The sequence below is a fragment of the Pan paniscus genome, chromosome 5, assembly GCF_029289425.2.
Source record: "Pan paniscus chromosome 5, NHGRI_mPanPan1-v2.0_pri, whole genome shotgun sequence".
NCBI lineage: Eukaryota > Metazoa > Chordata > Mammalia > Primates > Hominidae > Pan > Pan paniscus.
The window spans coordinates 145526051-145670229 of record NC_073254.2 but is presented as its reverse complement, the minus strand read 5'-3'; the positions used below and the strand labels follow the sequence as shown (position 1 = coordinate 145670229).

Sequence of the window (144179 nt, the reverse complement as noted above, 5' to 3'; positions counted from 1 at the left end):
ATCAGCAAGAGTAAACAGGCAACCCACAAAATGGGAGAAAATACTCACAAATTATGCATTCGACAAAGGACTAATATCAAGAATCTACAAGGAACTCAAATCAGCAAGAAAAAACAAATAATCCCATCAAAAAGTGGGCAAAGGACATGAATAGACAATTCTCAAAAGAAGATATACAAATGGCCGACAAACACATGCAAGATGTGCAACATCACTATCAGGGAAATGCAAATCAAAACCACAACGAGATACTACCTTACTCCTGCAAGAATGGCCATAATTAAAAAAATAAATAAATAGTAGGTGTTGGAGTGGATATGGTGAAAAGGGAACACTTTTACACTGCTGGTGGGAATGTAAGCTAGTACAACCACTGTGTAAAACAGGAGGGATATTCCTTAAAGAACTAAAGTAGAACTACCATTTGATCCAGCAATCCCACTGCTGGGTAGAGAGTCTACCCAGAGGAAAATAAGTCATTATATGGTAAAGACACAAGCATATGCATGCATTATAAGTAAGAGGTAAGCTATGAGAATGCAAAGGCATAAGAATGATATCATGGACTTTGGGGATTCAGGGGGAAGAGGGAGGTGAGGGATAAACAACTACACATTGGGTACATTGTACACTGCTTGGGTGATGAGTACACCAAAATCTGAGAAATTACCACTAACGCATTAATCCATGCAACCAAAAACTACCAGAAAAGGATTGACATTAAAAAAAGTTAAAATAAAATAAAAATAAACTGAGAGGGAGGAAAGCCCTTTGAATTATGACACAGACGCCATAAACAATATGACTATAGGATAATATGTATTTTTAATTTTTTCAATCTTACTATATCAGATAGAAAATTATCAGACATTTGATAGCACATCCTCCCCACAAGAAAGGTGTGGGAAAACATCATGCATTCTTGGACTCAACAAAAATTTGCTTTTAAATACTAATTTTAGAATTATAATTGCACATTTAAATGAAACATATATAAGGTCATTGTATACTTAAATACTGCTTATAATAGCAAAAGACTGCAAACAACAACTTAAAAGTCTATCAGCAGGAGTCTTGTTAAAATATTATATAAATTATACAATGAAAAACTAAAAATTGTGCACCTGTATAGAGAATACCAATGCTCTCTAAGCATGGTGGAAAATTGTGTTCATATTATGCTAAAAATTTTATGGGGGAGAGAAAGAAAATATATACCTATAAAATTTGTAGACTGTTTCTCAAAGGATACATGAGAAACTTGTAAGAGAGAATGCAACTGGGGAGGAAAAATGGGTGGTGGAGTAGAGGAAAGGGAAATAAACTTAGTTTTCATTATTTAAAAAACCATCTGTTTTGTTGATTTGCTCTGCTTTTTGAGTTCTCTATTTTATTCATTTTCACCCTATTATGTATTATTTGCTTCCTCTGTTTGCTCTGGTTTTAATTTACTCTTCCTTTTCTAGTTTCTTTACCTTCGAGTTTAAAGTATTGATTTGAGATCTTTATTCTTTTTGAAAGTAAGTATTTACAGTTATAACTTTCCCTCTGAACACTGCTTTTATTGCATCCTATGTATTTTGGTATGTTGTGTGTTTGTTTTCATTCATTTCAGAGTATTTTCTAATTTCCCTTGTGATTTCTTCTTTGACTAAATAATTATGTGAAGTGTATCATTTAACTTCTACATATTTGGTAATTTCCCAATTTTCCTGTTGTTACTTATTCTAAATTTACTTCTGTTGGGGTCAGAGAGCACACCTTGTACAACTGTAGTCTTTTAAAATTTATTAAAACTTGTTTTGTGGCTTAGTATATGATCTATCTTGGAGAGTGTTCTTTTTAATCTTGAAGGGAATGTATATTCTGCTATTTTGGGGTTGAATGTTCTATGGATATGTTAGGTCTAGTTGGCCTGTAATGTTGTTCAAACTTCTGTTTCCTTGCTGATCTTCTGTCTAGTTTTTCTCTCCACTATTGAAAGTGGAGTATTGAAGTCTGCAACTCTTATTGTTGAATTGTCTGTTTCTGTCTTCAATTCTAAAAGTTTTTACTCCATGTATTGTAGGACTTTGTTGTTACAGGCATATATATTTACAATTGTACAGATTCAGATTAAGATGGCATCAAATCATGCAAGATGAAACAGTCATATATGGGCTCATATAATATTAAAACTGGTGCCCTCCTTAACCTTTATTTAGTCACCTTCCAGATGAGAAAAAACTAAGATACACAAAAATTAAATGACTTTCCAAAGTGGTAAAGCCAGTAGTTATTACTAGAGGCAGGATTAAAATTAAGGTCTCTTGACTCACAATCAGACACCCATCTCTACTAGGGCCCAATAGCAGCCAGGAGCTGTTTTTTTGAACAGTATACATATATTGCCTTATTATTAAGCATATAAATTAATCTTTTTAGGGTTAAAGAGACAGATGAAAAATTATTTGTCAAATTTTCCTAAAATGAAAAGTTTCATGTAAATATGCAAGTTTTAAATCAAAATTACATGGAAAAGAAATGTGGCTGAATGATAACAATGGATTTTTGTTCCTAATGGAAAATCTGAATTTTAAAAACAGTAAATGAAAGATGAAACCAAGACTAAATTGTAATAACTAGCTCTTATATTCTAGCCATATTATGTTAAGAAGGATTTTAACCTAAAATATTTTTTTTCAACTTATTGTCACTCATTGATATGAGTTAATGGTTTCTTTTTTGGTTACTTGTTTGTTTTCAACAAAACTTAAGAAGTAAGCTCTTTGAAACGTGGATCAGCAAAAGCCAACTAATTCAAATTTAGAGATAAGCTTTTCTACTGGGGGAAAAAAGACAAAAACAAAGAAACAGATGTAGCAATAAGTATTGAAGTAACATTAATTTTCGATTTTGACTCATGTAGCTGTGAGATTCTCCTCTTTCTTAAAATTTACCTTATTCATTTTCAATGGTCTGTGACTTCAATTAAATGCATTAAAATTCATAGTGATTTAAATCCCAAATACACTTACTCCTGTTTATTTTCATAGTAACTTAAATATAGTTGACTGGGGATGGCTGGGGATTTTTTTTTTCCTATTCTATGTCAAGTGGCCTTTGTCTTAGTCAGCTTGGGATGCTATAGTAAAATATCATAGAGTGAATGGCTTAAACAACAGACATTCATTTCTCACAGTTCTGGAGGCTGGGAAGTCTAAGATCAAGGTCCTGGCAGATTTGGTTCCTGGCCAGAGCTCTCTTACTGACTTGAAGACAAACTATCTTCTCATGGTGTCTTCACTTGGCAGAGAGAGCTCTGGTCTCTTCTTCTTCTTGGAAGTACACTAGTCTTATCATGGGAGACTCAGCTTCATCTAAACCTAATTTCCTCCCAAAGTCTCCATATCCAAATACCATCACATTGGGGGTTAAAGCTTCAGCATACAAATTTAGGAGGAATACAACCATTCAGTCCATAACATCCTCTTTCTTGAGAGATGTGGATTTCAACTAGAGTCAGTCATACTTCATGCATGCTTCATAGTTATATTTTTATCTAATTATACCTTTTCTTTATAATCTGTTTCTATTCTTAAGGACATGATGCAGACTTGAGTTTTTCAAAGTTCATCAATATTTTTATAATCCTTTGCCTTTGTGAACTCTCAGTTTTTGCCTGAGTGACTTACTTGACATGTGATTGTCCTCCTTCTGGTGACCATTTGTAAGAACCTGAGTGAAGAACAAGAAAGTCTAGTAAACCCAGGACTTGTTGGAAGATCTGGCTGAGATTAAGGATCCATGTAAATACAGGATTATTCTTCATTTGCTCAACAAATATTAAAAGAACTCCTACTGTATTGCCAGACACTGTTCAACAGTTAAGAAAAAAAAAAAAAAAAGACAAAGGTTCTGGCCTCATGGAGCTCACATTCTAGTAAAGGAGAAAAGAATAAAGAAAAAAGTGAACAAATATGTGTGTCCTATTTTAATAAGTTCTAATAATAATAAAGCACATCAGGGATAATATTTAATAACATTTAAATAGGATACATGGTCAGGGAAGGCCTTTCTGATAAAAAGTCATTTATCTGAAACATAAATAAAAAGTGATTTTTCTCCATGCACTTCTTGAGATGAAAAAGCAGGTCTTTGAGCTAGAAGTGTGCTGGGTGAGTTAAAGGAGCAACAAAGACCAAGTCTGACAGGAAATGGAAGGGGCAAGCCAGCAGGCAAGGGCAGAGGGTTAACAGGGCCAGGTCAATTAGAGCTTTGCAGCCCATGGTAAGAACTCTGATTTCATCTGAGTTGGGTGGGAACCGTTGGAAATTTTCAGCAGAGGAGCGACAAGATCCAACTTAGGCTTTAAAAGGATCAGTTGGGTTTTGTGTGGAAAACACAATGTAGGGGGACAGAGTTAGAAGTGAAAAGACAATTTCTAATTTAGAAAACCATGTCATATTCCAGGCAAGTTATGGTGCTGGTTTGGACAATGGTGGCAGCAGGGTTCTAGAAAAGAGAAAGGAAATAGCAAGTGCAGTATGTTTGGGATTGTGAGATGGAAATGGGGGGGCTAAGTGACTTTTCTTGCCACTTTTCTTTTTTAATTATGTATAGAATCTAGAGGAACAGTGTAAAGATTTACACTAAAATGAACTCTTGAGTATTCATTACCCAGATTAAGAAATAAAAATATTGCCAATACCTTGAAAGCCTTTGTGATCACCTCCTCAATTACATTCTTCTCCTGTCTCCCAGGTGTAACCATCATCCTGCCTTGTTTTGGTAAATCTTTTGTGCTTCTTTATGGATTCACAAGTGACAAATATATTCCTACATGATATATATATATATGGCTTAGTTTTGAAAAACTCTGTAGCAAGCACAAACCTACCTTTGAGAAAAAAGATGAGATAGAGGGTTCTCGGAGAAGATGACTGAACAGAATTGTATACTCACAATCTGGCCTCAGCTCCTCTGAAAGTTTGTAAGACGTCCATCTGGGGAAGTCATCAGGCAAGATCTTGAGCAAATCTTGGGAAACATTGGGCTGGTATACCAGATTTGGGCCAGCAAGCCGGATTGTTTCATGGGCTATGTACCTATCTAGGAGTAAAATTGTAGAGGAGTGAATTGTTCTGTAGTTTCTTCTTCTCAGCTTATCACTGCTACTAAGCTTCTAAGCCTACCTCCTGCTCTCAGGAGCAGATCTAAGTGGCACACGTCTGTGGAGTGAACTGTGTGTTCTCAGCTGATCTAATTCAGCTGAGACCATAAATTCAGCAGGTGGTTAAGACAAGCCAAATACAAATAAAAGCCTGGGCTGGCTCACCCAGGCATTTTCAACTCATGATAAAAAGGAGATAGATACATGGCAGAGGTGTCTTGATGATAAAGTCTTCGATGTGCTTGTGTATCTTGAGTCAGTCTCTTTCCAATCTTAACTAATTTCTTTCTCTTTCTGGAACAGCTGTCATCCTGGGATCTCCCTTCACCATACTTCTTGGGAGTTCCTAGAATTTTATCCTGTCCCCTGCATCCCATGGTTTTTGAGGTTTGGGCTTAAATCTATCATTATTATCCTTTTATAGAGTCAATAATCATTTAGATTAACTTCCATATATACCAAATTTGATGCTCCTTATTCCTTCCTGTATCTTCATCTTTGCATCTAGGACCACTCTCCTTTTGTGTAAAGAACACCCTTTGGGCCGGGCATGGTGGCTCACACCTGTAATCCCAGTACTTCGGGAGGCCGAGGCAGATGGATCACCTGAGGTGAGGAGTTCGAGACCAGCCTGGTCAACGTGGCGAAACCTCATCTCTACTAAAATTACAAACATTAGCTGGGCGTGGTGGTGGGTGCCAGTAGTCCCAGCTGCTCTGGAGGCTGAGGAAGGAGAATCACTTGAACCCGGGTGGCAGAGGTTACAGTGACCTGAGATCATGCCATTGCACTCCAGCCTGGGCGACAGAGACAGACTCCGTCTTAAAAAAAAAAAAAACCAAAAAAACAAAAAAACACCCTTTGGAATTTCTTTGGTGCATGTCTGTTAGAGGTAAACTCTTCTGAGTTTCTTCTTATTATTTAAAGAATATCTTTGTTTTACCTTTATTCTGCAATAAGAATAATCATAAGAATAAATTTTTAAAAATTCATATGAAAATGTATTGAACTTTACATTCTTTCTTTCAGTGTTATTTGCATTAACCTGTTTGACCTGCATGAGTGACTCTTTTGTGCCTCTCAGCCCATCCACATTCAGCCATCTGGCTCCTCTAAAAATGGGAACTTCAGCATCTTCTCATCATTTCTACTCTCCCTCCCCTTTCCTCACTGGCTGGCCCTGTTTCATGTAGAGGTGCATGTCCTGATCTTCTAGATTTTCTGGGCCATCTGTTTCTCTTGCCTTCGGACCTCATTTTACATTCTCCTCCCTAGTGTTCTTGGTTAGGCTTGTGTCTCCATCCTTGACTGCTACCCAAGTTCCCTTCCAGCTATGCTGCCATCCAGCCACCCTGGATAAATTTCTTTCCAAGTGTGGCTTGAACCCTTGAAGCTCTGACTTCAGAACAATTTCTATGGGTACAACTTCTGGTAGATTGGTTCAAAAATTAAAACTCTACTGACAACACATTTAATAGAAAAAGGGACAGAGAGGAAGTTGAGGAGCTCTCTCAAAATTTATCAAGGTTGAAACGTAAACATTACTTAGAAGGAACCAGTGAAAGTTCCAACGTATGCACAATAAACTTTGGTTAAGTAGATATAAATTTTACCTCAAAACTTTAAGTGATTTCCCTGTATTGGGGGTTTAGTACAATGTTTTATGATTTTTAAATCTCACTGAAAAGAAGTAAAAAAAAAAATTCTCAGATAATCAGATATGATTAGACCTTGCCACTTTATTGAATTACTGGAACTAAAATGTGAGTTGCTAAAGGGAAAGAAATATTACCAAATGATTTTCACATTATTACAAATAAAATCTGGCCTAAAACATGCATTTTTCAAAGCACTATTGTAACAATTGATGTTAGAACATCTCTGTTTGACTGATTGAATAATTTTAAATAAAAGTTCTAGAATCTAAATTCAAGCTAAGATTTATCCCCAGAACTGGGCTTGAATCTATTTTCTTTTTGAAAAGAGCATGCTATCAAGAAAATGACTTTTGTAACAGGTTGTGGAAAAAAAGTTGCAACTCAATTTGTGGTTCTGATTTTCTATGTGTTAGCAGGAGTTACTTTATTGGCCTGGATCTCATTTTCCCCAGCTATGAAATGGGGAGACTAATTGTTGCAAAGTATTTGAAGAACTTAAAATCAAAGATAGCTATCACAGTGCAAAGAATAACCAGACATTTTACTACATTTGTCTTAATCTGATTTTGAAATTTTTGCTCTTTTTCCAGTCTCACACACACACAAAAAAAATCTGCATATTTTGTCCTGTGGTGGTGAATTGTAAGAAGGGATGTGGAAGTCAGCTCTGAATTTCCTTTTCTTTTGGTGTGTGTAAACCCAGTCTTTAATGTTATTGCCCTGTTATTTTTGTGGTTTCCTTTCTTCTATGTCAACTGCATTCATGTGAAGGGCTTTCTCCAAGATTAAATATTTGCCTCATTGGCTGTATTTCTGAATTTTCATCTGCCAAACTCTTCACATGCAGACTGCATAAAGCCAAGTTTTTCCAACTGAAAATCTGACTATATCCTGGCGCCTCATTACGGTCAGAAGCTTGACAGAAATCAGGCAACTGTTGTAATGCAGTATTGAATATGAATTTGAAATTGTGATGTGGAGAGGGAGGTGGAAGAGTACAGAGAGAAAATCCTTTCCATCCAAGAGTCTCTGATTAGACAGAAAAATGGTGCCAGCAAAAAAAAAAAAAAAGGCCTGGAGCTGCAAAAGTCAGGCAAGTTAGGTAAAGTGTGTATGTTTGGGGTATTCCTCCATTCAAGAAAGTTGCTCCACTCTTGTAAACTGGAGCTAGTCTGAATTTGTGAGGTTAGCGCTGCAGCTGGGAGGCTGAATCTGTGGGCTCAGTGGAATGTGCAGAATGCGTTTGATCAGTTTCCCTACTTGGGATTGAATGAGGGGGCATAAAAAGAATGTTATCAAAATAGGCTGAAAGGACTAGTTGAATTCTGGGGATAAATCTTAGCTTGAATTTCCCTGTTGATATTATTTGCTACAGAAAAAGTGTGACTTTTTATAATTTTTGATATACAAAAAGTGCATGGAATATTTTAGTATCTCTACCAGCCTTTGCAAGTCTCCTATTATTCCCTTCCCCCTGCACCTCAAGGAATCTGACACCAGCTCTGCCATTTGGGAACATAATATGGAAATGAGCATGAAGACGGTTTTAATGACCTTATTGTGTCCTTGACAACCAAGAGATGTTAGTCAAAAATGGCTTTAAGAAAAGCAAGGATTGGAAAGCTCTCTTTTTCTTCTGAAAGAAACTTTGGTAAGAGCCTATTTATAAAGTTTATTGGCCTTATCCGTCCTTTCCTCATGTGTTCAAGGACTCCACAGATAGTTTCCCTCACAACATACCCAGGCAGTAACACAGCTGATGCCAAGAATATCCTCAAGGTTGTCGATCTTTATTCTGTGGGTGGATCACTAGCCCAAGGTCCTTGCATTGTGGGAGGAGAGACTGGGATCAAACCATAGCCCTGGTCTCAAGTAACTGTATACAAATAACTGTCAGCAGATGTCCTAAAACATATGGACAGCTAGCCGATGCAAGACATTCTTACAATAAAGAAGGAAGAAGGCAGCCATACAGCTAGGTACTTTTATTTGTGCAAAGAGTGCCCAAGGAAAGAGATTAGTCTGTTGGACACTGGAGACCCAAATCTTGAACTGACTCTGTTGCTAGCTGCTCTGGTTCTGGACAAGTCATTTAGTTGTTCTGTGTCTATGTCTACTCATTCAAAAATGATCTTGGCAATGTTTGATCTATCTAAATAGGATTATTTTGAGGATAACGGATGATGTGAAAAGTGAAGCATTATATAAACATGTAATATTTGGCGTTGGCATTATATTAAACAAAGGCAACATAAATAATCTCTTTAAAGCAAATTTGCATTTAATAGGCTCTAATAAGGTTTGTTAAGTGAATAAGAAACTGCAGAATGCTGGAGGAGGAGGGGGTCTGGGCAGTCATTTTATAGATTGGGAAACTAAGGCTCAGAATACTTTTTTTTTTTTTTGAGATGGAGACTCGCTCTGTTGCCCAGGCTGGAGGGCAATGGTGCGATGTCAGCTCACTGCAATCTCTGCCTCCCAGGTTCAAGCGATTCTTCTGCCTCAGCCTCCCCAGGAACTGGGATTACAGGCGCCCGCCACCATGCCTGGCTAATTTTTGTATTTTCAGTACAGACCGGGTTTCACCATGTTGGTCAGGCTGGTCTTGAACTTCTGACCTCAAGCGATCCACCTGCCTCAGCCTCCCAAAGTGCTGGGATTACAGGCGTGAGCCACTGCACCCTGCCAAGGCTCAGAATACTTAAGTGACTTAAGTGGCTATCCTAACTTGTTCATGGCAGGGCCCCCATCATGTCCCCATGTCCTGATTCCTAGTCTGTTGGCTCTGATAGATCTCATTGCCTCTCTTAGGGACTTGTATGGTTGCTTATATCCTAGCTGCAGAATTAAACAAGAGGAAATCTAGCTATAGGTAATATCTTTTAAAGATTTTAAAATTACCTATATGAGCCATTTTAAACTTTCTTAATCTGTTTTTTTTTTTTCTACAGCTCTGTTCCCAGAGAAATACTATAAATACAGGCATGAAGAAACAAACATTAACTATAAATTAATTGTTATTTCCATTTCAAAAAGTTGTGAAAGGTTTCTGGAGCTCCCCAAGATTCATCCAAGTTGGCTTCTAAAAATATCTTCCTATAGTTGTAAAATATTTTCCTAAAATTGTAAACGTAATTACAGGTGTAATGGGAGGGACAAAGATTATTTCAAACTTTTCTCCTTAGTTTCTTCCTAATTAAAAATAACTTAGAGTATAAAGTTTGTTCAACAATACAATGTTTATTATCTAAAAATATTGATGTAACATTAAAAGATATTGGTAAGAGCTGAGTAAGGTAGAACATGCCTGCGGTCTCATATTCTTGGAAGGGAGAGGTGGGAGGAGCACTTGAGTCCAGGAATTCAAGTCCAGCCTGGGCAATGTAGTGAGGGTCTGTCTCAAAAAAAAAAAAAGCATTTTCAGTTAGGTTTATTCTAAATTCAGGAGAACCAAATCCAGTTTAAACCCATCGCTGATAAAAATTCATCTTATTAACCCTTTAGCTCAATTCATCATATGTCAGTTTTGATTCTTGATCATGAGGGGATTTCAGCACACAGTAGTAATGATTCCTCGGTCCTATTCCAACTACACTTAAGGATTTGTTTTTTGCTCCATGACTTAATATCATGTGACACTGAAAAATTAGGAAAATAATCCACAGAAAGAGGCAAATATATTTACCTTAATTGAAGAGGAGCCGTGATATTATACAACATAAAAGTAAATATCTTATTCATTTAAGTACACTTAGGTTTTTTTTGTTACTGACTAGAAATAATTAAAAATCTTGACCTCCTAAGAAATTTGTTGAGGGAGAGAGAAAGAAACAGAACTAGCTCTCTCAAATCAGGGGGAAAAAATCCAAACAACCAAGCTAGAAATATTGGAATTTCTTTAAAGTTCTGAGGGAAAACATACAATATAACATTTATAGCCATCTTTACATTGTTCAAAGTATTGCTTCTTGGATGGATCTGTCTCAGGCATGAAGTGAGTTCAACACCATAACTCCCTTTTGGTGTGGCAAGAACAGAAGAAAAAATGAACAGTTCTCACAAAGGCACTTCAAAAATGAGGATCATAGGATAGTGGTGTTTATTTAAAAGTTTACATATTCTGAGCCCTTTTAAAAACAAGATGAACCAGTAATGTTTTGTCTGTGCTGTTACTGAAATCTACAGTTTAAGAACTGAGCCTATGATCTGTGGGCTTCTAAGATCCTATTCAGCCAAGGTGAGCACTCTCAAGGGAACACTTCCTTATACTTGGCTTTCACTTTTATCTGGAAAATCAAGGCTGGGGCCATAACACAGCAGTTGTGGCAAACGGTGTCTAGATGGTCACTATCCACTATTCCCTAATTGACTGAGGCTCTTGCAGTCTTAGGAATGTAGAAGCAGTGATGAAGGTGAATAACTAGCAACAGCTTTGAGACGTTCCCACAGTTTTCTTGGATGGCTGCTAGAACCAGATTCCAGAGACAATAAACAAAAAACTGGTAGTAAAATGGGAGGAGATAATGTTCTGAGCTAAATACAGTCTGAAAGACTCCATGTCTAGAAATAGGGTTTTATATGCCACTCAGGAGTTCTTTGGATCTCTTTTTGAAAAATGAACTCATCGTCTAGCATTTGAGGCACTTGTTCTTTGAGCCAATTTAGGTCTGCCTTGAAGTTCTCCCATTCTCTCTGATGGATAGCTCTCTGATCTTTATTGAAGATCAAGGCAGTGAGGAAATAGGGTTGACTATGGCATACAGAGCTTGAACGAGAAATAAAGTTAGAACATGGGTTGCCAGAGCCAGGCATGCAATCTATGCTTGCAGGTGAGGAGACACCAAGATCTCATTACATGGATGGTTTGCATATTTGGAAGGGAAAGCAAGAATAACTGACATGGGAAGGAAAGGCAAATCTAGAGAAAAGAGTAAATGCTTGGAATTGCTTCTGGGAGTGAGGACCACCAATTCATGGTAAACTGTCATACCCTCTTGAGTTAAGTTGCTCTAATTAAGCTTCCAGAACAGAAGGTGTTGAAGGAGTTAGAAACTAGAAACCAAGGTTTTCTTGTTGTTTAACCTGATTTGCATGACCTCTAGAAGATATGTTTAGCATTACAAGCCTCTATGAATAGATATTTTGTCCATTTTTCCTGAAAAGGGGTGTTATAGTTTGGGTTCCCAGGAATCAGACTCTGATACACTGAGATTTGTGTACAGTGGGTGTGTTGGGAAGGGTTCTTGGCAACAATATCTTTGAGGGGTAAAGAATGCAAGATTAGGCAGAGAAGAAGCTGGATTACAAAGATGTTGCAATAAAAGTCTTAGCTATTCCTATGGGGAGTGCTGGAGCTGGGGTAGTCCTTGGGCCGAGGATGTCAGTTCTTAATAAAAATCAGTCACCAGATGAGCAAGTAAAGGATTTTTATCCCTATTGGGCAGATAAAGAAACAGGCACAGGGTTGAAAACTAACTGCCCAAAGTCACATAACTTTTAGGAGGAATAGCTGCAGGCTATTTCTGCTGAGGCCCAACTCCAGACACATGGTTGAGCCAGATAATACATCACCCCTGGCAGAGGGGTACAGGATATGGTCTCCCATTGAACAGTGACCTAAGTAAAATAAATGTGCCTCTGAATTTCTGTAAAATTTAAATGTGCATATCTTTTGGTTTTGCATAATATAGAAAATTTTATATATTTAATAAAAAATTATTTTTGACTGGTAACATTTTCAAACAATTTTTTTGACACCAGGATTTTCTCTTTTGACTTATAGCTTAATGGTAACTTCAGAATAATACTCTTCTTAGATCTCATGTTAGCTGACCTTTTCTTAAAAATAGATCAGAAGACCATCTCAATGTGCTAAATACTGTCCCTTGAATTAAAGAACACCAAAATAATAAATGTTGTGTAACTTTTATAGTTTATAGAGTTCTCCACATAATCCACACAGTGTGGGTTTGAGGTAATGTTGCCAGAGCATAAATGTGAAATCCATGGCTGTGAAAAGTTGTGAGATTTGCCTGAGTTTACAGTCATTGCAGGTGATCCCGGCCTCCTGTACACCTTACCTGGGTCTGCATGTCCCATGTGCTCCATACGCTGCCTCACTCCAGCGAACATTCCGCGATGGCTCTGTATCCGAGAAGTAGGGTGTTGTACTTATGAATCAATGGAAGGACCAAGGCCCCTGTGCTTTCAGTGTGAGAGGAGCAGCCAAAACCACTGCAAAGAGGGGTTGGAAATCTGATCTCCCATGAGAGCTGAGGAAAAAAATTGCTTCTGGAAAGGGATGAAAGGTTTTAATATAACTCATTATCTGTTTTCTTTGGATGAACTTTCTGCTATTAGTCAACGTGATTTGGGCTTGGATACCACATTAGAACCGGTAACAGAAAATATTGATCCTACAACTTGTGAGAAACCTGAAATGGGTATGAGTTTATCTCAATGCTTCCATAAATGGCAACTTGCATTCCAGTTATTTGAAACTTTCTTGATTATTATTATTTGAAAGGGATCCAGCTGAAACATAATTTGTTTGGATTCTTGGGTCAACGATTTTACTTCTACTGGCAAAAAATATACTACATAAAACGGCTATGTATATTTTTCTTAACTTTCGTTTCCTTTTTGGTCACTTAGCCAGAGTGAGGTCCTGGAGAATATTCTGCACATGCTTTAGTGTGGGGAAAATGAGTGTATGTGTGAGAGACAGAGCAAGTAAAGGGAGCTGGCTGCATCTCAATGTGTTAGATAACGGTGAGCTTGGCTTGTTAAATAGACCAAACCTGTGAGGAACAGCTCTGAAAGTGTTTGGCTAGGGTTTGCTCTCACAGCGCTTAGTAACACTAATAGTGCTAATAACACTTAATAGCACTTCGTAATACTGCTTAATAAGTGTGATGTAGTGATGTGTGTATCACCTAGTATGTGTTGGAAGATGACTTCCTGGGGATAGTGGTCGAGACCATGGCAGCACCCAGACTCCTTGTCCTCCAGAGTGGTTGTCATGGAAAGTGCCACAAGGCTGCAGTACACTGCTAGGTGGGTCTAGCCTCTGGTCAGGCCAGGGTAGTGCCACTTTTGTTGGGGACAATGACCAAAGTTGTGTTGCTGCCAATAATAAAGATAGACATTTTTAGAGCAGATGAACAGGACAAGAAAAGATGATGGACAGTTCCTAGGTTCTCTATGGTTACAATGAAAGCAGTTTTGTATAGAGTTGAAATGTCCATGGGTATACAAAAAAATTTACTAAGTGTTGTCAACGAGTGAAAGCACTAATTATAACAACTTGGGAAATAAAATACCAGTGTTAGAAGTCTTATCATATGACAATTGTAGTAATTTTAAAGATAATTAACAGGTTTTGGGGCTTGAGGGTTACAGAAAATATTCAGGGCTGAATCCAATAATTGGGTTGCAGGTGTTAGTGCTGAAAACCTTAAAAATGTTCATAAACTTGATTGAGCAGTTGCTTCTGGGAATTAATCCTAAATAAATAATGAAGAATACATGCAAACAACTACAAGTTGTCTTTGAAACTTGTTTATATTAGTTAAAAATTGGAACAACGAAATGTTGAAAACCAGAGATTTGTTAAATAGATTATGATATAATAGAATCTCATTTAGTCATTAAATATGATGAGATAGAAATATGCCTAGCTGGGTGTGATGGCTCTCGCCTATAATCCCAGCACTTTGAGAGGCTGAGGTGGGTGGATTATTTGAGCCTAGGAGTTCAAGACTAGCCTGGGCAGCATGGCAAAACCCTGTCTCTACAAAAAATGCAAAAATTAGCTGGATGTGGTGGTGTGCATCTGTGGTCCCAGCTACTCGGGAGGTGAGGTAGGAGGATCATTTGAACCTGGGAGGCAGAGAGAGTAGTGAGCCGAGATCGCACCATTGCACTCCAACTTGGGCAACAGAGCAAAACCCTTTCAAAAAAAAAAAGGCTTAGTATCTGGGGTGACAAGAAATCTGTACCACAAATTCCTGAGACATGATTTTACCTGCATAACAAACCTGCACATGTATTCCTGAACCTAAAATAAAAGTTGAAAGAATAATAAGGAGAAATATACCTGCTTACATATTACATACATATGCCTTATAAATAACTTTGAGACATTTCAAACTCACCAAAAACTTGAAGGAATGGTGCAGTGAATATGTGTTAACAACATGTCTCTGTGGATAGGTTCTTCTTTTTGGCCCAGCCTTCTGAAAGTAGTGTACCAATGTCATGAAATTTCACCTCTTAATACTTCATTTGGCACTCCTTTCAAGAGTAAGAGTATTCTCTCTCACAACACCATTACCACACCTAAGAAAATAATCATGGATTCAATAAGATCATTTGCAAACATACTTAAATTGTCCTAAAATATTCCTTATAGCTTTTTTTTTCTGATTCAAATTCCAATGAAATTTTACTCATGACGTTAACTATTATATATCCTTAGTAGCTCTCAATCTTTGAACACTGTCTCCTCTATTCTTTGATGACTTCAAATCCTTTGGGAAGTCCAGGATAACCATTATGCAGAATGCCCAACATCTTGGATTAGCTTGTTTCATCATGATTAGAATTGGTTAAACATTTTAGGCAAGAACACTTAATAGGCGATGTGCATACTTCTCACTACATTGCATCAGGAAGCATATAGTATCAGGCCACCAAATTACTGGCAAAGTCAAGCTTCCCTGGTTGGAGGATAACAGATGCTTTTATTGTAAAGGCACATTTTCCCCTTTATAATTAAAAATAGGTGATATTTTGCAATGTAGATGTACATTTTTCAACATAGAAAATTATTTATGTTCTATTAAGTATAGATAGAAAATTACAAATTGTAGGCAGCTTAATTTTGTTAAAACGATATATATATACATACACACAGGGCAAGGTTTGGAAGAATATATATCCCAAATCATTTACAGTGGTTATGTCAAGATAGTGTGATTATATGTGAGTTTAATTTTGTCTTTTTTATTTGATTATTTTCCTTCTTTTTATGATGACTCTACATAATTTACATTATTTTCAAAGTGAATAGAATGAATTGGCTGTGGCTGATGTGTTATACTCTATTTTAGATAAGTGAATATGGTATATTTGTTTTCATTGCGTCCCCTCCCTGCTTTGGTGACACTAACGTTGAAGAGGTTGTCTGCAGGGCTGAAGTTATTCTCATTTTAATGCCAGGTCCTACTGGGCATATTTCTCTAGGAGAAAACAGTTACATTAATTCAAGGGTGGAATTCTCACACTGGTCTTCTCTCCAGAATTTTCAACACATTTATTTTAATAAGTGCAGTGTAAAAGTGACACAATTTAAAATAAAGTCATCACAGAATTTAAAGCACTTGTTTGCTTCTTGCTCCAGGATGTGTAAAAAATGTCTTAATTCTGAGCAGCATTTTTGCATTTTGCCTCCAAAAGTGAATATATTATGATTATGACCTACAATGACTTGACCTCTTTGCAGATGTCTTCTGGTAATTTCAGTAAAGGAAGTAAACTTTATTCAGCACAGTCACAGATCTCTTGAGTCAAGGAGACGGGAACTTAGGCTCATCTTGTCTGCTGACACCTAAATGTATGCCAGGTAGTAGGGCAACCAAAGACCAGAGGCATAGTATCTGGGACAAGGCTAGGAAACCATGTTGGCTAAATGACAGAGTTGAAGACGGCCAGATCACAGCCTCTGGCTGCCTTTGTTATGGATACCAGCCTGTTGTTGCTGGAAGCAAAGGCTGCCACAGGCTTTCAGTGGAAGCTGACCAGGCAGGAGGAAATAATGTTGGGTTCTCTCCTTGGGGAAAGCTTCGTTTCATCACTCGGAAGGCAGACAAGCTGGTGCAAAAGGAAACCCACACCTAGTAACTGATACACAGCAGTGACGTCCTGCTGGGAGATCTGAAGAACAGGGCAAGATGGAATTTTGCATTCCATTAACTGTAAGCAGGACGTGAGGGATTAAAGGGCACTTGGAGTGGGCAGCACAAAGCTAAAAATTATTTACTAGCCTGAAGAACTTAAGACAGTATCATTAGTATGTATTTGTAAGAGTAAACCCTCTGATATATTTCTGGAAAATATAATAAGGCTGGCTCCAGGCAAAACTGGTGAATGGGTGGTGTAATTTTATGATACGCTACTTCTATTTCAATACTTGTCTGTACCAACCCTGGCACCCCATTTTCTTACTGCTATATTCTTTTCCACTGAAGAATCTGCTCTCAATTTTATACCTTTGAATTCAGGGAGTAAACTTGCCCTTGTAATCCTTGGAACTGAAATAACTCTAAACTAAGCATCAGAAGACTGGGCTCAAGTTTCAATTCCTTCACATACTGGTTACATGAACTTGATCGGACATGTTAACTTCTCCGAGCCTCAGTTTTATCATCTGTAGATGGGAATCATAAACTGATATTTAACTTAGGTCTCCCTGTATAGAGAGAAGAGAAGAAGATGGGAACTAATGCTTGTTGAACGTCTCCCAAATGCCAGGCTCTGTGCTGGAATAACTTGTGCAGCAGTGGTCTCTGTTTGAGCCCAGGCTACAGTCACCATTTGGAGTCTGGAATGTCCATGCATGTCTGGTGCCCTGGCAAGATGGACCTTCCAGCAGTTTGAGGGAACTAAGAAGCATCCTTGAAGAGAAGTTATCTCAAGGGAAGAACAAATTCAACAGACAAGCTTAGTTCAATAATACCTTATTAGCAGGGAAGAGTTTCTGAGTAAAGCATAGTGTTTGTCACTTACAACATTCATGAGTCCAGCCTTTCATGGATTTACATCTGAAGCCTATGAATAAATGGAGCTATAAATGAAAAAAAAAAAAAAAAACCTCGTAAAAACAAAGCTTTATAAGAAACCAGGGAGCAAACAGCACTGCTTTCACACCTTTGTGGAAAAACATAATGCTAGAGGAAGAGTTGCATTCCCTCTGTGGTAGTTTATATACAAGATGGCTACCATCAATTCTTTCTATTCCTACATGTCATTCCCCAGCCAAGAAGTGGAATCTATTTCTCCAATTCCTTTGAAACTGGACTGACTTTAGTGACTTGTTTGACTACTGGAACTAAATAGAAGTAATTTTCAGGGATTTCTGAGCCTTACTCATAAGAAGCCTTGAAGCTTCCATTTGAGTCTCTTGGGATGATTTTTTCTCTGAATTCTAAGTACCATGTAAGAAGTCCAACTACTCAAGATCATCATTCATGAAAAGTCCAAACCATATGGATAGGTCCTGGAGGCTGAGACAGCATGTGGAGAGAGAGATAGGCCAAGGAGCACTGAAGCATCAGACATTTTAACAGCCAATAATGACAGAAGAAGAGTCTCAATTCCCAGCTGCCCAACGGGGATGGCACTGGGATCAGAGATGAGCCACCAAGCCCAGCTCTCCTCACAAAGAGTAATAAACAAAACATTACAGTCATGTAAAGTCACTAAGTGGCTTTAAAAAGAAGAGAAGACCACATGTGTGCAAGTCCTGCAAGTGTTCTAAAAATCATGTCTGAGAGCTATTTTGTAAAATAAAACAAATTTCAAAGGTTATTTCTGCGAAATAATAGAAAAATTTTATGGATGGAAATGAGGGGATGGTTAAGGTTGGTCACTCATGGGAGAGAACAAGCAGACTGTTGTTTAGTTGGCTATGAACATTTTAACCATGACCTGCCTTCTGGTCATGCTTGGGCTCCCATAGGAAGAAATTTCAAATTAAGTCATGGGGCAGATGGTATCTCAGAGGCCTGTGGATGAGCTTTCATAGATTCCCTCAGTCAGAGTTCAAATCAAGAAGGCTTTGAGAGAACCTGCTCCTTCATGTCCAGAATTGGCCCTGGCATCCCAAGTTATATTGGACTGGGTTATGTTGAAATGGCTTCAGGGTATGGACACAAAGAATCTCTGGGGCAACAGACAAAGTCAATATATACCTATGAATTATGTTATTTGTTCAGAATAAATGCTTCTTTACTATGTTGATGACCCAGCTGGGAGGTCTCCTTAAGAGAGAGTTAAAATGAAAACAAAAACCATGTGGAAATGATTGAGTACAAAGAGAGAGATCAGGTCCTTTTGGCCAAAAACCTGACCCCTGTGTGAAAGACCCAGGATACTACATCAGACATTCTGTGGCCAGTGAGCTAGACATGGTCATGCAAGGCCACCACCACCCCGTTAAGGGTGTTAGAACTCATTGAGTGGCAGTACACAGTCTATGCTAGTCATCCTGCGCTTTGGCAGGGGGTGAGGTTCTGTCGTTCGAGAGAGGCACTCTTGGCAAACTGTGTTCCTGTTTGAGGATTGAACAATTAACAAAGCGATAATTCTCCTTCAGTGTTGGAAGTACAAGGGAGTCAATGTACTGATGCTGAGTTGAAGCAGACGTGTCGGTAGATAGAGCGATACATTTATTCCAGGAGCCATGAAGAGGTTATCATGGCTCTACTATATTACAAGTTTACATCAGGTACTTTTTCAAGGAAACTTTCTCCCGCTAGTTGGTTCAGGTGTGGAGATATACAAGTCCTGAAGCAGGAGATCTTTGGGTCAGTGGATTCAAGAAGGTAATTATTCACTGAGGTGCATTTCTTACACTTGGTCATGCCTTACCCTTGGGCATTGTATGTGTTGAATCATTTTCTTTTTATTAGCCATGAAAATAATCACTCTGTGTTGGGCTGTCATTGTGTTCTATTTTTCTGGGATTTTAATTTTTTAAAAATTGCCTTTCGCTAACTTGAAAACAATGTGTTTTCAGGCTCCAGGTTGTCTGCTCACTAGTGAGTGGGGTCTTGGGTCAGGTCACTCAGATTCCCACAGGATTCATTACTCACCTACATTGTGGTCTGCCAATGCACACCATATACCAATTGCAGTAACTATATAGCAGGCTTTTGTCTCTAATAAAGGAGCAGGAAATCAGAGGCAACAACTACTTCCTGACAAATTCAGTTCTCTCTCTTTCACTGAGTAGATGTTCTTTTGATTACTTAAACATAGAGGGGAAAAACAAGTTCCAACCTCTGTGGGCAAGCTTTGGCTAGAACGCCATCCAAACCCTGTGGGGCCGCTCGTGAGGCCTTGTTTTTCTCCGAGTCTATTGCTGTGTAATAGAAACCTTCTATAGGAAATTAATGATTAAATATATTCATTCTCAGAATATGCAGGGAATTTTGTTTAAAATCGTTTCACAAAATGAGGGGCAAACTGGGTCTTCCCTTTATTGCTAATATCCCTGAGATCAGTACTTGGACCTAGGGCAAGCTTGACCGCACGCCTATACCATTGTCTGAATTGAGGGTTTTGCCTCTGTGAGGTTTGCATCCATATAGATGGAAGGTATGTCTGGTCAGGTCTACATACCTGGTGAAAATGAAAAGGTGGCATACATTCTCCTCCCACCTGCTCTGGAGATTTGGGACTAGAAAGGCAGATTAAAAAATTTGCACTGGTATGTAGTGAGACCAAGCCTTCATATAATAGGGAGATAGTCAGCTATGTAGCTGTGTCAATGTTGCTGGGCTTGGGTAGAGGAGAAATACAGAAAATAAAACGTTCAGATTTACACATACTTGGAAGAGGAGATCAAAGAGCTGCATCTCAGATGAATGTTACTGTTTGGTTTATGTGCAGAACTTTCTTGGCACTTTGAGGTTACTTCTGCAAAAATGCAAGTAAAGAAAATAAGAAACCAGCAACTCAGGAGAGATGCAGGAGCATGTTCAAGGGATCTGCATCAATTGGCAGAGAGTCTGGCAGGTGAAGATATTTACTCTAACTTCTCGTAACTGAGATCTCTTATCCTGGTGTGTTCTGAGCAAATTTGAGGGAGGATAAAAATTATCCTTTGGAAGGAAAGTATGAAAGGGAGATGGAAGATAAAGAAGGACAAGAAAGGGAAAAGGATGCTATATTAAAACTTCTTATTCCAGACCCAGAAGCAAAAGGTATGTAGTAATTATATCCAAATCCATCTATCCATCCATCCTTTTTGACATATGTTCATGCAGAAAAGAGAATAAGAGACCTAGGCTTGCTACTACATACCATTCTTTGAAAGTGGTTTGCCTCAATTTGATGCCTCCCAGATGGATCCGTTAATTTTTTTTTCTTTTTTTGTAGAGATACAGTCTCACCATGTTGGTCAGGCTGGTCTTGAACTCCTGGGCTCAAGCCATCCTCTCCTCTTGGCCTCCAAAAGTGCTGGGATTACAGGTGTGAGCCACCATGCCTGGCCTTCAGATAGGTGCTTTTAAAAGTTCTGTGTGGCCTCTTCACAATGTAACATTTGAGTTGTTAGGTGGGGGCGGAGTGCAGGGTATTCAGTCTGAGAGCCAATCTTTATAACCAATACTCTTTTGTTGTGGTGAAGCTATGAAGAGAAGCAATGAGTCAGATGGTGAAAGGATCCAGCTTTCCCTTCTACTTTAATACCTGGACTGGGGACACATTTGGTAAAGCCCAGTGGAGAAAGGTATCCCTGTCAAAGTTGTATCCATTGTATGGATGAATAGAGAGTTTTTGTCTCTTAGGATGTCAGTCCAGCACCAACCATCAGAATTAAGTTCACTCAAAAATTTAAAGCAAAGCACCCCCTGCAACTTTTCCTGCATCCCTGCAGGATTATATTACTATAATCAAAGAGAATCCAGATAGAAACGGCCTTGCAGGTTATCTGGTTCATCCTCTGTTTGCAGGTTTCCTCCTTCAGCAGAGCCACTACTGTTTGGCTCTGTCCGGTTTCCAGTGTCCTGAGTGAGGGAGCTTCCCGCCTTTCCCTGGGGAGGCCATTCTCAAATCCAGCAGTTCTCACTGCCAGGAAGTCTCTGATAGGCATCTAGAATTTTCCCTTCTTCAGCTGTATCTCATTACAGCCAGGAACAGCCTTTGTACCCACCCTCTCTCCCCTCTCTGGCTGCATGCTGTTTCCTGCCTTGGCCTTTGTGGGCTACACTATATGAAAACTCCTTTCAGGTCATTCGTTTTCCTTTACACATCCTGCTTTCAGTTCTGAAGATGGCAGAGGTTCCTTTTTGAGACTCCCTCTACCATATTTTGTTTGCTTCTTTCTGCATATGTGAGCACAGAATGTACTGTCTCATCTTCAACATAAAGTTGGGTGCTACTAACAACTTGTTTTTGTAGCTTTTGTCATTCTTTTTTCCTCCACAGAAACTAATTATAATCTGACTATAAAGCTTTAGTGTGTTTTCCCAATAGGTTTACTTTTCACAGGGTAACTTTGTGTTAACTTTGAGGATTACAAATCAGCCTGTGCAAAAATGGGAGGAAGAGAAATTTAGTCAAGAATGACACATGCTCTGAAGCAACAAGATGAAAAATCAACTTCAGAGGAAAGGCTTGCAGAATTGTCTGCAGTGTGGCTTTATCAGGTTGTGTGTTGTTAGGGATCTTGAAATAAATGTCCTTTCTATTGTGCATGATGGACTCAGGAGCTGGACTCGGGGGTGGACTTTGGTGCACATCATAGGCTTTATGGTCATCGTGGACCTAGGGCAACCCAAGGATAACTCCAGATTCCAGAGTGTTTCCAGGTCATCCCAGCTGGACTCTCTAATTGGGAGGGTTCTATATGCTACATCTGATGTGAAGGGAAATCCCCTTTCATCTGAATATCAGGAGACAAGGCAATTGTGGCAATGTTCTTAGTAAAAGTCTAGGCTCTGGAGATAGACTATTCAAACCCTGGCTCTGTAATTTTGTAGGAATTAAGGCAAGTGGATTAATCTTTCTTCTGCTCAGTTTTCCTACCTGTAAAAGGCAATAGTAATCAAAGATACACCATGGGATGTGGGCAAGGATTGAGCTGATAATGCTAATAAAATAGTGCACACTGGCACGTTGTAAACACTCACAACATGCCCTAAGTGTGCCTAGAAAATATTTCTGAAATGGCTTTGCCAAATTTATGTACAAGGTTACTCATTGCAATATTATAGTGGTAAAAAATTGGAAATAACAAACATATCCAGGAATACAGGCTAAGAGTCTAAAAAAATTTGTTAACAAACAATTTAAGTTACTTTAGAAGAGTAGAGTTCCATGCAAATACACAACATACATGTGTTGATAGATACTGGATGTGAATGCACCAAAATTTTAACATTTTGCTGATTCTCCCTTTCCCCGTCATTAGCAGGCATTACTTTATTTTTTTTCCAGAAATGGCATGTTTTATAATCTCAATCTCTGTGAAATAATATGCCTAATTTCTGTTTAGGAATATGTGTCATTTAGAATGAGAAATCTCCTCAGCCTAAGCCTCTGCAAAGCCCTGCTTCCCTGCATTCAGCACCTAGACATATTTTTATAATCAGCAAAAAAGAGGTGTAAAAAATGATTTCCTTGATAAGTAGTATCTTGCAGGCTGTTACAACACAACTCATTGGAGGTAGGCAGACAGACCCACGGCAGATTTCCTGCCTCTGATCTCTCTCCACTTTCTGTTCTTGGTAAGCTCTCAGAGTGACCTTGTCATCTCCTCTGCAGAAATAAAAATTGCTTATGGTCTTTAAAATAAACGTATCTGAATTTGAATTCAGATACATTCCTAGCCTTGTTGCTCAAGAGTTTTATGTCTTTGAGCATGAAGAAAGAAGGAAGCAGAATCCATATTTATAAGGGGTGTGCTGGGATACACTTTACATAAAAGTTAAACTAGAGGCCAGGCGCAGTGGCTCACGCCTGTAATCCCAGCACTTTGGGAGGCCGAGGTTGTTGGATCACTTGAGGTCAGGAGTTCGAGACCAGTCTGAGCAACATGGTGAAACTTCATCTCTACTAAAAACACAAAAATTAGCTGGGCATGGTGGTGCTTGCCTGGGATTCTAGCTATTCGGGAGGCTGAGGCACGAAAATCACTTGAACTTGGGAGGTGGAGGTTGCAGCGAGCCAAGATAGCACCACTGCACTCCAGCCTGGGTGACAGAGTGAGACTCTGTCACAAAAAAAAAAAAAAAAAAGTTAAGCTAGAGACCACACAGTGGGACAGTGTGGTGGAACGGTGACTCAACCCCAGGTCTTCACACTGCACATCCTCTGCTTTTTTGCTCTGCCTCTAACAGTTGGCCTGGTGTGAATTGGTTTTCTTGTCTGCAAAGTGGGAATAATAAGGGGATTAAATGAGGTGGTCTATTTGGAAGTGCATGGAACATGATACATGTCCATCTTGCAACTGCATGATAAAGGTCTTGGATGAAGAAACCAAAAGGGGCTTACTTAAAGCTGGGAACAGAACTTCAGGGTTCTGATTTCTAGGTGGATAATCTCTCTACCAATACACACACTCTGATACATACTGTAATTATTTCCATGAAAAAAACAATTAGAAGTAAATGCATTGTTCCTGTTTTATGTTCAGGTCAAAAGGGTTTCTTGATCCTGATAAAACATTTACATCCCTAGTTTACCCTATTTTGTGTTCAGTGTCATACCATGAAAGATATCTCTAAGTGAAAGAATTGACTGATGTTGATGATTTTAAAAGTGAAACCATATGCCAAATTGCCTCTCAAGAGCTAAGAAATAAACTCCCGCTGATGTTCTCTCAGCCTTTGTCTTGTTTGAAATATTTAGATCTGATAGCAGAAGGGCCAGGAGCTGGGTCTTCTCTACATTTTGCCAATGCCAGTGAGGTACTTACTGCGGCATCAAAGTGAATGATCAGCAGTTTTGGGGGCAACCCATCAAGGGGTACAGTTAGCTGTAGTTTCACTTCATCTCAGAATAGGAGACATTTCACAAATTATATTTTGCAAATGAGTTATTTTAAATAGCTGAGATGCCCTATCTGATATGGCCCATGGTTCTGATATTTACATTATGAGCAATATCATTTTCCTTACTTTTTATTATAATCTTTTTTTTTTTCCTGCCAAACCCGATGGCTGAAGGAGTACCTCTAGCTCCCGCAGTGGCTCAGGGCTGCAATCTGCTCTGTGTCTGCTCCCCTGACCGTGGGCACACAAAGTAGGCTTCTAAAGATTCCACTGTTTGCTTCAAGCCTCACGCTGAGTCCCTGCTGTTGACCACATTTTGAATGTTTTTCTAATAATTTTTCAACTACTTTCCTGAAAAAAAAGTTCATTTCTGAAATCATCTGTTGGTAATTAGGGTGACCAGCTACTTGTCTTCTATTATAAGGCCTAGATCAGAATTTCATGGGCAGTGGCATTCAAAGTCAGCTTTGTATTGCAAAGGAGTGCAGGTTCATTGGGAGAGTTTTGGAATCACTGCGATTCTACAGTCTGGAAGCTTTTGGTCAATACATGGCAAAGTTGTCGGTAATGAAGACAATTGAAATTTGTAAAGTGATGTATAGTTAAAAAGCAACTCATGAAACCAGCAATTCATCCACCAGAATTTCCTAAGGATCTGCTACATGGTCTATTCTCAGAAAATTCATAGGTAAGTAAACTATAATAATTTCTTTGGTCCTCATGATAACTGTGTGAGGCAGGATTTATTTCTCTGAGATATGATTATTTAGGGTGGGAGCAATTGATTTCTGGGAACAGTGAAATTGATGTCAGTATTTTCACACATGTTTAGGTCAGAGCTGGTCCTCAAACCCACGACCCCGTGCTCCAAAGTCTTGCTCTTTCCCATGAGCGTGGACTCTGGACTCAGACATCTGCATCTCATTCTGATCTCCAATGCTACACAGTTGGGAGACTGCAATCATTACTTAGCCTCTTAGCTTCTGCCTCCCCATCTGTAAGATGAGGGACATCATTCTGGTTACTTTCTAGGGTTATTGTCAGGATTATAGGAGCTATGCATGTGGAGCATTTAGCACAGTGCCTGGCACATATAAACATCTCAACAAATGCTCTCTGTGAGAGGAATAACAAGAATGATTATGAAAATCATTCATATGATTATAGCTACAGTATGAAGCTCACCTACTGGACACTCTTACAAGATCCTCGAGAAAAATATCCCACAGATGTGCAGTGAAACCAAGGAGGTTATGTCAGTTTCCATTTTTTGCTAGTGATTATAAAATTAAAAATGTATCTTAATTAGGTCATTTATTTATTCAACAATGAATATTTCCTAAGAATATATTGCGTGTCAGGGCCGGGCATGGTGGTTTATGACTAATCCCAGTACTTTGGGAGGCTGAGGCAGGAGAATTTCTTGAGCCCGGGAATCAGGAGTTTGAGACTAGCCTGGACAACATAGCCCTGTCTCTAGTTAAAAAAAAAAAAAAAAAAAAAATATATATATATATATATATATATGGGTATATATATATGTATATATACACACACATATATACGTATATATATACACATTATATATACACACATATATGTGTATATATATACACACACACATATATATGTGTATATATATATACACACACTATATATATAAAATGTGTCAGTTGTGGATCTAGATGCTGAAAACTTACATTCTAGGAGCTAATCTTTAATCTTCAGAATAGTATAATATGTTGAAAATTATCCATATTAGTATTTTACATGTGAATAAAATGTGACTTGGAGAGATATATAATTTGCCTGCAGTCACCTGGCTGCTAAGCTGCAGGGCCAGGATGCTAATTCAGACCCTTTGCCACCAAGTCCAGGGCTGCTGCTGTTATTGTCTGTAGCAAGAGAGCTTCTTCATTCCAGTGTCACCCTTCCTTTCCTTGATGAAGGGGTGGAAGTGACTGTAGTATACCATATATGTTAGGCAAATCTAAAGTCTTAGATTATAATTTATTCAGAGAGGCCCAAATAGGAAATTTTTTATAAAAAGAAGTAAATAAGAAACAGATTCATTGAGAGGTGAAATGGTAGATTCCGCTATTTCCACATAGATTTGTTCTATAGACAGGTGGATGTTTACTGTTAAAATCATAAAAAAATTACTCTAAAATCATTTTTTTTGCCTCACAACCAGATTCACTAGTAACATGCATGCACAGAAGTACACTTTCTGTGTGCAACATAAATATCTAACATTAACTCAGGCAGTCACTGGCTAACATGAGGCTTTTACATTGACACTCAGTATGTGTTAAACTGAATTAAATTATTTTACAGTCTAAAATAAGTGGAATTAAGAATCAACTGATGTCTTCTCATAAGATAATCATTTATATACAGTACTTGAAGAAGCCTATTTCATCCAGATTTGTTCTCCTTTCTTTCAGTAAATGAATTCTAAATTCCAGCCATTTCTTTTTTGGGTGCTATTTATTTATTTTACCATTTTTAATTTATATCTGAAATTCAGCACCAGTCACATACCTGATGTACTTAATATCAGGTACTTTTGCCAGGAATTTCAGATAGACTTGTTCCCTGTCTGAACGTGTACTTTCTTCCTTATATCCTGGGCAGCAGGGTCTGGAGCAACCAGGTTTGTCCAGGTGTAGGTTTGTCCAATACCTGAAGAAGCAGGTGGGGACTCAAGAGCCCACAGATAAACTATAGGGTGAACTTTAAAAACCCTTAAGAACCAAAATCCTACCATAGGATCATCAGGAGGATAGGACTGCTTCATCATTCATTCATTCATTCATTCATATTTATATTTCTTTAGCTGGGCTTTTCTGTAGAACTTTTTGAAAACCTGTTACCAATCCGCCTACTTACCATACAGTAGCACTGAATTCCAGGTAAGTGTAGTGGGCCCACCACTAATTTTTTACGATTGTGTTGAATCCTAATCCTGAATTCTAAGCTTCAAAATCAGTGGAAAATAAGTAGCATATTTTTTCTTAGTTTGTTTATTTATTTATTTATTTATTTATTTATTTATTTATTTATTTTTAGATGGAGTCTCGCTCTGTTGCCCAGGCTGGAGTGCAGTGGTGCAATCTCACGTCACTGCAACCTTTCCCTCCTGGGTTCAAGCAATTTTCCTGCCTCAGCCTCTTGAGTAGCTGGGACTACAGGCTCACGCCACCATGCCCAGATGATTTTTCTATTTTTAGTAGAGACGGGGTGTCACCATGTTGGCCAGGCTGGTCTCGAACTTCTGACCTCAGCTGGTCTGCCTGCCTCGGCCTCCCAAAGTGTTGGGATTACAGGCATGAGCCACCGCGCCCCGCCCATATTTTTTCTTTTTTACCTAGTTCACCGATCAATATCTCTAATTGGCCAGGGGCAGAACAGAACTCCTACAGAACACCAATCAGTGTAAACTGGTCTTTTCTAGTCTCCCCACCTGTGGGTATAGATGGCTCGTAATATCATCAAAGCTCAGATTTTGCTGGCTCTTTCCTTTACTTGGTGATGTATGCCCCTCTCTTCTCAGATGCTCCTATGAGTCCCTGTGGGTTTTGTGCATGTGCTTAGCATAACCTCCACCCCTACTCTTCCAGGCTCCATGCCTGTTCTGCCTGGCATCGTTATGGGTGCTCTGAATTCCTGAGGTGCCCAGCTATGCAGTGACGTATGGTGATGTGGGAGAGTGCTGTCCTATAGTTGGCTACAGGAATCTTAAAAGAACCCTTTCTGTGGTCCAACATTTTGCAGAGTTTTCAAAGAAAGAAGCCTCCCTTCTCTACTCATAATCCTCTTGCTTTCATGGTTGAAAAGGGTGGATACTGGGCTGGTAGGCAAACTGCAGTAACACAAATGTCAGCACTATCCCTCCCCTTCAACCAACGCTCTTGGCTACACTCTGAGGTTGTGAGACCTCCCAGGAGGTGCCTCAGGCCACAGACAGATGGCTTCAGAGTCCTTCCCTACCACTTGGCCACACAGACCCAAATATATCTGAATCCCACTTAGACTCAAGCTCCAATCTTTACTGCATATTCCCCAGTGGAAGATAAACTGTTTTTAACTGCTTTTTAGAAAAAAACTGTTTAACTATAATAGCAGTGATCTAAAAACTTTCACATGTGAATTAAATGACGCCTCGGTGGGGGCAGAGAAATGAAAGGGACTAAAACTTCTCTGAATTTCAGGATGATTAAATAATAATAGTAGAAAAATGGACAATTCTGCATTCAATACAAGTGAGACTTCTACTTAACAAAAGCCCCAATGAAATACTGCATATTCTTAAAGCAGATGAACAATTATACAGGAAATAGAGAAGTCTAAACCTTGTAGCCTGTTATCTATCTTTACCTTAAGTCTGAAAATGTCAAAGGACAATTAAGAAATTATTAATCATGGTGTAGAGTAATGGAGGATGTTTCTCACAAACATCGTCTTTCCCTCTCAGTGACCTCCTATTTTGGGAGGTGGTCATGAACAAGCATAAACTTGATACACTTATCCATATGGCTGAGCGGATTAGGATGGGTGTCAGGTTGTGCCAGGAGTGAGTGGCTAGAAGCACGGCTGCCCTTGATGAGCAGAACTGAAATCATCACTCAGGCAATCGCTAGTGAAAGCCTTGAGTGACTACCTCTAAAACCCCAGTCTCCATTGAAAAAGGAATTGCATTTGACACTGGAAGCACACTTCATGGATCTCGTGTGGATGACTTTCCTTTGAGGTCTGCAGTGTTCACTGCTGTGCTGCACATGTGCCCAACTACAAAATGTAATTGGGATGATCCAGAACTTTAGTCGGACCATGAGAACAAATCATGAGCAATCAGGAAATAGGATAAATTCAAAAGTTCCATAACGTGGGAGCCTCAATCAGTTTTCCCAAAAGTATGTAATAATACCCAATTAGTCTCAAACACACTGTCATTTTGATAGTTACCACTACAATCATCTGTAGGAATATGAAGAATTCTTATGCATTAAATTGCTGATTTTCCATGAGAGGCTACTTTTGGTAATACTGCACTCAGCTTGCACATTCCTTGTTCTGTTTGTCTTTTCATCTAACTTGACAGGTTTATAGAATCAGTATTGAAAAACTGCAAGTTTAATCTTGGGAGTGTATATTGAAATTCTGGGCCTCAAATAACAATTTTGGGACTCCCAGGCTGCTGCTTCTTTATTCTGTCCATACCTGCCTGTCATCTGTTCAGAGAGTTTGTGCTATTTCCCCAAGGTGGCCCAGTATCACTTGGCTCCCACACCTGCTACCTGGCCATTCTTCTGTTGTATGATGTGACATTATTGGACTTTGTGTTTGTGTGTCTATTTTTGGATTGGGTTTCTGAACCTTTGTTGCCTACTCTGAGCAGGTTGTTTTTGCTTCCTGTAGAGAATCTGGAAGACTACTCTGCCAAGACATCTCAAAAAGTAAGTCTTCAACTAAGTGTTCATTGAATTCAGGGAAATTGGAAAGTTTTGTAAAAATAAATTGAATTCCCCTTTTTTTCTGGTGTTTCTCTTGAGGATAATACATCAGAGCAATTAGTGATTTAGTTATTTGGAAAAAGTAAGATTCCTCATCTATGCATGAACTCTAGTCTTTAAAAAAAAAAAAAACTTGGTGTGCCTGAGGTTTACACAGCTTTAGTTAAATAACCCTGTAAATCTACATTAAAATCCTTGCAAAATTATAAAAGAAAAAAATAATGAAAGAAAGAAAAGAAGAAAGAAAGGACACCTCTTTCCCAGTTGGTCCCCCAATCCTCAACACCACCAAAAATTTCCAAAGTTCTAAATTTGCTTTCCATTAAGACAGTGGTTAAACGGCAGCTGTTGAGCCTCTTAAGCGAATACACGATATGGTAATAAACATCATTTCAGAAATAGGCTTTTTGTTCACTTTACTAGGAAGCACAATAATGAGCTCTGCATGTTCACTACACGTTTTATACCAGATCCTGACTTTAACAAAGGGAGGGGTGTCGCTGCGATTGTTTTACTCCCTACCTAGAAAATAGAAATGTTTGTTTTGTCTTTGAATTCCAGTCACCCTTGACTATGCAGTGCATTGTAAAATGCTCTTTGAAGTTCATGTGTCATCCATTTAAAATGAACACTACAGGTTAGCGTGTGCTGCTTTTCCCTCCAATTGTGCTTGGTGTCCTAGTTTCTCTGGGGAAGGTTCAAATCTGACAATACTCTTCCCTTATTGTATAGAAGTCCATGCATAATGCTGGTTTTGCCAGATGGAGTCTGAACGTTTATGACTGCTAGCTTTCTGTTTGTGTAGGAATCCAATTTATAGGGAAATAGAGGGTGATCATTTTAATGCAATCAAATGTCCTGAAAAGTACTCCCTGGATGTCTCATGCTCTATGCTCAGCTGGCTGTGTGTAACAATTGACATGTCTTCTCTTTTTCTATAGCACTGGGCAGTCCTGGGGAAAATAGGGAGAAGACAGTTGTGGTTCAGAACCATTGTTTGCTGGAGGAGATATGCGTGGAAGGGAGAAAAAACTGGAATTTAAGAATATCCCAGTGTGTGGTTTAGAACTCTATTTGGGAGTCCACAGAAGCAACCAGATATGTCTTATATACTAATGTTGAGTCTGGACATCTTAAAAGTTACACATAAAATATTCTTTGGGACGGCATGTACTCTGCTCTATGTGGGCATAACACTTTATGGTTTACAAGGCGCCGTTGGTTTTTTTTTTTTTTTAACATTCATTTAATCCTCATAACATTGCTATGAAGTTGAGACCATTATTTTTCTTTTCTAAATAAGAAGAGAGCGCAGGTTTTGAAAGAGTGATGTTGCGTTCAGATTCCTGTTCTACTATCTCACTTTACCCCACCTAGGGATTAAACGAGACAACTTTTGAAAAGTGTTTAGGGGCTCAACGAAAATTTTTTTTGCCCTTTTCCTTCCATCCCATCTTTACCAGCTAGATAGATTAACTACAGGGAAAGTGATCGTGAGACTGAAGCTAAGCATTATTTGTATATCGAATAATCAAAGTAATGAATTCTTTAGACTTGCTTCTGTTGATAATCAGGGTTGTATAGAATTGGGCCTGTAAAGCTTAAGGGTGAAATTAGTCATTGAAGAGAAGCAAAATGCAGGCTCCAAATAATCTGAGGGATGTTGCTTTAGATTTTTGATGTATTACTTAGGAATGAGTTGATGAATCATACTTATCCTATTATAAATTTAAATCTGTGATCCACTCAAATCTCTGATCTTGAGCCTCTCACTTGTAAAGTGGAAGGATCTAAGCAGTCATTATGACTTTGAAAAAAATGCTGAAAATCATCTTGCCACCCCTGTCATTTTACAGAGGTAACGTGACTTGTTCAAGGTCAAGCAGATGAAACTGGACCTGAACACAGTTCTTCTTTTTGCCACATGACTTCTTAACCCTTGGATTAATGCACTTTCCATTATATTTTGTAATTAAAATAAACTCATTTCGATAAGTTAAAATGAAGTTGTTATAAACGGCAATGTGTGGACCTTATCTGGATGCTGATCCAAACAAACAAACAAACAAGTTTTAAAAATGATGAAATTCAAGAGATGATTGCAAATGAAAACACTGAGCAGATATTAAGGAATTATTATTTTGTTTTTAGATGTGGTCATGGGATTGTGGTTACGTTAAGAAAAAAGTAGAATTATTGTTAAGAGATCCATAGTGAAATATTAATTAATGAAATGATATATTTTGGATTTGCTTCAAATCATATAGTGGAGGTGGGTACAGAAGAAACCAGATTTACCTTGAACTGGTAATGTTTGAGTCGGGTGATGAGTATATGGGGGTTCATTATGCTGTTCTATTTTAATGTGTGTTTGAAATTCTCCATTAATAAAGAAAAATACATGACCAGTTATATTTCTGTGTATACTTGGTGTTTCCACTGTTAGGCTTTTCATTTGTCTTCTGATCTTGTATGCACAAGGAAGCGATAAATTATTGTTTATTCTTCTCCCAAGAAATTGGTTTGCTTTTTTCTGAATCATAAAATTAAACTTATCCTCCTTTTTGTTTTGGATGTTAGAAAACTTAGGACAAAATTTGTGGCAAATCACATTCATTTATTCTTTTATTTATTCAACTGAACTGAAGTGATGCTAAGATGGACTTATTTGTCCTCTACCTAGTTTTTCATGAGCAGGGATTCTAGACAGTTAATGTTGGAGGGTGCATGGTGCCATGGTTTAAGTCCCAGGATTAGACTGTTTGAGCTGGTAGCTCACCTTTGCCATAATTGACAAACTTGCCTCTGAAACTCAGGGTAAGCATTGTACAATGGAGATAATGATAGAACTTACCTCAATAATAAATGTGAGAATTAAATGAAACAATACTTTTTTTGCCCTTAGAAACAATTTATAAGAAAAAAAAAACCCATCAAAAAGTGGGTGAAGTATATGAACAGACACTTTTCAAAAGAAGACATTTATGCGGCCAACGAACACATGGAAAAAAAGCTCATCATCACTGGTCGTTAGAGAAATGCAAATCAAAACCACAATGAGATACCATCTCACTCCAGTTAGAATGGCAGTCATTAAAAATCAGGCAACAACAGATGCTGGAGAGGATGTGGAGAAATAGGAATGCTTTTACACTGTTGGTGAGAGTGTAAATTAGTACAACCATTGTGGAAGACAGTGTGGCGATTCCTTAAGGATCTAAAACCAGAAACACCATTTGACCCAGCAATCCCATTACTGGGTATATATCCAAAGGATTATAAATCATTCTACTATAAAGACACATGCAGCACTGTTCACAATAGCAAAGACTTGGAAACAACCCAAATGCCCATCAATGATAGACTGGATAAAGAAAATGTGGCACATATACACCATGGAATACTATGCAGCCATAAAAAATGATGAATTCATGTCCTTTGCAGGGACATGGATGAAGCTGGAAACCATAATTCTCAGCAAACTAACACAAGAGCAGAAAAACAAACACCACATATTCTCACTCATAAGTAGGGGTTGAACAATGAGAACACATGGACACAGGGAGGGGAACATTGCACACTGGGGCCTGTTGTGGGGAGGTATAGCATTAGAAGAAATACCTAACATAGATGACGGGTTGATGGGTGCAGCAAACCACCATGGCACGTGTATACCTATGTAACAAACCTGCATGTTCTGCACATGTATCCCAGAACTTAAAGTATTAAAAAAAAAGAAAGAAAGAAAGAAAAGAATCAGGGTTGAGTATATGGGAAGCACTCCATCAATTTTTGCTTTTATTAATATTATCAACAAATAATTATTTAATACCGCTATATGCTAAGCAGGAGGCTGGAGAGGGAGATTTCCACAGTGTCCCCTAATTTCATTTTGGATTATGTCTTAACTCTGTCACCTTTTCTTCGAATTCAACATTATTTAAATTCATCTTTTCTTGTTGTATTTTATGTATTCATATAAGCATTTATGCATTATTTTAAGAATAAGGTAGGATATAAATAAAAATGTTGTTTTTAGGATTATGTTCATGCCTAATTCTAGGCATATTTAAAGTAATAATCTGAAAGATAAAGTATTTGATAAACTAATTACCCCCTGAGAGCTGCATGATTTAAAATTCAAAAACACAGTAGTGAGATAACCAAAATCTGAAGTCAGTGAACGCTGAAATTTGAGAGAGACTTTCTAAGTTTCTAAATTGAAATTATCTCACCGGGGCACGGCGGCTCATGCCTGTAATCTCAGCACTTTGGGAGGCTGAGGCTGGCGGATCACTTGAGGTCAGGAGTTCAAGACCGGTCTGGGCAACATGGTGAAACCCTATCTCTACAAAAAATAAAAAAAATTAGCCGGGCGTGGTGGTGCATGCCTGTAGTCCCAGCTACTCGGGAGGCTGAAGCAGGAGAATCACTTGAACTCAGGCGGTGCAGGTTTCAGTGAGCTGAGATCGCACCCCTGCACTCCAGCCTGGGAGTGCAAGACTGTCACAAAACAAAACAAACAAAACACAACAAAACAACCCTTTTAGCTGTGTGAACGAAAGTTATCTGAAAAGCGAATTTGGAGGAAAGAGACTTTATTTCAGTGAACAGTTTGCAAACCAAGGAGATGAAGCCTTTGGTGTAAAACAAAGGTGCGTTTCAGAGAACAATGGGAGGGTTTGGGTTTTATATCAAAAATTCCCATCAGGATTCCCAATCAGGTATATTTATACAAATTAAGGCTGGGCAAACTTGTGTAGTTCTGATGGGTCTCTATAGCTGGGTTCTGATTTGTCTGTATAGCTGAGTTCTGATTGGTTGATACTACTGAGCCCTTATTGATTGATACAGCTGAGCCCTGATCGTTGCGGTAGGTGAGCACTGATTGGGTTGGTTCAGGTGAGCTCTGAAAATCCCAAAGTTAAATAGAGGTGTGGGTTTTTGGGGAACTCAGAGAACCTGTGTGACCTAAGTCAGCAAATGACTGCTTGGCTCAATTTAAAATTTGGGCCCAGATAACAACTCAGGATCTGTCTTAAAGGATTGGCTTGTTCAGGTTCATATTTGGTCACAGCTGGTACTCAAATTCCCTGCCATAAATCACCCTCTTCATATCTTTCACATTTAGTTAATTTCTATTCTTCTTATTTAATTTTACCTACTTAAAAAAATGTGAGCAGGGAAATCAAGTGTGTTATTATGCCAACAGATCTTCAGTGACTTAATAAGGTTTGACCTACCTGTTATTGTACAACTTTTCCCGCTGTTCTGGGATCTGTTGATAGATATTAGCTGTAGTGGTTGGTGTGGGCCTGATAAGGCATTCTCAGAGTGCACAGTAATGTGTGAGTCTGTACAGGCACCAGACCCTAGATCAGCCTTAAATTATAACTTGTTCAGCATAGTATTTAGAAAAGTGGTGGGTTTATATTAAGGCCCAATCAATTGGGAAAGAAATCACATTTAAAAGCCATCATTATTTTAAAATTAGCAGACTTCAACAAAGTCTATAAAATCAGTATTCTATTTTTAAAAGGTAATCCCAATTTGTTAATCCATGATATTAATGTTAATTTTCCTGATTTTGGTAAGTCTACTGTGGTTACGTAAGAAAAAGGCCTTGCTCTTCGGAAAGGCATACTGAAGAGTTTAGGGGTAAAGGGACATGATGTCTGCAACTTACAAATGGTTGAGAGAATGAAGGACAACAAATGGGAAAAAATATATAAACAATTTGTTAATCTGGGTAAAGGATATATGGAAATTCCTTGTCCTACCTATTTTGTAACATTTCCATATATTTGAAATTACATCGATATAAAAAGGTTTAAAAGGTAATGAAAGAATTCTTTACTTAAAATAGTGAGATATTTTTGGGAGTGATGTTTCAGTCTAGAAGATATTTTTTCCTCCCTGATTTGTCATCACTGCTACAAAGAAAAGAAGATCTGCTTCTCCATCCATAGGCAGGGGAAAATGCCTAGAAACACTTGTATATTCTGGCATACAATATTAAGCTTAACTTAGAAATGGAACATGAAAAAGGATGCAGAATATGTCACCTTTCTGGCATTTCAAGGCACAGTGAACTCTTAATGATGAAACCATGATCATCGCAAACCAGGAACAAAGATTGTCCTCATTCATATATTGCAGAGTTAGAAAGCTTAAATGAATCATTCTTGTGATTCTCCCACAGAACACAATGTTGTGATAATGAATCTGACAACAACAAACCATATTCTTCACTTAAAGTTAAGTGTCAGCCTGGCCAACATGGTGCAACCCCATCTCTACCAAAAATACAAAAATTAGCCGGGTGTAGTGGCACATGCCTATAGTCCCAACTACTTGGGAGGCTAAAGCAGGAGAATTGCTTGAACCCTGGAGGTCAAGGCTGCAGTGAGCTGAAATCATGCCACTGCACTCCAGCCTGGGTGACAGAGTGCACCCCTGAGACTCTGCCTCAAAAAACCAAAAAAATGTTAAGTGTGATGTTTGTGCTGGATAGAGGCAAAAAGACTTCCCCACCCTCCACCACTTTCTTCCACAGCAAAGCTTTTAGAGTAAATTTCAACCCATATCTGAGGCTACAAATTGAGAGGGTTTCTCCAAATTGTCTAATTACCTGACTTTTTCATCTTTGGAAAGATACATGGTTAGAGTAAAATCAATGATTTCCACTTGACATAAGGACTTCTACTTATGCATTGAGTTCTTATTTTCATATCATTGTGCAAAGGGATATGCAACTGGTGGTCTATGTCAAGGCTGGAATTCTTTGAAAATACATGCAAATAACTGGAAAAATTACAACAAAGTCTTGGACGTTGTAGGTTAAAATCCCAGTGAAAGACTGATTAGTGATAATTTCAAGCATTTATTGAAATAATGATAGCTCCACACATAAAACTAAGAATGTGTGGCATAAAATGTGCTATAGGAGAAATGAAAAGGAAGAATAATATTAATACATAGTTCTTAAGATCAAGTTGCCGTGATTCTAATGGGGATATAAGATGAACATACTCAAGGCAATAGAAGACCAAGTATGGTGCATTGATGAGAACACCAGTCCTGGAGTTGGTGATCTCAGCTTGGTCTCTGATTAACTGACCTCAACACAGCTCTCTACCCCCACTTGTTTGCAGTTCTCTTACCTGTGCAATGAGGGGTTGAGCTCCAGATTCTCTTCTAATGCTAAATTGTATTTTCTATAATTACAACATAAAATTCAACTTCTCAAGTGGTAGTAACATTGTTAGAAATGCGTTATATATGTGAAATAATTGTTCAAAGATCTAGTCTTATACAATATAAATAATTATTTCTGAGATTTTCTAAGTGACAGAAGGCCAATCTCCAAATATTTTAGGTAATCTTTGCTTTAGAAGATGAGAAACTCTTTGGATTTATATTTTTAGCTCATTCTGGCATTTAAGCCCTGAGTCATTCTATTTGAAAAACACATTGGTTTTTAAATGTCAGAATATGAAATATTTATAACACATATCTACAATGATTGAATAAGCTATTAATATAATGCTAACACAAATAAAACAAGGTGCATGTTATTACAACCCTGGAGAAAGGAAGGGAATTAAAAAATTCAATTATATTGGAAGAGTCAAAAGCTCCCATGAGCGCTGACAATAATTACAGTAGTTACATCCTGACAATCTGAGAATGCTGGTGCTGGGGAAAGGGTGGGTGGTATGCGGAATCCTTCCTCTCCAAACAAACAAACAAACAAACAAAAATACAACAAAACGACAACAACAAAAGAGTCGGCAAATCATGCCTGAATTATGGTTACTTCTTTCTTTATGTTACAGATCATAAACTTTGGTCTGCCTTTTTGCTGATTTTTACTGTACAGATGGGAGTGCTTTAAGAAATTCTGATCTCCAAAAATCCCCACTTACACAACACATCAGTTCTGGAATGATCATTTCCTTGGCAAGGTTACTTTACACAGCCATCAAAGTAGCCATAGGTTACTTAGGTATAAAATAACCTTCCTTGGCAAGATTACTTTAAACAGCCATAGAGGCAGCCATATGTTACTTCTACGCACATATAAAGTATAATTTGATTTGCCAAGCAAATTCACTATTAAAACTGAGAATATAGTAACAACCTCTTTTTGGAGATTCTCCAAATCAAGCAAACAAGCAAAAAACAGACACCAAAAGAACCTCTTCAAAACTTAAAGATGATTAAAATACAGAATTATTTAGTAAATTTATTATATGAAGAGTCTCAAGGCAAAATTATTTTCATTGGCAATACATTAGGTCTGTAATCTCTTAGAAACAATTCTGAAGTACAAAAAAACTTGGAACACTATTTTTTTTCTCCCCGCTTTATTTGATAGCAAAACTTGAGCTGATCTGAACAAATTTGGTAGGAAACCTCATTTAATCTGATGTCTTTTTATAGTCTTATTTACTATATGTAGTGTGAATATTTGTGATTTTCTCTACAGAAATATTAATGGTCTTAATTATATAAGACTATGCCAGACTCTGCTGATGTGATATGTTATATGCAGCTGATGTACTGTATTATCTTTCTAAAATTCAAAAATTTCTGAATTTTGAAGTATATATGGCTACACAGATTTCAGATAAGGAATTATGGACTATAATATTTGAATTTAGTTGAGCTGACATTGAATCCTCCATTTATATGGATTTGTTTTTTAAATAATTAATGCTGTAGGTTTGTTTTTATTTATAGATATTCCTTCCTTTGCCTCTTTCACCTTCCTGAAGAGTTGACTATAAAGTGAATATTTCAATGTGACCCATATTTTCCCATGGATTGCCTTAGATCCCAAAGATACCAGAAACCCATAGATACTACTAATACAGAATACCTATGAATGAAACAGGTTGGGTTTTATAATAAAAATAACTTAAAGTAACATAATTATAAAATCATGTAATTAAAGGGGAAGTTAATATTATAATATTAATCAAAATAAATTGAAAAATCTGAAGTATATGAATATATTTCTCCAAATCTAAAAGTTTACCCTTTGGGACTCAGCTCACATAAGAAAGAGATTGGTTATTGCCTTGAGAAGCTTTGCCTGGATATTTCTGTTATTATTCCAAAGTGAAGATATACATTTGAAATATAAAGTGTTTAGTAGCTTGCAACAGAAAACAGTGTAGATAAAATACTTTCTTTTGACCCTGCTGCAAACTTTCTGAGTGCCCTTAACCAGGCTACTTTTCTCTCTTTATAATGATAGATTATATTTAATCTCTTTCCAGATTTAAATCCTATAGACTTACAATCTATTTTTCCATATTTCAATTTAAAAAGGTTATTATGTCCTGGTTAACTAAGAAATAAAGTTCTGATATTGTCTAGGATTTTAGAAAAGTCAATTTTTTTCCTTTGGGATCTGTCTTTTCAAAAATTTTAAATTGAATTTAATTTTATTATAAGTTCCAGGATACATGTGCAGGACGTGCGGGTTTGTTACATAGGTAAACCTGTCCCATGGTGGTTTGCTGCACCTATCAACCCAACCTTGGTATTAAGCCCAGCATACATTAACTATTTATCCTGATGCTCTCCCTTCCCCAACTCCTCCTTGCCAACAGGCCTCAGTGTGTGTTGTTCCCCATTCGTGTCCATGTGTTCTCATTGTTCAGCTCCCACTAATAAGTGAGAACATACAGTGTTTGGTTTTCTGTTCCTGCATTAGTTTGCTGAGGATAATGGCTTCAAACTCATCCATGTCCCTGCAAAGACATGATCTTGTTCCTTTTTATGGCTGCATAGTATTCCATGGAGGCTTTTACACTGTTGGTGGGAGTGTAAATTAGTTCAACTAATTTGAAGAAGTGTGGCGATTCCTCAAAGAATAGAAAAGTCAAATGTTTTTATCATGAACTTGAAAATGAGATGTGCTGCCCAGGGAAGTGCTGAATGAGTATTCTACAAGGCTCACAGGGGATTTTTCCAGGGCACAGAGCTCAAAATGCTGGAAGGTTGGGAACAGGAAGGGACATGTGTAGTGTGGTGGAAGGGCTAGCAAAGGTAGGTCACTGGGCAAACATTAAATAAGGCTAATTATGTTCTTTCTTTTAGGGCCTCCAACCATAAAAAGGAAAACTGAAGAAAAGCAAAATAGATGGGTGTCAAGGGCATAGAAATGGGATGAATATTTTCTTGAAATAGACAGAAAACAAACACATATAGTTATTTTTTCAGAGCCATTAGAAGCACAGTAGAACAAAGCCTGAGAGGTTTCAGTACCTGAGAAATGTGCTAGGAGATTCTCAAGGTATAGTAGCGACTTGACTAGTCTAAGGCAAGCTAAGGAAGATGTAGGGTCAATTAAATTATTTAAAGCTGGCAACCAGAGCAGAAGAGATTAAGCAGTAGTTGAGAGCAATGAAAGGATATTTTCCGTATTTCTTGAAACCTTTCTCTAAATAGTGTATATCGTCTTTTAAATCTTGCCATTCTATGTAGACTGTGCTTATATGAAATGAAATATAGAAATGTACCAGTCATGTTAAAGTGAAGAAAGAAATGTAAGTTGTCTGTAAGTGTACGTTTAATTTTTTTTAGAAACTGCCCAACTGTTTTCCAGGGTGGCTGTACCATTTTATGAGTGATTCAGTTTCTCTGCATCCGTTTGATGTCACTACTTTTTATTTTAGTCATTTTGATAGGTGCGTAGTGATATCTCACTGTGGTTTTAATTTAATTTGATGTTTATCTTATATCCTTATCAGCTTTAGAATTTTGGGGGATAGATTTATTGGGATTTTGTACATAGACAATTATGTAATCTGCAAATAGAGACATTTTTATTTGTCCATTCCAATCAGTATTGCTTTCACTTACCTTTCTTGCCTTATCCAGTGGCTAGAACTTCCAGTAGTGCGTTGAATAAAAATAGATATTATTTCCTTGTTCTGGATCTTAAAGAAAAAGAGTTCAATTTGTCCTCGCTGAGTATACGGTATTAGCCGTAGGCTTTGTCAATGATCTTATCATGTTTAGGAAGTTTCCCTTATTCCTAACTTTCAGAGAGTTTTTATCATAAAGGGGTATTGAATTTTATCAACTGCTTTTTCTGCCATCAGTAGATATCATTGTGTCATTTTTATTCCTTTGCCTCTCAGTATAGTGGATTAAATAGATTGGTTTTCAAATATTGAGCAAGCCTTACATCTCTGGAATTAACCCACTTGGTCATGATCTACAATTCTTTTTACATATTGCTGAATTCTATTTCATAATATTTTATTAAGAATTGTTGTGTTTGTATTCTTGAGGTATAGTGGTCTGTAGTTTCCTTTGTTTATGCTGTCTGGCTTTGGGATCAAGGTAATACTAGTTCACAAAACACCTAGGAAAGTTCCTCCTCTTCTATTTTCTGAAGTAGATGGAAAGAAACTTTGTTAATTCTTTAAATGTTTAATAGAATATTCAGTGAAACTATCTGGGCCTGGAGATTTCTTTTTTGAATTTTAAAATTTTGAATTCAATTTCCTTATTATGATAGGACTATTCAAATTACATATTTCATATTGGATAAATTAAGGAAGTTTGTGCTTTTCCAAGAATTTATTCATTTTTTTTAAGTTTTCAAATTTATGTGTGTAAAGTTGTTCATAGTATTCTTATCTTTTTATGTCTCCAGGTGTGTGTCCGGAATTGGTGGGTTCTTGGTCTCACTGACTTCAAGAATGAAGCCGCGGACCCTTGCGGTGAGTGTTACAGCTCTTAAGGTGGCGTGTCTGGAGTTTGTGCCTTCTGATGTTCCGATGTGTTCGGAGTTTCTTCCTTCTGGTGGGTTCGTGGTCTCACTGGCTCAGGAGTGAAGCTGCAGACGTTCTCCGTCAGTGTTACAGCTCTTAAGGCGGGGCGTCTGGAGTTGTTCCTTCCTCCCGGTGGGCTCATGGTCTCTCTGGCTTCAGGAGTGAAGCTGCAGACCTTCCCGGTGAGTGTTACAGCTCATAAAAGCAGTGTGGACCCAAAGAGTGAGCAGTAGTAAGATTTATTGCAAAGAGCAAAAGAACAAAGCTTCCACAGTGTGGAAGGGGACCCGAGCAGGTTGCCACTGCTGGCTCCGGCAGCCTGCTTTTATTCTCTTATCTGGCCCCACCCACGTCCTGCTGATTGGTAGAGCCCAGTGGTCTGTTTTGACAGGGCACTGATTGGTGCCTTTACAATCCCTGAGCTAGATACAAAGGTTCTCCACGTCCCCATCAGATTAGATACAGAGTATGGACACAAAGGTTCTCCAAGGCCCCACCAGAGCAGCTAGATACAGAGTGTGGATTGGTGCACTCACAAACCCTGAGCGAAACACAGGGTGCTGATTGGTGTGTTTACAAACCTTGAGCTAGATACAGAGTGCCCATTGGTGTATTTACAATCCCTGAGCTAGACATAAAGGTTCTCCAAGGCCCCGCCAGACTCAGGAGCCCAGCTGGCTTCACCCAGTGGATCCTGCACTGGGGCTGCAGGTGGAGCTGCCTGCCAGTCCCACGCCTTGCGCCTGCACTCCTCAGCCCTTGGGTAGTAGTCAATGGGACCGGGCACCAGTGGAGGAGGGGGTGGCCCTCGTGGAGGAGGCTCGGGCCACACAGGAGCCCACGGAGGGGGTGGGAGGCTCAGGCATGGCGGGCTGCAGGTCCCAAGCCCTGCCCCACAGGAAGGCAGCTAAGGCCCGGCGAGAAATCGAGCGCAGCGCCGGTGGGCTGGCACTGCTGGGGGACCCAGTACACCCTCCGCAGCCGCTGGCCCGGGTGCTAAGCCCCTCATTGCCTGGGGCCGGCAGGGCCGGCCGGCTGCTCTGAGTGCAGGGCTCGCCAAGGCCACGCCCACCCGGAACTCCCGCTGGCCCGCAAGCGCCGCCCGCAGCCCTGGTTCCCGCTCGCGCCTCTCCCTCCACACCTCCCGGCAAGCTGAGGGAGTAGGCTCTGGCCTTGCCCAGCCTAGAAAGGGGCTCCCATAGTGCAGCGGTGGGCTGAAGGGCTCCTCAAGTGCCGCCAAAGTGGGAGCCCAGGCGGAGGAGGCGCCGAGAGCGAGCGACGGCTGTGAGGACTGCCAGCACGCTGTCACCTCTCACAGGGTCTGTAGTGCTTTCCTCTGTTTCATTCCTGACATTGGTAATTCATATCTTCTCTTGTTTTTTAATTGTCAGTTTTGCTGGTGTTTTGTCAATTTTATTATTCTTTTCAAATAATTAGCTTTTTGTTTGATTGATTTTCCCCATTATTTTTTCTGTTTTCAATTTTATTGATTTCTACACTTATCTTTATTATTTTTCTTTTATACCTTTGAGTTCATCTTGGTCTTCTCTACATTGTTTAGGTGGGGGATTAGATTATTGATTTGAGACTCTTGCTGTTTTTAATGCTACAGTTTAGTGCTATAAATGTTTTAGCATTGTTTTAGCTCTGTCCAGTGAATTTTGTTATGTGCATTTTTATTTTCATTCAGTCAAGTGCATTTTCTATTAAGATGTCCTGTTTAAACTATGTCAATTATATTTTTTAAAGTGGTTTTTGGGGTATTCCCAAGGCTATACAACCATCACCACTAATTCCAGAATATTTTCATCAGCCCCCAAAGAAACCATGTACCCAATAGCAGTCACAGAGCATTCATCCCTGCTTCCAGTCCCTGGCAACCACTAATCTATTCTCTGTCTCTACAATTTGCCTATTCTGGATGTTTCATATAAATAGAATCATACAATATGTAGCCTTTTGTGTCTGACTCCTTTTACTTAGCGTAGAGTTTTCAAGGTCCATCCATGCTGTAGCATACATCAGTATTTCACAGTTCTTCATGACTGAATAATATCATTGTGTGGATATAACACATTCTGTTTATGGATTCATCAGCTCATGGACATTAGAATTATTTACACTTTTTGCCTATTTTGAATAATGTTGCTATAAACATTCACATACATGAATGCTTTTGTGTGAACTTACATTTACAGTTTCCTTGGCTATATTCCTAAGAGTGAAATTGTTGAGTCACACAGCTATCTTTACCTAACAAACTGTTGTCCAAAACAGCTGCCCCTACATTCTGTTTAAAAAAAATGATTGCATATTTTCTTCTTGAACTTTAAAAAATATATCTGTGTCCAGGCACGGTGGCTCACGCCTGCAATCCCAGCACTTTGGTAGGCCGAGGCAGGTGGATCACAAGGTCAGGAGATCGAGACCATCCTGGCCAACATGGTGAAACCCTGTCTCTACTAAAATACAAAAAATTAGCCTGGCGTGGTGGCACATGACTGTAGTTCCAGCTACTCAGGAGGCTGAGGCAGGGGAATCGCTTGAACCCGGGAGGTGGAGGTTGCAGTGAGCCGAGATTGTGCCACTGGACTCTAGCCTGGCGACAGAGCGAGACTCCGTCCCCCCACAAAACTATATATATATATATATATATATATATTTGTATTTTCACTCCATTTTAAAATATATTTAAATCTTATATTTATCTGAACTTTGTTTTGAAATTAGAGGTGAGGTAGGAAAATAAGTCATATTTTTTTCTGAAGGGGCTGTTTATTCATCTGAGCAACATCTTTTTATTACTAGTTTAAAATGTCACCTTTACATATACTAAATTTCCATAGGTAATTAGATCTATTTTTTGACCTTTTTTGTTTCATTAGTATGGATTTTTATTTATGAACCAGTACCACACTGTTTTCATTATTTTATTTTTCTAGTATAATTTCTGACAGGATTAGTTCTCCCTCATTATTTGCTTTTTCAAAAAGGTTTCCAACTCTTCTTGCTTGTTTGTCCACTCTTATTGATGTAGTTTATTTGCCACTAGTAGTCCTTGGGGAGATTCACTTCTATCTCTCAAAAAACAAGTAAGAAAAAATTTACAGAGTGAAGGAAGATGATGTTACTTGCTTTGCTGTGGAAGTTATGGAATATGATGTTAATTTAAATCATAGTTCCTTTAGCCTGAGATCTTTCCTGATTGTTGCCTCATCTATTTACCATTGAGCTAGTTGGCAGGGATGTGGGTAAAGGCTAAACATGTAGATTTGAACAACATATCCTATCTTTCCTCTACTTAGAGCACTAGGCTAATGATTCCAATTTTTACCTCTATCCAAATCAGGTTCATGGTTTAAACGTATTAATTCAGAACTCAAATAATTATCTGTAAGTGATTAAACCAACTCTATAAAAGCAAATACATACAATTTACTAAACGATTCACTAAATTGTAATAACAATAATTTAATAAGAGTGTTAAATACTGTTTGGCTGTTAAAAGATTACTTATATGTAGGTTACATCTGAGGTCTATGAGTGCAGTCCTTCTGCCTTCTCCTAAGAATCACCATGAAGTTGTTATTGGTTCTTGAACAGGCCAATGATTTATTTGAAGTAATTCCACTTTGCAAAGAAAATGTGACAATCATACATTGCCAAGGTGAAATGGAAGAGAGGCTGGACACCTGCAGGCCAGTTAAAATATGTGACAGAAGCAAAGCAATTTATGGCCTGCTGGTGGGAGGAAAAACAGGTTTGAGAAATATCACAAAAGGAAATTTGAAGGTAGAATCAAAGGAGCTTAATCATTGGATGTATTATTTTCAGCATGGGATATAGTACGTGGAGGCGTTAACAATAATTTCTTCACAATTTGCCCCTCCTAGGAGGCCTGTTTTCGTGAATGTTGCTCAGCTCTGTTTTGGCCTGTGCTTCGTTGCCCTCCGTTCGCTTTATAATGATGTTTTACACTGCGGTACGCCGCTACTTTCACACAATGTCAAGTGGCCTCATGCTTGTGCGTGATTTCTCCTAAAGCAGTCTGTGTGCTTCTCATAGGCAGGGAGCGTCTTGCTTATTTTGCGGAATCTAATGGAGGTATTCTAACTATGGTAGGGTTTTAATAAATATAGTTGACTGATAGAGTGACCTGGGGAAAAAGAAAGTGCCAAACGGGGAAGTGATGCAACACAGGAAGATTCAGGAAAATAGACATAGTTCCCAAGTGTCTTTCTGATGACAAAAGTAGAAATAATCAAAGGAGACCCCCTGTGTGAGGTGGATTCTTCTAGAGCAGACCACCCCACCATTTAATCAAGTCTGGTCAGTGTCCGGGGAGCTGTTTCTTCAGGCTACAGCTGGTGCACACCCGGCCAAAGGCCTCCCACAGTCTTCATTAACACATGGACGACACGTGCACACACACACACACACACACACACACACACCAGTTGGGCAAAAAAAAAGACCCACCCAATGAGAAAAAAATTCCAAGAAAAAGAGATAGTTTATATGTTTCAGTTTCTCAGCATCTGCAGCTGTCATCTGTTTTAAGTTTGGTAATTTTTATTAAGGCAAAGTGGCGCATGCTGTCATAGGACTTGCTCCAGCTCACGCTCCCCAGCAAGTCACCGGGTATCCCCTGGTGTGCTGAGACATGATATGTTTCCTGCCAGTGGATGAGGAGGAGGGAAAGCTCTGCTCAGCATCAATTTCTAGTTTAACACGGAAACAGAGAAGCCATGGGTAGACCTGTGAAATGCAGAGTATAATTACTCCATTTAAGGAGTTTGTCCATTAATTTCACAAGTGATTATTAAGTACTTATATTCCCTCATAGTGATTGTATCTCCCTGTGGAGGTTAAGATAGTTGGCTTGCTATCAGAAGGGTGACTTGGCCTGTGATTTTCATTTGTGGTCCATTCACATGCCCCATCTGTTCCACCACAACCCAGTCTGCATCTGGGATCAAGATGCCTGGGTTTGGGATTAGAGCCTATATAATCAGAGATGAGAACAGGGCTAACTGGTCCACATTTCAACCAAATCAGTAGTTCTGAGCTTCATTAGCACCAATTAAGTGAATGGATGAATGGACCACAATGATTTGGAGGTGAAGCCTGGCCACTGAAACTCGATCTCTGGCAAACTCTGGGACTAATTCCATTTTTACATGCTTTGAAGGAATATCTGGTAGCAGTTGTGGTAATATATGTGGATCTTCTTCCAAAGACATCTCAATACGCTGTAGTCAAAGAAAAATGTTGCATGCACCTTTTCCTGGAGTAAGAACAGTGGCTCATGTCACCCACTTGAGAGTGATCCTGATGTCTGCCTAACACTGAGAAAATGAAGAAAAAATAAAGCAGGGCCTGAGACTGGAGATTTCTAGATATTTAACACCCATCTGGTGCCCTGTAGGACACAAGGCAACATGAATGCTCTCAGAAGGCAGACATTGGAGTGTTCTAGACAGAGACTAGCAGTAGCCTTTTAATGACAATCAGTCTCTTCTTGAAGGATGGATTGGGCAATTTGGCGTGAGCTGTTTCTCTTTAAAAACAAGCTGAAACCCTCTTGCAGGTGCTTGAGAAATTGTGCCAAAGTCCTTCCATTGCTGCTATGACAATGAGCTTCCTAAGTCTTTTGAATTCTAAATGCTGAGGCTCTTCTAGAGACTTCCTGTACGTAGCTTGGATCCTGTGACAGAAGACTATGACTTCACCATTTCCTCAATAGTGAGCTACCCTACTTGCCTGCCTGATCCTGCTGTCTCTGTCACTCACCAACTCATTTGACCTCAGGGCAAGGCTTAATCTCTGTGAGGTTCAGTTCCTTCTGTGTAGTTCTTCTGGAAGCAGGAAACCAATCAGGATTGAAACTCTTGGCTGAATACAGCTGGAATATAAATAAAACAAGATATATGTAGTGTGTATTGCGGTGCTCTGCCCAGATTCCCTCCTTAAGGCTGACATACCCAATGCCCTGCTTTTGGGATTAACAGCTGCTGATGGCTCAAAGCAGCTCCCTTTGCTGGAAATTGCCCTCAGCAGCAGAAAACTGTCTCACTCAATGTTACATTTCCTTCCAAGGGTCACCTGCAACCAATGATTTGCTTCTGTAGGTTGTCATAAGCCTGTCCTCTGTGGTTCATTATGGGACAATTCTGAAAGGCCTTCTCAGTTCCAGAGTTCACTGTGAAGCCTCTGGAGTTCTGTTGTAACCTCATGTGGGCCAGCTTCTCACCCTGCCCAATCCTACCTTTTTCACTTCCTAACAGGTGTGTCTTCCAAAAACATTTCTAAAAATATCTTCTGCATGCAATGGTTCATTTTCAGAGTCTATTTCCAAGGAAGCCAGCTGAAGACAGTTGGAACCAGGAGTGGTCATAGGAAATAGATTCTAAGAGAAAAATCTTTTGCCGGCTGAATGACAGTGAGGACCCCATGACTATTTCTAAGTGAAATATGGACATTCCCTGCTGTGTCATACTGGTGTAATTGTTAAAACTTTTACTAGTGGTAAATTGGGTTGGGATATTGGTGGAAGGAGACAGACTGGCTGGTGCAATATCTCTGGTTCTTAAGAAGTAGAGGGAATTGTAATTGCAGTGACTTTGGAATTGGGCGGTGTTACTGAGCAACACATTCATCAAAGAGGGATAATGATGGGCTCAGGTGATTACCAATTCAAGACAAAATGTGGAAACTGGAGGGCCTCCTTGGCAATATTTAAGGAAATCCTAATCTCTTGCAGCTGGAGGGCAGACAGAGCGGAGGACCAGGCTCAGGATTTAATCATAAGAAGAGTGGAGCTTCAGAGAATGTTAAACTCACATTCTGGCAATTCTCCTGAGACAGTGTTAGGGCCCAAATAGAAGAAAAATGGAATCCTGAGACTTGAGCTGTGGATACCTGGGTAGATGAGGTTGTAAACTTTGAAATCCTCAATTTTCTTAAATCTGCTGGACTTGCAAAGTGACCTACCTTCCCTTGTGAGAAAATAGTGGTTCTACTTAGCTTAAATAATATGCAGAAGTCTTGACAATGAGGGAAATAGTTACACCTACCCCCACCCCCAAGATCTACCCTCTTTTTATTCCTGGCATTCAAATGATGCTGGTAAATTCTCAGCACAGCCTGAGTGAGGATAGGTTGGGCCAGCCAAGGGAGGAGACAGACTATACATCAAAGGGGTTGCAGGATCTGGATTATAGAGATCAGCGAGGGTGGAAAAGTATGCATGGGCCTTGTTCTTGAGGGTTCTGGATGAGGGAGCAGTGGAGTATACAGTTGGATAAGGGGGAGTTATTCATACAGGAGCACTCTCCCATAATACAGGATTAAACACCCTGGCAAGGACTCTGGGTACAGTGCTTATATGCTGCTAGGATGGCTCTTTAAGCTTGGAAAATGTGATGGTCCATATTAAGTCAAGTTGAGACGGAACTTTCCTGCCACATGGTGGAGGAAGGAATCAAAAGTCTCAGAGTATCAGATGTGCTAGAGTGGATATATAATGTAAGGCCAAAAACCCATCAGCTGGCTCTGCTCCATTGGAGGGTCTGGAGGACCCTGTGTTTGACAATAAGAAATGTGCCTGAGAGAGGAGCAGCAGCAATGTTGGGAAGACCAGTAGTGCCTGACCTCTGTTGGCCAGGACTGATGACAGGAGATGCTGTGAGAATACTGGGCTCTCTGAGCACAGTGGAGCTGATAAGATCTCAACATAATAGAGGATAGGTGGCAGCGCCTAACAATCAGAAGTAGGTAGGCAGTTATTACAAGGAATGGCAATGTTGAAGAGGCAGTCATGTGGCCCAACCTGCAGAGAGCTGTGGAGATGGATGGTCAGGGGCTGATAGCTGTCTTACTAAAAGTTTCGAGACCTTACCCAGTTCTCAGATCTGGAACCCACTAACTGATAGAGAGGTTAGGTCTTTATGAGAAGGGACTCTGCCACACGGTCTGCAACAGTGTCACAGGTATCTTTAGCAGTAATTCCCCCATTCTTTACCCAAAGAGGCCTATGCCTATTTACTTGTGTGCATTAGGAAAAAGAGAATACCTAGACCTTTCAAAATTGTTGGTCACAAGATCTGAACTGGCATTGATGCCTGACCCAAAATGCCATTATGACTCTCCATTAGAATGAGGACACATGGTTGTCTTGTAATAAGTGGCATTTTGACTCACATCCATTCACAGTGAATCCATTCAGTCAATGGACCTACATAATGATTACTTCCCTGGCCCCTGAGTTTATAACTGTAATGAACATGTTTGATAGTTAGTAGAACCCTCACACTGGTTTATTGGCCTGTGGTTAAGAGGTATCAGAGTGTGAAATGCCAACTGGAAGCCATCAAAACAGCCTTTTTAATCCCTTAGCAAAGATAATAAATCAACATTAATAATACATTCTAGGGAAAATAGTAGACATTAATGACACCTTTAAAGATATTAAGAATGCACAGGCAGTGGTCTCTGTCATTTCTTAATTTAATTAATCGTTCTGGCCTTTATAAAAATTGGATAGCTTGACCAAGTTGTACCCTCTTGCAGCAACCTCATGTAGAATCTTTGCTGGAGCAAAATAACATGGTATGCAGCCACTGATCTGGCAAATACATTCTTTTCTAGTTATCAAAAGGATTATTGTATGCAGTTCCCATTTGTGTGAAATAAACAACAATATGCATTTACAGTCCTGCCTCAGGGCTTTGTTAATACCTCCACTCTGTCTGAAAGAACTGGGGCTATCTGGGCATTCCTCAGAACATCATGTTGGTTCTCTATACTGATGACATTCTGATAATTGGAACAGATTAGCAAGAAATGGCAAATATGTTAGAGGCTTTGATAAGACGGCCACACCAGAGAGTGGGTGATAATCCCTATGAAGATTCAGGGGCCTACTGGATAAATTTTATATATATGTATATGTGTGTGTGTGTATATGTGTGTATATATATATATATATAAAATACTCTAAGTTCTAGGATAAATGTGCAGAATATGCAGGTTTGTTACATAGGTATACACATGCCATGGTGTTTTGCTGCACCCATCAACCCGTCATCTACATTAGGTATTTCTCCTAATGCTATCCCTCCCCTTGCCCCCCACCCTCTGACAGGCTCCAGTGTGTGATGTTCCCTTCCCTGTGTCCATGTGTTCTCATTGTTCAACTCCCACTTATGAGTGAGACCATGCAGTGTTTGTTTTTCTGTTCTTGTGTTAGTCTGCTGAGAATGATGATTTCCAGCTTCATCCATGTCCCTGCAAAGGACATGAACTCCTCCTTTTTTATGGCTGCATAGTATTCCGTGGTGTATATGTGCCACATTTTCTTTAGCCAGTCTAACACTGATGGACATTTGGATTGGTTCCAAGTCTTTGCTATTGTGAACAGTACTGCAATAAACATATGTGTGAATGTGTCTTTATGCATGATTTATAATCCTTTGGGTATATACCCAATAATGGGATTGCTGGGTCAAATGGTATTTCTGATTCTAGATCCTCGAGGAATCACCACACTGCCTTCCACAATGGTTGAACTAATTTACACTCCCACAACAGTATAAAAGTGTTCTATTTCTCCACATCCTCTCCAGCATCTGTTGTTTCCTGACTTTTTAATGATCACCATTCTAACTGGCGTGAGATGGTATCTCATTGTGGTTTTGATTTGCATTTCTCTAATGACCAGTGATGATGAGCTTTTTCATATGTTTGTAGGCTGCATAAATCAATAATATGTTTTAGAAATTCAGTGTTCTGGGTTATGTTGGGGCATCGTCTCCAAATTAAGAACAAATTGTTGCATCTTACACCTCTCACCTTTATAAAAAAAGCATAATACTTACAAGGTTTCTTCAAGTTCTGGAAGCAGCATATTCCATATTTGGAATATGTCTCAGACCGATTTGCTGCATGGTAATATGAGAGGTTGCCAGATTTGAGTGGGGCCTAGAGCAGAAAAGAGCTCTGCAGAATGCTCAGATCATTCAGCAGGCTCCATGGTGTCAAACATATCTGTGGTGGAAGAGGATGCCATGTAGTGTTGATGGCAAAGGCCAACAGGAGAATCACAGTGTAGGCTCATAGGGTTTTAGAGCAAGGCCTGTCATACAACATTCACAAAAAACAACTCCTGGCTTGCTACTATGCCTTGATAAAGATGAAGCAGCTGATCATCAGACATCAAGTAACCATGTGGCCAGTACTGTTCATCTTAAGCTGGGTTCTGACATTGTCACTGTTGTACCAGCACCTCTCCCACAGCTCTCACTATGGCTGCATGGGGGTAGGGAGAAGCCTGTGGCCAGTTGGTAGAGGAGGAAAAGTCTGAATGTAGTTATGGGTCAGCTTGTGTGTATTGATGCAAACTGAAAATGCTGCTACACTACAACCCCACTTAGGAGCCCCTGAAAGATAGTGTTAAGGGAAAAATCTTCCCACTGGGCAAAGTTCTGGGTGGTGCATCCATTTTATGTGGGAAGAGAAGTAGCTTGAAATAAGAATGTACATGCACCCAAGCAGTTTGAAAGATTATGGACAAGGGGATCTGGGAAAGTGACCATGGATAGACCTATGAGAATGGGCACAAAGTTTTAAGATCTTTGTATTAAAGCCTACCTAGATGCATTCACCATGGGACAGGGATTAAACAACCATGTAAACCAAATCACTCATTAGTTGACATCAGAGACTGGCTGATCAGTCTCTGACAGTACAAGGACAATGGGAACATGAATAGAGTAGTCATGGTGGCAGGGATAGGGGCTATGATGGCCCTAACAGTATGGACTGCCTCTTGTACTCATCAAGACTGATCTAGCTACTGCTGCTACCAAATACCCAACCTTCCTCTACAAGCAGAGCCTCTAACAGCACTATTTCTGGAGGGGAAAACCAGCCACTTGGTGGAAAGTTGATTACTTTGGAGCTCTTGCACACTGGAAAAGACAGCAATTCATCTTTACCATTATGTACACATATTCTGGGTGTGAATTTGCCTTTCCTGCGCACAGAGCCTCTGCCCAGCACCATTGTCTCAGGCTTACAGAAGATTTGATTCATCAGTGTGGGATACTGCACAATATTGCCTTTGGCCAATGCACCCACTTTACAGCAAAGGTTGTGTGGCATTGGGTCCATGACTTGGGAACCTGGTCCCACCCCACAGGGAACTGCTGGCCTGATGGAGTGGTATGATGGATTTTAAAATAAAAGTGAGAATCCCTCTAGGGATGGGGCACCATCCTCCAAAATGTGGTATACACCATCAGCATTAGGCCCTATGCATTCTGGCTTCCAGAGAAGAATGCTTTCACCAGGAAACAGTAAAAGCACCATGAGCTTGAAAGTATGGCTGCTGTCTGGTCCCTTCAGGTTCCTTGTGCCAAGAGGACAACAGGAAAGGAGTCACTGTACTGGCAGGAGGAATTCTTCTTGATCATCGGGAGGAAGCATGGCTGCTGCTACAGAAAGAGCACAGGAAAGAATATGATTATTGCTCACATATAATACCCAGTCGTAACAGTAAATAAGCAATTATAACAGCCATGGCCTATGGAATACATGGTGACCAGTGATAAGGGTTTGGGTCACCATACCAGGAGTTGTCTAAACCAGCAGAGGTTCTAGCTGAGAGTGAGGGGAATCTAGAATGGAATGTGGAGGAGGAATGATGACCATCAGTTATGACTTGGAGGTCAGCTTCAGTAGCAGTATTTTAGTTCATTTCCTGTTCTTTCTGAAAAGTCCCTGGGAGAACAGATCAGATAGAATGTGGAGAAGCTGTAACTAGATGAGGAAAATTTATGATAAGAAGCAAGTGGGTCTGAATGGTGCAGGAGATAAACTGTAGTGGACACTGTGGTGCTCTGCCTGGATCCCCTTTTCAGTTTATGTATCGGGATTCTCTCCCCCACCGCAGTTTCCTGGTATAGTCCCTCACTGGTGATGTTGGCTGCTGAGGACTCATAGCTGTGCCCTTGCAAGAGTTGTCCTTGACAGCATGGAATGCCACATCCAATGTTACATTCCCTCCCAGAGGTGGTCTCTGGCCAATAACTGCTTTATGTAGACATGCAAAATCCAACCCCTTGCCTCAATCTGGAGTATCTCTGAAGGGCATTTCCGCTCAAAAGCTTTCCAGATGATAAGCTGGAAATTCTTATAAGTAACTCTACTGTTACTTCATTGCAGGTCAGCATCACTCTTTGTGTGATCCTAGCCTGCTTACTTTCTTGTGGGTGTATCTCTGAAAATATTCTGTAATCAAACTTCTGCATGCAATTCTCCATCTCAACATGTGTTTCCCAGGAACTTGAATGAAGACAATGTATAAAGTTCCTAGCACAGAAGACACCCAGTAAGTGTCAGGTCTGTCTCTTTCCCTCTCTTATTCCTTACTGGAAACCACAGCCGTTGTCTGTAATCTCATGAATATTTACCAAACAGTCATAATATAATTGATCCTGGTAAGAGGGAAGGATGAGGATGTAGGACATGGTAAGCTGTCAGGAGGCACAAACCCCAAAGCATCACAGGATGAAACAATGAACTAAAGCCTGAGCACGTGACATGGCAGGTATTTTACTGTGCATGTTGTGTACACTGCCAATTTTACACTCAGAGGTGGGTATGATTCTTCCATTTGACAAAGAAACTGCCACAGAAAAGGAGAGAAACTGCCCACTCTCTAGCGTGCCATACTGCTTCCTCGAAGCCTTCTTACTTCACAAATGGTTTGATTTTCCTGGCAGCTCATCATTGCCAAGTAACCCATGGATTGCAGGAAGCAGCGCAGATATCCTGCTCTATAGTGCGCAGTGATCTCAGAAAAGCAGGTATGCACTACTACACCCTGAAACTGTGCTCTAAATGCTGAAGGACAAGCGAGAGAGTGAGCTTTCCCTCCTAAGCTCTAACTCTAATAAAGACAACTGTATCAGAAAATCAAACTTTTTCTTTTTTCTTTTTTTTTTGACAGAATTTTGCTCTTGTTGCCCAGGCTGGAGTGCAGTGGTGCTATCTTGGCTCACTGCAACCTCCGCCTCCCGGGTTCAAGTGATTCTCCTGCCTCAGCCTCCTGAGTAGCTGGGATTACAGGCATGTGCCACCACGCATAGCTAATTTTGTTTCTCCATGTTTCAACATGGAGACGGGGTTTCTCCATGTTGGTCAGGCTGGTCTCGAACTCCCAACCTCAAGTGATCCACCTGCCTCAGCCTCCCAAGTGTTGGGATTACAGGGGTGAGCCACCGTGCCCCGCCCAGAAAATCAGACATTTTAAAGTGGTACAAAAAATAGAAAGGATGAATAAGACCTAGTGCTAGCTAGTGTTTGCTAGCACAATAGTGTGACTTTTTAAGGGGTACAAGAAATGTAAAGAATGAATTAGACCTAGTATTTGTTAGCAAAACAGTGTGATGATAGTCAAAAGTAATTATACATTTTAACAATAACTAAAAGATTATAATTGGGTTGTTTGTAACACAAAGGATAAATGCTTCAGGTGATGGAGACCCCATTTACCTTGATGTGATTACTACACATTGTATGCCTGTAGCAAAATATCTCACATAACCCATAAATATGTACACCTACTAGGAACCCACATAAATTAAAAATAAAAAATTATTGATGAAAAGAAAATTAAACTTTTTCGAGGTCGGGGGTGGAGGTAGAGTTAATGTGTCACAGGGTACTCTGGCTGAACAGAAATAGTGTGACTACTTATTGGGACATTGTGATCAAGGACATATGGAAGGATTAACTGCAAGGATCAGTTTCGGACATGATCTTCCCTGGAGAATTCACTACAGTTTATTTCTCTGTCTTTTCACGACATCAGAGTCTGATGGGCAATATTTTCCTGAGTGACATGTGCCTAGAGAGGTATTGGAGGATGTAGAGAGAAATCTGTTTTGATTTGTGACTTATAATATGCAAAGAACTGCAGAGAGAAAAGAGAAAGAGAGAGAGAGAGAGAAGGAGAGGAGAAAAAGAAAAGAGAGATCCAGTAGAGGGAAAACATAAGTCCTTGTTTTCTCCTTCTCTGTGCCAAGTAGGTATATGCTGCTGCTAGGACCATTTGGCCAGACTGGCAGTCAACAATGACAGCAGTTTAGCTGTGGCTTGGGGCCAGTGGGAGGCAGGCTGCGTGGCAGACTGAGCATGGGTGAGGGGCAGGTGGAAGTGGGAAGTACTAGAAGGAGATTGTTGCAGCCAGCATACAGATTTGGAAATTAAAGTTTAAGATCTGTGTGGCAAGGAATGAATGACAAAAAAAAAAAAAAAAAAAAAAAAAAATTCCTCTTCAAGCTGCTATTGGGCTTTGAGGTGAATGTGTTTCTGGTACATTTGCTGAAATGAAAAAAATTAAGATGATAGGACTATCCATTTGTGACCCATGTGGCTGCTCATGGACAGCCCCTATTTACGTAAACTAAGGGCGTGAACTCCTCCTTCTTCAAGGCCACCTTCCTCTAGCTCATGTGGATAGGATGGTCTGCGTCTTTTCTGCTCCGGGTCACTCCAGGCCCCAGCTTGCTTCCGCTCTTGCCTTCATCTGCCCACTTCACCCTGGGCCTCTGCTGCCTTTGCCACTCTTGAAACTTGGGACAATCCCTCTCTTGCTTTATTTCCTTTATTCCCCCAAGTTATTGCTGCTACAAGGGTTTGTCATGCAGCAGCTTTCACTGAAGCTTTGGGGACAGAGGAGAGGGGTCACAGAATAGGCAATAACAGGAAACCCCTCCGAGAGTGTTCTTGCCTGTGGCCTTCACCAGCTGCTGTGAGGCATGGCCTCTTCTTACTCGCCCTGTGGTGATGTTCTCTTTTTCCTGTTTCTTGTCTGAATTCCAGTCCTGCCCCACTCCTCTATCCTCAAGGACTATGTCTTAGTCCATGTAGGCTGCTATAACAAAATACCTTAAATTGGGTAATTAATAAATAATAGAAATTTATTTCTCACAGTTCTGGAAGTTAGGAAGTCCAAGGTGAAAGAGCTGGCAGATTTGGTGTCTGGTGAGGCTGCTGTCTGCTTCCTAGATGGTGCCTTGTTTCTGTGCCCTCAGGAGGGGACAAACACTGTGTCCTCACATGGCAAAAGGGACAAAAGGGCAAGGCAGCTTCCTGAAGCTTCTTTTATAAAAGCGTTAATCCCATTCACAAGCGCAGAGTCCTCGTGAGCTGTCCAAATCTCCATCTTCTAGTATACCATCACCTTGGCAATTAGGTTTCAACATATACATTGTGTAGGGACACATACATTTAAACCACAGCAGGCTGCAATTAAGCACCAGGTCTGGGGTCCCGACTTTCTTTGTGGCTGATCTTCTACTAGATTTGGGGCCTCCAATCAATCTCTTCACCTCATTCAGAGTCCCTTTTGTGTAGTGAGGGCTTAATAGTGATACATATCACCCCAAGCAGGTTCCTAACTTTCAGAGTGAAACTTGAGCCTTTGACTTCTAATTCCTCACTTGACATTTCCTCTATTCACTTTTCTTTCCCCATTCTGAGGGTCACTGAGCCTTCTGGTTTACATCAAGCTAATCTCTGTAGACCCATGTTGAGGGCATCAGTTCCTTTGTATGTAAAATGAGAAATCTTTAATCTGGAATCTTTCTTTACAAGTCTAAACCAGAGCCCAGAAAAATTGATATATATGTGTGTGTGTGTATGTATATATAATTTACATATATGCGTATGTAAGATTATTCATTTTAGTTTAGGTTGTGATGGAAAAAGATAGAAAAGAACTTAACTATCTATCAATAGAGGAAAAATTAGACAGATTATGGTTCATAATACAATAAAGTACTACGCAACCATGAAAAAGAATGAAGAGTCTCTATGTTTGCTTTTCTTGAATAATGTCAGTAGTTTATTATAAATTGAAAAAGTACCATCTGAATCAAAATATAGAACATGATTTTTAAAAGTCTCTCCCTCCTTCTCTCTCTGTTTCTCTTTCAATGTAGAAATAACTTGATAAACATAGAAAAAAGTCGAAAGGGAAGTCTTCAGACTGCTTCTCACTGATGGAGTGGGAGAGTAGTGCTTTTAAATCTTACTTTACATAATTTTCCAAGGAGGTAGTTAAGTTGCAGAATCATGAATGTCCCTTTTTAAAAATATTCTTCAAGTTAAAATATTTACAAATATAGCATAATAGGAAACCAACTGATAAAAATGAAGGGATTAGGCTAAATGTTCTTTAGATATTGTCAAGTTTTATTATTCTGGAATATGTATTTCCAGGTCAAAGGCAAATAAGATTTTTAAAATATAAAATGCCTAAAATAATTTCTAGACTATATTAAGCACTTAAAATATGTAACTCCTATGCAAAAATTTAATTTGATCCTTTAATGTATCCTTGCTTCTTGTATTCTTTTTTATTTTTATGATTTTTGATGTTCATTGGTTTGCAAGCATTAGTGAAATTAAAATTTTTCTCTGGAAACTTCATAAGTAATTAAATATATACTTACACAATAATTCTTTCTTGATTTGTTTAATATCTAGCCAAGTGCATGTAATGGTATTTAATCATCTTTATTCAGCCAGCAAATTAACCACACGACATTCCTGTGATCAAGGTGAGGCACAGATAGGGAAAGAGACAGCTTCTAACCCCTCGGTCCACAGCCCTGTAGTCTCTTTACATTGTTTAGCACAGGTTGTAGTCTTGCCACATGAGGCTGAAGCTTTTTGGTACCTGCCTGCTCGGTCATCTCCCCCTCTTTCCACCCAAGACCACTGAGTTTTCAGAAGTAAATGAGCATGAGAAAAAATACAGGATTTTGGCCTTTCGGGTGTACTCATCAGTGAAGCCACTGACCCTCTGCTACAGGTCTTTATTGCACTCTCTGGCCACCAGACCGTCCTCCCTTGATGCCTCGTGCACTTGTGATAATCCCAGGTGTGTCCCTCTGGCGTGTGACCTGCCTTCTGTTAAACCCCTAGTCTTTCAGTTTATTCAAAAAATACTAGATTTGGCTCTTTAAGAAACTGAGTTCACTCTCCCAGATCAAGACAAGAGTCTACTTATTCCATGGAAGCAGTAATTCAGTTATAGTTGTCCTGGTGGCCTAAAAAAGTCAGTGCTGCTTCCAGAGGTGCCTGATTTATTCCCTGAATGTAATTTATGTACTGGGAAAATCTGATTTGGTGAGTCTTTGTTCTGTGAAACTCAGAAGCAGGTCAAAAATTGAGAATTCAGTGTATGACCTCAGAATATGTGGCAAAGATGCAACACCACTCAGTATGGAAATAAAAAAACTTCCACATTCCAGAGGAGATTTTTTTGTGTGTGCCTTTTTCTTCTGGTTTAGTTTTGCGACCCTTGATCTAGGGAAGAGAGTTTCTCTAACACGAGGCTGCTCCCAGCATAACAATTCATTCCCACAATATCTTATGTAACTCAATCGCCGTGCGACAGTTTCTGAAGAAAGAACTGATAGCAACGACCCACATGGAAAAGCTTTTTTACTTCTGGAGTACAGTCCCTTTCCTTTCACTCATTCTCTTGTCATGTTTGTTTTCAATCTGTCCAGGGAATATGTTAGAGATTTGGAGTTAAGTGTGTATTGTCACTTAAGTGGTGAATGTCCTCATTTTTCATCTCACCAAAAATGACTAAAAGTATTAACAAGGAGCAGAAGATAAAAAGGTTGTAGTTTGTCACCAAGGAATCCTCCTCCCTCTGGGACCCGCCCTCACCCTCTTACCCTCCATCTCCCCTACAACCCCTGTCCTTCTGTCCCTTAAGCTTGATTTTCGTGTTAAGAGGTTTTGTGACTTGATGGAGAGTGTTTCTTTGAATTAGGCATTTTAGGTAGCATGAAAAAGAAATAGAATATGAGGTCCTTGCTTTCAGAATGCCTAAAATCAAAAGGCTCTGTATCCTGTAATCTTTTCTCTTTCTCTTTTGAAGATTTTAAGCATAGTCACTCAACTGTCCTCCTCCCTTTCTTGAGTCTGCCTTGGGGGACAGTGAGATGATCACATTTGATTTCTCATTAGGAACATATGAACAGGCTCAGACACTTTTAAAGTGTTAATTAGTAGCAGCCAGTACCGTATGAATTCATTGTACCATATGAATCAGGTAGAATCTCATACAGCTTTGGGACCAAGACCTTGGGTAACAGGGAATTTTGACCAGCCTGGTCAATGAGGGGAGCTGGCAACTTCTTTTTTAAATCTGGAAAAGCTCAAATTAAGTTTCTTTTAGTTTTGTCACCAGGCTGTTTGCTGGTAAGTTGGATTTCTGAGCCAGATAGTGCTACATTTAGGGAAGTCAACAGAGCTTATTGACACTGTTTTCCAGGTAGTGGTGCTGTATTTAAGCTTGCAAAATGTCTTTTTTCTATGTCCTAGGAAAGTCAAGAGGAAGTTCATATCTCTTAGACTCCTTTTTGATGCTTGGCATATAGTAGGTGCCCAAAAATATATTTGTTGATTAAAGCAAATAAAATGCAGGAAAAGAAACTAACTTCGATAGATCTAAGATAGTCATCCCCTCCTTTAAATGAGCAAGAAAATCAGGCTCCATTTATTTTAAACCTCTGCATACATTTTTCTTTCTTCCTCATATTTGCTGGTTAGTGACTATGCTTTGAATTAGAAAGAAGATGGGTGAAGGGATGAGTGAGCCCTGCCACATTTAGGTTTGTTGAATATTGCAAATTGCTTTGAGTTAAAAAAAAAAAAAACCAGAGCGTGTTTGGCAAAACCGTTTCCCCTCAATGTTTTAACAGCATGTGGACTTAGATGGAAATTTAATCTGCATGTTCATTTACACGTAACTCATCAAAACATTTTAAACAGTATTTTGAAGTTTGCAGAGCCTTTTCAATCTTTTTTATGGAACCTTTTGAAGCATTTTGGGAGTTTTCATGGAAATCTGTATTTGGCTAAGACCAAGCATACTGGACCCTCTTCCCACACTCCCCAGATATTTCATATCAACCCATTCCTCCATTTCTAAATGGATGTTTATTAAACTTTATGGAGAAATAGACAAATAATTGAAATTTGAAAGGAACAAAAACACTGTCAGCCTTTGATGGACAAAAGCTGGACAAAGTCGATCTCTGATGGTATTCTAATGGAGGATAAAGGTGCCATGGGCAGTTCACACTGGCCCTAAGAAAAATATTTCTATTTTGTTTGAGAATGACTCATGTCTCTATTAGTTATGAAACTCAAAATGCTAGAAACATTTGTTGAGTTTCAGTTAGATTTTTTAAAATATTGACAAATTGCTGGCAGAGAGGACATGGTAGTGGTTGCATTTTGGATAGGAGATTGTTGCAGCAGTGGAGGATGGATCCCAGGGAAGGCTGGTTTAGATGCGTACTGCGGTGGTCCAGGTGCTGAGGTGGGCAGGCAGGCACAGATCTGAGAAATATTTAGAAAGTAATTTAGCAGGAGTGGATGATGACAGATTGGCTAACTTAGGTGACTAAATGGATAGCAGTGATAGTAAGTTAGGCTTGGAATATAGGATAAAGAGCAGTGGTATGGTTTCGATCTGTGTTTCCACCCAAAACTTATGTCAAATTGTAATTCCCAGTGTTGGAGGTGGGGCCTGGTGGGAGGTGATTGGATCGTGGGGGTGGATCTCTCATGAATGGTTTAGCACCATCCCCTTGATGCCATCCTCATGTCTCACAAGATCTGGTTGTTTAAAGTGTGTGGCATCTCCTCCCTGGCTCTCTGTCTTGCTCCTGCTCTGGTCGTGTGACAGTGCCTGCTCCCACTTCACCTTCCGACATGATTGTAAGTTTCCTGAGGCCTCCCCAGAAGCCGACCAGATGCCAGCATCATGCTTCTTGTATAGCCTGCTGAACCCTGAGATAATTGAGCCTCTTTTTTTAAATGAATTACCCAGTCTCAGGTATTTCTTTATAGCAATGCAAGAATGGCCTACTACAAGTAGGTTTGGAAAGAAAGAAAGATGATAAGCTCAGTTATAGACATACTAACTCCTACATGTAAACGGAGATGTAAGGAGATATTCGACTTACGATTCCGAAGCTGTGGGGAGAGATCAGGCTGGATAACAATTTGTCAGTCACCAGCTTATAGCTGGGTACTTATAGGTGAGAGGTGGGTGAGCCCAATTGTGAAGGTTTATAGACCAAATCTATACTTATAGAGATGAAGGAGAGCTGAGGGGAGGGCACAGCATAAAGGGAGGGAGCCTTTCTGGGTGGTAGTGATATGAGCATGCTTTTAGGCTGAGGAAAGTGAGCCTACTTAGAGAATGAAATGTTTGAAGAGTTAGGGTTGAGATGGGATTTCTCAGGGAAAAAATGGTAGGAACAAGGTTGAGGACTGGATCAGCATTAGGTAGAGTTTTGTCAGATAGGAGAAAGAACCTTTTCTCTGAAACCAAAGGAGAGGAAGGAGATAAAATTTTAAGATGTATGCAAATGTATGTATGTGTGAGTGTATGTGCTTTAATTTTTTCAAGAAGTGGTAGTCAATGTGGTTGTCAGCAATTAGAAATATGAACTGGCTTGAAATATTAAAAAGTTAGAGCAAAATGGAGAATAGTCAGTGTATATTGATGTGAAGTAAAACATATATGTAATAATTGCTCAGAGAAATAAGAGGCAACTGGCCTTGAATTAATCATTTGCGGTGACTCTTACAGTTGCAAATAACAAAAAGCCAACCAAGGATTAAGAAAAACAAAAGTATATGTGTTGGCCTACATGGTTAGCCATCAAACAGTGTCCCCAGAAATCTTCAGCCTCCGCTTCCCTCTGAGTTGCTTTAATTTGAAGACAGGTGCTTCTGTGTGGTAGCAGCAGATCCAGACTTATATATCCTTTTGGAAAGATAAGATTGAGTTTGAAGTGCTGGAGTTTAAGATTTCTGATGTGGAAAACTGGGGGATAATACGTTGCAGGGTCTGGCCACGCAAATGGTTAATTCAAGTAAGGTGGAGATAGAGGTAGTATGAACTGAAGAATCCAAGGAAGTGTGAGGCCAGGGTCAGGGAACTGTCACAAGGACACATTCACAATGATGTCGGGGTTGGGACTGGGAAATCTACTTTGAACTAGATGCCAGTTTTCCAGGAATGAAAAGGAGTGATTAGGAGGTTGCTTGATGACAGTAATAAGAAAAAAAAAGATACATACTATAAATAGATGTCATAAACAGGTGGCTATTTTTTTCTCCAGTGAGGACAAGGTTTAGGTTTGGAGGAGCATTATGAATTAGAAAAATCCTGACTTCTAAGTCTTGGAACCCAGATCTAATTAATTCAGACTAAATATTGGTATATTTGGCAAAACTGAGGAGAGGGCATGGGTGGACGGAGCTGCCTGAGAGACTGGAATCAAGTATTTCCCCACAAATGACACTGTCTTTCTCTACCACTCATTTTGCATCTCTTCACCATTTGGGTTCTATTCTGCAAAAGGTGACAGCTCATATTTTCACAGTGTTGCCACATAAGAAGAACTCTTCCTCTTCCCTTAGTTCTAATGGGAAACATTTCAGGGGAGAGCTCTGGCACAGCCCAGTTAGGTGCTCACCATTGGTTCTAATGTGACCAGTGATGTTGGGTGGCTATGATCGGTTCAGTTAGGGTTGAGGCCAGCCCTACACTAATTGCTATGTCAGGGAGGTGGGACCTATAAGACAGTTTTCACAATAAAACCCCAGGTTCTTCCAATAACCTGTAAGCCTACATGGTCAGATTCCCTGCTAGCTTGTTACCTTTGCCCACATTCCTGCCCCACAGATTTCACTCTCCTTCCTTGGATAGGTCAAATGTGCTTCTGGATCAGAATTTTTGCCTCTGCTGTTCCATAGAAATACTTTCTCTCCAGATACCTGCATGACTCAATTCCGTACTTCATTCAGGTCTCTATTTACAGATCAATCACTTATTCAGAGAGGTCTTTCCTGATCACTTTAACCAAAACAATGCTCCCTCCCCATCTAATCCCTAGCCTCTCTTGCTTGTTTTTTCATAACATGTGTTATTTCTTTACATATTATATATTTGTTTATCTTGTCTCCCCCAAAAGAATGTAAGCCCTGTGGGAATAGGGATACTTGTCTGTTTGATTTATTGCTGTATCTTCAGCTGTTCAAGTGCTGCCTGCTTCCTGGCCTCAAGGTGGGACAACTTTGCAGTGAGATTTAAATTTCAAAGCTCACTCTCCCCACAATCTGGCCAATCCTTGTTTGGCTTCATCCCCTTCCCCATCCTGCCTCACTCCCTTTCTTACAAAAGAGTTTCCTGAGAATGTTTCCACATTGAATCACATAGAACTGAATCTCTGTCTCAGGATCTGTTTCTGGGGAAACGAGTGTAAGACATTTGCATCCAAGTTACCAGCTTTATATATTATCTACTAATTATATATATATAGTGTGTATATATATATATATATAGTGTATATATATATATAGTGTGTGTGTGTATATATATATATATATATTTATATATATATATATAGAGAGAGAGAGAGAGAGAGTATGTGTGTTTCCAGGGAAACTAATATAAGATATTTGCATTCAAGTTACCTGCTTTATATATTATCTACTGATTTTATGCATGTATATATATATATAGAGAGAGAGACGAGACAGAGAGAGAGAGAACCAGTGGCAATTTAATGTGGACTTTCTTATTTAGTGGTACCTGTTTGTGGTTGTGTTCCTTATGTTGCAAGCTCTAACCATGTGAACACTGTAGAAGCAACTAGAAAATTATCAACAGTTTTCCTGAAGGTAAAACAAGATCGAAATCACCCCTGAACAACTGAAATACAATGTAAGCCATGTATGTAATTCTAAATTTTCCAGTTAAATTGCACATATTAAAAAAAAACTAAAGTTTTTAAAAAGGTAAAAGTAGTTGATTATGTATTTTATTTAATCTAATAATTCAAAATATTGCTACTTCAACATGTAATCAATATAAAATTATTGAGATATTTTATGTTCTTTGTTTTTGGAATAGCTCTTGGAAATTAGATGTACAGCACATCTCAATTTGGACTAGCCACTTTTCAAAAGCTCGGTAACCACAGGTGGGTATCACATTGGACAGTGCAGAAGATAGCTTGCTTTGGTCAGAATCATTTAACATTTGATTCATTCAGTCAAAAGTATAATTTCTCTCTTACTTTCTCAATTCTGCAATTTTTCTTTAGTAGCTACAAATGTATTCCTCAAAGGCTTAGCAATATGCAATGATAATGAAAGGGTCTGCAGGGCTGCTGAAGGTCTCCTGTGTCTGCCTGCAGAATGCAAAAGAGAAGCAGAGTTTCTTTAAAAAAAATTTATGATGTTGATGAATACAGAGTCAGGGGCTCCCATCATTAAGAACATGGTGTTTCCTAATAATTGTGAATGCTGAATTAATCCAATGTTCCAAGTGGAAGATAGGACTGACTATGCTTTATTTTAGCCATTCCACTGGGCTGGTGGTGGAGAAAGCAAGTCTGAGGCTCCATAGCACATGGAAGCAGGCCAATGGGAAGCTGTGGAAGGTTGGTTCCAATTAGTCTGAGGTTAGCAAGAGGTTTAGCCTCATTCCTCTCTAGAAGCAGGGTTCTAAAACCCGTGTAATACAAATGAAAAATAATGAAGACAATTTACATACACCAGACTTCTATATATAATGCTTTCATATGTGTTATCTCTTCTTTGACTTGGCATCCAGAGATAGGTAGGACTTGTATTACCTCTCACCATTCTCTAGGTCATTGTGGTCAATACCTTGCCTCTGGTCACACAGTTCCTAGCACCTGATCCTGGACCTGAACTGGAGTCATCTGATTGTTACCTAATCCCATCACATCCAGACATTGCTCATAAACCACCTGCAATGTAGGTGCTTGGGAATACAAGAGAAGAAGAAAGCAAGGCCTCAGATCATTTTTACAATGAAATGATGTTAAATCTTTCCAGATTTATATATTTTTCCTTCCCTGATAAACTGTAAGTGGAAGGCTTTCCAGTCCTTTGACTTAGCTTTGGAAACTTGAAAAGTTCTGGATATTATGTTGCTGCAGAAATGACACATACGTGTTTCTCCTTCCTAAGCTTTTTCCAAAGGCACTAGTGTAAAAACCAAACAGCTGAGAAATCGTCGCCTGGCCTCTCTTGGCAGAGAAATCGTCTCCTGGCCTCTCTTGGCAGGGCCTCCCCACTCCCACTTCTTTCCTGGGTCCAGTGTTAGCTACACCCACAACAGGGAATGTGAATTGAGATCTAGAGCTCCATTTCATTTCTTTAGGCTAAGTACAAGAACTGGAAGAAGTTAGTCTCCTCTTGAACAAGACAATTAGGCGCAGAAGGATTTAGGCAATTCCAAGTTTTCAAAGACAAAGATGAGGCCATCAGATGGCTTTTCAGTGTCATATGGATTTGCAGGATACTAGTTAAATAAATTAACTGTAAACCATAACTTTGGTTCCAAATTTTGTACTCAAACTTAGCTGCACATTAGAAACCTGAGGGAGGAGCTATTTAAAAGAATATGCTGGTACCTGTGCCTGTCCTACACAGATTCAGATTTCATTGATCTGGAGTGGGGTCCTGCGCATTGGTGTGTCAGGTGATTCTGATGTGAGACCTGGGTCAAGAACCATTATAAATTTACAGATTTTTTTATAAAGCAAAATGTCAAATTTATATCACTCTTTCTATCCATGCAACATTTTCAGAATTTCTAGGAAAAAATCAAACTTCACTTTAAAATTGCAATTTGAAGTTTAAAAAGGAAAATGAGCTGCTTTCTGATTCAGAAAGGACTACAAATCCTTTTACAGGACAGATTAAACAGGTGATAATTTGCACTGCTCTCTTGGAATGACCTTGGAGAACTGCAGGGTGAGACAAGAGTTGTAAAGTGGAGACTACTAACCAATGTTTGTATTTTTCACTCTTTCTGCTCTCTCTCCCTCTTGCTCCTTTTCTCTTTTAATCAACTGGTGACACTGATTGATAAATCAAAGTTTTTGTAATCATATTATTTGATGTTTTTGTAGAATGAAGTTTTATACCCTTGGTCTCAGTTTTGGGTAAGTGAAAGAGTAACTAAGACCTGAGTTAAAGTCCCAACTCTTCCCCTTCCGTGCTGTATGTCAATGACAAGTTCCTTAAGTCTTTAGTCTTCAATATTCTCATCTATAAAATGTCAACAGTAGTAGTTACGTCATTTAGTTGTTAGGGAGATTCACTTAGACTACCTATAAAGAGTTTAACACTGAGTTGGGTGCATTTAGTGAAGTTATTATTAATTCTTAGCTTTCCCACTATAGTAAATCGACATGTAGCAGACAAATGCTCAATGAATCTTAGTTTCTCCTAGTCTTCTTCCCTTCCTGAGTTCTCCTTAAGAAACCTGAAACAGTATCTCTCCACGTGCACCAGCTCTCTCCCTAACCCTATAAAATTTTTGCCATTTTCTTATATGGCTCTCGGTGTTTTCTGAAGGTCAATGGTCAATGTTGCGTAATAGAAAAACTGCCCATTATAGCAATTTCACTTATTTTAGCTCATTTTTCTCCATTTCAAACCCCAATGTTGGTTTGTATTGTTGAGTGAGTGTTTGCATTCCACATTGCCAACTTTGGAGGCATATGCCACTGGGGACTGCCCACTGAATTACACACGTCCTCCTTTTCATTTCTATTAGGCTGGTGCAAAAATTATTGCAGTTACTTTTAATAGTAAACTTTTGTACAGCAATTGTTGGCAAAACTGGTATCTTATGCCTCAAGAACAGCCTTCTTTTTTCAGCTCTCAGATGTATTGTTCTTTCCCCTCCCCAGCAACTCCTGCCGCATCCTATTCCTCACTTCAAAACCAACTTTCTTAGTAAGATTTGCCACATAAGGCCTCCCAGATTATGCTCTGCACATAATCAGTGATAGACCATGCACATAGACTAGGTTGTGGATGGTTCCCCCTAGAAGTTTGCAGTGTACACCCTGTATAACCATGTGCCTGTAATATTCCTACCAAATTACTTCTCATGAGTTTGTCAAGAGCCCACTGTTTTCCAAAGCAGTTGTATCATCTTACATTCCCACCAGTACACATGTATGAGAGTTCCAGATCCTCTACATTCTCACCAATACTTGGCATGGTCCATCTTTCTAATTTTAACCCTTCTAATAGGTGTGTAGTAGTATTTCACTGGGCTTTAATTTGTATTTTCCTGATGACTACTGATGTTGAGCATCTTTTCATGTGCTTCTTTGCTATTTGTAAATCTTTGGTGAAGTGTCTATTCCAATCTTTTTGCCCATTTAAAAAATTGGGTTATTTGTTTACTTAGTATTTAATTTTCCCACACACATGTGCATACACCCCTAACATATAATGTATATGCATACTTATGTGTTATGTATATAATACATAAAATATACTTTTGAATTTTGATAATGTCTCTTTGCCAGCTTATAAATTCTTCAGAACAAAGGAGCTCCTTGAGAACAGAATACATTATAATATGTAAATCTATGGCATCCAGTTGAGATTCAATTACTTGATGGATACTTCTTAAGCATTTCATAGTGGTGGGGACAAGTCCACATGTCTTTCTCACACATTTGGAGACCATGCTGCTCAGAGTCAAATGTTTTTTAACGTTAAGGCCCTGAATTAACATAATCCTATTTAAAGAGTTTTGTATGGATAACATATGTTACACAATTTGCAACAGAAGTACTTTTAAAGTTATTTTAGAGAAAGAAAAATCAGTAGTTTTCCCCAAGTAATTAAATCAGAAAGTATTTACTTCTAAATTATTAGCAATCTGTTTAGAGCAGCAGTTTAATATTTCCAGTAAGCTATCTCTGTAGGTGATTTTAAGTAAAAATATACAATTTTAAAGGAGCAAGTGCCTGTTTACTCAAATGCAAAATGTGTCTGTATATTGTCAAAGGGAAGAATCATGGTTTCTGAAAATAATTTTAAGAGGTTCAGACCAATTGGCAACCCTATTGTGAGATATCTTACAAAGTGTAATGTTCTTTGGAATAAATGTCACATGAAAAATGAATAAGAATACTATGTTAAACTTGTCATAGTACTTCTGCAGGTGCTGACTTTACTCAATCACATGGAAGTTGGTAGCAGCATCTCCTGTAAATTGTGAGAAAAGATTATTCTATTGCTTAAAATGATACCACATGCAGAATTTTGGCACATAGTACTAGTTATTTTAATTTGAGCTTAATTTCATTTTTAGCTCAATAATGGACAATTTCCAGTGGGTCATTGGGACCTTGATAGATTGCCCAGTTCTTCCTCACTCTCCTGGTGGGCTGTCAGCTAACCAAGCCCAAAAATTCCTTTCCCTGAACCACCCAAAGAGATGCCTCAGTTTTGTTTTATTCCCCCACTCTGATGTCTCACAACCAGGGATCATTCTGGTTACGATTTTAAATCTATTTTCTTTTGTCTCATACTTAGATCCCAACTGTGTCACCCTACCTGAATGGCATAACTTCATTTAGGAAATTCTACATGATTGAGTGCTCTACCCACTTAATAAAATGAAACTATTTTGTTGACATTTTCTTGTTTTCATGTTATAATTTACATATGGGACTCTAGGGTTTTTTTCTCTGTTATTTGGACAACAAATTAAATCACCAAAATCTTGTAACAATCTCCTTTAGTCACCACCATTTCACAGAAATTTATGGAGGGCTCATGTGAAGTCCCAGACACTTCACATGTGATCTTTAATTTTGATAAAAATTATGTAAGCTGGGTCTTAATTCACTCATTTTACAGATGAGAACATTAAAGTTACCTCCAAAGATTACACAGCCATTCAGTATCAGAGCTTTCTCTTGTTATCAGTAGCAGCAATAATATTTTTTTAACTTGTTAAAGCTCTGTGCTAAAATTTTGAAAAAAATAAATGGTGGAAGTACCACCATCATTAGCATTAACATATTTTGAAAAAAGTTAATGGTACACATGAGAAGATAGTGTAACTGTATTCATTTCCAGGTCTAAAAGATATGAAATACAGATTAAGGGCTTCAAGGTCACCCCCAGAAGAATCAAGTATTTTGATATATATTACCACCCATTTTTCTACTTGATAAAGAGATCAAATGTTTGATTACTTACATACATGAACTCCCAAAAATTATTACTTTGGATCTTTTATTTTCTGGATTGGCTGAGTGTTCTTTTTTTTTTTAAGTTATGTTTTGCTAGTTTTAAAATTTCATAAGCAAATATCATAGCCTGTATAGGTATTGAAAAACAGCCATTTAGGTGACTTACAGTCATCCCATTCAGACACAAGCAAAGAGGGCAACTTCCTAAAGCTGAGGATAACCTTTCTGTGAAGGGTATTTCAGAACTCTGGAAAAGACAAAGCTGTTATAATATAGATGTGATTGCTTGTGGGCGCTGGCAAGGTCAAATTAGATAGAAATTGATACCACACAAAATTTACTGATTTTTCTTACATGTTAAAAATGAAACAAATTAATATTATGTTACTAGATTATAATAGAAGTTTATAAACAATTAGTACATAAGAAAGACATAACGTTGGGGGAGCTTTTCTTAATTAGTTGATGAGCATGACGCAGTCAAGTTCCTAAGTCCTTCCTCCCAGCCCCACTCATGTAGTATTCGTTGAGAACAAATACTTGTTCTCCTGGGACTGTGGTCTGAGAAGGAGGCAAACTAGACATGACACCCACCTGCCTCCCACAGTGGGGAAGAGGCCAGTGGCAGAGCTCTGTGTTCCAAGGATCTCCATGTCCTTCCAATTCTTGCCAGCAAGATTAAAGAAGGAGGGTGGGATAAAGCAACTAGAATGTTCATGTTATAGTCAGAATGAATAAAATGGCTTTAAATTTCCCAGAGAAAAAGACAACTTTTTCATCTGAGTTGGAGGGTCAATGTCCCAAGCTCAATGTCTTCATAGATGCTTTAGGAGAGGGGCTGTGAATTTCTTCTATAATAAACCCTGGCAAGTCCAGCTGTCTTTAGCTTTCTCCTATCCACCTAAGGTGGGGCCTGAGAAGCTATTAGGGATCCTATTTTCACTTCCTTTCAAAGATAGGAAACAGAGTGCTAAATTGAACATGAAAATCAGGGGGAAGTGTGGCTCCATTTATGAGATTTTTATGGCCATCTTAGGGAAAATATTGAGTACACTTTTAATGCAGTTAAAGACAATTGGTTGGCAACAGAAAGTCAATTCGAATAAGAATTCAGCCCAATTAAAGGAGATGTAAAAAGTAGTTCTAGCTTTGAGTGTAGAAAACTTTGTATTGGAGAGATTATTATAGACAGGCTCTTGATCTGTATCTGTATTTTAGAAGACGTGATTAATTATTAAGATGATGAACAAAATAACAAAACATTAAAAACGACACATGTGCTAAATAGAAATCCGCCCCCCCAAAATAAGTATTTGGTTAAAATATACAGATAGGTTAAGGCTTTAATACTAATACATTTTGGCAGCAGTAAAGTCATGCATTATAACTTGGCATGCAGTGCTATTTTAAGCCATCTCATTACAAAAGGACTTCAAAAAAAATGTGTCAGAAAAAGAAAAGATCTACAGGAAATGAGAAAGCAACAAATTTCCTCTTTTGGCATCACTCTGTCTCCAGATCTCTGAAGTTTGAGTCTGGGAAGAGGGAACAGGAAGATGGTGGATTCCACTTGCCACGGAGCTACAGAGAAAAGAAAGCTGACCTCAGAGGCTCATAGTTCTGAAGAAGGACTCCAGGGCTCTAACAGCTCCCTCATGGTACTTTTGTTGTTCAGTTTCTCCCTGTATCCCTTTATCCGGGTTGTCATTTTCACTCTCCTTAGACCCAATTGATGATTTCAATGATTTCTCCACAATAATCCTTGGGTCCTGGTTCTGATCAGCAGACTAGATGTTTGTTTCATTTTTCAGATTTTCCCTTGATTGGTTCCTGGTTCCCAGTCTCCATATTTTGCATTTTTTTAAAAAAACAGCATTTTCCATATGCCACATCAATCTTATAATTGACCCAAGTTCTTTTATATTTGATTACACCACTGAAAGCAATGCTAGTGTCATTTACACTCTTTTTAAAAAGTGTGTGTTTTATTTGGGTGTTTGTATTCCAGTGCAGCTAAAATCCTTGAATTTGTGGTGTCCATAAATGGGCAGACCATCTGAATGATTACATAATAATTTCTATCCATGCATTATTCTTATTTGAAGATCCAGTGGCCCACATTCAATGTTCACAAATTCTAATTTCCCAAACTAGAGGGTTTATAGACCGAATCATTGACAATTTCAACTTTTTACAGGTACTTCTTTTTGCTTCTGTTTAAATGTATGTTTGGTCTGGCAGTAAATTTTTTTAAAAAAACTATTACCATCAAAAATATTCAATAAGTGCAATCACTTGGCACAAACATTGCTTTTTGTTACTTGGAGTAGAAAATAGGTTTTACTGATGGAAGCAGATACAGAACCAGAATTTTAGAATAAGAAGGAATTTTTGAGCAGCTGGTTTTTCATTTTTCAAATGAGGAAACTGATAGGAAATAAATTGTCTTGTTATTTCTCAGTGTTTTGGTTAAGAATGAAGATAGACTTGTCCAGGTTTATACAGTCATTAGCATCAGAGCTGAAACTAGAACAAATCCTCCAGACTCTCAGTCCAGCATTCCACCTCAACAGTGAAACAGGCAATGAATTCATTAGTCAAACATGTTATCTTTCTATATAAGCAGAGGAATGGAGAGGGAAATGACTATAGGTGGATGTGTGAATAGTGGGGCAAGAAGGTAGATAACTAAATTTCTCTTTTTTTTTGAGACAGAGTCTCGCTCTGTCGTCCAGGCTGGAGTGCAGTGGCGCGATCTCGGCTCACTGCAAGCTCCACCTCCCGGGTTCACGCCATTCTCCTGCCTCAGCCTCCCGAGTAGCTGGGACTATAGGCACCTGCCACCAAGCCTGGCTAATTTTTTGTATTTTTAGTAGAGACTGGGTTTCACCCAGTTAGCCAGGATGGTCTCGATCTCCTGACCTCGTGATCCGCCCACCTCGGCCTCCCAAAGTGCTGGGATTACAGGCGTGAGCCACCGCACCCGGCCTCTTCCGTTTTTTTTCTGTGAATAAAGTAGATTTCTGAACTCACTTTTGGTGTCAACTTGACTGTGTTTAGGAAATTGAATGATAAAAGATCATGTAACACTATGTGGGAGCTGCGGTGGCTCCAGCCAGTTGTCCTGGCACACAAGGAGGAAAGGCTATGCGTTCGAGGCCAACCTGGGCAAAATTGAAAAAAAAAAACAAAACACTATGTTCATATAAGTCTATCTAGGTTTGATACTCAAGTTGAAACCGTGTTAGTTTTCCTCGGAAGTATAGTCAAGCAAAATAAATTTTCTATTAATTCTTCTTCTGGTGTTGATTTAAGAGGAAGCAGAAGTGAGCTTACACTGACAAACTGATTAATAGCAACTGCTTTTCCAACAAAGAAATCTTTTGCTTAATCAGAAATTTAGTAGTGGTAGAAGAAAAATGGTTGTCCAAAAAGACATGACTCTCCAATGACACCTACCCATCTTCCAGATACAGGTTAAATGCAACTTTACCACTTATGTAAGCACTACCTGAATTTCACATGCATTGAGATTTCAAAACAACTCTAAATCTTTTCCTCCAGCACTATCCTCCTCACATTCTTAGACTTTATTTTAGCTCCCTTTTCAATCACCATGAATTGGAAACTCACAACTCTCACAGGTCATGTTCAGGAATAACAGCTATGAGGGACGAAAGTCTCAGGCCTTCATCTTGGTCCAAGTTCAAGTGAACACAGGATCATATGAACAAGAGTGAAGGCCAGAGGTTTACAGAGAAAGCATCCAGAACAAAGTAAGCTGAGCTTCCCTAGTGGTTCCTTTGGGCTGATCACATGTCTATAAGTAAATTTTAAAAAAAACAAAGCCAGGTTTCAGGGCATTAAGTAGATAAAATGGGTACAAGTTTAACCAAAATTATTATGCATCAGAGCTCATGAGCTATTGCTATTTGACAAAGCAGCTGTGGTTTCAAGTAATGGCCAACTGGCAGCTATATGCACTTTCCATGGTATGAGTTTATTTTCAATAGTGATCTATTAGCCAATCCTTTCTTTGATGGAAAAAATACAAACAATCAAAAACCACTCTGTGGGGTGTGTGTGTGTAACGTGAACGGCTATATAATTTGTGTATGTTTAGGGGATGAGTTGACAGGGACAAGAAAAGAACTTTATTACAGGCAGTCTCTATTGTCGTGAGGATGATGTGTTGATTATCCCTATGTTCAAATTTTATGAGTCTCAAATAAATTCATGTTATAACCTTAGGCTCTTAAAAAATGTTTTAATGTAAATTATTTTTAAAAACTGAGCTGATTTAAAAACTGTCATAAAATACAGGATGCCTAGTTAAATATGTGTCAGATAAACAACAACAAATTTTTAGTGTAAGTTTATCCTAAACATTGCATGAGATATACTAAAATTGTATCATTGTTTAGTTGAAACTCAGATTTAACTGAGTATCCTAAATTTTTATTTGCTAAATGTGGTAATCAAATAACTAAGTAAATGTGCAGAAGTCATTCCTTCAAAAATCATTTAGTACAGCATAGCTAGATTGTGCTATTTAAAAGTAAGGGAGCTGTTTCAACAACACTTGAAATAGTTACGATCTGCTGTTGTGTCAACACCAAAAAGCTCATGTGCCTGATTTTTGTCTCTTGTTTATTTTATTAAACAATACCACTGCAAAACCCTTGCAGTTATATGCATTTGCTTTGAAAAAGGATGCCACATTTTAGCTATTGCCTTGTCCTTGGAGACAAAAGCTCTGAAAAGATTAGGACCACGTTTGAATCCTAGATACATACAAGCCTGCTGTCCAGCAAAATGCAATGTATTGTTTCAAGCTGATTTTTCCCCCTTTTCCTTGAGCGAAAAATACAGCATCTTAAACTAAAGCACACTTTTGCTCTTGCTTGGTGCCAGCAGCCACAACACACGGCTTTCATCTGGGCTTCAAAGTGTGGCAGAGGGAATCTGGGGGATGGGAGTGGGGAAGAAAGGGAGGGCAAGTTGAATGCAAGAAGGGAAACAAACAAACAAAAAAGGAAAATGGGGGTGGGTAAAAGGAGAAATATCCTATCTTTCAAATATCATGTCCCCGTGGCTGGGCTGCGAGATGCAAAGCCTTCAGTTTCACTCCATTGTATATATATATTTTTGTTACTGCCACTTCCCATGCTGGGAAGATTCTTGTCATCTCTCACATATTTTATCCACAGAAAAGGCTGCCCTGCCCTGTGCTTGGTGATTGAGGCTGTGCCCCTGGTGTGCCACTCTATCAGTGGTTCCCAAGGCTGTCTAGCCTGGGAAAAGCTGCATGGACACGTTCCAAAATCAGCATTACATGCATTATTGTTCTTACTCTCCCTGATTAGAGCGCACACAATGAAAACAACAGCAACGGCCTCATTTTCTAACCCTCCTCCCAGCGCAAGGCAGTTCTTAGTCTGTTTTTCTTTCTCTAGTCTTCCTAAAAGTTAACCGCTTCAGTGCTGGTGGGAATCCCAGACCTCACAGCAACTGCCCCGCAAGTTTCTTTGTGATTCTGGGAGCACCAGGGCAGTAGGGAAGCATGCAGTCTTGCCCTTCTTTGGGAAATCTGGGCAGAGCTAACTAATAGGGCAAAAAGTCAAAAGCTGCCTGTGGTGCGGCTTAGCGAACTATGGGCATGCATTCCAGGACAGTTCTTCCCAACGCTGAGGTTGGTTAGGCTCTCTGTTTCTCCTACATAAAGTGGCGACAGATGTAAAGAGGTGAGGGTCCAGTTGTTTTAACTATTAAAGCCGCAAAAGTCTGTCTGCATTAGCCCTCAGTGGGTTTAGTTGTTCAGTCTCAATTATCCATATGAAACTCTTCCTAACCTTCTTTGGAACTTTTGGATAGTATCTTTTGTAAACTTTTGCAGGTATGTGGGAAAATTGGGTGGGGAATGGCAAGTTTTACTTTAAAAGCTACAGGGAAAACCCAAGTCCTGTTTCAGTAAACATTACAATGAAAAAACATGTTACCCCAAAGAAAGAAAGAAAAAGGAGACTTCCAACATGCAATTTATGATTTCTTTATTTAAAATAAAGGACACATGACATTCCAGTGTAATTGAAGAATCTGGATGTTCCTTTGGTCTATATTATAAAGTAATTGAGCTGACTGTTATTTTTATTTATTTATTTATTTTTTATTATACTTTAAGTTCTAGGGTACATGTGCACAACGTGCAGGTTTGTTACATATGTATACATGTGCCATGTTGGTGTGCTACACCCATTAACTCGTCATTTACATTAGGTATATCTCCTAACGCTATCCCTCCCCGCTGCCCCAACCCCACGACAGGCCCCAGTGTGTGATGTTCCCCTTCCTGTGTCCAAGTGTTCTCATTGTTCAATTCCCACCTATGAGTGAGAACATGCGGTGTTTGTTTTTTTGTCCCTGTGATAGTTTGCTGAGAATGATGGTTTCCAGCTTCATCCATGTCCCTACAAAGGACATGAACTCATCTTTTTTTATGGCTGCATAGTATTCCATGGTGTATATGTGCCACATTTTCTTAATCCAGTCTATCATTGTTGGACATTTGGGTTGGTTCCAAGTCTTTGCTATTGTGAATAGTGTCGCAATAAACATACGTGTGCATGTGTCTTTATAGCAGCATGATTTATAATCCTTTGGGTATATACCCAGTAATGGGATGGCTGGGTCAAATGGTATTTCTAGTTTGAGATCCTTGAGGAATCGCCACACTGTCTTCCACAATGGTTGAAGCAGTTTACAGTCCCACCAACAGTGTAAAAGTGTTCCTATTTCTCCACATCCTCTCCAGCACCTGTTGTTTCCTGACTTTTTAATGATCACCATTCTAACTGGTGTGAGATGGTATCTCATTGTGGTTTTGATTTGCATTTCTCTGATGGCCAGTGATGATGAGCATTTTTTCATGTTTCTTTTGGCTGCATAAATGTCTTCTTTTGAGAAGTGTCTGTTCATATCCTTCGCCCACTTGTTGATGGGGTTGTTTGTTTTTTTCTTGTAAATTTGTTTGAGTTCTTTGTAGATTCTGGATATTAGCCCTTTGTCAGATGAGTAGATTGCAAAAATTTTCTCCCATTCTGTAGGTTGCCTGTTCACTCTGATGGTAGTTTCTTTTGCTGTGCAGAAACTCTTTAGTTTAATTAGATCCCATTTGTCAATTTTGGCTTTTGTTGCCATTGCTTTTGGTGTTTTAGACATGAAGTCCTTGCCCATGCCTATGTCCTGAATGGTATTGCCTAGGTTTTCTTCTAGGGTTTTTATGGTTTTAGGTCTAACATTTAAGTCTTTAATCCATCTTGAATTAATTTTTGTATAAGGTGTAAGGAAGGGATCCAGTTTCAGCTTTCTCCATATGGCTAGCCAGTTTTACTTTGTATCCTGAGACTTTGCTGAAGTTGCTTATCAGTTTAAGGAGATTTTGGGCTGAGATGATGGGGTATGAAATGGTAAGTTTCTTAAAGGAGGACTTGTGCTGTTTATATTGTTTCATGCAGCAAAGTCTCAGGATACAAAATCAATGTGCAAAAATCACAAGCATTCTTATACGCCAAGAACAGACAAATCATGAGTGAACTCCCATTCACAATTGCTTCAAAGAGAATAAAATACCTAGGAATCCAACTGACAAAGGATGAGAAGGACCTCTTCAAGGAGAACTACAAACCACTGCTCAACTAAATAAAAGAGGACACGAACAAATGGAAAAACATTCCATGCATAGGAAGAATCAATATTGTGAAAATGGCCATACTGCCCAATGTAATTTATAGATTCAATGCCATCCCCATCAAGCTACCAATGACTTTCTTCACAGAATTGGAAGAAGCTACTTTAAAGTTCATATGGAACCAAAAAAGAGCCCGCATTGCCAGGAGAATCCTAAGCCAAAAGAACAAAGCTGGAGGCATCACGCTACCTGACTTCAAACTATACTACAAGGCTACAGTAACCAAAACAGCATGGTATTGGTACCAAAACAGAGATATAGACCAATGGAACAGAACACAGCCCTGAGAAATAATACCACATATCTACAACCATCTGATCTTTGACAAATCTGACAAGAACAAGAAATGGGGAAAGGATTCCCTATTTAGTAAATGGTGCTGGGAAAACTGGCTAGCCATATGGAGAAAGCTGAAACTGGATCCCTTCCTTACACCTTATACAAAAATTAATTCAAGATGGATTAAAGACTTAAATGTTAGACCTAAAACCATAAAAACCCTAGAAGAAAACCTAGGCAATACCATTCAGGACATAGGCATGGGCAAGGACTTCATGTCTAAAACACCAAAAGCAATGGCAACAAAAGCCAAAATTGACAAATGGGATCTAATTAAACTAAAGAGTTTCTGCACAGCAAAAGAAACTACCATCAGAGTGAACAGGCAACCTACAGAATGGGAGAAAAGTTTTGCAATCTACTCATCCGACAAAGAGCTAATATCCAGAATCTACAAAGAACTCAAACAAATTTACAAGAAAAAAACAAACAACCCCATCAACAAGTGGGCGAAGGATATGAACAGACACTTCTCAAAAGAAGACATTTATGCAGCCAAAAGAAACATGAAAAAATGCTCATCATCACTGGCCATCAGAGAAATGCAAATCAAAACCACAATGAGATACCATCTCACACCAGTTAGAATGGCGATCATTAAAAAGTCAGGAAACAACAGGTACTGGAGAGGATGTGGAGAAATAGGAACACTTTTACACTGTTGGTGGGACTGTAAACTGCTTCAACCATTGTGGAAGACAGTGTGGCGATTCCTCAAGGATCTCAAACTAGAAATACCATTTGACCCAGCCATCCCATTACTGGGTATATACCCAAAGGATTATAAATCATGCTGCTATAAAGACACATGCACACATATGTTTATTGCGACACTATTCACAATAGCAAAGACTTGGAACCAACCCAAATGTCCAACAATGATAGACTGGATTAAGAAAATGTGGCACATATACACCATGGAATACTATGCAGCCATAAAAAAAGATGAGTTCATGTCCTTTGTAGGGACATGGATGAAGCTGGAAACCATCATTCTCAGCAAACTATCACAGGGACAAAAAAACAAACACCGCATGTTCTCACTCATAGGTGGGAATTGAACAATGAGAACACTTGGACACAGGAAGGGGAACATCACACACTGGGGCCTGTCGTGGGGTTGGGGCAGCGGGGAGGGATAGTGTTAGGAGATATACCTAATGTAAATGACGAGTTAATGGGTGTAGCACACCAACATGGCACATGTATACATATGTAACAAACCTGCACGTTGTGCACATGTACCCTAGAACTTAAAGTATAGTAAAAAAAAAAAAAAAAAAAGAAAGAAATTTACCATTTCAGAAGGAGAGATGAAATCAGTGCACAGGTGACCACAACAAACAAAACCATCACTTGCTGCACAGCAGAAGGAGGAATCTTGGAGGCTAAGAGGGAACATAATTGGAAAGAGAGTGATTGATAGCATCAAATATTGTACGAAGACTGAATGGGAATGAGAAATGATAAAGGGCTGGATAACTTTATTTTTCGTTTGTGCCGATTTCCCTATATTTTCTTTGTTGGTTTGGAATTTACTGATTTTATTTTCATTTGTTCAATGGCCACCTTTAATTTTTTTTTTTTTTTTTTTTTTGAGACAGAGTCTTGCTCTGTCACCCAGGCTGGAGTGCAGTGGCGCAGTCTTGGCTCACTGTAACCTCCACCTCACAGGTTCAAGCGATTCTCCTGCCTCAGCCTCCTGAGTAGCTGGGATTACAGATGCCTGCCACCACACCCGGATAATTTTTGTATTTTTAGTAGAGACGGGGTTTCATCATGTTGGTTAGGTTGGTTTTGAACTCCTGACCTCATGATCTGCCCAGCTCGGCCTCCCGGAGTGCTGGAATTTAACTTTTTAACATACATACTTCACTGAACATTTTTAGACTTAATTTTTTTAGAACAGTTTCAGATTCACAGCAAAATTGAGAGAAAGGTGTAGATATTTCCCATATACTGTTTTCCCCACATATGCATAGCTTCTCCCATTATTAACATCCCCCATCAGAGTGGCACATTCGTCACCTTTGATGAACCTACATTGAGATAACATAAGCACCCCAAATCCACCATAGTTTACATTAGAGTTCACTCTTGGTATTGTGAACTGAGGCCACTAGCCTCATGACTGGAGCTGTCACAATACTCGGGAAAGTTCAGTTCAATTGAGTGCCTAATGTGCGCCAAGCATACTTTGCAGAGTGGTATGTCAAATATGGATATAAACAGCACAAGTCCTCCTTTAAGAAACTTACCATTTCGGACCCCATCGTCTCAGCCCAAAATCTCCTTAAACTGATAAGTAACTTCAGCAAAGTCTCGGGATGCAAAATCAATGTGCAAAAATCACAAGCATTCTTATATACCAAGAACGGAGAAATCATGAGTGAACTCCCATTCACAATTGCTTCAAATTGGTATTGTATATTCTATGGGTTTGGAGAATGTATCATGAGATGTGCTCACCATTATAAGATGATATAAAATAGTTTCACTGCCCTAGAAATCCTGTTTCTACCTATTAATTCCTTTCTTACCTATAACCCCTGACCAAAAAAAGTATTTTTACTATCTACTTAGTTTTACCTTTTCCAGAATGTCATATAATTGGAATCATGCAATATACAGGCTTTCAGATTGGCTTCTTTCACTTAGTAATAATACAGTTTCTTTCATGTTTTTTTCGTGGCTTGATAGCTCATTTGTTTTTACCACTGAGTAATATTCCATTGACTGGATGAACTACATTTTATTTTTCCATGCAGCTACTGAAGTACTGAAGGTATCTTGTTTACTTTCAGTTTTGGTAATTACAAGTGAAGCTGTTATAAATCACTGTGTGTAGGATTTTTTGTGTGTTTGTGGACATAAGTTTCAATTCTTTTGGGTAAATACCAGAGAGCATAATTGCTGGATTGTATGGTAAGAGTATATTTAGTTTTGTAGGAAACTGCTAAACTGTCTTGCAAAGTAGCTACATCATTTTGCATTCCCAGCACCAATGAATGAGAGTTCCTGTCGTTCCACATCCTTGCCAGCATTTAGAGTGGTCAGTGTTCTAGAGTTTGGCCATTCTAACCGGTGTGTAGTGTTATCTGTTTAAATTTGCATTTACCTGATAACATATAATGTGGAGCTTCATGGATGTATCACCAGTGCAGTTTCACAGGGCGCCGTGCTTCAAAGGACCGACCCCACACTCAGTTTAATACTCTGTTGGGGCAAATGAAATTTGTTTTAAAATTCTTAGTAAGTTTTGAACAAGTAACTCCATATTTATATTTTACACTAGATGCTGAAGATTATGTAGCTAGTCCTGACTTTTTGTATGCTTATTTCCCATCTATGTATCTTCTTTGGGGAAGCAGGTGTCTGTTAAGGTTTTTGGCTTATTTCTTAATCAAGTTGTTTATTTTCTTATTGTTGACTTTTATGCATTATTTGTATATTTTGAAGAACAATCTTTATCAGATGTGTCTTTGGCAAATATTTTCTCCCTGTCTGTGGCTTGTCGTCTCATTTTCTTGATAGTGTCTTTTACAGAGTAGAAAATTTTCATTTTAATGAAGTACAGCTTATCAATTCTTTTTTCATGGATTATGCTTTTGGTGTTGTGTCTGTAAAGTCATTGTCATGCCAAGGTATCTAGATTTTCTCTTATATTATCTTTTAAGAGCTTATAGTTTTGCATTTTTCATTTGTGTTTGTGATTTATTTTAAGTTAATTTTTGTAAAGAGTGTAAGGTCTGTATGTAGATTCATTTTTTGGCTATGAATTTCCAGTTGTTCCAGCATCATTTGCTGAAAAGACTATCTTTGCTCCACTGTATTGTCTTTGCTTCTTTGTCAAAGGTCAGATGATTATGTTTATGTGAGTTTATTTCTGGGCTTTCTATCCTGTTCTATTGATCTCTTTGTCTCTTCTTTTGCCAATTCCATGCAGTCTTGGTTACTGTAGCTTTATATTAAATCTTGAAGTTGGGTATTGTCATTCCTCCAACTTTGTTCTTCTTCTTCAATGTTGTGTCTTTTGACTCCCCATATAACTTTGCCAATGTCCACAGAATAGTTTGCTGAGATTTAACTAAGATTGCATTGAATCTATAGATCAAGTTGGGGATTATTGATGTCTTGGCAATATTGAGTCTTCCTATCCATGAACATAGGATACCTCTTCATTTATTTAGTTCTTTTTTGATTTCTTTCATCAGAGTTTTGTAGTTCTCATATAGATCATGTTCATATTTTGTTACACTTATACCTAAGTATTTCATTTTGGGGGGATGCCAAAGTAAATGGTATTGTGTTTTTAATGTCAAATTTCGCTTGTTCATTGCCGATATATAGAAAAGCAATTGCCTTTTGTACATTAACCTTGTATCCTGCAACCTTGCTACTATTGCTTATTAGTTGGAGGATTTTTTGGTCAGTTCTTTCAGATTTTTACCTAAACAATCATGTCATATAAAAACAAAGACACTTTTATTTCCATCTTCCCAATCAGTATACCTTTTAATTCCTTTTCTTATTGCGTTAGCTAGGACTTCCAGTGTAATCTTGAAAAGCAGTAGTAAGAGGAGACATCTTTACCTTTTTCCTGATCTCAGTAGGAACAGTTCTAGTTAGCTGTAGGTTTTTGTAGATAATTTTTATTAAACTGAGGAAGTTTTCCTCTATTCCTCATTTCCTGAGATTTTTTTTTTTAATTAAATGGATATTGGATACTGTCAGGTGCTTTTTCTGCATCTATTTATATGATCATATGACTTTTCTTTTTTAGCCTGTTGATGTGATGAATTACAGTAATTGATTTGCAATGTTGAACCAGCTTTGTATACCTGAAATAAATCCCACTTGGTTGTGGTGTATAATGCTGTTTGTACATTGTTGGATTCAATTTGCTAATAATTGTTGAGAATATTTGCATCTATGTTCATGAGAGATACAGGTACATAGTTTTCTTTTTTTTTGAAATGTCTTCATCTGATTTTGGTATTAGAATGATGCTGGTCTCAGAATAAGTTAGAAAGTATTCTCTCTGCTTCTATTCTCTAAAAGAGATTGTACAGATTGCTTTAATTTCTTCCTTAAATATTTGGTAACATTTAGCAGTGAATTCATTTGGACATGATGCTTTCTGTTTTGGAAGGTTATTAGTTATTAATTCAATGTTTTTGATAGATTTAGGCCTATTAAGATTGTTTATTTTTTCTTGTGTGAGTTTTGGCAGATTGTCTTTCAAGGAGTTGGTCCCTTTCATCTAGGTTACCAAGCTTGTGGGCATAAAGTTGTTAATAGTATTCCTTTATTATCAATGTCCATGGGAGCTGTAGTGATGTCCCCTTTTTCATTTCTGATATTAGCAATTTGTGTCTTTTCTTCTTTCTTTTATTCTAGTTAGCCTTGCTAGAAGCTTATTGATTTTTCTTATCTTTTCAAAGAATTGGCTTTTGATTTCCTTGATTTTGCCTATTGGTTTCCTATTTTCAATTTTATTGATTTCTGTTCAAATGTTTATTATTTCTTCTTCTTACTTTCTATTTAATTTGCCCTATTTTTTCTAGATTTCTAAGATGGAAGCTTAAATTATTAATTTTAGGCTTTGTTCTATTCTATTACATTCATTCAATGCTATAAATTTCCACCTAAGCATGACTTTGCTGCATTCCACAAATTTTCATACATTGTGTTTTTGTTTTAATTTAGTTCAAAATACTTTTAAATTTTCTTGGGATTTCTTCTTTGACCCAGGTGTTATTTGGAAGTGTATTGTTTAATGTCTATGTATTTTGAGATTTTCTGATTATCTTTTTGTTATTGGTTTCTAATTATAATTTTTTTCTAACAACAATCTAATGATATTTGATGTCTCATGTACCCTTATGAACCTGACAAGAAACTTCAGTGCTGACATTTTAACCAAATAATTTTAACTGACACAATTTTTGAATGAATTTGAAGAGTTGCTAATTTGAAGAAGAGATATTGAAGATATGAATTGGGTTTTTCTATTTTATTTTTTAAACATTGGTTTCAGGGCCAGGTGCAGTGGGTCATGCCTGTAATCCCAGCACTTTGAGAGGCTGTGTTGGGTGGATCACCTGAGGTCAGAAGTGCAAGACCATCCTGGCCAACATGGTGAAACCCTGTCTCTAGTAAAAATACAAAAATTAGCTGGGCATGGTGGCAGGTGCCTGTAATCCCAGCTTCTTGGGAGGCTGAGGCAGGAGAATCACTTGAACACAGAAGGTGGAGGCTGCAGTGAGCCAAGATCATACCACTGCACTCCATCCTGGGTGACAGAGTGAGACTCTGTCTCAAAAAATAATAAAAATAAAAAATTGGTTTCAAATTTTTAATAAAAAAAATTGAAATTAAATAAAAAACTAGTTTTCTAATTTTTAAAAGTTCCATACCATCTTAGATGTAATATATAAACTTGGGTACTTTAACAAAAATGGGTACATAGTTTTTGGGGGTATTTTGGGGGGTGATTTATTAAGTGAAAGAACAAAGAAACAAAAACCAAAACAGTTTCAGTGGTCTGTTTTAAATTCTATACATACCAACTTAGTATCCTAGATTTTTTGTTATTCAGTTTATATCATACTATGAAAAGTAGAGGGGTCAGAATTATGAGCTTGAGGTACTATAGACTCTGTTGACTTTTCTCCAGTATATTAGGGTGTGAATTTATGGCTTATAGAAGAAAGACAAGGGAATGCTCATGAATTAATATGACATGAGACTTCTAATTATTTTACTGTGTGATGTTGATATAGAATATAACAATAAATTTGTAGTTTAAGACCTATTCCTATTTGATATCTTTATTTGGGGTAACTTACAACTTAAACTCTTCACATGTGCATAATGTTATTAGTCTGGAGAACAATTCCACACACCCAGAGTTGCAACTCCAGGTTAAGAAGAACTTTAATACACATGCAGAGAGAGGTATTATTTCTGGTGTTAATGGTGTCTGTCCTGAGACTAAACATTAGATTTTATGGTCTGGATGGAGGATTGGTCATGAATTTGCCTTCAGCCCAGTCAGAAAGATGAAAGGCTGATGTTTACCTTTAAATCACTATTCTTGGCTACTAAGTACTTTTAGGACTTGAACCAAATAGAGAAATGACCCTAAGCTTTGTAAACTCTTAGAAATGCAGCACTTTTCTGCTGCTCTGCAAAGGTCTCCTCCTGAATGAAACTGGATGCCACTCTCCTGCTACTTTAATAAAGATCCACAAGGTTCCTGTTTAGGAAACCACTGTCATTTGATGACCTAGACCTATACAAGTGGAGAGGTTTTTGTTCTTTTCCTCCTTTTTCCTTCTCTCTCTCTTCCTTCTTTGCATGAAGCCAGATGCATGACACATCTTTAATTAACATAATACCATTAGCCAATTTCTGATAAATGGCATTTATGCGCACATAGATAATTTTTCAGAAGTGGATTCCTCCTCCTATGCTAAATTATTGGTCAATGGTTTGTCTCCCTGCGATTACCTACACATTCTCTAGCATCTCAAAACATAAAAATAAAAAATAAATAAAAATAGAGTGAACAAAAACCCCAAATCAAAAATAATAACAGGAAAAACTGAATTGTGTCACTTGCCCAAGACATGATTTTTTTCTCCTAACCATGAAAACCCCACAATAGGAATTGAGATAACAAATTATAGGATCATGTATGAAACCAGTCAAAACCCAGCTAGACCAGGAATAGCTGAGTTGGTTTTGGTTTCCAAAGCTACAGATACTCCTCTTATAAAGAAAGATTATGTCTTCAGACCCAGGAGACAGCCAGGGAGGAGATGTAACACTATGTCACTTTATAGGCTTTTTTTTCTCCTGTCAAACTTTGAATGTAACTGTTTATTGGAATGAATTAGACCATTTACATGATTACATTATATCACTAGCATTTCTTTCCTGGAAACAGAGCTGCTTGCTGGTGCTCACACTAATATCTCAAGTTGACCCTTCTTGAGTATGTACTTAAGCAATCACAGTGCAGAAATCTTCTTCTTTCATAAGCTCAGCATATCCTTAAAGGTTTTCACCATACATGAACTGTTAAAGTCACTAATGGGATAGGATACAGGGAAGAGCATAGCAGTTGGAGCCAGAAGTCTTGTAATTTGACTTTGGTTCCATCACTGGATGACTTTGGAACAATCAGCTCTTTCCTCACTACCCCCACCTCCAAGAACTGATGTGAAGATTAAATGAGAAAATGAATGAAAGTTCTTTATAAAGTATACTCACATTTTTGTTAATTTTTTTGATGTTTAAAAACTCATTGCAAATGAAACTTACTATTGAACCAATCTGTATTCATTTCCTAGGGCTGCCATTAAAAAGTACCATGATGAAACCACGTCTCTACTAAAAATACAAAAATTAGCTCGGTATGGTGGCGGGCACCTGTAATCCCAGCTGCTCGGGAGGCTGAGGCAGGAGAATTACTTGAACCCGGGAGGCGGAGGTTGCGGTGAGCTGAGATCATGCCACTGTTCTCCAGCCTGGTAACACAGTGAGACTCCCTCTCAAAAAAAAAAAAAAAAAAGTACCACGATCTAGGTAGATGAAAACAACAACTTTGGGAGGCCAAGGCAGGCGAATTGCTTGAGCCCAGGAATTCAAGGCCAACGTGGCCAACATGATGAAACCCTGTCTCTTCAAAAAATACAAAAATTAGGCTGGGTGCAGTGTCCCACATCTGTAATTCCAACATTTTGGGAGGCTGAAGCGGGTGGATCACCTGAGGTCAGGAGTTTGAGACCAGCCTGACTAATACAGTGAAACCCCATCTCTACTAAAAGTACAAAAATTAGCCAGGTGTTGTAGTGGGCGCCTGTAATCCCAGCTACTTGGGAGGCTGAAGCAAGAATCTCTTGAATCCGGGAGGTGGAGGTTGCAGTGAGCCGAGGTCATGCCACTGCACTCCAGCCTGGGCAACAGAGTGAGATTCCATCTCAAAACAAAACAAAACAAAAATTAGCTGGGCGTGGTGGCACATGCTTGTCGTCCCAGTTATTTGGGAGGCTGAGGTAGGGGGATCACCTGAGACTGGGAGGTCAAGGCTGCAGTGAGCCAAGATCATGCCACTGCACTCTAGCTTAGGTGACAGAGTGAGACCTTGTCTCAAAAAATAAAATGACATAAAATAAAACAATAAGTTATCTTCTTGTGATCACAAAAATAAAATGACATAAAATAAAACAATAAGTTATCTTCTCATAGATCTGTGGGCTAGAAGTTGGAAATCAAGGGGCTGGCAGAGTCAGGTTCCCCCTGAGGTTCTGGGTAGAATCTTCCTGGCTTCTTCCTAACTTCTGGTGCTGGCCTCCAATCCTTGGCGTTCCTTGGTTTGCAACTGCATCTTGGCAATCTCTGCTTCCATCTCACAAGGGGTTCTCCCTGTGTCTCTATGTCTTCACATATTCACTTCCATCTTCTTATAAGGACAGCAGTCCTACTGGATCAGGGCCCACCCTAATGATTTATCTGATAACATCTGCAAAGACCTTATTTCCAAATAAGGTCAACTCACAAGTAACAGGGGTTAGGACTTCAACATATCTTTTGGGAACACAATTCAACCCAACAATACCCCACCAAACAATTCCCTGTCTCACTGGCTGGGTACTTGGCTACCAGGTTGAAATTTATCCTTCGTTAGCCAACTCTCTTGTAGGTAAATGAGGTAGTTGGAATAGACCATCTAATATATTTTCCATGTTTAATGTTCTATAATTCCGTAATTTTAGCATTCTTACATCAGTACTTCTTTCTAAGACCATGGTGGTCCTCTTTACTCACCAACAAATCTATGCATGCCAAAATCTAAAGTCTGACTGCAGAAGCAATGGGTGAATTGTTGCCACCCCAGCAGAAGTATCCTTTCCTCAGTGTCATTACTGTGAATGCCTCATGCCAGGCCCTTACCTCCTCCTGCCTGGACTGTCGCAATAGCCTCTCAACTGACTTCAGTCTCCTCCTCTAATACGTCATCCAGCAGCTGCTGCCAGAATGAGCTTTCAGAGAGCAAACCTGATTGAGTCACAGTCTGTATAATGCCCATTAATGGCTTCCCATGTGTGCTGTACAGGTCTGATTCCTGGATTGGCACCTGGGGCTCTGTAAGCGGGAACTGCTCACTCAGACATATAGACTCACTCTACCCTCAGTAAGCCTGAACCACCCATTTTTCTCTGACCACAGCATTCAATTTCACATTTCCATACCACGGTGTGTTATACTCCCTCTGTCTGTGGCCCCTTCACTCTCTTTTGTGCCTAGAGAGTTTCTATTTGCCCTACAAAATCCAGTTAAATAGCATCACCTTTGGAAAGTCATTCCTGACTACTCAAGTCAGAAGTAACCAGTCTCTTTTCTGTATCACTATTTAGCTTGTATTTATTTCTATTTTTGTACCTAAAATTGAATTATGACATTTGTGTGTGTGTGTGTGTGTGTGTGTGTGTGTGTGTGTGTGTCCCTACTTGACAGAGAGTTGCTTAAGAATTGGGAAGGTGTTCCTGTCTTTGGGTTAGGGCCCGTACCTTCTTTATTCCCAGGTGTCACACACGTAATAGTATTTGTAATAAAATAAAAATATTTTATTAAATTGAATTAAGTAGCTAGTGCTTGACAAGGAACTGAAACCAGCAGTCAGTTTCAAATGGTTTTTTAATGCCAGTTGCTTTTGAATTAATGAAGCAGTAGGACGTGCTTTGGCACAGCTGTCTGGCATACCTAGGTTAAATTCTAATGCAAACAGCCGCGTTGCTGTCACTTGCTGTAAAACACCCACTTCACACAGGGCCGTGTGCTGTGGGGCCCATGGCAGGTGGCCAGGCCCAAGGCTGGCAGTTACCTGAAAACACTTGGGTTAAGTTTCTATCGCCATGGCAGTTAGGCAGCCACTTGTAATTATTTCCTTCAACTGGCAGCCTTGCTATACAGGACATATTCCGACAGGGCTGGACTCTGAGGCAACTCTTGCTTGCCTTCTTAAATGTTTCACTGCTGAAAGCTGCCTTCTAATCTCCTGGGAGCTGCCTTGGAAATAGCCTAAGGCCATGTTACAGGACTGCAAGTTATAAATTACCATGCACATTAATAAACATGGAATCACTCAGGGGAACAGAAGTCCAATTGGAGTCATCTTTGTGGGTGTGCTCACTTCTATTGTTTTTTTTTTTTTTTTTTTAAATTGGTCTCTTTCTCATCATGCTGCAGAACTCTGGGGAGTGAAAGGTCAGATTCCTGTAAAGAGCAAGGCTATGGCAGTGTAGCAAAAGAAAAGGGTAAAGCCATGGACACTGTTAGAATGAGCAAAAGGAAACACATGAGTCTCAGAAGAATACAGTGCTGCTGGGGTGGGAGAAGCTGGGGACAGTGCAGAGCCTGGTTTTGGCTTTTGAAGGTGGCATGTTGAATCAGGATAGTCTCTGCTCGTGCGAATCTCATATTCTCTAACGAAGGAAGCATATGAATATCAATCCTCTTCTCTTTTTTTTTTTTTTTTTGGTCAATACAAGCATCTGAACCACTTCTACAATAGTGCTTTCATTGGGGTTTGGTAAGTGGTGCCCCATGTATATGTGTTTGTCTTGAATCTACAATTAGATTGAAGCTCTCCGAGAGCAGGATCCATATCATACCCATCTTTGTCATACCTAATAGAGTTTCCTATGCCTGATCTCACAAAACAACTTTCAAGATTACAGAACCTTGAGCATGCATATTACAGGTGTGAAGCCTCACAATCCAAAGAAATGGGTCTCTTAAAAGAGGCCAAGTAATAATACAGATTTTGGAGGATAATCCTAATTTGGCAGGAGAAAAAGCATCTGTGGCTTTACCCTATTTCTGTCCTTGGCAATGAAAGTGTAATAATTATGCAGTCATCAGAAGCATTGTTAGGAATGACCAGACTTTGGAAAAAAATAAAATTAAACACAGTGATAAATGGGGTATTAGAGGGATGTGTGATAAAAGAGTTCAGAATACACTTTATTTTACATGTGCCAATTGGTAAGGGCATGAGCCTGTTGAAAAATCTTATTATAATGGCCTAATAAATGTAAGGCATCATGCTAGGTCTTATAAAGGGTTAAGAATCAGCATGCGTGAGGGCCTGTTTCTGTAAGTTTTCTGTAATGCAATGTAATACTATGAAAAGGAACCTTGCCCAAACACAGGTCTCAAATCACTTGGCAAGGAGTGCTTCTCAGGTGGGCGGCACGGCTGCCTATGTACTAATGGGTCCCCAGTGACACTTCTCAACTAACAAAACTGACAAGATACAACAGGCTCAAGGTACCTACAGATCATTTCCTTCCTGTTGCAAAATGCCAGTGCCATCTTACTGCCTTTTGCACACACAGCAAATTGTTCTGGCACTCTGTCATATTAGGAAGCTGCCTATCATAAAGGCCTGTGAGTCCATCCCATGAAATGTCAAATAGATTGTAAATATTAGTGATGGGCCAACCTCAGAAGTGTTGGAGATTTAGTCTTGGAAAAGATCCAAAATTTGTGAGCTTTTATAAACACTTTTGATCCTGAAAAATTGGTCTTGCGAGAACAGGTTCTCTTCCAAGGTTTATGGCATTATTTTTGTTCGGTGTACCTGAAATGAATTTTTGGGGGAAATTTTGCTATTTATTATTTTTTATATTTAACATTCTGACCAAAACAAAATGCAGCAAGGTGTGTGTGTTTTATAAGAAAAACAAATTGATTTTCCTTTTGCAGAAAGTCATTTATCTGAAAATTGGACTAGAGGTATTAATCAGTCCTTATTTTACTAAAATTAATTCAACATTTCCAGTGAATGATAATGCTGGCATTAAATGTTTAGAAGGAATAAAAACTGCATTGAGATTTTCATGACAAATATTAGACAGGTGTGAGCCGACTTTAAAGCAAACACAATACTGTGTTAACAGTTGGTATACTGCATTTAATTTATGCTTATTTGGACATAGTATTTTCTGTAACATCCACATACAATATGTGTATGTGTATATAAAGAGTATATCCAGTCTAACACTTATCACTGAGATTAACATTTCTCAAGCCACAGTTACATGTAAACCATGGAAATGTAGGTTTTAAAAGAAGACTCTGCTAGATTTCAGTTTCAAATCTAATAAAGAGAGCTATGATAGTGCAGAATTTCTCAAATTGCATTCTTTGGGATATAAATACATATGACATGAATAGTATTCCATGGTAATAAATTTTGGAACTGTAGTCTAAGCACATTTCTTTACTATAGGACTTCTCATACCCTTTAAAATGCAATGCAAAACTTCAATTGAATTTTTCAAGTGGAAGATCATCCTGAAAGACTAGGTGTTCATAAACCAAATTCGGGGCATACTGCTATAGTGGAAAGTGCACTCTAATTGGGGTAAGAAGATTCAGATTCATGCCTTGATTCTGCCATTTACTTGAAGTGTGACGTTGTTATTTTCTTTATTCCCTGGAGGCCTGGCATAGTGCCTTTTCCTTTGTAGGCATTTGATAAATATTGGTTAAGTTGATCATAGCCTTTTAATTTTTAGGAATAATTAATTCAGGCAAATTTTTACTAGCTGTGTTATGTTAAACAAGTTATTTACTCTCTCTGAAGCTCAGTTCCCTCATTTATAAAATTTAGGTATTTAATCATTGGATTTCAAGTCCTTTTGATTATTAGTTAATATTATTATTAGTTAATATTATTAATATTCATGGTACCACATGGATCTTTCTTCAAATAAAACCTTATGTAAAAGTCCAACATGCAACACAGATCAAAAGTGGAACTGCTCAACTCAACCAGAGGTGAGTTCCTCACGACTGCAAGAGCCATCTCCATCCTCCCCTATCCCAGTCTACTCTGATGTTTTTCCTTGCCCCTGTCCTCAGGTGTCTCTGAGGAATTCCTCAGGCTCCTCACAGCATAATCAGAACAACACTGATAGAAATAACTTCAAAAGCTGCTTTGAGGTAAGCATCTTAGATTTTGCTGGAGAAATATAGAATTTTTATTGCCAAGATTAATAAGCTTTTGGGAGAAATAAACTGTAGTTAAACCCCTCACTACCTGAAAAAAGAAAACATCCTTTTCAAGAAGCAAACACAATCTGAAACAAATACAACAGAAATCAAGCATATACAAAACTTAAAAATGACAAGATCCAATTTTGGCTTCGGTGACATATTTGAAAATTGAAAAAGACATTTTTACTTCATTACGTGTAAATGACTAAAAATCCATAAGAAACCTCTATCATCCTTATAATAATCTTTATAGTCAAGACTGAAATAATGATTGTAATTTATCATGGCTTAGTAATCCCTCATCACTATAATTTTATAATCAGTTTATTAATTATCCATGCACGCAAGGATGGCTAAACATTTAGTTTAGCATTTCAATTAACATTGGGTGAAATGGCAGTGGAAAAATATATCTGGGGGACAAATAGCTGCTGAGAAATCACCAGGAAGCATGTCAGTGATGTTTTTACAAGAGGCCTTAGGTTTTCTTCCTGATGTGTACTTTTAAGAAAAGAGAAACAAGTCTAGACTCTGTGTCTGAATCAGCCTTTTGAAGGAAGACAAGCTCTTGGAGATTCAAGGATGAATGCTGCTGATATCACAGTAGAGTACAGACCTGCCTGAAGCCAAGACCCACTCAGTCTCTTCCTCAGCACATACGTGCTGTGGGAATCAAGTATGTTTCTAGAGTCTCTGCCTTCCTTCCTCCAGACAGAGAGGAGTTCAAGCAGGACTGGTTGCATCACTGAAGCAATCAACTTCATCAAGCCCCGTTTTCTCATCTGCAAATGACATCAAATTCATGTTAGGAGCTTATTAATTTAAAAAAAACAAGTGGCATGATGCCTTCTGAGGATGTTATTCCCATATGAAAATTTGCACCAACTATATTTCAGGATTGGGCTACAAACTCAAAGAGGGGTATTATTATTAGGTCACCGTGGCATCCTGGGGAAATGTTTTATTCTACGGGTTATGATCCTCAGATCATGTTTAAAGTGAAAGTTTTAGATAGGAGAACAGAGCAAACACAAAGTGTGCAGTTGCTTCTAAAGTGAACAACAGACAAAAACAAAACCTATCCAAGTTTGAGAGTAAGTGGGCAAGGAAAAGTGGTCTAATTCAAAGACAAAACTAAACCATAGGTATTAGTGCATTTTCTGTTGCTTATAACAGAATACCTAAAGCTGAGTAATTTTTTAAAAGACATTTATTTCTTAAAACTATAAAGGCTGAAAAGTTCCAATTTGAGGGGCTGCATCTGCTGAGAGCCTTCTTGATGTTGGGGACTGCTGAGGAGTCCTTGAGGCAGCCCAGGGTATCACTTGGCAAGGGCACTGAGGGTGGTACCTCAGGTCTCTCCTCCTCTTCTTGTAAAGCTACCAGTCCCACTCTCATGATAATCCACTAATTCATTAACCCACTCATCTATTAACCCACTAATCCATTAATCCACAAATGACTTAATCCATTCGTGAGGGCAGAGCCCTTATGATCCAATCGCATCTTAAAGGCCCCACCTTTCAAGACTGCCACATTGGGAATTCAGTTTCCAACACACGGAATTTGTGGGATATAATCAAACTGTAGAACCATTTATTTGTAAATTTTAATCTGAAGGTGCAAAAAACCCCAGCAAAACTCATGTTACCCTATGGTGTTTCATTGAAAGCACAATATAGGGAATTTAGAATATAAGAGGAGAGTGTGAGATCCTTTGGATAGTCTCCATGTCTGACTCAGTGTTGGTAAATTGTGCCCTTTCCTATGCTTCATAACTTGAAAGAAACAGAATTTGCAGGGCATTCAAAGGTGATTAAAAGAATGGAAAAAAAGTCTGTGGAAGAAAGGATTAAGGAAATGGGCATGAATTTAAAAGAAAGTGAAAGGAAAGGCCCTTTGAACATGTACATATTTAAATAATTTTAAAGACTTCATTTCCATTTCTTGCTCCAGATTTTATGGAGAATTTCCTTTCAATAGACAATCACTACTATTTCATAACATTTCCATAATCAAAGTGTGAGTAACCAAACACAGCAAATGAGTTAAAGTAAATTCCAGAGGTACTAACCATGGTTGTGTATTAAGTATTTATGTAGAACATGGAATTTGTAACTTTCTAGTTGATGAGAATTAAACTATGTTTATAACATATTATGTATTTGATGGTTGGGTCTGCTGTTCTATAATTACACTGTGTTTTACTCAGATGCTGTATCAGGTTAACTTGTTTATGTGTCAGTATCAATCTGCAACAGAGAGAAAGAAGAGTGATTCAAAAATTTACTTTAAAAGCAATTGTATAACAAATTAGAAACAACTGGTCTCTAAGAATTATTTAGATGAGGCAAGCACCCAATAGAATTAAAACTAGTTTACTATGGATTTATGCAATAAAAGGGATGGAGAATGCTAATATGGGTAAGGATATGATTGTGGGGCGATGTGGCTCATGTCTGTAATACCAGCCACACAGGAAGTTGAGGCAAGAGGATAGCCTGAGGCCAGGTATTTGAGATCAGCCTGAACAACATAGTGAGACCCTATCTCTACAAAATATTTGAAAAACTCAGCTGGGGGCTGGGCATGGTGGCTCATACCTGTAATCCCAGCACTTTGGGAGGCCGAGGTGGGCAGATCACCTGAGGTCAGGAGTTTGAGACCAGCCTTACCAACATGGAGAAACCCTGTCTCTACTAAAAATACAAAATTAGCCGGGCGTGGTTGTGCATGCCTGTAATCCCAGCTACTCGGGAGGCTGAGGCAGAATAGCTTGAACGCGGGACGTAGAGGTTGTGGTGAGCCAAGTTCGCGCCATTGCACTCCAGCTGAGGCAACAAGAGCAAAACTCTGTCTCAAAACAGAGACAAAACAAACAAACCTCAGCTGGGCATGGTGGCACATGCTTATAGTCCCAGCTATTTGGGAAGCTGAGGTGGGAGGCTCCCTTGAGTCCAGGAGTTCAAGGCTGCAGTGGGCCATGATTGTGCCACTGCACGCCAGCCTGAATGACAGAGGGAGACCCTGACTCTTAAAAAAAAAAAAAAAAAAGGATGTGGTTGTTAATCTTGGTTCTTGGTTCTTGGTCCTTGGCCTTGAGCAAGGTGCTTAAAATTCTCTGAAGCATAGCATTGTCATCTATATAGTAAGGATTACAACATAAATCTATAAGGTTATTCTCAGAAAATGAGATAAAAATCTTCATGGGATGGTTGAAAGAATTAAATGAGACAATTCACGTAAACTGTTTCAACAATCCTGGCATGCAGTAAGCACATAATAAGTGTTAGATATTATTATTATTGTTAGAGAATGAATCTAACACTGTGCCCAGTGCCCAGCACACAGTGGAACTCAAAAGTATTAGTTAAATTGGAATCTAATAGGACAGACTTTAAAAAAGTGGGTTTCTTCAGCACAGAAATGGGAGTATCAAAGGGAAATACATTAGAAATATATGACATCTTGATGGGAAATTTTAGAACAACTTTTTTTTTAAAAAAAGAATCCATTTATTCTGAGGCCCCAAGAAGACCAATATGAGAAGACTGTGGCTACATATTTTTTATGGCTTCCTATTACTTTCTGTAGTCTTCTCAAATAAATCCTTTTCCGGTTTAGAAAAAAAAGTGCAGCTCACTGCCATAGCTCATTTAATTTTACATAAACATGCTCTTTGAGGCTGAAGCAAATTCTGACTGATTTTCAATGTGAAAATAGAATATAAAAACTATTTTAGGAGTTATTTATAAACAGAACTAGCATCAGAATCGTCTGAATCATCAGAATCATCTATTTTGGAAAAGTTGGATTCATCAAATGACTCTTTGGCCAACAACTGTTGGAGAACAATGTTAACATCATACGTGGAAATGCTATGTTTTCTAGGATTTGACATTTTCAGTGATGGAGAATTACTACATTTTGTAAACACCTGGAATAGCAGTGGAAATATCACTAGTGAAAACAGAATGCTATAAATAGAATGATGCCTTTTATTTCCAAAGTCAGTATACTAAAGCGATGCAAAATAATAACAAAAGCGAGATATTTTGTGGTGAAATTATCTCAAAGAAAACACTGCAGCAGCAACAGCCAGCGAGTATTCTTGGGGCTGCCAGTGAGTATTCTTGGGACATACAGGAAAAGGCTTGAACAGTAGCAACAACAAAATATAGAGGCCACTGTAAGGCAGCGGCTTTAAGATTTCTTCCTTTTTCACAGTTGTTTCTAAGGGTATTGGTGTTATTTGTTGGATTTGTGATATATATGCTTGTACTAAATTCACCTGGTATCACGATGTGGAGAAACCTGGCATTTGAAGTCTTTGAACACAGACTTAGAGGCATGTAATCTCTGTGGAATTCACTAGCAGTTTTAACTAGTGCACCTTAATTTTTCTTCATTTTATATTTACACCAGTGTCCTTGTAAAAAAGTTTTTTTTACTATAATTGTAATTTTTTTTAATTTGACTTTTAAGTTCAGGGGTACATGTGTAGATTTGTTACATAGGTAAAGTGTGTAATGGGGACCCTAGTACCCATTACTATTTTTCCTGATCCTCCCCCTCCTGCTAGCCTCCACCCTCTGATTGGCCCCAGTGTGTGTTGTTGCCCTCTATGTATCCATATGTTCTCATCATTTAGCTCCCACTTATAAGTGACAACATGCAGTATTTGGTTTTCTCTTTCTGTGTTAGTTTGCTAACATCCATGTTCCTGCAAAAGACATGATCTTGTTCTTTTTTATGGCTGCATTGTATTCCATGGTGTATATGTACCACATTTTCTTTATCCAGTTTACCACTGATGGACATTTATGTTGATTCTGTGTCTTTGCTATTATGAATAGTGTAGCATAACTTATTCATCAAATTGCCAAATAGTACAGATTAAAATAGAAAATCCAAAGAGGCAATAGAGGATAAAAGTATAAATAGGTTGATGAAGGGCTCAATAAATAATAAACTCATCATGGCTAACAGAAGGAGCTGGGATGTTTGCAGCATAGTCTTCGCCTGCTGGGAGCTGCTGTCGTGGAAAGTAGACATGCCATTCCAGTCTGACTCTGGTACACTATATGGAGGAATCCAAAATCATTTGCTTTTGCTCATGTAGCATGACCATTCCTGGTTAGAGCTGGGATAGATCACCTTAGGCCATTGTTCCCAAAGAATGGAAGATTAAAATTTCCAGGATAGGTTACACAAAATTCCCTGCAGATTGACTATTTAGCAGTTGCTTTTCAAATACAAAAGGGCAACTAACATTCAGGTACCCTGCACTCTGCACAGCTTGATATAAGTTGACCTTCTGAATCTAAATGTATTAAGTCGACAGGGATAGGAATAATAGCAATATAAAAAGCCTTCCTCAAAAAGAGGAATTTGAGCTGAAAGACACTGAAATGTGACAACCAGCAAACATAAGAGATGACTCCAACAATCTCCCAGGTCCTGGTTCATAATTTGAGTGGATATTTTAATCATAGATTCACATAATGCATCAGACCAAACATTTGTCTTATTTTAGAAGGAATATAAATACACTAAAAGAAGAAGGGAGAGGATGTTGAATTCACGATCTTTCTGCAGAAATGCTAATCACTTTGATAACAACATTTGAGGGAGGGCAAGCAGAGATCAAAGCAGTCAGCAATGCAAATCAGAGAATTTGCTCCTCTAACCCCATGCCTAGAATTAGAGACAATTTACATTTAAGAATTGTTTCCAAAGTGCTATTGTCATCCTTCCAGCAAGCCAGGAAGAGGAAGAGCAAAAACTAGCTGGTGCCTATGAGGTTCCAGTCTATAAAATATAGTTTCTTTGCCACACCTTAGGATTAACCTTCAACAATGTGGAAAGCAATGCCTGTATGTATTTTTAAGCCTACTGCCCACACAATCATAATACAAAGAACCACGCCAAGCGTCAGGACAAACAGTAGATAACCAAAAGCACTCCCATCAATCATTTGCATTCTGATTGGCTCCTAGGTCTTGTCTAGGTCATATTATGACTCCTTTATTAGTGTTTAAGGTCACTAGGAGACACGCAAGTGCATCCTATCAGGAAGTGTAGTGAGTCTCAGGAGTGAGATATTTGGCTTTAGCAGGCACCATGGCTGTGACTCGGAAATCCAGGGAAATGAGTTAAGCTCAGTCAGACTCCAGGCGCCGCACTGCCTCATAGCAGATAGAATGAAGTAGAATAATAGAAGCTTTCCTGCTATTCTCAACATTAGGTTGAATTCCGGTCAGCCCTTCCAGTTGAATTTCTGGAGGGTTTTTTTTTGTTTTGTTTTGTTTTTTTCTATTCAGGCCCCATGCTGTAGGCCGTAATTCACGAGAAGGGGCTCCAGTGAAAGGCTGGCCCCAAGTTCAGGCAGGATGGTGCCAAGGGAGCCCTCCTGCAGGAAGACAGATTAAGGGGCATGTGGACCATTCGGTGGTTGAGTGCGAAATTTAGTGCCTACATTGGGCTCCCAGAGAAATTACTGCCTGGCTGATTTAGACCTGACAACCACACATAAACATGAATACTTAGATTTGCACATACTCCTTTGCACAGTGACTGACTGCATCTGCTTAAATTCAGTGGGGAAGGAAAGAAAGGCAGCAATGGCCATCTCCCCCACCCACCGGGGAGCCTATGTCCTGGCAAGATAAGCTCTCAGCCTGTCTGGTTTGAGCTAGGCTCATTCTTTCCCCAATATGATTTCTATTTGAGGTCCCCCAAAATTCAGATGACCTCACTGGGATATGAATCAGCAGCCTGAAAACTTTCCCTTTTTGGTATAATGATAAAATGCAGTTGTTAAGCGAGATGGAATATCTAGCGTAAGTCACTTCAAAAAAGAAAACTCTATATTTCTTTAAACTGATAAAAGTACCACTAGTTATCACAAAGGCAGAATTGTAAGTAATGAATTACTACCTCCTTTTTTTTTCTTTTTTTGAGATGGAGTCTTGCTCTGTCACCCAGGCTGGAGCATGGTGGTGCAATCTTGGCTCACTGCAACCTCCGCCTCCCTGGTTCAAACGAGTCTCCTGCCTCAGCCTCCCGAGTAGCTGGGATTACAGGCGTGAGCCACTGCACCCAGCATGAATTACTACCTTCTTACTTCTATGAGTTCCTTCCATCTTCCCTTTAAGACAGAAAAGCACCAGTATGTGCTGAGGGTTGAGATGAAATGGAGCACCTCAATGTGCTGAGGGTTGAGATGAAATGTTGCGCTGTCATATGTGGAGTACTGGAGTTTATATAAATGTTCATACATTTGGTCTTTGATATTGGAAACTGTTGGAGCTCAGAACACAATATTACAAAGTATGATGCCTTGATATGGCGAATATTTTGAACTGAAGGAAATTGGAGGGGTTTCAGAAGGAAGTTCTCTGTGATCTCCTGCCCTTCTGTCTCTCACCCCTTTTTCTCCCCCAAAGTGAGTAGTAGAAACCAGATTTTTTTTTTCCTCCAAGGTGGGTCACAGAAACTATAACCCCTCTCCCCCAAACCAGCCATAAAACCTAGACATATTACCCTAACTTCTCCCCACCTTTCTGTGTTAGAGCTGGCCATAAAGAAACTCTCTGACCTATCAGGTCATAAGAGCCTGGTTCCAGCAGGGTCCTGCTCCATACCCAGGAGGAAGGAATGCTGCACAGAGAGGCCAGGAATTACCTGAAGAGACAGGCCTTGTTGGTTTCCTCCCTTCATTCTATTATCCTTAGATCATACCTTTTTGGTCTAATCACATTTCTACAAGACTGTCCCTTCTTTATTGAACTGAAGCATAAAAACAATCTCCTCTAGGTCTTTGCATCTTCTCTTCTGAAGGCTCTCATGTCATGTAAAACTTTTATTAAATAAATGCATTATGCTTTTTTCTTGTTTACCTGTCTTTTGTTATGGAGTGTTGGTCGTGATCCTATGATGGATGAGAAAATATATTCCACCTTTCTGTTCTGCCAAAACAAAGAATAATTTGAAGCTCAGGAGACTGTTTTTCTTGTGACTGGTGAGCAGGCAGCCTTTTAGCTCTATCTGCTCAGGACCCACGTGTGTATACCTGAGACTGGTTCAGAAGGGCACAGCATCATCAGGACAGGGGACTCTGGGCTGCCAGCTTTCAATGGGCAGGCAATCCATGAGTGGCTCTTATCAGGACAGGATTGCGTTCTGAAAACCTCAGGGCCTAGCAGAGTGTCTGACTCAATGTAGGGGCTCACTAAATGTTTATTGAGTGACTAATGAGTGGAGAAGCTGGCTAAGGTCATGACTACACATCACTAAACATTTAAAAGAAAGAACAAAATACAGAAATGTGATGAACAATTTCCTATTCAGATACCTGGAGAGTTAACATTTTAAAGACTACATGATCTGAAAGACTACTTCTGGTGCCCAAATCCTGCAACTGTTTTTGAAATGGTAGACTGCGTTTTCTTCTTCTTCTGAGAGATATTTAAGCATTTTGTGGTCATTCTTCGAGAGACCTGGGGAAGTACCAAGGCCTGAGAAGACGGCAGAAAGTTTCTTATTGGTAGAATTTGAACAGCAGGAGCAGCTGAATGTGTTTTTCTCCTGATACAACAGGGCTTTCTTGAGTTAAAAACTTGTTTTGAAGTGATCATAGACAACACATGTGATGAGAATGCTTTGTGTGTGTGTGTGCTACAGGGGTGGAAGAGGTTGTGGCATCATATGTGTGGAGTGCTACATGAAAGAAGTTTCAGAGCACAGGTCCCGGTGCCTAGGGACATCCATTGTGGGCACGGACCTCAAGCCAGGGTACAGCACAGAGTACATGGCCTCTGCCCATGAGCAACATGTGCAGCCTCCAGCAACGTGCCACCCAGGTCATTGCACTTTATCACACTCCAAAATCGTGGTCATTGCACTTTATCACACTCCAAAATCGTGACCCCATAGGGCTGAGAGCTTTGACATTTGGTCAAGCGTACCTTTCTGGTCATTTGAAACTATGTCAGGTAAACAAAATATAACTTCTTCATTATCACTGGTGTTGTGGAGAGGACAAATGGGCAGGCAGGGAAGATCTCTATAAAGACTTAAAAACCCGTAAGCCATTTTGGACATCAAACATCAGTTGCAAAGTACCACTTTGATGAGTTAAGAGTAAGTGAATGAGAACCAGATGGATTAAATTCCCCTTGAAATACACATTGGATTAAAAATTAAGAGAAGTCGTGCTAGATATATCACATCGTTTCAACCACTAGCCAAGGTATTTAAAACAAAAGAGGTATTTGACAATTTAGTGACAGTTCACCCACCTCTAGATTCTGAATTTGAATTTGGCTGCATGAGTAGTTGGAGAGAAAGTTTTATGTACATGAAATAGAAAAATATTTCTTGGAATACCTACAGTAGACCAGAGGAAAAAAATACCTTCAATATGTATTTTATTTACTTGCTTAGGTAAATAAGTGAACATAAAATTCCACAGAAAATGTTTATCAAGTTACAAGTGGGTAGAAACGAACAGTTGCATGTGTGTACATATGAACTGGCCCAGGCACTTAATTAAAGATGCTTGATCATGTTTGACAGATCTTAATAGGTACTTAAAATGCGAACACACACACAAAGACATTTACACATCTGTGTGGCGCGTCCTGACCCTGACATGTTGATCAGCCCTTCAGAGAGTTGCTTTTCTTAGTGATTACTCACTGACATGTGACCCTCCACACAGGCTGCCTGTCCCGCTGTGACTGCAGGCAGGCCTGAGCTGCAGGCACTTGGAGAACAAGATCCCGGCATCTCAGTGCCCTCTGGCTTCCATGCATAAGCTGCTGAGTAAACAAAGGGACACGAATTTTATGCCAAATAGCTCAGTGGTGTTCCTGCAACAGGGTTTGCTCTGTTTATTTACTCGCAGTTCTGCAGAACTCCCTTGGGTATGTTTGAGGCGGAGGCTCTGGATGCCCAGACAGTCTGTCTAGAGGTAGGAATGGCTTCATGAAACACTATCACCCTCACTTGGGTCTTCTCTATGTCCTTGAAAGTGCTGTTCAGTCCTTTTCCTCAGAGGGCGTGTGCCAAGACAAATGTTCTAAGTGCAAGTTGTGAACCATCCAGATTTGTATTGAATTCACAGCTCACCATTTGCTATCTGAACTAGAAAAAGCGACTCATTTTTTGAACCTCAGTTTCCTCATCTAGGAAATGAGCTTAGCAATATGTCCTCACAGGTTAGTGGTGAGAGAACATGTGAAAAGTGCCTGGGATGTGGTCCTGCTCCAGACATGGATGCCATCCATTTTATTAAGTGGAATAATCTTTTTTTCCTTTGGTCAACAAACATGGTTGGCCAAAGTGAGTGAAGCAACCTCATTGTCATATCCTCTCTTTGGTCACTGAGACCAACATGGTAAATCCTAAAGTTATACTGAGCACAGCCCCTAGAGTCACATAGTTTTGACATCCCATCAACATTTCACTGGTTGCATGAGAACATTTGCAGTCTCCCAGCACTCTTGAGGTTCACAGTCCAGGTCAGATGAAATTCACTGAGTCATTAAAAGGGGAAGTAAGAATAGGTTACCAATTTTTAGATTTAATTTTTTGATGATTCTTGTTTTATTAGCCCCATATATAAAATATAAATTTTTACATGGATATGACACTAAAAGCACACTGAAGGAAAAAAATAAATTGAACTACCTCAAAATTTAAAACTTCTGTGCATCAAAAGACACAAATCACATAAATGTGTATAAACACTATCCGTCAACTAAAAATAAAAAAAGGAGCTGGGCGCAGTGGCTCACGCCTATAATCCCAACACTTTGGGAGGCCAAGGTGGGCAGATCACCTGAGGTCAAGGAGTTCGAAACCAGCGTGGCCAACATGGCGAAACCCTGTCTCTACTAAAAATACAAAAATTATCTGGGCGCAGTTGTGGGCACCTGTAATTCCAGCTACTCGGAAGGCTGAGGCAGGAGAATGGCTTGAACACGGGAGGCGGAGGTTGCAGTAAGCAGAGATTGCACCATTGCACTCCAGCCTGGGTGACAGAGCGAGACTCCGTCTCAAAAAAAAAAAAAAAGGAAGAAAAAAAAAAAGACACAATCAACTGTGTGAAAAGGCAACCCACAGAATGGGAGAAAATGTTTGCAAATCATATATATATCTCTGATAAGGAGTTAATATCCAAAATATATAAAGAATTCCTACAACTCAGCAACAAAGCTAGCAACTGAATTAAAAAGTGGTAAATGACTTGAAAAGACATGTTCCCAGAGAAGATATACAAATAAACATATAAAAATATGCTTAACATCATTAATCATTAGAGAAATGCAAATCAGAACACAATGAGATATCACTTCACACCCATTAGGATGGTTATCAAAAAACAGAAAATAACAAGTGTTAGGATGTGGAGAAACTGCAACCCTTGTACACTGTTGATGGGCATGTAAAAATATGTAATGGCTATGGAAAACAGTATGGTAGTTTCTCAAAAAATTAAAAAGGAAATTACCAGTAATTCCACTTCTGGGTATGTACCAAAAATAATTAAAAGTGGGGTCTGGAAGCTATTTTTACAACCATGTTCATAACAGCATTATTCATAATAGCTAACAAGTATCCATGGACAGATGAATGGATAAACAAAATATGGTATATGCATACAATGGAATATTATCCAGCTTTGAAAAGGAAGGAAATTCCTACACATGCTACAACACGGATGAACTTTGAGGACATTATGATAAATGCAATCAGCTAGTCACAAAAGGACAAATACTGTATGATTCCACCAATATGAGGCCCCTAGAGTGGTCAAATTCGCAGAGACAGAAAGGAGAATGGTAGTTGCCAGGAACTGGGGGAGAAGGGGGAATAGGAAGTCATTGTTTAATGGGTATACAGTTTTAGTTTTGCAAGATAAAAGAGTCCTGGAGATTGGGTGCAAAATAATGTAAATGTATTTAACACTACTGAACTGTACACTTAAAAAGATCAAGATGGTAAATTTCATGTTATATGTATTTTACCCAATTTAAAAAATCAGTTTATACAAGAGAGATTCTAGTGCCCTCATGGAAGTGTCTTTGCTAAAAAGCGATGAACCTCAAAAAATATGAATACTCAGAAAAAAATATGAATACTCAACCTTAAGAAAAAGCATTGAAAGTAATGTTAAATACCTGTTTTCAATGTGTTTCCAACATGTTGATATGGCAAGAAGTGAATCCAGTTCAGAAATAGGAATTAATAGAGTTGAAATGTTGCACATTAGAGGGAAAGGGAACCGGCGGTATGGTTTACATTTGTTACCTTAAACCATCATATTTCCATCAGTAAGCATTACTTTTAGGCTATAGATGTGACTACTAAGCCTCTAGGAGGTAAGAGCACTTGTTCAAAGTCATACAGGTGATAAGTTGTAGAAACAGGATTTGGACCCATTGCTGGAATGCATTGTTAGTAAGGAGAGAAGTGAGCCTGGTTAGAGCTCAGTACAGTCATGGATAACAAAGGCTGGAATTTATGAACATATTAGGAATGTAACTGAAAGATAAGCAACTGTGACTTGCTGTTAGGGAGACCAAATATATAAACCCTAGTGCCAGTTTATCAGGAGTCATCCATGAGATGCTCTGAGACATGATCAGTGTGTACCATAAGTCACCTACTGCAAACCTACTGCAAATATCAACCAGCTGGAGCTGGTTGGATGAGAAGCCAGTGTTTCTGGATAAAAAATTAGGCTTCATGTTTTCCATTTAAGTCTCCACACCTGTCCTCAAAATCACATTAATCCAGGTGTAATTGAATATGAATTTATAGAAGTACATGGGAAATGAGATTTTATGTCTAATTAGATATTTTTCACAGTTTGGAATCGTTAGTGAAGTTGGATGAGAAGCCAGTGTTTCAGTGTTTCCTGCCAGGAACCTCAATTTTCTAAGCCAAAATATGTTTGGCATTTTAACCCAGGTTGATATTACCTGGAGCTCTGGTCTTCCAGCATCTCGGTCCAGCTGAGCCTCTCAAGCTGGGTCCACCAATTCTCCTGGGACTTGGTCAAACTCAGATAACTAGGGATAATGGTCAAGGTGTAGGCTGTGGAGCCAGATTGTCTGGGTTCTGATTCTGTGTCTGACACTAGCTGTGTGACTCAGGGCAAGTTTCTTAACCTTCCCATGTATACTTCTTCATCTATAAAACGGTGATAATAAGAGCATCTTTCTCACAAATGATTTGAGGATTAAATAAATCATGGTATATAGAGTGCTAAAACAGCTTCTACCTAGCACATAACAAACCCTGGATGAGTGCAAATTATTTTATACCAATTGTTAGAGATATATCACATGTCAGGCATGCCTCCTAGGAAAAGCATTGTTCTTTGAGATTGCCAAAGAACAAATGCATGTATATCACCAGAACAAATACATTTAACATGTAACATATAAATTATGCAACTTGTAACACATATCAAATTCTATACCTTAAGCAAACAAAGCAAAGCAAAAACCATAGTATATGGATAATTTTTAAACATGCTTACACACAAAAGCATATACTTAAATCTTCAATGAAACTGCAATGTTCCATTAGTTTTCTTCAGCATTTCTGAATCTGTGCTTGACTTATAGATCAACTTCTCTCTCAAAAGCTAGAGCAGGTTGTGGATTGCTCCAAAAGTTGTAGTTTATTCCCAGTATACCTTCGGAGTTAGCTCTAGTTTCTATTCACTCTAGGCAAGGTGATTTAGCACATCTTTTCCTGTGAGAAACCATTACTCAGAAGGATTTTCTTACATGGGGGCAATGCTCCTTCCCCTCCATCCTCACTGCCCACTCCAGTTCTCCTAAGAGAAAAGGGCAATGAAATCACCCAAGTGAACTTTTGGTTCTACCAACCAACTAATCAAGCCCCTTTGGTGGTGGTGGTGATAAATGGTGTGTGTGTAGTTGGTTTATATTTACAGATAATTGTCTACCAAGAGAAGAGCAAGAATTCTCGGACTAGTGGTGTTTTAAGATTTTTCTATGTTGCTCATTTGCTCTCTCAATTCTATATTATTTATGAAAATAACCATTATTCATTGGACCCTTGCTATGTTCCATGTGCTGTGCTAGGGAATTTATAAATACTATGTTATATAATACATTAACACTATAAGATAGACTTAATTACTCCCATTTGCAGTTCAGGACTGAAGCCTGCAGAGTTTATATGACACAGCTTGTGAGTTCTGGAGTCATCGAGTCATGGGGCCAGTTATCTGATTCTGAAAATGAACTCTTAACCTATATGCTCTACTGCTTCCTAGTATATTCTACAATCATTGACAGGATTTAAAATGAGTTCCGAAAGTAGATCAACAGAACAAAAAATGTATCTAAATCTCCAAAACAAAATAATATTTGATTATCCTAAATAAAGAGTTTTCAAAGAAAGTAAAATGACATCTTATATGAGTTAGGGCAGAGGAACCACAAAATTGGAAGGAAGCTTAGATGTCATTGGATTTATTCTCCATTGCAAGAAACTCATATGAATGCTTGCCAAGCCTCTGCATGAATACCCTCAGCACTGGGGAACTCACTACCATGTGTAGAGCTGATCTATTACACAGCTAGGGCTGCTGGAAAGCTCTTACTCCTTTTCAACATAAATCTATTTTCCCAGGCTTTCCTTCCACTTTTTCTGGCTCTTCTAGGACAACACAGAGTAATTTAATCTATCTTCCACAAGATAATCCCAATTTATCATTTACACTTTGGTCTTCTTACATGACTGAAACATGAATTACTCCTGGCATAACTGGAGTTGGTGTAGCATAGAGGAAAGCACATAGGTTTTGCAGTCAGGAAGTGTGTTCCAATTCTGGCTCAATCACTCATTATTTATAAAATCCTAGGGAAGTTACTTAACTTACCTAGGCTTCAGTTTCCACATCTTCCTAAAGATTTTACAGGACAGTTCTGAAGGTTAGGATGTAATGATAGATATCTAGCATGTAGTAGACACTCAAATATTAGCTATTATTATAAGCTAACATTTTCTCTGGTAAAGGAGCCAAGTTTTTTACTAACGTAGGTTATTCTCAGACTGTTGGTCAAAGTAGAGGTTCTCTAGTTCGGAATACATGGTCAAGTGTCCTGTGGTGTGTTTAATATAAATAAAGCAGGTTTTTCAGAAAGATGTTAGTAGTTATATTTGTTATTGTTGATATGATGTGTGTGTGTTTGTGTGTGTGTATGTGTGCGTTTTAGTTTCTTCAGATATATTTAACTAACTTATTTTAGTTAGACAAGTGTCCAAACAAAATTGTGATCCTATGTGGAGAATTTCAGCTAAGGTCAAGTTCCTAAACTCCCTGATAATCTGAAATCTCTCCTTAGAGAATTTCAGATAATGGTTGCCTTTTGTATTACTCTGCCTAGGTTAGTGTTGGGTTGGTAGTGGTGTCCCCAGGCCAATTTTATAGAACGGAAGTTTCTTCAGTTAAATGTTTTTCCTTCCTTGGAGCGCCATGCTTATTTCTTTAGCACAGTAAAGAATGCTATTGGGATAGAAACAGATCATTTTCCTTCTAAAATATGTTCTCATCTTCTTGCATAGTAATAGACCTACAATGGACATGGGACTATCCAGTGAGGACTGCACACACAGATCTTCTTCAACAAGGGGGGGTCATGTGACTTGGCTCTTGCCATTGGAATTTGAGCAGAAGTGAAGTGTACCACTGCTGCCTCCCTTGCTTAAGAGCAATGCCTTGGCCTTGAACTCCTACTTTTTCCCTCTTTCTCCAGGAACTGTGAAGATTAGAGTGACCTTAGAGATCTCATCTGGAAGATGGTAGAACTGCTATCAGCCTGGGTTCCCAAATGACCTCCTGGATCACAGCTACCCATGGCCTGAAATGTTGACCTTGGAGTTGTTGCATAGGAAAGAAATAAACTTCTTTGTTCTTTGAGCCACATAGTTATCACGTATCTTCTTAAAGCCACTTACCCACTTGTTCTATCTCATTCAGCTCTGAAATTCTGTTTAATTTCTAGAGTCAAAACATTCATTTGTTTCTTCTTTATTTAACAAGAATCAATTACTTATTTTATGGAAGCCACTATTCCAAAGAGAAGAATCATAAAAACATTAGCCTTATGGATCTTTTGTCCTGGGAACAACACAGAGTGGAGACTACTGGAATTTTTAATAAAGTTCCTTTTCTGGGCAGTGCCAGTCCAGACCTAATTTCCAGACTTAGTTAAGATTAGACCAGTGTGCTGAAGAATCAAAACATCTAGATATTTTCCTTGCTCCATTCTGCTTACAGCCCCACAAAAACTACTCATCCCACAGGGTTTCTTGCTTGAGATTCCATACAATTCCTGTATGTTTTATTAGAATACACTCTGTATTTCATCCAACTAGGAAGCCTTTGGCTCTGACTTCAGGCATTAAGAACGGACCATTTTGGTATGGAAAATTATCAGTTTTGGGGGAAAAACCCCTGTTTCTCTGATCTGTGCTCTGAATTTGGCAGCTTTGTAGGCTTTCTCAAAGAGCCGCAACTGTGAACCATGTCATGTTGTCATTATCTCTGATATGTTCTGTGCATTGGAAATCCTGTGTGAGACTGGCAGGGGACAGAGGGAATGAAGAAATCACATTCATCAGAACAAGCTGCTCAACTTCCTTAAGTAAGGAGTTTGTCTAACATCCAGTGGTTTCCTCTGACAGAGTGTGTACTTTCTTAACATACGGATAAGATTAGTACATAGACAGAATCACTGTCTGCAGGTCCTAGGCTGCTTTTCAGAGGCAGCTTTAATCTTCCTAATTGAATATTTAGCTTTTCTAGGCCTGCACAAAATGTAAATCACAATGTTTACAATCTGTGAAATAATAGGAGAGTACATAATGTCATTGCAATATTTTGTAATCACTATTAAATGACTAAAATCTATTAAACTCAATCATTTTAAATTAAACTTCTAAACTTCCCCATTGCAGGTGATGGCAACTCCGTTTTTACAATCGCTTAGGCCAAAAAAACTTGACGTCATCCTTGACTCTTCTTTCTCTCTCATCTCACAAGCAATTCATCAGAAAATCCTGTCAGCTCTGCTTTCAAAATTTAACCAGAATCTGATTCCTTTGCATCACCTCCACTGCTACCACTCTGGTGGAGCTGCCAACATCTGTCACATAGATTAAGTCACACACACACATGCACACACACACAGAGTGTATTCTCAGTCAAAGTGATCTTTTTAAAAGGGAAGTAAGGCCATTCTACTCCTCTGTTCAAAAACTTTCAAATGGCTCTCCACTTTTCTCTGAATATAAGCTCAAATCCATACAAGGACTTGTAGAGCCCCCATTACCTTCTGACCTCATTGCCTCCTACTCTGATCTCTTATGCAGATCCTGCCCCAGTGGCTTCCTTGTTGCTCCTGGGTCACATAAGGCATGCTCTTGTTATTTGTTCCAACTCTTTCTCAGTGCCCTCTCCTTGATGTCTGCTTGGATATCTCCCTCACCTTCTTTAATTGGACCTCTACCTTTCACCATATACAAAAATTAACTCGACATGAATTAAAGATTTAAATGTAAGACCTCAAACTCTATAAATTACAGAAGAAAATCTAGGAAATTCCCTTCTCAATGTCAGCCTTGGCAAAGAATTGATGGGTAAGTCCTCAAAAGCAATTGCAACAAAAAAATTGACACGTGGGACCTAATTAAACTAAAGAGGTTTTGCGCAGCAAAAGAAACTAGCAACAAGTAAACAACCTATAGAATGGGAGAAAATATTTGCAAGCTATGCATCCAACAAAGGTCTAATATCCAGAATCTATAAGGAACTTAAACAAATCAACAAGCAAAAAACAACCCCATTAAAAAGTGGACAAAGGACATGAACAGACAATTCTCAAAAGAAGACATATAAGCAGCCAACAAACATGAAAAAATGCTCACCATTGCTAATCATCAGAGAAAAGCAAATTAAAACCATAATGAGATATCATCTCACATCAGCCAGAATGGCTATTATTAAAAAGCCAAAAAATAACAGATGCTGGCAAGACTGCAGAAAACAGGGGGCACTTATACACTTTGGGTGGGAATGTAAATTAGTTCAGCCACGGTGGAAAGCAGTTTGGAGATTTCTCAAATAACTTAGAACTACCATTTGACCCAGCAATCCCATTACTAGGTATGTACCCAAAGGAAAATGTATCATTCTACAAAAAAGACACATGCACTTGCATGTTTTTTGCAGCACTATTCACAAAAGGAAAGACATGGAATCAACCTAGTATCAGTGGTGGACTGGATAAAGAAAATGTGGTACATATATACTATGGAATACTATGCAGGCATAAAAAATGAAATCATGTCTTTTGCAGCAACATGGATGCAGCCGGAGGCCATTATCCTAAGGAATAGAAAACCAGGGCCGGATGTGGTGGCTCACACCTGTAATCCCAGCACTTTGGGAGGCTGAGGCAGGCAAATCACAAGGTCAGGAATTTGAGACCAGCCTGGCCAACATAGTGAAACCTCGTCTCTACTAAATAGAAAAAAATTAGCCGGGCGTGGTGGTGCATGGTGGTAATCCCACCTACTTGTGAGGTTGAGGTGGGAGAATCGCTTGAACCTGGGAGGTGGAGGTTGCGGTGAGCCGAGATCGCGCCACTGCACCCAGCCAGGGTGATAGTGCAAGAGTCCGACTCAAAAAAAAAAAAAAAAGAAAAGAAAATGAAACCAAATACCACATGTTCTCACTTATAAACGTGAACTAAACATCAAGTACATGTGGAGATAAAGATGGGAGCAATGGACACTGGGGACTGCTGGGGTCGGGGAGTGTTAGAGGGGGTGCTGAGGAACTGCCTATGGGTGCTGTGCTCACTGCCTGGGTGACCAGATCATGCATACTTCAAACCTCAGCATCCCACAGTGTTCCCATGTGACAGACCTGCACACGTATCTCCTGAATCTAAAATAAAAGTTGAAAATTAAAAAAAGACTTGGCTGAAATATCTCCTCTTTAATAAGGTCCACTGGGACTACCCTATTCCTACTGTCCCTTGCTGTCCCACTCACTTACCCTATTCAATTTTTAAATTCTTATTGCCTTCTAATTTACAAGGTAATTTACTTACTTAATGTGTTTATTGACTCTCCCACCTACTTCTACAATACAATGAGGGCAGAGATCATTGAGCACTAGATCAATGTGTAGCACATAGTAGGCAGCTTATATAAATTTTCTGGAAGAATGAATGAATGAAACCTACACATTATGAGGTTGATTCTTTTGTGAGTGTGACATGAACTGTGACAGTACACTCCTCCAAGGTCTGAATCTGTGAAGTCACCTTCTTTCTTTGCAGAGGAAAACATTGGGGGGCCCTGAGGAGAAGCCTTTGCTGCAAGTGGACCACAAATTATGGAGGGAGTCTTGGGACAACATCCCTGGTAAACTCTTTGTGTGTTACATTTCAGGATGATTGACGTGGGTGTTGAGAACACTCTGTTTTTGGAGTTAGGACTTGTCCTTGTTTTCAATTGGAATTTGAATGACTGAGAAAAGCTGTGCAGATCGAGTTCCCTGCCTCCTGCACAAATATTTCCTGGTCCGGTTTCAGGTATCCCTTTCCTTAGGTGGGTTTGTCACTGAGGGATTAAAGCGCCTTGTGATTCAGAGCCTGGGCTGTCACGGTGGTGCTGACGCACGTGCAGTATCTTGGATCTCTATTCAGTTCCTCATTCATGCTCACCTTCAGGCTGAAATGAGGAATTTGGGCAGTGAAATCAAATGCCTGAACCTGAGGAGCACCCGCTGTTTGCCGTCTGTCCACCTCTCTGATCCCAGGACTGCCCTGCCTCTGGTGGAATGAAAGTGAGGTGAGAAGGGCAGACATCACAAATAAGAATAGGAGAGAACACTGTATACATATCAGGGAAATCTAAAGAAAAAAGATGGTTGGCAAGGGCTGGAAGAAGGTGAATATATGGCAAGAAGAGATAGGTTGAAACTAGAAGGGGAGAAGTCAGGCTGAGACGTGGAGCTGACCCACAGGACTGTTCATTTGCTGTATGCGCCCTTACTCCCTGGCATTTCCAAGCATTATGTTCCCTGGTTGCATGAGGAACATACTATTTATTTTTTTTCTTCATAAAATCTGGGAAAAGCTACTTCATCATTCAAAGTTGGAATCATTGCCAATAGGGGAAGAAAATATTTTTCCAAAAGCTGCAAGCATGAGTTGCGTTAAAAATGTAGAGATTAAGAGGCTCTCAAATGACCCTCAGACCGCTAACTCACTTTCCAAGATATTCCACATTGGACTTCTAGCCATAACGAGATACATTCTTTTATACATCCAAATTGATGCTCTCCACACCACCTTTTGCAAGCTGGTTTCAGTCACTGGGAAATTTATGAACAGCAAATTACCTTTGTTCAATTGCTTCCTGAATATATGCACTGCAAGAGTAGCAGTGATTGTGAAACAGCAATGTATTGACAGAAGTCAAAAAAAAAAAACTTAAAAAAAAAAAAATGGAACCTATACGAAAGAGACTTTTCAGGTCTTGGGAGTGTCCAGTACAGGTCTTAGCAGCCTATGGAAAGGCCCTGTGTTGTCCAAACAGCCTCCTGTAAGGTAATGGCCATAGCAGCACATATAAAAGGAATGGTGGAAAGGTGCAAAAGTCATTAACGGGGAGAAATAGGAAGCAATCAGCAACACTTTAAGCAAATTATTACCATGAAATTACACTCCCAGCTTGAGATAAGTGTCCTGGATCTGTTAAAGCTATATACACCTCGCTGGCTTAAATGCGACTGAGGAAAGTTTTCCTCTTTGGGTTATTTATGAAGTGTTAGGTCATGATTGACGGTGGTGCTTGAGGAAAGGGGGGGCTGCCCAATTCTTCCCAGGCTTTCTGCAATGGCTAATTCCCTGTATTGAAGATTTGAGGAGAGAGGCTTTGCAAATACTTACTTGTACAAGAGGCTATCTTTCTGAAGGAAACTTATTGGACTGACTGCATTTTATTGAGGAGTTATTTTGAGTTGAAAAGTCCAGTGCTCTTTCCTGTATTACCATGGGAATAAGAATGTGGGTGTTTGCTGCTGGAGCTAACTTGGCATCCTAGTGGCTCCCACCCATGGCCCACTCTACTGTAAAGGGCTGTTTTCCATTCTCCAAGAGTCTTGTACCTCCCCATATCCACTCCTCTGTGTTGAATATTCCTGTGACCAGGCCTTATGTTAGGTCCTATCATCATCTCTTGCTCCATCTTTTGGAATTGACTTTCAAAATGTTCTCAATTCATAATGACTCAGAAGCCAACGGATGTTTGCTTTTCTACCCACAACCCCACAAGTCTCCACATCTTGAGCTGCAGGATGATCCGGAACCAATCTCTTGCCCCCTTGATGCCCCATCAACAGCAGCTCAGACCATTGCACTTGGAGTGCAATGAGAGCACCTCTCTGCTTCAGGAAGCGTCATTCTCTGCAGCACACTTGTCTGTTTTTGAGTCTCTTGTCCGGCTGGCTGTGCTTGAACTTATTGGGCTACACTGGTGTGTTGCTCCTCAGGGAACCAAGCTGGTACCCTGTGGCCCTAGGTGCTTTGATGGGCAGTGAGTTTTTCTGGTGCTTAACACTCTTCTATTGTATTTGTTTCCTGGATACACTATTCCAGCTCTCAACAGCCATCCTAGAGGTAGTGATAATTATCTTTTACAGTTTCCCTTTGTTTCTTCTTGTATTAATCACAAGGAAATCTGTGAAAACATAAGGCTTTGATTTTTTTAAGACTTTGAGTTGGATCTTGGATGTTCATTTTTGCAGAGAGGCAGAGGAGTTGGGGTACATACAGGGCATAATAAATTCAGACATATGGGGAATATAGAAGACTTGATATAAGTAAGGAATAAAGTTAATGAATTTTGATGTCATTGTAATACAGATTAGAACTGTACTCTCAAAATCTGTACAGTACTCTCTCAAAAATCTGTACTCTCAAAAATCTTAGAATTGTAAAATATTAGAATTGAGAGAGGATGTAGAAAAGATTGTGTTTAATCTCAAAATGAAAACAATAGTACCATCAACACATATGGTAAATATTGACATCCAGTCTCTCAAACCTTCTAGAAATAAGGAACTTGCAACCATACAGAGAAACCCATTTCAGTTAAAACAGCCAACATTGTTAGATATTTTGTTCTCTTATTTAAGTGCCTCCAAGTACTATCATTCTACTGCCATGTTTTGTCTTCTGGTGATATGTGAAAAATTAATAATGCAATCTTTGAATTGAAAGAGACGTGGAAAAAACACTATTACATATTACAGTTCTTTAGATCTTTTCCCCAAATGAAGCCTCTCTACTTCTTTCATTTCTTCATTATGTGACATGGTTTCAGATTAGTCTTCAGTTTGGTCTCCATCTTTGTACACAATTCCTATGAAAATTTGGTTTCCAGGTGTGATAATGGTGACAGCCACAGAGTTCAGTTGCTAAGGGAGATTCAGGGAACCTAAAAAGACAATGCTTACGGATTTACGATTTATTGTAAGCAAAAAGGTACAATATAGCAACAACATTAAAATAAAGATGTACATCACAGCCAAAGGTTGGCTCACAGCAAGAGATGAAAGTCTGGACCAAGCTCTAATTATGATCCCTTCATGTCTAGCATATCCTGGACATGCTTTCCTCTTGGATGAGAAAACACCAAAGTGTACAAAGAACATCTTGGAACAGGGATCCCAAAATGGATTCTTGGCTCGGGCTCCTTATAACTTCCTGTTCAGGTAGCCATGTTTCTTGCCTTGTAACCAGATCCAGTGGCAGAGTCCTGTAGGAATCTCACCAAGACTGGGTGCGAATCATCAATCTTACTCTTGTCAAGAAACAATGCTGACAAGCTGTTAAAACCACCCTGAAACTTGCCTTGAATTCATGGTTACAAAGCAACACTTTGTACATAAAATGTGCTTCAGCACATTTGGTGCCTGGACCGTGAGTCTGTGTAGATACATCTCTTACTTCAGCAAAACAGCTCAGGCCAATTCCAGGTTTTTTGAATTAATACTTAGATGTGGTCTGACTAGTTCAGAATATGATGAGATAATGTCTCTCATGTTCTGGACACTATTGTCCAGCACTCATTTTAAAATATTCTCTGTGATCTCCTCTCTCAGCAAAAATCTCTGACACCTCTTCCTATTGGTTCACACTAAGGATGAACCAATCTTATTGAAGAAGGAAGTTCAACCAAAGTATTATTTTGCTAGCTAGTGGGATCTGAAAATGGTCTTGTCCAGCAATCTGGAGAGATTGGGTGATTTCCAGGGAGCCTCGTGTCTACTTGCCTTTGCCTTGGTTCTGGCCCCATCTGGACTTCATCATGTATTCTTCTTCTGGTTCTTGGTCCTTTGCTTATACTGGAGTCCTTTCTTAGGCCCCTAGTTGACATGGATAAGTCTGAGCGCCTCACAACATTTTTGACAGCCTCAGATCTTAGCTCCATCCATACTGTGAGATCTTGCTGAGGATAAACTTTTTATCCCAAATTGAGACTCTATTACCTAGTGAGGGGGAACCACCCTCTTCCCAGTCCCCACGGGCAGAGCTCCTTGTATGGCCATGCTGGTCTCAATCAGTCCCCCAGGATCCTGGGCCCTAGAATGTCCAGCTGCCTGCATGGGGCTGCTCCTAACTGGCCAAATTCCAGGACTCTCCCTCTTTCTTACCACTCACTCTACAAGATAAGACCCTGGCATGACTCCTGTATGAGCAATCCTGGATTAAAATAATAATTCAAGCAGAAATAATCTTTCAGAAGAAAAGCTAAAATAAACCTGCAAACTAGATGCAAAACAATCTTAAGAGACTTAGAACTGGAAGGAAACTCAGAGACATCAGCTAGCCTCATGGTTTCTAAAGGTTTTTTTTTTTTACTTTTTAGGAACTGAAATGTAGTATTGTGTGGATGTATATGTGAAATTAATCAAAATGGATCTGCTCAGAGGAGGGGATAGGTATAGGAATTAGATTCACAACATGTAGACCATTTGGGCCCCCATCAGGCTTTCTCCTTGGAGGAACCACTAGGTAACCCCTGTAGCACAGTTTGAGAATTACTAATCTATTCCAATGGCTTTATTTTAAAGAGAAGTATTTGAAGACCACAGATATTCGAGATTTTCATAACATCAGTCTGAATGCTGAAATCATTTTATGGTGTTTGTACTTCTTAGGGTTCAGGAAAGCAGAAGTACCAGGCTGTGACCAAATCTGTGACTTACTTCTTTCCGTCTATCAAATTTATATTAATTTGCATTTTTGAGTACATATTGCATGCAAGATGATATCCTAGTGCTGCAGGACAGGCAAAGAAGACTAAGACATAGGTGCTGCCTTTTGTGAGCTCAAGCATCAGTGGGCACATACATAACTATAAAGCCAGACATTAAGACTAGTGTAATAACAATTTTCAAAATGTAAATAGGATTTTTAAGGCAGATGGATTAGTCAGGTTCTCCAGAGAAACAGAATAGAGAGAGAAAGAGAGAGAGAGTGTGTGTGTAGAGAAAGAGAAAGAAAGAGAAAGAGTGAGATTTCCCTCTTCCTCAGGGGAGGTCAGTCTTGCCTCTTAGGACCTTTAACTGATTGACTGATTGAATGAATTGCCCACCTTCATTGTGGAGAGCTGTCTGCATTCTTAAAAGTCTACTGATTTAAATATTAATCTCATCTAAAAATTACCTTCACAGAGATATCTAGACTGGTGTTTGACCAAATATCTGGGTACTGTGGCCTCGCCAAATTGGTACATAAAATTAACTATTCCAGTAGAGAAAATTTTATCTTGAGGAAATAAGGAAATCCTCAGGCATGATAAGTTATGTGAGGGTTAGGAGAGTTAGGAATGAAAAACATTCTAGTGTGGGGTAGTGTGAGCTCAGACAAACATCAGAGAAAACAAGAGGCCTGCACAGCTAACACTAAGTGGTTCACTTTCAAAAATCAATTTAGGAAGCAAATGGACATGATTCCTAATGCATGGACTAAGGCTCATTCTAAACAAACAAGTTTTAAATGCCATTACATTCAGGCATTAACTAGAAATGAATTAATTTTACTGAATTCTAGCATCCTTCCCCTCATGCCTCTAACTGGTTAATGTGTAAATATTGCCTCCTAGTCTTATCCCTAGAAATTAGACTGTTCAGTCACAAGTTGTTCCTTTGTGTGGGCACTAATTGAAAAATCTCTTTGTGAAAAAGAGGGATCAAACGATCTTTTATTAGGTGAAAGCTCACGTTTCCTTCCCAGTTTGCTATATAGCTAAGCCGTACACACACACAAACACACACACACACACATACATATATGTATTAGTCCGTTTTTGCACTGCTGATAAAGACATACCCAGGACTGGGCGACTTACAAAAGAAAGAGGTTTAATGGACTTACAGTTCCACATGCCTGGGGAGACCTCATAATCATGGCAGAAGGCAAGGAGGAACAAGTCATATCTTACTTGGATGGCAGCAGGCAAAAAGAGAGCTTGTGCAGGGAAACTCCCATTTTTAAAGCCATCAGATCTCATGAGACTCATTCACTATCACAAGAACAATGTAGGAAAGACCCGCCCCCATAATTCAATCACCTCCCATGACACATGGGAATTGTGAGAGTTACAATTCAAGATGAGATTTGCGTGGCGACACAGCCAAGCAGTATCAATCTGTCTATCTATAGATCCATCTATCTTCTATTCATATTTATATATGTATATATAAAAATGTAAGTATTCTTACCAATTTTCTTGATGTTCCGTAAGAATTTGCTTCCAAATGCAGGCAACTCCTGATTTTATCATATGCAAATTTAGAGGAGGAAAATATTACTCCTTACAGGCCAGGTTATCTACTCATTTCTATTACAATTTTTTTGTGTGTAAAATTGTGCTTGTTTTATGTTTTCACTTTCAGTGTTATCAGATCGTTGTTTTGACTACTTTTGAGTATACATTGATAGAATTTCTAATGATTAAAGAGTGGTAAAATTTTAGTAACAGCAATAAGATTTGATACATATGACAACAATGTGCTGCAATACTTTTCTGGATAGTGACTGAAGAAGGTAAGTGTTACGAGCTGAATACTGTGTCTCCCCAGAATTTATATATTGAAGTCCTAACCCAAAAAGTGATGGTATTAGGAGGTGAAGCCTTTGTGGGGAAAATTAGATTAAGATGTATTCATGAGTGTGGAGCCCCCATGATGGGATTAGTGCCTTTATATGAAGAGGAAGGGACACTAGAACTTCTTTCTCCACCATGTCAGGATATAGCAAGAAGGCAGCTGTCTGCAAGCCAGGAAGAGAGCCCTCACTAAAACCCAAATCTGCCAGCATCTTGATCTTGAACTTTCCAGTCTCCAGAAATAAATATCTATAATTTAAGATATTTAACTAGGTCTGTGGTGTTTTGTTATAAGAACCTGAGCTGATTATGACAGTAAGATAGATGCATTTTTAAATTATTTCTTACATATATTTTTGAGATCTCTCATCTTCTAGCCTCTGGAGTAGGTCCTGGGAAACAGAATAGCAACGAGAAATTGACTTAATTTTAAGGAGTCTGACATGAGAAAATTATTATTGGAAAAATAGAATTCCAGAACCGGGGGACACAGGACTGGGGTGACATACTCTACTGGCCTCAGGTTGGCTAGCCACAATAGTCAAGGACTGCTATCCAGAGGAGGTGAGGCTACACTGGGTCTTGGAGGAGGAGTGTGCTTTCATCAGAAGGAGGAAGGGCTGGCCTTCTAGGCAAAGGAGCTAGCATGAGCAGTATTAGGTAGGTGTGAAGCACATGGTGTGATCAGGGAAAGCCAGCCAGTCCAGGGTGCCTGGAGGGTATGGGGAGGTGAAACGGAAGGAAATGAGACTAAGAGGCAGAAGAGCCAGGAGAGTCTGATTGCTGATCATTTTAATACTATTCTATTTTTTCCACATTTGGGTCTTTATCTTTTGATTTTTACAAAAGTAATGCATGTTAATAGTAAAAATTGGTATCTCTCTTAAATTTAATTCTTTCGTAAGGTAAAAGGGGCTGAAACCTAACCCATCTTTTTGGGTTGAAATTCAGTAACCCATCTTTTTGGGTTAGTGCAGTGGCTGATTTTAGCTGGTTTGACCCAGAAATATGCACATCTTGTACTTTCCATAGAAATCCCTACAATGCCTTCTCTAATGGAAAATAGTAAAGACAACAGAATACTGAGTAGCATTTGGTGGAGCAAACAGATTGCCATATGTTTGGATGTTCAGAGCTAAGTATGTACAAATAAACTCTTATCAGACAGCCATATTGTACCACCTTAAGTAACTCCTACAAACAATTAAATAGCAGTTTATAATGGATTAAGCGCAAAATAAATGTTCTCTAGTACTGCAGTAACAATTCCAATGCAATTGGAAATAGCCATGTTTGTTTGAAATTATTTAAATATAAATTCACTATTGAACTATTTGTAACATTTTAAACCATCCTGTGAAATGAAATAATTGTGTTGAAAGTATCCCTAAGAATTCATTCTGTTATTTGAACATATCCACATAAATGGAATAATTCATTCAACAATAGAGAGAAATAGATTCTACAATTTTCATAAATACCTTAAATAATCTCCATAGAAATACAGGCTTTTCTTTCATTTCACTCACCTATGCTATGCCATAGCTTAAATCTCTTTGCTCTTTTTTAACAGATCTTAATAGAGATGGAGTATATTTATTCGCATCCTCTAACAAGGAGGGGTTGTATCTGCTTATCTGTCTCCACCTACCTGTCTTCACTCTGTGCCAGTGGGCACAAATTCATATTGACCAATTGCTTGATTACAAATTCCCTCTTCGAGTTCTCTCCCTTTGGGAGTGACACATAACTACCATCCTTTCTATGAGTAAAGAAATTGAACCACAGAAACAAGTCAACCTACAAGAGACAATCTGCAAATCTCTTTGAAGAACAAAAGTTTATGTCATTAGTCTCATTAAACATATTGCCCCACACATTAGTTGCTCCTGAGAATCACAGGCTGTGGAATAATGAACAAGTGTAACCACTGATTGCTTTCTCTGGAAAGTAAGTTATAGAAGTGATTTGAAGAAGTTTTGGAAGGAGGAGACTACACAGTTCTCAGTGAGGCTGTGTTTTAAAAATATTGCAGAATAAGATTGCTATAGAATTTGTTGTTTGTCGGAAATCTTCTAATTGTGGGTTGATGTTTCAGTGTTATCAGGGGATACTCTTGAATCATTATGCACAGTGTATTCATTTATTCATTTTTTTTAATGTGGAAGAAGTTTAAGTGTGAAGATTTTAATATCAGTTTATGTCCCATTATGTTAGATATTTTCTTAGACCCTAGCCAACAGAAACAGAAAACATATTGAACTAAACAAGTTAGCATTCAGATGGATACCCCATATCCTGTACCATATTTAAATAATTTAAGAAAAAGTCTTGATGCTTGCTTTCTCCTCTCCTATACCTTTTCCCATGGCATTGACTACCATTAGATATTCAGTATTATGATATATTGCTACTTCTTGAAAAGGATAAATATCCAAAATTTGTACACAGAGCTTCTAATAGAGAATCTGAATGTACCAACTGAGTAACTGAGGGAAAGGGGATGATTCCTTACAAGGTCCTGAGTACTGTTTTTACCCTCAAGCATAATGTGTTTCTCAAGTGTGCTGTGACCTTGGTACCTGTCACATGCAGTGTGGTTTGCACAGGAAAAGCCAACAAAGACATATTAGGGAATCCTTCCTGTTCATTAAAGCCCTTCTATTTTGTAGAAGGTATTTCTCTTTAGTTAGGTAGGATCTGAATCAAAAGAGTGGATTTGAATGCTCCCTGGTCTAATTCCAGTTCTTTCAATAGGCCATGTGGTTGCTCAGTCCATTCTATCAGGTAGTGTTTCTGATTCCTCCTCTTACCTATGACTCCAAAACATTATCATGAGATCTTCTCCTGAAGCAGTTTCACAGTTGGTTGTAATAACCAAGGTCCGAGCTGTTAGAGACAGGAATTTTATGCGCCTGGAAATAAAAGACAACCCCCACGCTCTTCTCTGTGATAACTGAGAGAAACAAGATGGCAGATTCCGCATTCTTTTCCATTGTGTGTGGGGAGTGGGGAGTGAGTGGAGGGTGGAGTGAAGGCAAAGACAGGGTAGAGGAAGGAGACTTAGGGAGGAGGAGAGAGACTGGAAAATCAGCCCAGGGCTGGTATCTGGGGAAGGAGAACCAATACCTCTTTTGTTGTCAGGAAAACCCTGGGCACAAAGGGTGAGTTTGAGTTTCACTTCAGGTCAGTTGAGGGCATTGTGAAAAGGCAGTTTTCAGACGGCCAGCTTGACTGACTTACTCTGAGGTAATTAAATCACTACGTTAGGCGGCTGACCATGAAAGCAGAAAATACAAGCTCACAAAAAGAAGAAAACAAAAACTTTACATTTGTATTTAATTATATTATTAAAATGTTTACCGTTCCATATAATCATTACGTGGGTCATATTTGATCACGATGGAGTTTCTCTAATTGGTTAAAAGTTTTCTCCATTCTTCTTGTGGGACAAAATTTGGTTTTATTTAGTCGTGTTTTATTCAGGCATGCAAGGCTTCCATGCCATCTGACTTTGTTTTATTCGGGCTGGGGTTTTGGCAACTTCTATGGTAATTTTCTATTTTATTTCCTCTCCTCAGTGATGTCTGTAGTGATGGGCAGCCAGTTACCTGAGAAGGAATTATTTCTCAGTCCTTCATTTGCTTTCCTAACAAACATTTTGTTTCTCAGACTCTGAAATGCACAGCAGGCGTCATACCGGAACAGTCATCTGCTGTGCTCCCAAGAGGTCCTACAGAGGGCCTGTTGGCCTCAGCACTTACATTGTGACTGCCTCATTTTTTCCTCCTCTATCATTATTACTTGTGTTTCCTGCACATTTAGATCTTGATTATTCAAGGACTGATTAATTATGTTGCAAATCATCCAGGCACTCTATTTCTTTTCCTTCCCACTTCCTATCTCTTTTTGATTTTTTTATTTATCTATTCATGTTTTGCCATTTTACAGATTAACTCCAACAGTCATCAGAATAAGGCTTGTGGGAAGAGAAATCATAAAGGAAAAAGCAGTCACATGTTCCGTCATTTGTTCATTGCTCTGATTCATGATTGTAGAAGAGAGTATGCCAACATTTAGGACTAAAGTTAGATTTTACTTGTAGCTGTGGAATTCAGTGATCTATTATCTGTTACTCTAAATAAACAGTTTGGTGGGGAAAGTCGCTTTCCCAATGGTGTGTTGAGAATGTCTAATAATCTAAGTTGGGACAAAAATGGCTTCCCTCATATAAGATAGTTACCACTCCTGATCATTTGTAGTGGAGCATCCAGAAAGGAAAATTCACAGTTCTCTCTGGGAATATAATTTGCCAATCATATAACATGCTCTTTTTATTGGGGGGAACCACTATATCACTTCTTGGATGCAGAAACCTTTCTCCAATCAGAGAATGCTTAGACAATAAAGGTGGGTGACTTGGCTACTCCACTGAATTCTGAGAATGAGGTGGGGTGACATAGAGGGGAGAGCAGTTAGGAGACAGATTCATGATGGAGCTATCAGAATGAAGAAACAGTTGGAGTTTTTGTCCTAACATACACCTTTCACTCTGGTGCTTCATTCTACAGAGAAGATTCTTGGTATTTTTCAAGGTGACAATAAGATGAAAAACTATTTTTTTCCTCCTCCAATGTGCTTATGAGAAAATATTACAGCAGTGGTTCTCAACCAGGGGCAATTTTTCCTCCCAGGGGACATTTGGCAATATCTGGTTAATATAATTGAAATCATTAATGACATCAAGTAGAGACCAGAGGTGCTGCTAAACATGCTATAAAACAGAGGACAGAACAACACAACAAAAAATTATCCAGCCCCAAATATTAGTAGTTTCAGTATCAAGGTTAGAACTCCTGAGCAGAAGCATCCATTTAGAGTTCTTAACTCCCTGCCCAGGTAATAGATACACTTTAAAAAGCCAGCTTTTCTGGAGGCATTTCTCTATCCATCTCTCAGCGTGGGTAAGAGAAAAAAAAAATATATATATATATATATATATACACACACACATATACTCCCTTGAGGAACCTCATGGATGACACAGTGACAATGTCTTCATATGAAACCAACTTAAGTAGTGATTATGATCACCAATATTTCCTGGAGAGCCTAACAGAGAAAATAAAGCATTTGGTGTGGTTTGTTTTAACTTGGTTGGCATATCACAGGCAAAGCAGTGTGATAGGTACAGCAAGGTAACAAAATGTTGGGCATACAATGGCTAAAAAGACAGACGTTGCCACTGACACCAACTTCTATGGGAGAGAAAAAGCTACTTCAGAAATGATCATGGGGGAGGTGAGAGTGCATGGGCACATAAAGAAGGACGTATGTTCTACAGTTTAGGGGCTAGAAAGGACATCAGGAAGAAAAACAAAAAAGTGGACAAATGGATACATTTTATTTAGCTGCTCTTGGTGGGCTGCAGTAGATAGTCACTGACATCAGTAATAGACCCCATCTGGCCTGGTATACATCATACTACAGAGAGTTAGAAAACACAAAATATATTGTTTACCCCTTTTTTTCCTGTGAAAAAAGTCTACTGATATCTCTGGGGATATGGGTAGACTTTGGGGATATTGGTAGACTTTTTCCCTACTTGTTGCATCATTTGAAGTGTGCCCTGTAATGATTTTAATGTGTTTTTTATGGGCTAAGATGCTAATTGTAGTATCTCTTTTATTGTAGCTTTCAAGGTTATTTCACGCATTTGCTTTCCACCTTCTCATTTTTAGCCTCCAAGAATTTCAATAATAATGAACTGTAATGTCTTCAGTATAATGCTTTGCTGAGTAAGATGTTCTGGCCCTCAGTCTGTTAGAAAAATATCTAATTGCTGGTGAGGCTGTGCACTGTTGGTGGGAATGTAAATCAGCATAGCCATTATGGTAAACACTGTGAAGGTTTCTCAAAAAACAAAAAATAGAACTACAATATGAGTCAGCAGTCTTACTACTGGATATTTATTCAAAGGAAAGGAAATCAGCTTATAAAAGGGATATCTGTACTCCCATGTTTATTGCAGCACTGTTCACAATAACCAAGCTATGGAATCAACCTAAGTGTACATTAACAGGTGAATAAATAAAGAAAATGTGATATATATATATATATAAAACATTATATATATAAAATGTATCACATACATATCACATTATATATATATCACACACATATATATCACATTGTATATATCATATATACACACACAATAGAGTATTATTCAGCCATTAAAAAGTATAAATGCCAGCTGGGGGTGGTGGCTCATGCCTGTAATCCCAGCACTTTGAGAGACCGAGGTGGGTGGACCACAAGGTCAGGAGATCGAGACCATCCTGGCTAACACGGTGAAACCCCGTCTCTACTAAAAATACAAAAATTAGCTGGGCATGGTGGTGGGCGCCTGTAGTCCCAGCTACTCGGGAGGCTGAGGCAGGAGAATGGCGTGAACCCGGGAGGCGGAGCTTGCAGTGAGCCAAAATCGTGCCACTGCACTCCAGCCTGGGCGACAGAGCGAGACTCCATCTCAAAAAAAAAAAAAAAAGTATAAATGCCCTGTGATTTGCAGCAACATGAATGGAACTGGAGGTCATTATGGTAAGTGAAATAAGCCAGGCACTGAAAGACCAGTATTACATGTTCTCACTCAGATGCGGAGCCAAAAATATGGGTGTCATGGAGGTAGAGAATAGAGTGATAGTTATTAGAAGCTGGAAAGAATAGAGGTAGGAGGGAAATGAAGAGAAGTTCATTGGTTGGTTAATTCATACCAACATAAAGTTAGATAGAAGGATGTTCTAGTATTTGAATGGCACAGTAGGGTGACTATAATTCACAGCAATGTACTGTATATTTTAAAATAGCTAGAAGACTTGAAATATTCACATCACAAAAAATGGCAAATGTTTGGGGTGATGGATATCCTAAATACCCTGATTTGATCATTACACATTGTATGCATGTATTAAAATATCACATGTACCTCATACATATGTATAATTATGTACTAATAAAAACATTTAAAAAGGAAAATATATAAAGAAATTTATTTATCTACAAATGGGAGTAAAACTAGGTGATTCCTTCATCTTGAAAAAAATGTAAGTTCACCCAGGGAAGTTTCATATGTGGATATATTATTCTATGGGAGCATAGATATATCTGAGGGAGGTCAGTAAGATCAGGCCATCAGTCAACAAATGTTATTGGTAATTCCTTTTTATGAAAATGAAAAGTATATATATATATACACACATATATAAAAATTATCTTAATATATATTTCATATATTACACATATATATGACAATATTTTACTTATTGTCAAACATCCTATGGGGGGCAAAAAAATATTATATACATATTTTCCCCCTCAGGCCAATTTGTATATAAGCAGTGTTTATGAAAAAAGTCAATTTGCTAAACTCATTGATGACTCCTGATATGGTTTGGCTGTGTCCCCCCGCAAATCTCATCTTGAATGGTAGCTCTCATAATGCCCACATGTTGTGGGAGGGAACTGTTGGGGGGTAATTGAATCATGGGGGTGGGCTTTTCCTGTGCTGTTCTTGTGATAGTTAATAAGTCTCACGAGATCTGTCCTTTGTACACTCTTGCCTGCCACCATGTAAGACATGCCTTTGCTCTTCATTTGCCTTCCTCCGTGAGTGTGAGGCCTCCCCAGCAGCCATGTGGAACTGGGAGTCCATTAAACCTCCTTTTCTTTATACATTATCCAGTCTCAGGCATTTCTTCATAGCAGTATGAAAATGGACTAATACAACTCTAAGTTTCATCTTAAAGCTCTTTCTTGGCCTAAATGACTTCATACTTTATCTGTTTCACCTGCTAGCCATCCAGTGTCTTCACCCAAAATTTTTAACTTCTAGCCTCAGGGGAGAAACCCAGATGCCAAGCTCTAGTTTTCCTTGTTTGTCATGACAAATTACTACAAACTGGGTGTCTTAAAATGAGAACAATTTATTGTCTCCCAGTTCTGAAGACCAGAAGGCCGAAAATTCAGGGTCATCAGGGCCACACTCCCTCCAAAGGCTCTAAGAGGATTCATTCTTGTTCCTTTCTTTTTGCTGCTTCACGTGAGCGTTGGCATTTCTGACTCTGGCTTTACATTGCCTTCCCCTCTGAGTCTCTTTGTCTTCTCATCTCCTGTTTCTTATAGGAGTGAACCCTAAATCCAGGATGAGCTCATCTGGAGTTTTTTTTTTTTTTTTTGGATGGAGTTTCTCTCTTATTGCCCAGGCTGGAGTGCAGTGGTGCAATCTTGGCTCACTGCAACCTCCACCTCCCTGGTTCAAGCAATTCTCTTGCCTCAGCCTCCCAAGTAGCTGGGATTACAAGCATGTACCACCACGCCCAGCTAATTTTTTTTTTTTTTTGAGATGGAGTTTCGCTTTCGTTGCCCAAGCTGGAGTGCAGTGATGCAATCTTGGCTCACTGCAACCTCCGCCTCCCGGGTTCAAGTGATTCTCTTGCCTCAGCCTCCCGAGTAGCTGGGACTACAGGTGTGTGCCACCACGCCCAGCTAATTTTTGTATTTTTAGCAGAGATGAGGTTTCACCATGTTGGCCAGGCTGGTCTTGATCTCCTGACCTCGTGATCAGCCCGCCTCAGCCTCCCCAAGTGCTGGGATTACAGGTGTGAGGCACTGCAGCTGGCCTCATCTTGAGATCTTTAATTACACCTATATAGACCACTTTTCCAAATAAGGTCACATTCACAGGTTCCAAGGATTAGGGTATGGGCATTTATTCTGGGGGGTCACCAGGCAACCTACTATAGTTACCTTTCCCCAAACCACACAGTCATCTATGCAATCTTGCTAACTCACAACTAGGATGACCATGAGAGGTTTTCTGGGATGTGGGAGTTTTAGGTATGAGGTATTTCCTGGGACATAGGACAGTAGAAGGAAAGTTCCAGGCAAACCAGAATGGTTGATCACCGAATAGCAGAACAGAGCCTGAGTGACCAACATGTCCATCCTGGAGGCTCAGAAATCACTGTAGTACAGGTTGTGCGGACAATGTCAAAACAAGAGGAAGCAAATACCTTTGAGAAAAAGCAGCCCCAAGCTGCTCCTTCTCCTCCTTCTGACCTTTCTTTGACAGCTGTGATGAGTCAGAACTTCTGCTGGAAGGTGAGCCGGTGAGAGAGAGCATCTGTCTGTGAGAGCCACTCTCCCGACGTAATTTCTGCTCACCTCATTACCCGTGTCAACCCTGCATTTTCCTCAGTTGTTTGTGTTTCTCAATGCTGCATGGCAGGGGCAGCTGGCTAGTTACATTTTAGCCACTATGGCCAGTGATACTTCAGCATAGTGTTTTTTGGGGAGCTAGCAATGCTCTACATTGTGCTAAAATGCCTTTCCTTTTTTCTGCCTCCACCCCTCCCTCATTAACCAGCTCAGCCTCCCGAGCAGGAGAGTTGAGAGAAACAGTGAATTAAGCTGGGCTTTGATCTTCCAGAGAGGCGGTGTCCCTTTCTCTGTCTGCTTGGACCAGGGGTCACTGGGTGAGCAGCAGCAGAGCTGACCTCAGCCAGGACCTGCATGCTTCAAGTGGCCAGCTTTGAAGAGTTCATCCCAGCCAGGGACAATGGAAGGGGTCTGGCGTTCGTGCGCCGTGGAGACGCCTGTGCACAGCAGCCCTCTACCTTGTTCTAATGACTCTGTCTTGAGAACAAGATAATCCTGCCTTCAAACCAACTGTTTGAGCTTCTGGCACTGCATATATCCTCTTCTGAACTGAAATTTCCCGGCGATGGGCTGGATCTGGTTGCATTTTTAACCCCATTTTATTTTCCATGCTGAAAAAGATAAGCCTCCTTGTGGGAAAGCAGCTGCTTTGGATCAGGTTAGAGGCAGTAAATTTAAAAACAAATGTTAACATGAGTGAAATTATGAGTTCAGGACATGATTGTGATTATGAAATGCCCAGGCTTTCTGCTTTTGACACAGTCAGGCTGATTTTACCTTTCATTTACAATGATTTTGTATTTTTTCATGATTAAAAATTTTCATCATCTTATCCAGTGATTTACAAGAGATCCTTTGATCAGCATCACATATCATGACGATGTTAAAATTTTATATGCAATGATTTTTTTGTTGTTGAAAACAAGCCTCTTAAATTAGATATTTCTGAGAATGAATTTCTATTCATTCATTCCGTCTTGATTTATTTATAGTGTTATTGAGTACATAGCTTTGTATACTTTTGAGTGGTTGCTGTCCATATTACAATATGCACGTATAACATACTACAGTCTACTGTTATCAGTTTTACTACCTCAGGTGAAGTGTAGAAAGCTTACTTACATTTAGGTCCTTACTTCCTTACTTTTTTTTTTTTTTTTTGAGACAGAGTCTCACTTTCTTGCCCAGGCTAGACTGAGTTGTATGATCATAGCTCACCACATCCTTGACCTCCCAGGTTCAAGTGATCCTCACCCCTCAGCCTCCCTAAGAGCTGGCGCTATAGATGTCCACCGTGCCCAGATAATTTTTAAATTTTTTTTTAAATAAACGAGGTGTCACTATGTTGCCAGGGCTAGTCTGAAACTCCTGATCTCAAAAGATCCTTCTGCCTTTGCCTCCTAAAGTGCTGAGATTATAGGCATGAGCCACCTTTCTCAGCCCTTAGTTTTAATATATAATTCTCTTTATTTCATTTAAGTATATTGATGACCACATCAGGTGGTCTTATAATTTTTGCCTCAAACATCTATTATAAGAAAGTCATGAGGATAGTCTATAATATTTACCCTTTTTACCTTTTATCTATTTTTGGCTGAAGGATGGTTTTGGGAACAATACTATGTTGTATCAACTGAAATATTCTTCCACTGATCTGGAGAAAGAAAGAAAAAAAAATCTCAATGCCTCTAGGAGAATAAGGTGGGGCAGAGTTGGAAGCTCTTAACTGGTTAAAGAACTGCAACCAGTTCTAAGGGGAAAACTCCCACCTCTACGAGGGTGGCAATAGCCATGTGAGCTTGGCAAGTTACTTAACCAGCCTGAGGCCCAATCTCCTTACTTGTAAAACAGGGATAATAATACCAACACTGAATGGTGGTTGTTGGAATTCAATGATATTGTATGTGAACAACCTGGTAGAATAGTTAATCCCCTTTTATCTGGCCTTTCTTCCTCTTTCCCTTCCTTTGGTGAGCCAAAACTCTCATGGTCATTACTGTTTGAAATACTTAGTTTTAGATACACAACTCTAGACACAGTCAGAAACTTGCTGATTTAGCATGAGGAACCTTTGGTTTACAATCAGAATGACTGATGGTGACACCTTAGTTCTAGTCTTTCGGGCCCAAACCTTGGAGTCATCCATGACCCACCTCTGTCTCTCAAACCCGACATCCAGCATAAACCAAGTTATGGGCTTTATCTTCAAAATCTGTTCAGAATCTGACCACTTCTCATCACTTTATTGCTAACACCTGGAGACAGTCATGTTGGTCTCTTACTTGAAATATTGCAATAGATTCCTAATTGGTCTCTACGTTTACCTTTGTTCTCTTCAGTCCACCCATTCTCAACACAGCAATTAGAGGTGCTTTTGTGCTTTTCAAATATGATTCATATTGTGTCTTCTCAAAGCCCTCTACGGCTCCCCATCTCACTCAGAGTGAAAGCTAAAGTCCTTACAATGGTCTTCAAGACCCTCTACAGTCTGGCTCCCTTGATTTCTCTGATTTCATCCTTTACTATTGCTCTTCTTACCTCATTCGCTTCCACCTACTCTGGTCTTATATTTCCCAGAGCATGGTCTGGTATCCTCCTGTCGCAGGGCGTTTGCATCTGCTGTTTCCACTGCTTGGGATGCCTTCCAGGGCTTGCTCCTTCATCTATCAAGTCTGGGCTCAAATGACACCTCTCAGTGAGGCTAACCCTGACCACACTACTAAAAACTGCAAGATTCCACTTTCTATTCTTTATCTTTGAAAATACTTCCTAATATCCTACTGTATTTTGTTGAATCCTAAATGTTATCAATGAAGGTTTATGTCATTATTTTATGGGCCACTGTAAAGAAAAATATCAACAAGTAACATATGACTCACCATAAATTTTAGAATGTACTAATTTACATGTTTTAAAGTGTGGGAAAAAAGTGTGTATTAAAAAAATCAATAAAACATGATACTCGATTTACTCATTTATTTTGTTCTGTGCCTGTTTTTGCTATGAAAATGTAAACTCCAGGAGAGCAAGGAATTTTGTCTATCTGTTTACTGTCTAGCACAGGGCCTGAAACCTACCAGGTACACAATGCATATTTATTGAATGAATGTGTACGACATGAATCCCACCAAAAGTAACTGTGGTGATAAGACATAGACTTTCTAAAATAGGCATTGTATAATGAGAGCCAGTTCAGTAGCAGTGCCCTAAGCCTGTGCTCTGCAAATCCTCAAAGGGAAGGAGCAGAATATTCTTGCTGAAGCTTTTAATTACAAACATATTGTGTAGCTAAACCTGATATGTGTCAATAAGTAGCAATAAGACCCACCTCCATTCTTCCCTTCACAGCACGAAAGGATATTTAGAAAGGAAAAGGAAAGAGGATTTAGGAGTAGGTTAAGGGTTCACTTTCCCTGCACTATATAGCATAAACATTTTTTGTACTCATGTGCCTACACTTGACCTCTTCTTTCCCTCTTTCACCCCAGACCTCTGTAACAGCTCCATGACAAGGGCATCTAATCATTTCTAGCATGCAACAACATTTGGTTCAGATTCTGTTATCAGTATTACCTTTTCTTCTCTCCTGCGTGCCCCACCTCTGCCTTAAAGGAGACCTGGAATGGACCTCAGAGATCAGTGACACGTCCACCACTTCTTCAAACACTTCATGTAGAAAATCTTTCAGAGATGTGATTGTGGGACCCTAGACTTGGAAAATAACTGTCATCAAGCCCTTTACGTCTGTGAAAGGAATTTATTCCAGTGACATTGCTTGGCCCCTGGGATATATTTTATTGTTGGAAAAAAATTTAAGTATACAATTATTATGGACTTTTTTATGCAGTTAAAATTAATTCAGCTAATCTCGATTTATTTCCATTTGGTAATTATAAATTCACTTATTTAAATAATTTGAGAACTCTAATTTAGTCTCTCTTGATAGTACAATATGTATAAAAGGTTTTTGAAAACTTGATTTTTGACTTTAAAAGATGTATGAATGGCATTATAGTAATTTGTTAACATGTTGCATAGAGTCAATGCATTTTCATTATGTAAAAGTTATATAAAATTAAATTGTTTCTAGTATATTATTTTATATTTCCCACCATCATCACCTTATTAGTGTTCAGGGTAACAGCTCCAATTAAAATGAAACATCAAACATGGCTTTTAATTGACACTTAGAAAATTGAAGCTGCTTAAAATGTTGCCTTTTAAAATCAGAATTACTTCCAGATTTCTACAAAAAAAAGTACAAATTATTGTGTAGGAGCGAAAACTGATGTTTTTTCTCTCTGTTGACCTTTGAAGACATTCTTCATGATTCATTTGAAAAAGTATCACTTCTCTGAAAGTTAAGCAATTAGCTAAAGCTCTATGTAAACCCATGCTAGCTGATTCACTGTGATCCATGTTCCTTAATTAAAAGCAAGTGTTAGGAAAATTCCTCAAATATAAATGTAAGTTCTCCCTGCACCAACTCAGCCTTTCTAAATAAGGTAAGAAGATATAATTACTATTAATACAATTAGTACAAAACACAGGTAATGTGTGTTCAATTCACACAGTTCTCAGAAGTCTTTAAAATTTAATCTTTCAATTGTTTTATGAAATTATAAGATGAGACATACATATTTCTTAGTATTAACTGTGATTCTTTGTATAAGTGGTTTGTTTCCTCCAATTTGTTATACGAAATATAGCAAGGTGAACAGCAGACAGGTGGAGAAATCTGAAATATTGAAAACACAAATAATTTTTGGTCATTTAAACATTTTGGAAAAATTTAAAAATTTGAATTTTAATTGTTGTAATGGTCTTTGTTTTAAAGATTGTTTTCATTTTAAATCTATCTCCAACTTTAAATGTTTTTAGAGGTAGTTTCAACTACCATTAAATATTTTCTAGCTGTATTTTTAAAGAACATTTTTATAAAGATAAAACTAGAACCAAATTCTAAAACTAAGAGGTGTGTCACAGTCTCTAAAATGATGCCAAATTTAAAAGAGAAAAAGTTAAACAAGGACACTAGGAATGAAATAAATGTGAATCTTAATGATATTTTAATCTCAATTAAAATATATATTTCTCTTGAGCAAAGACTTACACATACATTTGAAAAAAGATGGTGCCTGTAGTCCCAGCTACTCGGGAGGCTGAGGCAGGAGAATGGCGTGAACCCGGGAGGCGGAGCTGGCACTGAGCCGAGATTGCGCCACTGCACTCCAGCCTGGGCGACAGAGGGAGACCCCGTCTCAAAAAAAAAAAAAAAGATTTAGTTATTGTAAGTTATCTTCTTTTGATATTAGAATTAAGTAGCATTATTTATTACATTGCAACGTGTATTTCCTATTTTAAATTTTTTTTATAAATTAGTGCTTTGGAAATCATAAGAAAATATTTTATTTACATATTAGACACATTTGCTGAACAAAGTTTTTTGAGCAATAATTATTTAATTGAAAAAAATGGGAATATAATGCCAGCTTAGGGAAGAAAACCATTTTAAAAATTAAATGTCAAATACTGATGCAGGAAAGCCTGAATATATTTACCAATACATAAATTAATGAAAGCAGGTATTAGAATCCCCTCCAAAAGAAAACTCTATAAAGTTACTATTATTTTCACCAAAAAGGTAAAAAGACACCCTCCCATCACTACATTACTGAATATCTGATTTCAATTCTCAAACTGTATCATGTGTATAATTGTAAAAATTGTAATTGTTACACATGCTTTATCTTTTCAATTTCCTAGCTACCTATATTTGGTAGCTCTTTCCTCTCCATAATTTTTATAATGTTTCTATTGATTGAATAAAAAAATCTAAAAATTCTATAAAACCAAATATTTCAAGATTGTGATGACATAAACTCACAGTTGGAAACAAAATGCAATTACTTTTCTTTTAAAATGCCTTTATAGTCTTACAATCGTAAATTTAATAGCTATGTAGCCTACTCAAACATGTAACTGATAAGGAGTCTTATGTTTCTATGATTGGTACACATGCTTTATCTTTTCAATCTCCTATCTACACATAGGAAATACATTTCCTAGAATTTGAAGCAATTTTTTGCCAGAGTATACATGCATTAAATTTGTTAATTCCTATGCTATCGATTCTAGTTAGTTCTCAGAGGGTAAAAAGATTGGCCTGGTGAAGTAGGAGATTGTCAGACCATGTTCTCATTTCTCTTCCCTTGTGGGCATGTTAATCTTTCTCTTATGATGGACTACTGAGTCCTAGAATAAAAATCATTGGATTTTTTTTTTTTTTTTTTTTTTTTTGAGACAGAGTCTCACTCTGTTGCCCAGGTTGGAGTGCAGTGGTACTATCTCAGCTCACTGCAACCTCTGCCTTCTGGGTTTAAGCAATCCTCTTGCCTCAGCCTCCTGAGTAGCGGGGATTATAGGGGTGCACCACCATGCCCAGCTAATTTTTGTATTTTTAGTAAAGATGGGGTTTTGCCACATTGGCCAGGCTTGTCTCGAACTCCTGACCTCAGGCCGCCCAAAGTGCTCAGATTACAGGTGTGAGCCATCTCGCCTGACCTGGACTCTTAATAACAGGAGTAACTACTACTATTTGGCCCTATGCCATTTTGTCACTTTAATTCCTTTAATTCTTACCACAGTCCTGGAGCAGGTATTATCATTCTCCTGTTGGAGTTAACAGAGTGATGTACTTTGGCCAAGGTCATACATCTAGTAAAAATTGGAGTAGACATTCAAAACAGGATCTGACTCCAAAAACTGTGGTCAACATCACTGCCCCCTCTTGAGTCTAAAATATTGTTCTCAATTAAGGATGTCATTTGACACAAAGCCTAGAGTATTCTTTTTAAGTCCTATGTGATTATTGTTCAAAAAGTCTTCAAACAATATCCCACAATGTGCATTTCCTACTAGAATTGATTAATTGATAGCTTGCTGTCTATACTCTAGACTGAAATTCATGCTAGGTCATCTGAAAGAAAACAGTGACTATTATTTATTGAGCTTTACTATGTGCTAGATATGATACTAGGTCCTTGATATACATTATCTTATTTAATATACAGAAGAAGCACATCAAATAGTCCTGAAGGGATTTATAGTCTAGTTGGAGAGATGAGATATATATTTGAATGCAAAAAAAACATTAAAAAGGAAAATAACAATGATTGACAGCATCAAGCTGCATGTGATTAATTTCCAAATGAATCGTATGAACAACATGTGATGTGTTTAGAGAAGGGTGTGATCACTGTGAGCCGGCCTAAGTTATTGTGGACTCATTGAAGATGACTGTCTTATTGTATTAAATAACAAAGTTTATTTCCATTTGCTAAACTGCAGAACATGAAATCTAGAAACACCCTTGAGAGATCATTGTCTAGTTTGATTATAGGCTGAACACCTTTATCACCTGAGTGAGGTGGGGTAATATCTTATTACTCGAATAGTCAGTGACCGTTTACACAGTACTTTCATTTACACTGATACTTACATGACTTTATTTGATTGTTGAACCAATCAGGTGAAAAAAGGCAGACCTAGGAGTGTTTGCTCTGTTTTCCGGATGAGAACCTGCAGTTCTGGAAGTTTACTGAGTTGCTTCTGGTCACATAGTAATGGAAAGACCTAGAGATTTCCAGGTTTCTTTCTGCTGAATGCTGTTCATCTCCAATGCGCCTCCTCTGTAGAAAGAACCCAAATCCCTGGCAGTTAACCATACTCTGTCCATTGCTGGGGTCATAATTTCCATATCAGCGCCAGAAAGCTTTATTTGGAAATAAATGTAGCATACAGAGTCTTTGTTTTGTAGATGTGGAAGTAGTCGTAAGAATGGAAACTCAAGAAAAGAAGTAAATAAGCTGGTCACTAATGGCAACCCTTGAGTCACCAGCTTTGTTGAGGATATAATCATCAGTGCCTTTCCGTCCACGGTGAGGTGAGCTGATGCTGGCCACTTTTCCAGACTGCGCTCATTGGTTTAATTGAGTAGTGCAAAGCACTGATAAGTTATCAACCCGCAACCCCAGTTTCCAGCCAGATGTGATCTAAGCTTCCAAACATTTGCACAAGGGGCCATTTTGAAGTTATTCTACCTTTACCCCCAATTTCTGGGTTTGCCTTTATTGAAATCAGCAAGTAGAAGTTTAAAGATCTCACAATTCCTCTCTAAGACTATACGTGGGCCAGGAAGCCTGGGGCTGATGGTGGGAGTCGAGGATGGGGCAAGGCAAAGAACAAAGGCTTTCACCGAAGAGGAAACAGAGGGCATGTGAAGGGCTCAGAGCCTTTCTGATAAGCAGTGTCTGAAGAGGGTGAGCTTCAGTTTGTACAACACTCCATCCTCACTATCATCTCAGCAGCAGCTGCTGGGATGGAAAATATCCGCATCTTAGGATGCCAGTGCTCAGGGAAAGATGCTACCCTGCATTAAGCTTTTTGCCAAATCTGATTTTCTTCATCCCTACTCAGACAGGCTTCAAACAAAAATTCAAATCACAAGAAAGATCTGGGACATAGCTAAAGTTCCATTAACTGCTCAAACTTGAGAATCAGTGGAAAATAATCTATTTCTCTTTTAAATTTTCTTTAAATAAGAATCAACATTATTTCTCAAAGAAGTGCTTCTCAAACCTGGCAAAGCCAGCGGATGCTTTTATTTACAGCCCACATCCAACCATGTTTTTCTTCTTTCGGTTTATTGCCAACTTTAGACACAGAGTAGAATTTTAGATACATTCTAGAAAAGCAATATGACATAGAGATTCAGAGCATTGAAGCTAATTGCTAACCTTGGGCAAGTTGCTAAACTCTCTGGCTCTCAGTTTCCTTATCTGTAAGATGGGGCAGCGGTAGTACCTTTCCTGGTAGGGATGTGTGGGGAATAAAGGGTTAATACAGGTAAGCACTTGGAATAGTGCCTGGTTCAGAGTATGTACTCAAAACATTTTAGCTGCTCTTAGATCTTAAAAAAAATTCTTTTGGTTTACTGCTTTTCTTTTTCATATATTTAAAATTGTTTCTCTAATTCTTTAACATATTCTTGTATTGATATAAGAATATTATAACATTTTATTTATACTTGGTTTCGTTCTCATTTAATTTCAGCCAAGAAGTAAGTTGAGTTTTGTGGGCTTCTTGCAGGTGGAAGAGAGGATGGGCACTAACTATTTAAACGAAAGCAGGGTTTTATGTTTCAAATATTTCTAAAAGGTTGAATTCTATAGTTTGGACTCTTTTCTATCATTTGCTTTATTTATGTAATTGAAATACAACTACTATTTTCATCTCTGCATAAATGAGTCATTTTATTGATTTCAATCTACACGTCACATTTCCGGAAATCTTCCCGTTGTGGAATGTGAGGTACATTTATAGAGTGACTTTGCCTGTAGTTAGGGCTCTAATGGCAATCCTAAGCCTTGTCTCCAAGTCACCAAGCAGCAGCAAAGCAGCAGCTGCTACTCTTTTGGTATTCTTTTTTTCAAATATATTCATGTTCATGGCTGTACTCATATTGCTGCTAATTTGGAAGAAGGGCTGGGAGGCAGTTTCTTAGTCAACTAGCTTTCCTGAGTTATTTGAATTCACCCCACCACTCCCAGCAGCTATCAAGCTGTGCAGAATCATAGGGGTTGGTTAACAGACAGCGGGAGGCTCAGAGAGGCCAAGAAGATGAAAAGGAAGAGCCTTCATTGCTTTTTGGGGGAGACAGAGAGTCAAAAATACATAATGTAAAATTTGCCGTTTTAAGCATTTTTAAGTGTACAGTTCTGTAGCATTAGGTACATTTATATTGTTGTGAGAACATCACCATCATCCATCTCCAGAACTTTTTCTCCATTGCTTTTTAAGCCAGCCCTGCCCATTTTGGGGAACGTGGAAATCAAGAAGAGAACAAAGCTGATACATGGCTATGTCCTCTTCAGATGGAGACAGTTTTCCTTCCTTGCGATACCTATTCAAAGAAAAAGAGAAAACATAAATACTTTAACTTTGTTTCTGGGATATTCATTTGTTTTTCAAAACCTTATGATATTTCTATATAATAATTTGAAAAGGAATGTGAATTTTCAGATAAATTTTCTGTCATATATATCCCTCCTGAAGAAAACACAGAAGCATACCAGCCTCTACTTGTCATGTTAAACTTATCAGACAGTAGCTGAGTTTTTGTGTTCTAGCTATATGCAACCTCCTTTCTCAAATCATATAAAATTATGAGAACAATCTTGCTTTATTACAGAAAGAAACTGTAACCTCAGAGCAGGTATAGATTTACAATATGATTTTTTTTAAATGCATTCAGAAGAACTTGCCAGGTAACCAATAAATGGTTGGATAAGAAAGACAACCTACCAGGAGAGATGTGGGAAAGAAATAACTAGAAGTTAAAATAAAATAAAAAACAAAGTGTATTTTCAATGTGTTGATGGTGCTAAAATGAACACTTAAAAATACTGCTTATAGAGAATAAATTGGTAAACCTGTGAGAAAAATATATATATATATACAGACATATACATAATATATGTATGTGTTTATATATAGTACGTGTATGCATATATATGTATATACATATACATATAACCTTAAAAATGATCAAACACTTTGATCATAATTTCATTTCTAGGGAGTTGTTTTAAGAAAATGATCAAAGGCTGAGCGCAGTGGCTCATGCCTATAATCCTAACACTTTGGGAAGCTGAGATAAGGAGATTGCTTTGACCTGAGGAGTTCAAGACCAGCCTGAGAAACATGGCGAAACCCTGTCTTTACCAAAATACAAAAATTAGTCCAGCATGGTGGCATGTGCCTGTGGTCCCAGCTATTCTGGAAGCTGAGGCTGGAGAATCGCTTGACCAGAAGGCGGAGGTTGCAGTGAACCAAGATCGTGCCACTGCACTCCAGCTTGGACGACAGAGTGAGACCCTGTCTCAGAAAAAAGAAAAAAGAAGAAGAAGAAAGAAAAATAAAATGATCAAAGATTAGCACACTAAAACAATTATCACAACAATATTTATGATGCCTAAATGAAATAAACGATTAAATAAATGTTTAAAAATGGGAAGTGGTAAAGCATATTATGACTGATTTATTTGAGGTAATATATAGCAATTATAATTTGCTAATAAAGAGCTTAATGACATGTAAAAATGCTCATGCTACATAGACGGTTAAGTGAAAAAATAATGTAATTTTTCTATGCAGTGTCGCCTCAATTATGTAAAAATATGTACAAATAAAAGGCTGGTTATATCTGGATGTGAGAATCTGAGTTCCCACATTCAGACCAATAGGATTTATTTTTTCATGCACTGAGCTCTATTTTATGAGACAGAAATAAATCACAAGCAACTGAATTAATGTGAAGAATTTGTTTAAAAGTGCACATCCCAGAGTAGGTCTGTGGGGAGTGAGTTTATTCTGCAGCTCTTAAAAATGACATGTTTAATGGTGACCCTGAGGCACATTACACTCTGAGGCGCCTTCTGAATCAAGAATGGCTTTGTTCAGTATGGTTTCAGTACTAGGTGACCATATTATCTTCTAATTTTTTGAAAATTGGTGGTTTATTTATGGGATTATCCATAGCCCTTGTGTAAGCAAAAGACTCAATTAATCAGGACATCGCACTCTCTCATCTTTGTGGATAATCTAAGACTTACAATGTTGTGGCTACAAGCTCTATTCACTTAAGGAATTCAATGTTTATTAATATTTACTTAATTAGTGGATCTTACTTGGCTCCAGACTCCCACATGAGAAGGCCCACATCTGAATAATGAAACTAAAGCTGTTTCCAAGTTTCTTTAGGCAGCATGAAATGTCAACTCATGCCAACTGACGGGACAATTTCCATCATCCACACGTGGGGCAGTGAGGAAAGAGGGCCCACCAATGTGTTTCGCGCAGGCCACTGTGTCTCTCCATGAGCTTCTCCTGTGGTGGAACTTCCCAGTGCTACCAGTAGAAGACTGGCACCTCTCCAGGAAGTCAGAGGCTTTTCATACTCTGGCTGCCATATGTTTTGAGTTGATGTCAATACTTTAAAGTGGCCACAAGGCTTTGCTGTAGATGAGCCTTTGGATCTGCTTCTGAAGACTATGTCCTTATGGCCATTCTGGGTATTTTAACAGCTTTGTTTGCAATTAGGGATGCATATTTCAGCATGGCCAAGGATCAAATATAAACTTTGAATTGAAGACAAACATTTAAATCGGCCGCCAAAAATGATTTGCTTCAAAGTGTGTCCAAAACTGCAGCTTAATTTTGATTGGCACTTTTCTGGATCCCATAGGTAGGACTACTAAGCTTTCCAGACCCAGATACTTCAAAAATCCCTTTTTCCTATTGGTGACCTGGCATCTGATGTCAGAGAGTTCCAAATGACTCTCAATCTTTCTTGTACCCTCCCTAGGTTTTGCCCCTTTGATACTACATGTAACTGCTCTTGAATGGATGAATCATTTGGGGTCTATGCTAGACTAACAGAGACAACGGTTGTCCTTGTAATTAAATTCCTCTGGGAGAGGAAGTGCTTTCAGTTTAGCTTGTCAGATGGCAAGCATTTTGCTGAATGTCTGATGAACAGTATGTTAATTCCAGCATGGAAGAAATGAACCTAGAGAAAAATAATGGAGTCCCTTTACATTTGAGTTGGAGACATGTAGGTACCAGAATTGCAGAATAAGCAAGGAGATGGCTCTGTGCTTAGTAAATTATTAAATAAATGAATGAGTGTGAATTATATGACCAAAAAAATGATAAAATAGTGCTAGAAGGGCAGTTCATATGCTACAAATGGACAGCTTCAGGAAATTTGGACTGTGGATGTTTTTGGAGTAGAGCTAGATTTAATTGATGCAGTTGTGGGAAACTTTAACTAGGTCTTAATGGAAATAAACTAGGTCTCTATGGGGGAGAATATGTCTCTCTGCCATTGTTGAGGCCTTTCCAATTATGAGCATGACAAAAAATGTACCCTTACACAATAAAACTCCAGTATGCAGATAAGTTGCTTTCATGGATTCTTTAAAAACTCACTCTACCATTTGTCAAAATGTAGCTTTTCTTAGTGCATAAAGTCAAAATTAATTGCTCCTTCAACTGAGTCTCCATTGCACTTTTCTTCTTTTCATTAATTTATTAATTCATTTATTCTACAAATATTTATTAAGAATCTACTCTGTTCAGACACTGTGCTTAGTGCTGGGAATATAAAAAAGACCAGATCTCTTAACTCAAGAGGGTTGGTGTCTAGGGAGCATAAATAAATAGGCAATTAAAATGTAATGCTCCTAAAGCATTTCTATTGCACTTATTTATTTAGATGCCTGCTTCTATTTATCCAGATGACTTAATTTGAACTATGTGAACACAAGGAATAGATCTCATATATATTTGATTCCCTAGCATCTGGGAAATATCCTATATGCTTAAATAAATTTATTGAATTTAATTAAGTAAAATATAGTAAATGATTGATTTAGAAGTAGTATTTTGTACTTACTCTTTTGCTCATATTATTACAGAATTTTTGTATTTTGGAAAAAAGCAATATACACTGAGTCCAAATTGATCTAAACCTGAGTAAAAAATGTTATATTATTTTTAAGTTTTTATTTTAAAGGGAACAGTGTCATATGATGAAAAGAACCTGGAATTTGTACTCAGAAGAAGTGAATTTCAGTTCTTATGTGAGCAACATCTTTTCTGAGACCCCATTTCCTCCTCTCTACAAGGAGAATAAAAACAAAACCTAACTCACAAGTTTTAAAATGAAATGAGATTAGACAATATGTAAAAATTGTCCTATAAACTGTAGAGTGATGTGAAATATTAGTATCAAATCAAATAGGAAAAGTTACTGAGCAATTATTACTTTTTTGTTCCTGTTCATCCTCTCCTTAGGGAAACACTCTTTCCCCAGTCCATGTGACTTTGCTGTGCCCTACCCCAACGGCAGCAGGGGACACATGAATGAGGCTAGACCACACAGACTGTCTCCTAGTAACTGGGATCTTGCCTGAATATCCAGGTATGAAAGGAATTGGAGTGGCAATAGTGCCCAATGGCATCTACTAGCTCCTATGTATGAGGTCCTAGCTACTCTGGTTTCTGCCCTTCCTGAGGTCTGATTGTTTAGCCTTCCTTTCAAATCTGTGAGCTGCCTAGTATTTTGTCACAGACTCCTTTCTCCTGTGTAAGTTAGTCACAGGTTTTGTTTCTTGCCATTACAAATATTCATTGACAAAGGCTCTCTTCCAGGTTGATTTTAATCAGAAACAATATCTATTGAGTTTTTTATGTTCATTGTGTACACACTCCCAAAGATATGAGATATGCTTTCTGATTTTCAGAAGCTCATTCTCCTCTCTAAAGCATGTTTTCCAAGCCATCTCAGCAGCAGTGTCATAATCACTGCTGTTTGCAAAAGAGTCATCTTAACCACTCCTTGGCATCTGCCATTCTCTTCTCCTATTCCAGTTCATTCTTACTCAGGCAGTAGATTCTTTCACTACCAGTGCCCAAAGAGGTGGCAATGCTAGTAGTGCCTCCTCAAAACTGTTGAGTTCCTGGAGCCATGATCCTGCGATATGTGAACTTATGGAAATGTAATAGTGATTCAAGGTAGATTAACATTCAATGTCAAATTACTGCTCCAGAGAATAAGCACCAGGAACTCCGCTAGGGTTGAGTTTGTTGGGGAAGTCTTCTTGAAGGATTTGGGGCTTCACTGCTTATCCAAGGATATGTTGGTCTTGGATAGACAGAGAGGAGTGAGGTGTGAGTGCAGGAAATGAGAAAGCTAAGATGTTGAGGTGATAATGAGTAGTGCTTTTTAATAGTTCTAGGAATGGAATGGAGGAGCAGATTCCTGTGGGCCTGCAGAGCTTCACAACCAGAAGTACTCACCTAAGTGAAGCACAAAGGTGTGGTGAAATACTGATCTCCTCAGCCTTTGCGATGACATGGAGGGGGTTGGGTTTGTGAGAGCCACTGGAGGAGCCACCTTCAGCTGTGACCAGCTCTGACCATTCATCCTATGGCACCAAGAAAATATAATATTCTATAATATATTATATATATATATATATATATATATAGTGGGAAGCGCCACTAGAAGACTAGTGGAAAATGAGACAGGAAAGGTAGCATTCAGCCTGACTGCACAAAAAAATGAATGCCAGGCTAAAGAATTTGATATTTCCTGGAAGTCAAGGAACAACTACTGAAGAATTTTAATTGACCCAAGATTAGCATTGTCATAGAGCCATGAGCTTTTAGACCTAAGAAGGACCTGAATAAAAATTATTTAATCCACTTGTTCTCAATCTAAGAGGGGGTGGGAAATGCTGTGAACACAACAGTGTGACTTGGAGACTTTTTAAAAAAGTCCCCTCCTTTCCCTTTGCAGACGCTGGTACATCTGATAGGGTAGGTAGTAAAAGATGGCATTTGTGTGCTTAAAGTTTTCTCCAGGTGAATTAGTCTCCTTCCTGCTGATGAACCTAGAATTTCTTCAGATATGTAGATCAACCAATTATCTGGTAATCTGTTCATCTTCCCCATTCTTAAAGGTGCTGTGATCAATAAGTCACCACCACAGATTTCTGCAGGTTTGATACTCTGATCGCCGTTCCCTGTTTCTGCCGTATTATACCATATTTACCTACTCTACCATAACAGGTAATTATTCCCTCCAAGTCTTCACATCAGCATTTCATTATTGCCACTGAAATCAGTAGCCCAGTTCTACAATATTCTCCCTCCCCCAATCTCTGGCACAGGGACACCCCTGCATTTATGTAGAGTTTTCTAAGGATGGTTACACTTCTCTGACCACGGCATTTCTTAATTGAGGGAGCATCATGCGGGTTTTCCTGAGTGGAGGCAAAAGCATGAAAAAAGTGGGGATGGTTGTGTAGATTGCACATAATAGATCCACTCCAACATTCCTACCTCCTGTGTGTTTTTGGATTCCTTGTTTTTCACAATTGTCCTTGTTTTTCCAAGGACAATTGTGATATTTCCGCCTCATTTACTGGTTCTAGTAACTGGCTCAGGAAACTGTTCTGCAGTGTTTCTTAACTGGGCTATTAGAAATATCTGGGGCTATTTAAAAATTTCTGATGCCTAGATCACACTCCAGAAATATTAAATCAGAGTCTCTGTGAGTGAACTTGAGCATCATCAGTATTTTTTAAAGGTGGTTCTAATGTGGTGTCAAGGGTGAGAACCACTGTGTTAAGCTTAGATAAGTGTATTCATATGAATACATTCAATTCCATTAAAATTTATATTTTATGTTTCTTGGTCAAGTCTATTTCTACCCATGTGTCTCAGTCTGTTTTGTGCTGCTATAATAGCATAAAATAATAGAATGCCAGAGATTTAGTAATTTATAATAAAGAAAAAAATTTTGGCTCATAGTTCTGGAGGCTGGGAAATCCAAGATTAAGGCACTGTCATCT

At 38.8% G+C, this 144179-nt stretch overlaps 1 long non-coding RNA gene across 1 annotated transcript; it reads left to right on the top strand.

Moving 5' to 3' along the window:
• The first annotated feature begins 29603 nt into the window (after positions 1 to 29603).
• LOC130541614 (uncharacterized) lies at positions 29604 to 109236 on the top strand. The gene is made up of 3 exons (XR_008955695.2): positions 29604 to 30049; positions 41787 to 41853; positions 108039 to 109236. It is a non-coding gene; the product is annotated as an uncharacterized LOC130541614 (long non-coding RNA).
• The last annotated feature ends 34943 nt before the right edge of the window (positions 109237 to 144179 follow it).